This window comes from Erpetoichthys calabaricus, chromosome 1 (genome assembly GCF_900747795.2).
Source record: "Erpetoichthys calabaricus chromosome 1, fErpCal1.3, whole genome shotgun sequence".
In the NCBI taxonomy this organism is placed as follows: Eukaryota; Metazoa; Chordata; class Cladistia; order Polypteriformes; family Polypteridae; genus Erpetoichthys; species Erpetoichthys calabaricus.
The window spans coordinates 98,130,656-98,250,211 of NC_041394.2; the positions used below are offsets into that span (position 1 = coordinate 98,130,656).

Below are 119,556 nucleotides of genomic sequence, written 5' to 3' on the forward strand. Positions count from 1 at the left end.
AAAACACTGAATGCAGCAGTTTAAGATTGAAATAAGCAATTAAGGTTGGAGAACCTTAACAAGCGAGACCACTAAAATGAAGCATTAAAATGTCACTTAAGCAATATGTGCTTCATCAGCAATAATTTGAGTTCTCGTTAAGGAACTGGGTTGAACAAAAACCTGCACATACTGTGGCACTCCAGGACCGACGTTGCCTACCCCTGCTCTATATATTCTTATTTATCATTGCGCTGGACATTGGGGATGTGTTTGCATGTTGGCCAGGCACAGTTAGAATTCACTGTGTACATTTTATAGTAATACTACAACTACTACTACATAGTCAAAGAGATATGGAGTCCATGCCATCATAGTTGGGGATACAGTTATTGTGTTTTGCACGTTTATTTCAAATGTGTTCTCAATGGTGCTCATTTTTGATGTCCTATTAAACCCTTTTTCTCCTTAGAAATTAACAGATTGCTCATGTTGTTCCATATTAAAAAAACACAAACTGTGACTTGCCACTTGAAGATGAAGTAACTGCAGCTTGTGCTGATGATGCTTCCCCCCTGGAGTGGTGGGCAATAGAGTGATGAAAATGTTTGGAAGTGCTCACACAACCCACAACACCATAAATAGATTTGTATTGCTGCCTTCTGATGAGGGACTGAACACACTGAATGTATTAAAGTTTGGAAAAGTTCCCATTGCACTCTGAAATGCATCTTGTAAAAGAAAGTGTTTTTTGCCATTTGAAATAGAGGTGTGAGTGTGGTCAAAGTGTGACTGGCAAATACTCTCTTGCTCTGGCAGTGTTATTTATGAGACTTTTTTTGTTTAAAAGCTCTTAACATTAATCAGAGACATAGCATCTACAGTTATGTTTATCATCTGAAAGGCTTATACTTGTGCGGTTTTCTGGACAGCTTTTTCAATATAAATTGAAAATGAGAATGGCTGAAAACTAAATAGCAGTATATTAAGGTAATTACAAAAATGAAACTAATAATGTGGGGTAATTAATTAAAAGTGACAATGTTGCATACAGTAATATTGGAATGATTTAAATTCATTATCTTCCAAAAATACTTGCCATGCCTTTTTGTTATGCATGGCAAGAACCTATGTGTTTTCTTGCATAGTTAAAACACTAAAAAATCTATTCTTTTGCTTAGATGCTGCAAGCTGTGCAAAGCGCAAAAGTTAGCTTTGTAAATACATAATTTGTCACATTTATTCATACCATGCAAGGAGAGAATTTCATTTTGGACAAAGTTTGAGATATCAGTATAAGATTGAGTAACAGTAAGATGTGATCATTATAGGTTATGTAATGTGTAAGTAATGAATTAATTTGTTACATTTGATAATTAAAATATTTATAAATAGTGCTTTAATCATGCATGCATATATTCTAAAACCTGCTGAATCCAATTCAGATCTGTACAGTATAATGCATAATCAATATAACAAAATCAGAATGCCATATGAGCCGATAACTATTACAGTATCCCTTCATGTATAAAAGCTCACCCCAATGAGTTTTTGTAATCACACTCTTCAGATCACACTTTATCATGAAAAAGCCTTTTCATACATTGTTTCAGAGTTCCTAATAAAAGGCTTTGTTGCTTTTTCACAAAAAAGATCAGATGTTTACTATTACTTACATCAGCAGATCCTAATTTTGGGATCCTGAGGGTGATTGCAGCAATGCGCTGTATCAGTGCATGCTCCCAACTTCCAACTTACATCAGAATCAGCCCTAAAATAGGATTGGCTTTAATTACATCCATCCAGCCATCCATCCATTTTTCCAACCCGCTGAATCCGAACACAGGGTCACGGGGGTCTGCTGGAGCCAATCCCAGCCAACACAGGGCACAAGGCAGGAAACAATCCTGGGCAGGGTGCCAACCCACCGCAGGACACACACAAACACATCCCACACCAAACACACACTAGGGCCAATTTAGAATCGCCAATCCACCTAACCTGCATGTCTTTGGACTGTGGGAGGAAACCGGAGCACCCGGAGGAAACCCACGCAGACACGGGGAGAACATGCAAACTCCACGCAGGGAGGACCCGCTTTAATTACATTTTCCATTAATATACTTGCAATTACAAATGGCATCATAGTCATTTACATATTTCAAATATAATAGCATAGGTCCTTTTATAGCTTCTGTCGCATTTTATTGTAGTACTGTTATATTCTCCATTGTCCTCAAAACCATGAGTGCCCCAAACTTGTTTTTACAGATTCATTTTAGCTCTGAAATAGTGTTATTAGTAAATAAGCGTATTCTTATAGATAGCAGTAGTGTGTCGTTGTTTACTAAGGCACGCATTATTCTTTCCAACAGCAAGAATAAACAGTGAGAAGATACAAGGGAGAACCAGGTGCTCCCTGCATGGAGTTAGCATGTTCTCCCCACCAGAGTTTCCTCTGGGTGCTCTGGCCTCCTACAGTCTAGAAGACAAGCATTTCATATATTGGCATTGTTAGCTTATCCCTATTCTCTTTCTGTGTGTGTGGTGTGTGTGTTTGCACCTTGCAATGGACTGGCACCTGTCCAGGTGTTGTTCCTGCCTTGCTCGCAATGTTTCCTGGGATAGGCTCCAACTTTCCCATGTCCCCGTCTTGCATAAGTGGGTTAAGAAACTGGATGGATGGATGGAAATGATAATACAATGAGGACAATAAGCCCTCCACATCACATCCTATTTTTACTCTTTTACGGTCAGCCTGGTAGAAATTTGTAAGGTATTCAGGTGTCCTTAAATGAAGTAAATAAATTCCATTATGTATTAACAATTCCCACACTCCTTCACATAGTGTACGGTGTGTTTATTTCTAAAAAAAAAGAGAATGGATATATGGGATTAAGCCCTCTGGTTGTACTTTAACAGTGTATAAGTGCTGGGTTCATGAGCAGTTGGTTGAAGATACAAATATAGAATTCAATGCATGTCATGCTAGGTGGGCTTTCTATATTGTATTCGCTTTATCCAAGCATATCAACCCAGGACCCTGTCCTACCTTTTCTTTCTTCCCATTTGTCCACATGACCAATTGCAAACACAGAAAATGTTTCTGTGATAGTAAAGCAAGCTGCAGTAATAGAACACTGAGTGTTCAAGACTTTTAAAGAACATAGAACTGTTAACTTAAGAATGTGTAATTATTAAGTCTAAATTGTTTAAATGAATTTAAAATATACAGTATCTATAAAATAATAATAGTATTACTTATTAATAATAAAGTAATACTATAAATGTTTTATTGCATGAAAATTCTCGCAATATAAATCTTACTATTCCAAATGTTCAGAAAGCTATCATAATTTGAATTTAATGTATTATGTGTGGCTGCCCATTGCTATGGTTAGTGCAAGTGGATGTCCATTTAAGAAGTACGTAGCAAATAACGACTAAGTTGGCTAGCAAGTAGATTACAAAGGATTTAACGTGCCACTTTAGTTACAGTTGAGTTTGAGAAACACTCTTAATTGAACGATCGATCAAATGATTGAGCTTACGATATTCTTAGCATTACAATGCTTTCAGGACATGCACCCTCATATGAATGAGTAGCTAACTGCAGACTCATCAGAAATCAGTTAACATCAAAGAAGAGGACAGCAAAAATACCAGTTAATTGCATCCCTCCTAAGAACTTCATTTGGATTTCTAGCAAACTGAACTCACTTAATCTTTGTTTTTGATGGTTTTCCAGTGCCTATACTGGCAGCAGGAGACTCACGGCAGGGATGCCCACTGTAAACGGATTCTGCTCAGGGCTGAGGGCTCCAACAACACCCTAGCTAAGGGGGTGATCTTTAATTTCTAAACTTACTAAATATAAAATATGTATCTCAGGTCCCGTGGCCTCATTTACTCAAGATAATTTCTCTTGAAAGGGATCTTTAACAGTATCCCTTGGGATACTGTTAAAGATGGATATTTCATAATTAATTTTAATGATGTTCAAAAATGAGGACACCTGAAACACTGGACCAAGTACACCTGTCCCAGTTTTCCTAAGGAATAGTTCTGTTGCTTAATCCAGTTTAGATAGGGGTATGGGGAATTGGGTAGCCCTGGCACAATTTGGACACCAGTCAAGAGCAACTCTGAATGGGGGTACCAGCCAGTTATACAGCTGGCTCATGCACACACTAAAATGGGGCTATTTAAGCAAAACGTGCATTCAGTATAATATGCATGTCTTTAGGATGTGAAGGACAAACCCATTCAAACATGGCAAACAACATGCAAGCTCCTTACAGACAATATATAGGCAGTGGACTCCTAGGAGGCCAGACTGATGAGACAGAAGAGTTAACTGTACTAGCATGTCAACCAGAAAGGCCAAGCTCATAAAGTTTATTGTGAAATGGACTTAACACAAAGCAGCTCACTTTGTCATCATTGTAGACTAACTATTATTTGTCTCACTTTTAACTTGTCACAATTGTAGATCCATTATATCCATAGGGATACAGTTCGGATCAAGATTCTCATTTCCTTTTCAGACTATGTATAGTGTTTATGTTTTTTTTAGCTTCTAATCCATCTCATTTGCTATGCCCCTACTACACCTGAGTCAGTAGGTTTGCTAATCACAATACACTGTGTTAAAACAATTACCTGTATATTTCCTATTCACAGCCGATTAATAAATGACTTCATTGCACACTGAAAGCACATACAAATTACATAGTTTAACTTTTGAACTCTCAATATATTTGAATATGATTGGCAGTAATGGTATTTTTTTCTTGAAAATCAACGTTAGTATAGTAGTAAAGCAGAAAATTAAGTACTAATATAGTAAGGTTAACTGGTGTCACAGCAAAAACCAGCATTAGAATTATGTAAGCATTCTGTAATCTTAAATACATATTTAGTGTCTATATTTAATATTGTGGAAGAAAATAAGCCACAATATTTTAATTTCAGAAAAGAGGGTATTTAATAGTATTAATGCTGATCCACAACAGTTCTGAATGCCATCATTAACTTTCCCTCTGAGAATACAATCATAAAACATTGTTCCACAGATACAAGAAAAGAACCTAGAGACCAAAAGTAATACCCATTTTATCAATCAGAACACACTTTTCTAAGTTTACATATAGTGCCATAGAGTATATGCCCTTTTTGATTGCCTCTGTTATTTCAAATTTTTAACACTGAATGCTTACAGAAATGTAAAATCTTTAGTTAAAAGTCAAATGAGTGAACTAATAACATTTTTTAAATGTACATATCTAATCTGATTAGCAAAGTTGTTTAACATCGGCTGGCACAATGTGAAAAAGTAGTTGCCCCTAGTTAAATCATCCAAATTAAAGGAATAATAAGAGTTTGCTCATTGAACAGACCTGCTCAACATACATTTCCCCTACTTAAGTCATTATAATCAAAGTCAAGTTGCCACTAGCACAAGTATATGATGTTTTTGTTTTAAAAGTTTTCCTTCTACACCAGCATTTTCAGATGGTTTTCTAAAAGGTTGTTATTCACTCTGAAACACTTAAATCTTTTGTATGGGGCAAACGTGGTTTATCAGCCAGGAGTGCTGTTTGTTTACAGAGTAAATGCAAAGTAAGTCAAAGTTCCAAAAGAACAAGGAAAAAAAAACAAAACAGACTTCTTTGTGTGGACAGATGAAGCCCAACCTGCTTTTAAAGGTTACAAACATGTATAGACTGAGAGCTCTGCCAAAATAAATACAACAAAATATTTGAGTGTTTCAAGTCGCAGCACCTGTGGGCTGACTCAGAGAAGTCCAAAGTAAAGATGAGATCACAGAGAAGAAAACTGAAATCAGTGCCTGATCACATGATAATCATATGTTACATGAGACATGGCATTTTCATATGTATTTACTTTCCACAACAATGTGGTTTCAGTGTGGATGGAAAGCCAAAATGACGAAAAAAAATTATGCATTTTCAAATTTATCTGTGTTTAGTATAAACTAGGTCTAAGACTCTAGGAATCCAGTAAACCACAGTGGAGAGTTATAATCTGTAAATGAGAAATGCTTGGAACAATAGTCAGTATTTCTAAGAGGAGCAACCTGTCAAAATTACTCCAAAGGTGCAGTATAAAATCACCCAGAAAATCACAAAGGATCCTAAAAAGCATCCAATGTACTGCCTAATTCTTTTGCCTCAGCAGTGATCAGTGTTCATTGCTCCACAATCAGAAAAAGACTGGCTTTAGTGGAGTGTAGCAAGGAAGAAACCACTACTAATCAAGAAAAACATAAATGCTTATCTCTTGTTTGTCAGGATGCACCTGGATGATTCACAAAAGGTTTTGCGGACAGTAAGACTAAGTTTTTTAGATGACATGGTTCCCATTATGTCTGTGTGTAAAGCAAACCTGACATTCCATAAGAAGAATATATATCACCAGCATTCAAACGTGGGTGGTAGTGCTAGCTTGAGGGTGTGCGATGCTTTTCTGCCTCAGGACCTGGATGATTTACCATAGTTGAAGGAATTCTGTTCTATATCAGAAATTATTTAAGGAGTATGTCCAGTCATTCGTTCGTGAGCTGAAACTGAAGTATATTTATATGAAGCAACACAATGGTCACAAACACAAAGGCAAGTAGTTCATGTTGTAAAAAAGACACAAATAATCGATAAAGGTTTGGGGTTTTCCGGCCCCGTATACTGTGGGAAAAGTGCAAGTTGATAATACTTTGTTTACAATTATCATAACACCGTTCGCCATCATGGCGGACGGGGGGAACATTTATGAGGGAGGGACCGGAAATGGATGAAGCGCTGCTGGGAAGGAACCGAGATGGATGATGGGACTGCTGACGTCATTGGGCTGCGACAGGGGGAAGGCGGAAGTGGCGTGTTGAGAGTCCATGTTCAGACGTTCATGGCGGTGTTGTGTCTTTCTTTCTGTTTGGAAATAAATAGAGGAAAGGTTAGTACTCCGCCATTCCCGTCTGGTATATGTCTTCGCGCAACAGTTTAGGTCGTTCCGCGGCTCCCTAATCGCGCGGTGCGTGACATGACCCCCCCCTCAGCCCAGACCCATCGGGTCGGGCGGGACCGAACCGAGAGGTCGTGAAACCCGGGAGAGGGCATCAGCATTGGCCTGAAGGGGACCCCGGCGATAAGTAACGGTGAACTTGTATGGCTGCAGGTCCAAAAACCACCTGGTGACACGAGGGTTCGACTCCTTGTGCAGGGCCATCCACTGCAGGGCGGCATGGTCCGTTACCAGAGTGAACTCACGACCCAGCAGGTAGTACCGCAGATGAGTCACCGCCCACTTAATGGCCAAGGCTTCCCTCTCAACCGCCGCGTACCGGGTCTCTCGGTCCAACAGTTTCCGGCTCAGGTAAAACACGGGGTGTTCGGCACCGTCGACACTCTGGCTCAAACACTGCACCCAGGCCTGTGTCCGAAGCGTCGTCTGGAGAAGAAAAGGTAAAGAGAAGTTAGGGGTGTGTAATATAGGTGCCGACTGTCAGGGCCGTTTTCAAGTCACTGAATGCCCGTTCCGCTTCCTGGTTCCATACCACATAGACAGGAGACCCTTTCTTTGTCAGGTCAGTCAAGGGTGCTGCCTTTTCAGAGAAACGGGGAACAAACCGGCGGTAATACCCCCGCTAACCCTAAGAAAGCCTGCACCTGTTTCTTGGTCATCGGACGGGGCCATTCTAAGATGTCTTTTATTTTGGAGCATTGGGGTTTCACCTGTCCCCGCCCAACTAGGTAGCCTAATATTTGGCCTCCCTTAAGCCAAAGTAACACTTACGGGGGTTAATGCGGAGGCCGGCTTTCGCTAGTGTGGCAAGAACAGCATACACCTGCAGTATATGTTCCTCCCAGGTGCCAGAATAAATGACTACGTCATCCAAGTAGGCGGCACAATAGGATTGATTGGGGTCGTAGCACTCTGTCCACCAGACGCTGGAACGTAGCAGGTGCCCCGTGCAACCCGAATGGGAGGACCTTATAACTGCCAATGTCCACTAGGGGTACTGAATGCTGTTTTCTCTCTGGCGGATGCCGTTAGGGGAATTTGCCAGTATCCTTTTGTCATGTCTAAGGTAGTCAAGTATTCTGCCCTCCCTAGGCGCTCCAAGAGCTCGTCCACTCGGGGCATAGGGTAGGCATCGAACTTAGAGACTTGGTTCAGACGCCTGAAGTCATTGCAGAACCTCCAGGACCCGTCTGGCTTAGATTACGAGGACGATAGGACTGGACCAGGGACTATAGCTTTCCTCAATAATATTCATGTCCAGCATCCTTTGGATTTCCAATTCCACTTCCGTCCTCTTTGCTTCCGGGAGGCGATAGGGTCTCTCCCTGACTATCACCCCCCGGGTCTGTAACAATATCGTGCTCAATCAAGGAAGTACGGCCAGGTACCTCGCTAACCACTTCGGGGACGGCATGGATAGCATGTTCCAGCTCCAGCCGTTGTAAAGGGGTTAAGTCTGGTCCGAGGTTAAGTGTGAGTTTACGTGCGCAAAGGGAGAGGGCAGTACCGGAGGGTGGAGCCTCGTCCCTATCTCTCCACGGCTTTAACACGTTCACGTGGTACACTCTCTTGGCCGGTCTACGATTCGGTTGTTTCACCAAATAATCCACCAGCCCTTTCCGCTCCTTAACCTCATAGGGACCCTGCCAATGGGCCAGCAATTTGGAATGGGATGTGGGTACGAGCACCATTACGCGGTCTCCGGGGTGAAATTCCCGGAGAACAGCATTTTTATTATAGGACCGGGCCTTGCGTTGCTTGAGCACGGGTCATGTGATCTTTTAGGATGGGTCGGATTTTTGTTCATTCTATCGCGCATTTGCGCGATGTACTCCAAAACATTACAGCCAGGCAGAGCCTCCTCCCTCCCAGCCTTCTTTTAATATATCTAAAAGCCCCCGGGGCTGACGTCCATATAAGAGTTCAAAGGGGGAGAAACCCGTGGAGGCCTGTGGACTTCCCGGTAAGCAAAGAGCACGAAGGGCAAAAGCTCGTCCCAGTTCCGACCGTCCGCGCTGACTACCTTACGTAACATCTGCTTAAGTGTCTGATTAAACCGCTCCACTAAGCCATCGGTTTGCGGGTGATAAACCGACGTCCTCAGATGTTTGATTTTCAGTAACTTAGCAACCTCCCTGAACGTATCCGAAGTAAAGGGAGTACCTTGGTCCCGTGAGGACTTCTTTAGGTATTCCCACTCGGGCAAAGAGCCTGACTAATTCCCCCGTGCGATATTCTTGGAAGTAGCGGGACCGTAAGGGTACCGCTTCTGGGTATCGAGTGGCGTAATCTACCATGACCAATATATATTTTTGGCCACGGGTCGAAGGTTCCAGGGGACCTACAAGATCAATACCGATCCTCTCGAAGGGAACATCAATAAGGGGAATAGGAACTAAAGGAGCGCGGTCCCTCCTAGGAATCTGACGGATCTGACACTCCGGGCAGGACTGACAGAAACGTCGGACCTCCTCATTTATTCCTGGCCAATAAAACCGCTGTTTAATTCTCTCCAGCGTTTTTTCGGCTCCCAAATGGGCGCCCAGGAGGTGGGAGTGTGCCAGTTCGCAAACCTCCCGCCGGAAGGTTCGCGGCACTAACAATAACTTCCGCGCTCCACCTTCGTGACTCGCAACTCGATACAACAGATCATGTTCTAATACAAAGTAGGGCTCCGGTGGTAAGGAACCATCAGACAAATGGTCATTTATTGAAACGATTGCATTCCGGGCGTTTTTTAGGGAATCATCATTCCATTGCTCCCTTTTAAATGACGCGGGGGTAGACCGGAACTGATTGATCATAGAGTCTATTGGGTCCGCATATACGGGAGCTCTGCAGACTCTTTGACCGCGTGCCCTCGCCCGGATCATCTTCCGGGTCGGGGTCCGACGCTAGAGACTCTTCCCCCCGGTCACTGTTATTTACGGCGGTTGCCCGTGTGCACGGCCTGGGAGCCGCGGGGGTGGTGCTTCGCGTACCCATAACAAGACCCAACTTAGCCCTAGGAGTGGTTAATTGTTTCCCGCTGTTGCTATTGGACCAGTCGTGTCCCAAAATGACAGGAAAAGGAGGCTCGGGTAACACTGCGACTGTTAATCGAGACAAGCCACCATTCCATGCCAGAAAACACTTTGCGGACTTATAAGACTTGGTCTCCCCATGTACACAAGTTACACTAACGTACTGGTATCGCCATTGTTGCGGTAAAACATAACGGCGAGCAACAATGGTAATGTTACTGCCGGAATCAAACAATGCAAGCACAGAATGACCATTTACTAAAACCACTCCCGTATTCGGAATAGCCAGAGGGTTTGACAGAGCACAGTACCTTTCGGTGGTGGCCCAAGTGCAGTCCATTGGCTCCTGGAGTGGCTGATACAGCGGGCAGGCAGACAACAGGTGACCGAGGTCCCCGCACTTGAAACAGCGCGGTGGCCCGGGTCTGTCCTTGGTTTTCAGCGGTGCTTCCGCCACGCGACGTGTGGGCTCGGAGTGACTGGACCGTCCCTGTCGGGCGCCACGAGCCGGCTTTTCCGATCCCCCGGCTCGGTGAACCGCAAGTTGACGCTCCAGGACCTCCAAGAGTCCTTTCATGTCTTTATAAGGATGTCTACGGACCTGCTGGGCGAGATATCCTGGCATAGCGTTTACTAAAGCCCTCACAAGCCACCTGCTCTACGACTTTACGCGCCTGGGGGCCTCTGGTCTTAACCAACGCCCCATCTTGCTCCAGAACTCGAAAGCCTGGGCTCGGGCAGGGTGGTCGGGGTTGAACTGCCAGGTTCGCCACTCACTCGCCTGCTGGTCCGTAGTGATGCCGTAGCGACTAAGGATCTCTGGTTTTAGGAGGTCGTAATCTGCGGCCTCCTCCTCAGGGAGATCATAATAGGCCCGCTGCGCAGCACCCTTCAGGTACGGAGCCAAAATGGACGCCCACTCCGCCCGCGGCCACTGGTTGCGAGAGGCGGTCCTCTCAAATATGCCGAGGTACGACTCTATATCGTCGGCATCTGACAACGGTACCATCGGAGGAGGCGGAGGTCTGGAGGGCTCCGGTCTTACCGCTTCTGCCGTTGTCAGCCTTGCCTTAGTTGCTTCAAGCTCCCTCGTTGTTTCTGCGTGTGCGATCCGAAGATTCTGAATTTGGGCAGCCATCCCGGTCAACACTTCGTTCAGGTCCTGTCCTTCTGTCATGTTCGGACAAGCTTTCTATCCTGCCGACTACGCCACTGTAAAAAAGACACAAATAATCGATAAAGGTTTGGGGTTTTCCGGCCCCGTATACTGTGGGAAAAGTGCAAGTTGATAATACTTTGTTTACAATTATCATAACACCGTTCGCCATCATGGCGGACGGGGGGAACATTTATGAGGGAGGGACCGGAAATGGATGAAGCGCTGCTGGGAAGGAACCGAGATGGATGATGGGACTGCTGACGTCATTGGGCTGCGACAGGGGGAAGGCGGAAGTGGCGTGTTGAGAGTCCATGTTCAGACGTTCATGGCGGTGTTGTGTCTTTCTTTCTGTTTGGAAATAAATAGAGAAAGGTTAGTACTCCGCCATTCCCGTCTGGTATATGTCTTCGCGCAACAGTTTAGGTCGTTCCGCGGCTCCCTAATCGCGCGTGCGTGACAATGTTCAAATCCCTACAAATGAGTTTGAATTTAAGCAATTCTACAGGGAAGAGTAGACTAAAACTCCTACACAGCAATGTGGAAGACTGATATTAAACTAAAGGAAGCAACATTTTTGCAGTAATAAAAAAAAAAGTCGCATAACTATTATGAAGTATAGAGTAATTACTGTTTTACACAGTGCCAGTTGGTGTTACCTGTTCACCAAATTACCCTTTACCTGATATTTGATCTTGGCTAAAAACTTTCAATGTCAAAAATTTACTATAATACAGAAAATCTGGAAGGGCTACATACTTTCTTAACAGCATTGAACTGTACTCTTTTGGGGCCTTGAGCACGGCCCTTAACTATTGTTCCGTCCTGGGTATGACATTAACCAGCATCCAAACCTGCAAGCAGGTCCTCCAACTTGAAGAGAAAACATGGGAATTGGTGGCAGATTGGCACTCCAGCCACTGTAAAAAACCTCACACTGTTCCATTCCATTCTAACTAGTGTGGTACTGAGGTGTGACCTGTTGCACGACTGCACTCTGGTCCTAAATTGTTATCCTGATGTGGTTCATCTTGTGGTGGGTGCGGTAATGTGCTGTATCAGTGCATGCTCCGAACTTCTCTTCCTCTCTCACCTGCCTGTGATGCAGCTCAGTTAGAGAGGACTAGTGGATACAATTGTTTTACTATTAATTTTAAGAATGTTGTTCGTGTGAAGATTCCCAAGCCAACATATAATGCAAAACTAACAAACAATTTAATAAAAGAGTGACATCGTCACTTTGTCTGCTTCAAGGCAATTCAGATTCCTTTTAGGAACAGCTGCCTTTTTTTATTAGAATTTAATGGGCGAAATTAAAATTTCCCGGATGTCTGCTTATTGAATTACTTTCTTTCTTAAGTCAGCCACATATAGACAGTTCTCCTAGACATTTAACAAGCTGCAATCCAGTTTTGACCTTAGTCAGAAAAAGAAAAAAAACGGACTTTACTGTCCATAATCCTTTTAGGGAACAGTTTAGAGAAACGTCACATGAGATTAGACTGGTGGTGATCTCCTATATTATATTGTTAAGTGTGTTAATGGATTTTGTATAAGTGCGCCCTCCAAAACTGGTAGCAAATGGTTCTCAGCACTGGGTAAGGCTGAGGTTTTAAGTCTTGATTACGATTATTGTATCTTAACTCTTTGTCTGGTGTGGTTCATTGATTGTATTTATAATTCGAATGTTCCCAATGTAGCTGTATGTGTTTATTTTGTTATACTATAAGAAGCAAATAATACATTTAAAAAGCAAGTAATACATGCATTACAATATATTTAGGCAATATTTGGTATGATTCCATTCTGTAACAGTTGGATTAACAAAATACTGTACCTACCCATTGTCTAAAAAAAGTATTTTACATCTCTAAATGTTTTTATGTGCATGGCAGTAAGAATGCAAAACCTTAAATACTGAAATGAATTCATGCCAACAACTAATTTAATAATGTGCTAGTGGTGATGTGCTTTACAGACAAGTTTTAAAATTACTTTTATCAGTATTTTATATTGAGTTACTTGCACAATTAAACTTTCTTCTTCCATACATTAAGCATACTGTATGTAAGTTCTGTTTTGGCATAAACTGTGAATTTTTCATTGCCTCTCATAGGAAAAGCCATTTCAAAATGCTACTGATTCCACATCCATCCATCCATCCATTTTCCAACCCACTGAATCCGAACACAAGGGTCACGGGGGTCTGCTGAGCCAATCCCAGCCAACACAGGGCACAAGGCAGGAGCCAATCCCGGGCAGGGTGCCAACCCACCGCAGTACTGCTCCACAGTAGAATCATAATTTATGGAAGGAACTGCATATTGCATTTAAACTTTCAGATAGTATCATATATTTTGAGGTGCTCATATTAGATATTGTAAAACAAAGTCTATCAGAATTATAGTACTCATTCATAGATTGCATGGACTATATTCAACATTCATGATTACATTTTACATCTTTTTATCTGATTTAGCTTACATTTATATAGTGCTTTTCTAACGTGCCTAAATTACGAAATTGTAGTATTCATAATGTTGTGAAAACTGACACTTTTAGTAAATATTTTGCTCAACCTCTGATAGGGTGTTTTGATAGGCTTTGCCAGATTGTTAAAGGAGCAACTCATTATCACAATCATACATTGGATTGAATTATTACATGTAGTATTGAGATTCAATACAATTGAGCTTTAGATACAGCGGGCCTTCTCAAAACAAAAGTGACCCTGTGTTAGGATATAGCGAGTTGGAAAATGACTGACTGACTGATCTTTATGATTAAAATAATCAATTAGGTGCTTGCTGCTTTATTTAATAAATATTTGATCACAAAAAAATCACTTTTTATGCAATTGCTTGATTAAATAGAAGAGAACAGTGCCTTCATATTAGTCGCTAAACTCTGAAAGAGTGATTTCTTGCCATAGAATTGAAGACTGACATTGAGTGACTGGATCCATTAAAACTTTAAACATTGTAGCTTGATGTTCAGCAGCTGCTATTTTAGACTTGCCAGTGCTCGTATGAATGGGAATTATTTCCCTTTTATTTATGATCTCCAGGTTTTGGCTTACTGTATATCTCGCTTAATATCCATGTGGTGAAAATGCCTTGTATCTCAAAGTGGTTTTAATTAAGCTTTATCTGAATATTTCTCAACAGATTAAAGTAAATAACCCACTACAATTTTCCTTTTCCTTTGAAATTCACAGCGTACTTTTTATATTAAAAAATGTTGTATTTGGTTGCCACATACAGTATTTGCTCAATCAAATATTTCCAGTTCATCTTATCTTGTATGCTTATATTTACAGTTCCTCAAATGCCTGCTACTCGGCTGGAAGCATCAACAAAAACTACAGCAGAAAGGAACAACACAGCGTCTGTTGAAGATGAAGATAGTTTAGTGACCAGAGTATCAGGATTTGATGACAACCAGCAGCCCTCCGACAACCCAACATTAAAGGCAACGCAGAAGCGAAATCATTATCCAGGCAAGGATCAGCGTCGCAACTATCAGGTACGCTGGCGGCTAGAGTATCTGATGGACTACGATTGCCGCCGGCATGGGTTGATCTGTATGGTATGTGGAGGTGCATTAGCCACTCTGAAAGTCAGCACCATAAAAAGACACATCCAGCAGATGCACCCACACTCTCAACAACTGAGCACCGAGGAGCGCCACCATATCATGCTCACTTATAGCCAGACTGCTGTTCACAACATCCACTCCAGTGACTGCTTCATCACAGAGAATTTCCCGGACCTATCCAGCAGCAAACTTTCCCAAGCACTGTGACAAAGGTCAAACTATAGCCTGTACTCAGCACAGAGTGGTCACTTTAAATGGTTACCTTTCATCGTGTTCACAAGTTTGTCCTGGATTTAAGGGCAAAAGTGGATTCATCAGAAAATTATATGTGTAAACAGTGCCTTCCAGTGGTATTCAGGCATTTCATTTGGTATCTCATTTTACAGAATTGCAAAATGCATCCACACGTCATTCTCAGACTAGTATAATATATGGTCAATGTAAAAGATAAAATGAGGAAAAGCAAAAATTTACAGCCATCTATTTTCTGAAAACTCTTTTTCCAATCCAGGTTCAGTAGCATGCATGAACTTCCATCCATGAGTTCGGTCACCTTCAAGCTGTTTTCAGTAAATCCACTGAAACCACCAATTTCTTGATGCTTGGGTATTGCTTATAGATAAGAATTTTGTCACCTTGCCAGTGATTCTAAACAAGGGATCTTTGACTAAGACACTTCATATTCTTAAGCCATGACAATGAAGCTTTGAATTTTTGCCTTCTTAAATCTTCAGCAAACATAATGCAGGTTTTTTGTAGTGTCTATTTTGGTTTTCAGCTTAATACGCAACCCAGTCCCTGCTTGGCACAAGCCACTGCATAGCATGATGGTTCAATCACCAAACATGACAGTAGAGATAACAAAGACTAGGTGATCTGCTATAGTGATGGGTGATTCAAAAATGATTCATTCTTTTTGAACAACTCTTTTCAGTGAATCATGGGAATCAATTCACAAGCACAAACAAATCGATTCAGTAGAGCTCAATGGGAATGCCAATGTATACGCATGATGCCATCAGCTTCTTTTGTTTAGATGTTTAAAGCACATGTGCATGTACCGCCCTATAATTCATGATTCTTGTTTATTTTACTTAGGATTCTTTCTATTTAGAGCTAATTCATTATCAGTTAAGGAGAACTCTGTCATTAAACATTCTCTTGTTCATCGTACAAGTAAAATACAGTAACAATCCATTTAGAATGTTTTGTTTGTTTTGTACAATTCATTATTGGAATTGTTTTAAACAGAATATTAAACTAATATGTTTATGTCTCTTTATACATTCAACAAACTAGTTACACAAAACCAAACCATATAAAAATATCAGGGATGCCCTGATCGATCGGCCACAGATTGGTATCAGCCAATTTTCACTATAAAAAAACTCGGATCAGTGATTGATAAAAAGGCTGATCACCAAAACTGATATTTTCAGCGACTGCATTTCTAAGTTTTACGGTAATTTAGTTGAATTGCTCCTTTACGCGAAAGTATTACAGTAGTTGAGCCAGCTCTGTCCATTTTTTGTCTTTTGCAGCAAACTTCCTGCAGTGTAAACAAAAAGCAGCAAGTGGATGGTGAATGAGACATGATTTGTATATTAGCCTTTATGTTAAAGAAAGTGGAGTAAATAAACTGAAAAATCAAGCAATCAGAGAAGTCCGTCCTGTGCAGCTAGACAAAACAGCAAGAAAAGCTACTTTAAGGAGTTCAGACCTTTATTTTGTCCTTTAAATTAAAACAGACACTGCTTGAGTTTGGACAGCGTCTTTGTTTAAAATGCAGCAGCTTATATTTTTAATTGGAAAAAGATACAGAAAAATTTGAAATTGCTGCTTAATAAACAATAGGCTTTGTTTAAAGATGTGTACAGTGTGTACTGTATTTGGCTTGGTAAGAAACATGTACTACATAATTAAAATTGTAATCCATATGTTATAATTACACCTCAAAAATTATGAATGCTTAGTTGATACACTGAAGGAAAAAAACACACCTGTATAAATATAGAAAATGTATATTTTGACAGCAAAAAGCGGTAGTGCAATTAATGATTTTAAATGATTAAAATGTACAAGTGCAAGTAGATTTACATTTAAGCAGTGTTCAATTGCCATATCAATTAATTGGTAATGTGAGAATATATATATTTGTTGTTAGAGAAATGGGGGAAACTACTGTTTCTAATTAAGCCTTGTTTCAGATAGGTACATTACAAAACAAATTAAACAATAGGACAGCTTGTAATTATGAGAAGGATTTAATTTTCCTTATGACATATGTATTTTGTACATATTTTATTAGTTGAACCATGTATTTTAAGGAAATTATATTTATTTTAGTATTTTATGGTCACCGAACATAAAAAATAATGGAAAATAAAAAATGAACAGTTAACACCTGTGGTCTATAGTTTAATTACAAAAATTTTTAATATAGGACATCTGTCCATTAGGCTTCTGTGAGTCAGGTTATGCAGGAGCTTAGTGTAAAAAGTTTTTTAAAGGGATAAAGAAAAAAAAATCATAATTGGTATCGGAATCTGCCGATCAACTAACATGAAAATCAGGGATCAGTAGTGGCCTTAGAAAAAACCTGATCAGAGCATCCCTAAAAAATGTCAGTCTAATTCTAACAATTATTTTCTTTTAACATTACTTTAGCGCACTCTCATTGAACGCACTGAGCTTATATCATTCACTAATTCTTTTGAGTCTGAACTGAATCATTAACCTAGAACGAGTCACATGATTCTCATTTATTTGAGTCGTGAACCAAACCAAAATTGGGTCACATAATACTCGTTTATTTGAATCATGAAGAGAATCGCTGAATTTTTACCCAAGAACAAATTGTATTATTCTTGTTGTCTTATGAATCTCGAACTTACTGTCAGATTTTAATTATGCATACTCACTATATGTCATATTTTGTACTTTCCAAGCGGTTAACATTAAATGGTATAAATTGCCAATATGTTTAATATCTAATTTAATCAATATAAACTATAATCATTTAATTTTAATTTAAGTTGCACTTCATTCAAGGAGTATCGGGGAAATGGTTTTGTGTTTTATAATTAGCGATTCAAATGAACCAAATTAATTCACTTAATTGGGTAGTTCGAAAGAATGAAATTAATAAAGTGAACTGAAATGCCCATCACTAATCTGCTGTGTTGTGTGCAAAAAAAATGTTTGATCGTATATTTCAGATTTAAAAACAGAACATTCTTGTATGTTCATGTGTGGCAACCAAACATTTTGCCACATGTTTTAATAGTAACTGAAAGGCTTTATTTTGAACTTTTTAGGATTGTCTCCTCAGTATAATGTCACATTGTTTAAATAGATGGGTCATTATAACCGCAATGCATTTTGTTCTGTCTCACTCACAGAACTTTGTCTTTTTCAATATTCTTGTCGACTTCACAATTGCATACTTCACCAATTTCCTACTATCTGGCTACTAATTTTAGAGGAGATGTAGTAGGATGATTTAGTTAGTGTATGAATGGTATGGTGCACTTTTTATTTCTTCATAATTTATTAGACTTTTCTTACAGGTATTTTGTGGGACTTTGTTGTTATTTACCTTCTGATCATCTGGTTACATTTACTTTTTTTTCTAAATGGCTGTGGAAGTTCCTTGGTTTTCATGATTGAGGATCTGCATTTAATTTGCCATCTAACCAAGGAAGCTCACAGGAGAAGATCATTTTATTTTAGAATCAAGTGGATCATTGTAATTGCACACAGACCGATGCATTCGACTTATTACATGGTTCATTTAGACCGGTTTATACACCTGAATAAATGAAAGCTTGCCATAAAAAAACATTTTCAAAAGTTATGAAATCAAGACTTTTCTATTTAATTTTCAGGTTAGCTCTCTGTTTATTTTAGAGGCTGGCCAGCGTAACTTTTTTCTTTTTTGGCTTAGGGCAAAAATTCTCAATGTCAAAAATAAAAACATGCTAAATGTTGTAACAGAAGTTCTGGCTGAACCGGACAATGAGACCTATTCACTGTTTATGTCAAATGGTAATTAAAACCACATAGTAAACAGGGCATTCATACTGTAAAAGCTAAACAAGAAATGTTTTTGTACATATGAGAAAAAAGACAACTGCAACATTAAAAATATGTGCAGCACTCATTTTAAAATTCCACTCCATCTAATGCAAATAGTCCGATGTATGGAATTTTGCACACAATTAGATTAATTCCATCATTTCATGTATATGTTGGCCTTTGTTTTGGGACAGATCAATAAACAGTAAAAGACAATCAGCCATTATGAAAAAGAAAGGAAAAGACTATTGTGGTCTAGAAAATAAGATTTAATATATTCTTCCCTGACTGCTTTAAGCTGGTGCCACACTATATGACTCAACAAGACTCCTATCAGAGAGCATATCAGATTTCATTATTGCAGCTGCCAAATCCCTTTGCTTCTGAGGGTGTCAATCTGTAAAACTTGGAATTGCAGAGAGTGACTGACTACACAACAGTCTCATGACTTTTCATCACAGTTTCAAGTCTCCTGTCACGCTGTGAAAGTTACGCAAGATCACCTCAATTTGGCAGCCAGTCAATGTGTATTTCCATGGTTATCCTTACAGGGCATGTTGAGCTCAGAGGAATTCTTGGCTTTTTTATTTTGAATGAAAGCCTAATGAGCCTCTCCTTCATCTGCACAATCCAGAACACTTGCTTGCCTTCTTTTTTTGTGGCCACTTACTCTTCTTCATTATTTGTTGGGATTGTATACATTGCAATTCCGGCTGAATGTTTATTGGCTGTCAACTCTTGCATGCAGGAATCAAACTTTATGACTGGTGACTCGCTGCAATAAAATCAAAGGAGTTGGATGTTATTGTAGCGAGTCGTAGAGAGCTGTGGCCAAGTGACAAGTCAAATCACATTACATGAGTGTTGTGCTGCGACTGTTAATGAGGTGCTATGATTTTATTAAGTTATGTAAATAAAGCCTATGACTGAAAATTGTTGGAAAACTCATGTGGTGTGACACCGGTTTTACCAAACTGACTCAGAAGCAGCTAAAAATACAAGAAGTGTTCAGTAAGTCATTGTAGTATGTATAACACTGGATATTTAAAGTGTGGCAATATGCAAAAATGTACAGCCTGTTACACTGACTTAAACAGACATATCACATTTATTAGAAGTTGGTTTGAATTGGATGTCTAATGTGTAATACTGCCTTCAAAAATTGGCACTTTTATTCTGATGCAGCAAGAACCTTCTTGTTAGAAATGCTTAATTAGAAGTGCCAGGTATGCAAATGCCTAGTTCCCTTTTGTAAATATCTTTAAGGCAATAGTCAATCAAGCAGACATCAGATCAAGGTGCAAATATAAACAATTCAGTGCAACAAGCAAGTGCCATGGTTTAGCAGATTAATGCCTTCAAATGGGTCACAGCAAGTGTATTTGATTCTGGTTTTGGAGGGTACAGTGGCTAGTCTATCACTATAACCAGTTTAATCATGTGGAACCAGTTCTAGAGATGTTTGATGAGAGTTTCTGTTGTAAGGAAATTACTTATATATATTCTTCTAATTTTTTTCTAGAACAAGGATGGCGAGCTCCGATCCTGGAGAAGCAGAGTGGCTGCAGATTTTTGTTCCAACCCAGTTGCTTAATTAGAAGCCAATCCTCACCAGTAACAGATCTTATTTAATTTTTGTTCTTTATTTTGCCTTATACAATTTCTTGCACAAGGGCCTAGCAGAGTAGGGTCTCCCTTGGCCATAACAAGGATTCAAACTAGCAACCTTTTGGATATTGAGGCAGATCCTTAGCCTCAGGGCCATCACTCTCCCCCAATTTCATGGCTTGATAGTAATTTAACTCTACCATGTCAGTTCATTCTTAAATCATAGGGGTTTTTTTTCCTTTATAATGATACATGTATCATCCAAGTGATTTGAAGTCTAAAACTGATGAATAATTTTCAATTCTTCACTTTCTCTTCAGTTTCCTTCCAAGTAATTAATTAAACCAAACAGTGAATGATGAATACACGGGTGGAAGTGGAGACAAGCTAGATTTAGAACTGCTGGTTCCTTTGTCATTTGCCTCTTATTGCTAATAAAGAGCAGTTAAAACCATGAATACAGCTGTTTAAGATAAGAAAAGGCAATTAAGGGTTAAACATTTTAACAAGTAATACAACTAAAATGAAGCAAAAAAAATGTCACTTGAGCAATAAGTGTTTCATCAACAATGAATGATTACTCATGAAGCAATTGGGCTGGAACAAAAACCCAAAGCCACTGCAGCCCTCCAGGACCAACATTGTTCAGCCCTGCTGTAAAGGGTCTGAGTATTAAATAGCAAGTAAATTAAATGAAGCTAATTAGTAGAAAAAAATAGTCACTAATTAAGAAAACAGAATGAAACTTTATAGCCACTGCGGCTCTCCAAGATCAGAGTTTGCCACCCCTGCTATAACTATTTTATTAAAAGAGTATTTAATGGTGAAAACATCTGCAAGTGAAATGGTACCAAGTTTTCCCGTCTACTCATGACTGCCTTGTCCTCCAAGGCTGTGGAGTTGGAGTAGAAGTATTGGAGTCAACTATCTAATGGAAGAGATGGAGCTGTAAAATTCTTAAATGTTCTTATCCTTAACTCTGACTCCAGCACTTGAGTCTTAGGTGCTTTAAAAGAACATTCCACCCAAAAATAAAATTTTGATCTGTTGCTTACTCTGCACTATTTGTGGTAATGGCTGAGAGAAACTCTTATTTTCATGTTTTAATGCAGTGCAGACAACACAAAATTCCTGATAAATGGACATCAAAGGAAACCTACCTGAAACAACAGCAAATATTATCAAACCACCCATGTAAAAAATATCAAAATTGCTCTTGTTGCATAATCCAAATATCAGGTATCCTGCCAGATGAACACAACATCCCTAGTGCATTTATTTTGGCTGAAATATTCTAGAAATAAACCACTTCTGGAAAATGCTATCATGTATGACCAAAAAGTGTGTTCAAGTGGGATGGAGCTTTGGAATTAAATACCTGCTTCTGTATTTTCTTAATGCTGACTGCCAATTGTTGCCCACCTGTAAGTGAAAATGTCCCATATCTACAATTTTTATGTTGAGTCCTGTGGGATGATGAATACCTCAGCTGGCCATCTTAACTTACTAGCACTATATAAGATGAGGGTGTGCGTAATAATTTACAATGTTATAAATAATAACTACCAATTAGAATAATAATGGCTTCTATAGAAACCACAGATAGAAACTTAGAATATATTAAAAGCTACATTCAAAAATTCCTGGAGACAGAAGCATTTTTTAATGACTCCACACTTTTGTAGTCACTGTTAATTGCCTTCTGGTGAAGAAAAAGGAAATAAAAAACTTTCGACTTCTTAACAAGCACCTCATTTAAAATGGGCAAAAAATAGATATTGACTGTGCACTAATATTTGAGGCAGCAACTGTCTTCTTACTAAATTCCAAGCAAGTAAGACATGTACTGTATTTGACTGTATGTCCTAGACTGGAGAGACCTGGTATGAACCATGTGAGTAGTTTGACTTCTAGAAGGCCTACAGACACTGTAGGATCAATTCATTGATATCACAGTTTTACAGAAAAAAATCATTGAATGCTCTGGCAAAAGAGTAAAGGTGTGTTCATTCAGGCACCAGTAAAGCATAGGGGCACACGAGCCTGGAACAACTGTCACTTGGTAAGTGTTGCTGCTTAAGGAAAGGTTTTTTAAAAAAGCCTTCCAGTTAGATAAAAATTAAGCAATAAAGTATCAACATTTCATTTTAGGTTTTGCAATGAGGCATGATAACACATTTCCTAACAGTGAAATTAAATGATATTGCATAATTTCCTATTTCTTTGCTTCTTCATATAATGCTTACAAAACATCCATCCATCCATCCATTTTCTAACCCGCTGAATCCGAACACAGGGTCACGGGGGTCTGCTGGAGCCAATCCCAGCCCACACAGGGCACAAGGCAGGAACCAATCCCGGGCAGGGTGCCAACCCACCGCAGTACAAAACATCCATCCATCCATTTTCCAACCCGCTGAATCCGAACACAGGGTCACGGGGGTCTGCTGGAGCCAATCCCAGCCAACACAGGGCGCAAGGCAGAGAACCAATCCTGGGCAGGGCGCCAACCCACCGCAGGCTTACAAAACATAATTATTTATTTTAATTCACCAATGTAACCCTCTTAGTGGTTATGTCTCTTCATTAACCAAAAAGTAATCTTCTCGAACCGTCAGTCTTCATTTTCCACTGATTCTTACACCACTGTCACCATATCAGAATCACCCAATACAACTGTAATTCCTTACATCTCAGTATACACTCTATATCTTTAAAAAAAAGTACATTTGTTTTTTATGCCTAGTTTTATTGTTCAAGACACAGACTTTAAATTTGGGACACACGTGTTTCTCAGTAGAACACAGGTTCTTAACGTACCATTTTGGTCCTTCTCACTTTCTCCCTGGGGAGAAAGGCCTCAAAATTAAATTTTACAGTATGAACCCATCAACTAGGAAAAAGCACTACGCACGTTTATGTAGTAATGGCTACTATGCTTCTTGCCTTCCAAGTGGGGAACTGAAGATAATTTGGGTTCAATTCACTAAAACCTTTTTTTTTAATCAAGTATTATACTCTGAATTTAAAGCATAACCCCGTCTACTCTCTGTGGGGGGCCATACTGTCTCCAGAGATGCAAACATAAGCACCGGTACATTAACATCGCAGCCTGCCTAGGTGTTGTTTGCATGTTGTATTTCAAGCTGTACACAGCTTACAAATAATACTTACTTGCGGGGTTATCAAATGTAGGAAGAACGAGTTCCCAAGATCGTAAAAGAACGGGAAAACGGAGAATCTGTGTATGTATCATGGATTCCTCTCATCCCGTCAAATGACCCCTCTACCTCAAACAGCTGCAGTTCCAGGCGAGTCTGCGTCTTGCAGTGAGGCAGCTCTGACAATGTAACTGTAATTATAAAATAAAGCCCAAAAAAGGCAATAAACTTTGTAGTCACTTCGTTAAATTAGCGCAAGACGTTATTAAATGCGCTTTTTTCTTTTCTTCATTTTTTCTGAAAAAAAAAAAGATTTCCGTAGCAGATAAAACGTAAGTGTGTTTCAGGACCAGCCAAAAGAACTGGCGTTCAGCGGGCACGTGAAACACATGCACTTTCACCTAAGACATGGCAATGTTCCCAATTCCCAGTTCCCATTTAAAATCAAATCGGATATAAGTAGGCTACTGTAAGCTGCACCATATTACATTTGTAGAGAAAGAGTTCCTAACCAAAAGTGAAAACGTGTCGCTGTTATTTTTTAATATCATTGTTTGTATACTTTTTTTTCTTTACGTTCATCTATATACTGAACATACCTTTCTTTGCTTCCGCAAGTTAATTGCAAGCGCAGGCGTGAAAATCGCCGCCCTTCCCCTTTATAGCGGCAGCCGGTGACGTCACGCTTCACACGCCTGCTGCATCAAAGGGCGTAGCAAAGTTTAACATCACAATGGCACCGCTATGATAAATAACGACAACATCTATACCAACAATCCAAAAATGAACTTAAATTAATCAGAATGTTCTAAAATGACATTCTAATAAGCAATAACACGAAATGTATCAGTAACTCTGACGAAGGAAAAACAAACAAATCCGATCGACCTTGACAATGGAGCACGTCCACTCTGTCCTGCCACAGTCAACTGCACGTAAAGTGGCAAACAGCTATTTGAGTTGAAATTGTTCATAGCTGCATCTAAAAATAGCCATAAAGAAAGTTTACATGTATATAATTTGCCAAAACATACACCACACCCAAGTTATAAATTTACTTAGAAAACAGGAGGGCATTCCACAAAGCACGTTTAGCGAGTGAGCCTCGCTTAAATCGAGACACCAGTCTTAATCTGAGCCGGTTATTGTTCCACCAAAGAGGATCAGGCCGAGTCGTGCTTGGTAACCAAGACAACTGAGCGCCATGTCTGAGCCTGGTCCATACCAGGCTAAAGATGAGGCTTAGCGGAGTGTTGTGGATTGAGAGTTCATGAAGTTCCCGTTTGATGAGAAACAAAACCCCTGGGATTAGTTCCAGCATATCTAATGTTGCTGAATCAAAGTAATCTTACATGTTCATTATGAAACTGTAAAGCATTAAAACTAAATTATCCATTGACAATTAACAACATTTAAATTATGTCATTCGTTACCACTTTGTTTGACAGTGACAGTTTTTGTAGCATATTTAATGTTGCTGCATTCTTAGGTACAGTATTGTTTAAATTAATCTGATATTTATTGCTAACTGGTAAAATATTAAAAGATACAGTTTATTGAAAAAAATGACAAGATCAATAATTAATAATATATCACATTTAAATTATTATTCCATTCATCCCCATTACTTTTTTGTCATGAGAGGAAAAAATGAAAAGGTATAGTAATAAAAACAAAAACTTTAGAAACGGGGTGTTCCGTAATGTTAAAATTGTCAGTTATAATTGCACCAATTCTAAGTCAGTAAATTAAATTAAGTCACGCTTCCAAGACCCTCTAGGATCAGTCCTGGTGTGCCTCTGTCCTTGTGTGCTATGAAGAGCTAATAAACCACAAATAAGGATTAGAAAGAAAGCCTCTTGACATTTTTGATACAAGTCATGATAATATTTGAATGTACTTTGTAAAATAACATACATTAAGCAGATTCAATCAGCACACCTCAATAATTAAATTGACTTGACCACTTTATTATTTGCATGTAGTACACTGTATTAATCCCAGATGGGGACATTGTCTTTTCGTATGACCTTTTTCAGGTCAGAATGCAGGGTCGGCCATAACACAGCGTCCCACGAGCAATTTTCAGGTTCAAGGGCCCACCAGAGTAGAATCCCTTCTGGCAGTAATGGTATAAGGGTCTATATTGCTTTGCTTTTTTCCACTGTGAAGTTATTGAAAATACAAAATGTTTTGTATAATAGAAATACTCATCATAAGAATTGTCAAGTTTGGTCTGGTACTCATGACGGTGATTTTCATATAGATGTTTGTGGTAACATTAAGTGCATAAAATGTGAAGTGCGGTAAGTGAATTTCTGTAAAATGTATTTATCCAAAGTAATTTCAGTGACACTAGGTGATGTTATTTAAGCTTCCCAAACATCACAGGTACAATTGACTACACCCATGTGTGAATAATGGCAGAGCCAAGCTAATTAGAGATCGAATATGCAAAATACAAATTATTCATCGTGTCAACGCACAGGTCAGTCCTTTTAAATGACACTTACTAGTCGTATTGTGCAGTTAGACGCTCTGATGAGGGCAAACTCCTTTTAGCAGGAGTGACATTGGAGCATCACACTACTGGCAGAAGCATATAGCTTTCTTTTTGGCTGCTAAATGTGCAATATATGTTTGTATACTGTATACTAAATGTAGTGTTCTGGTAATTCTGAAGCAAGTTCTTGTACATAATTTTCATTTGCTACTAAATGCGCTTCACATTGCTATTAAATACTTACTTGTTTTCAGTATTTGATGAATGACATTTACAAAACAGGTATGTTTACAATCAGACTGGGCAATTCAAATGAAAGATTTAAAAAAAAAAAACAGAATAATTCTATTAATATTTAATTAAGGAATGCACAAATTCAGAATCATAATGTACTTCGACATCAGTCTCCTATGGATTTCCATACAGCCTCTCACTTTCTTTATAGTAGATGCATGTCTTTTTGTGCTATTATAGATCAGCTATTATTTCTTGCTCAACTGCTGAAATGCTTTACATGTTCTCCTATTTTATGACAATTAAAACTCTAAACATTTCCAAGCCATCTCATAACACATGATGCATCCCCTCGGTTTCATGGTTAAAATCACAGGTACTTAATCTTCAGATAATATTGCACTGTTCTTTCCTCTGTGCTTTTTGAATGATGATAAATGTCCTTGACAATCGGTTTGTTAGGGCTGCTAATTCTCATGATTGCGCACATAATTATTGATTACCCAAGCCCGTCTTGAGTTAACGAGAAACACTTTGCATTCTCTTGAGCCTCAATTGGTAAACAAGGCTTACTCAAGTGAGTTTTAGTGAGCTAAGTCTTGATTTCATAAACGTGCTTTGTGGAATATCCTCCAGTTCTGGCCAGCCTCAGATATACATATATACAGTATGCAAGCTGTGCTACCTGTCTAAGATGGGTTGAAATCTAAGTAATCAATGTAGACCTCAGCATTAACATTTGTTGTGCACAATGCAATACATATGTCTCTGTTATTTGCTATGTGGTACCAGATTCATAAAAGCAGTGTTAATATTTGTGGTGCACGGCCTGTAGGAATGACAAATGCAAAGCATTTCATTGCTTAAAATAATTTGTAATGGAATAACAGAAACATAGCACCTGAACAGACACACAGACACTTATCCTTTAATATTTCATCTAGTTTTTCCTTATTTTGTATGTACAGTATAGTTATAGAAGCAAAGGTCTGTGATACGGTTTGCATATTTATAGCAAGAAGTCCACAAAGGGAGAAAATGAATCACGTATCTTAAAATAGTCTTTTATTACTGAGCTTTCAACACCTAACAGGTGTCATCATCGGAGGAAAATGATTAGATATACAGAAATCAAAGGCCTGTAGCCTGTGGTGTTCCAGACGCCTCACCTACTGTTTTTTTTTCTTTTCACAATGCTTTTTGTGGCATTAAACTTTTATTTTGTATGCTTCTAAACTCCTGTCTGTATCTTTCTATTTAGGTTTGCTATTTGCTGGGTGGTTCTTGTTACTTTCTTGTATACGAGGTATAGGGAATCATCCAAAGATTCGATGTTGAGATTTTGATGAATCTCAACATTTTAGACCACCCTGAGTCCAAAAATACCATTTTTGGAATTACATCTGTGTGTCTGTCTGTGTGTGTATAAACACGATATCTCGAGTATGTTTTCACTTAGGTCAACCAAACTTTGCATACAAGTATTAGGTACAAAACGTTGATTTCTTTCAACTTTTGGGCTATTTCCTTTAACTGGAAGTGGTACTTTACATTTTATTCATGCAGCTGCAGAGTCTGATTTATTCAACTTTACATTTATACTGATTTGTTGTTGATGGTTCTTTAATGGACATAATATAAAAATATAATCATTGTCTTGTGGTTTACTCCTCAAATATCCATCCCCATATCTGAGTATACAAGAAAGTCTAGGGGAGACCACTCTGGATTTTTTTTTGCTAAGTCACTGTGGTAAAGTATGCTGCTGTCTGGAGATCCTCACCAACGTATGTGGCTTAATTGTGTTAAATTTGTCTGGATTTTTCTAACCTAAATAATGTCAACCAAACCTTTGAAGTTATAGCATCTTTCAGATACTGACTTCTGGTTTTATGATACCATGAACTTGCTTTGTAAGAACACTTTTTTGTCTTTTGTCCTCACTTCTACTTTTTGCAAAATGACTTATTCAAAGATTTCTTGTTTTGCAAGTTCGACAGATACAGAACTTGCTGATTATGTTCTGAATCAGCACACTTGCTAATTGTATAGCCTGAATAACTCCATCTAGTTTCTGCTAGCTTAGGATAGGAGCAGATGGTAAAGATAACTGTAAAGAAACCTAGAAAGTTTTGCATCGGTCTTTATACAGTACAACTAAATTGAAAAATAAATAAGAAAATAGCTGCCATGCAGCTTACTCATATGGAGGATTCAGTTCTCGTCTGGTAGCCAATAAATAAAAGTTCTCCAACAATGAAGAGTCCTTGGCTGTCCTAGAGTAGTTAATGTGAAATGTAGTCCAGGTTGCTAAACTGAGGTGAATTAGGGATTAGTAATTCTGTTTTACACTTCTGGAAATTTTGGGAAGAAAAGCAATTTGGATGTGTAAAATTTGCATATGTCGTGAACACTAATAGAGACAAACAGTTGGTAAATTTTAGTATACGTTTTTGAGGATAAATTTGAGGACTCTGTATGCTAACATACTGTATTTTGGTTGACTGTACAAGCATTTAAGTAGTGTAATAGTTCCAGTGATCCATTAGCTACAGTGCTTGCAGGTGTTCTGTGCTCATAAAGTTGAATTTGCCATATAGATATACATTTTGCCATCATTTATTATCCATCTTAGCAAATATCGCCATCTCTCCTATTTTAGAAGTGCTTCAAGTTGAAGCAGAAAACATTTCTGATACACATTTTAAACAGAATATTTAGGAATTATTTTTCATGTGTACCCCAAATTCTCTTCTACATATTGATTTACAAGTAGACTCAAAAGGCAGCAAATCCCGCCTGCAGTACTATAATGAAGTCCGATTGGCTGTTGGTTTAAAGACAAAATTACACTTCTTTTTAAAATGCATTCATTCATTTTTTTTACAACTACTCCTGGTTATGTTTGGGATAACAAGCCTGAGCAATACAGACCAAATGTGTCTTTCCCCAGTAACAGTATTCAGCTCTGCCAGAGGGGCTTCCAGGATTTAAGCCGACTCTTATCTTATTCATAGTAGGTCTATTTTCATTTCTGGCCCTTTGCTTGTGATTTTTCAATCACAAGTTTCATTTTTCATTGTTGTCTTTAGCTCTTTGACTGATCTGTGACTATGACGACAAAGCCTCCATTCCCACTGGGCTGTTCCTCATCCTTTGAGAGAGAGGGAGAGACAAGTTTGGTATTTTTCAAGTTTTAAGTTAATTCTTCACAAACTTGGTATATATGCATTTGCTATGTAAAACTTTGTTGTAAAATTAGGCATTTTCTAAAAATGTTTCAAAATACATAGCCAGTCCTAGTGTTTTATAAGGTAAACTATGGGGCATACAGCACCACCGGAAAATAAAAGTCTAAAAACTTTGAAGAAATCTTATACAGTTGTGGCAACAAAAGGTATCTGGAAATAATAATTTCATTAGATGTTTCTGCCACTGTTATTCTTGAGGTAAGGATACGTGCACCTAGATACATTTTCTGTTCGCTTGTATGATACCAGTAATCTTCCTGGAAGGAGATCTCACTTAAATAAAGAAGGTAATCAACACGATATGCAGCACATGGCACAAACAGTTTAGATGGCTGTGATTTTATCTTTTGAGAGGATCCCATGACCTTTCTTGTGCAAGAAGACAAATACTGAGCTAGCACACACAACTGATCTTTTAAAATGGCTGAATCTCATAATATTGGTGTTTTATGTTCAAAAATGACTTGTGCAGTATAAGCTCTTTTGCAATATGTATGTAATCTCAAGACACAGGTCAATACTTGATAACTGTCTTGGCTTCAAAAAAGGATATATTCAGTAAGTTTGCAGGCTTTTATACTCCAGGCAACCAGTGCCTCATAAGGTTCCATCATAATACGGCAGGAGAATACATGTTTTAACATTTATTGAAAATTTTTAACTTTAGAACACATAATTTGGCAAATGCATAACCATGTTTGTGAAGAAAGAAACTCAGACTAGAAAGAAACTGAACTTATCCTTTAAACAGATACATTTGCAGTGCTTTTTCATTGCTGTACGGCTATTCACCTGATTCAGATTACAAACTTGTATAAGGCTGAACATTATGATCGTGGGAATCACTAACTTGAATTGATCAAGTTCTTTTTTCATGGCTGAGGGATGGATTTTCTCTTGGCATATTTTTGGTTTTTCCTAGTGTAATGTCCCTGATGCAGTCTCTCTAGTAACCACCCACAGCCAGGGCATAGCTCTCATGAAGCTGGAGTTTCAACATGGACTTTCCTGGAGAGGATGACGACAACCACCCCTTTGGTTCTATGAAGACTAAGAATCCACCCCATTGTTCTAGTCCTTTTACACATTAAAAATGAATACCAGTAGTGACATACAAGTAACAGAAGGATATCTTAATTCTAATGTCTATGAGAGAAGGGTTTTGTCAAAACAGTGGTTCTTTAACTTTTTCCACAGCTGGTTCCCCTTGGATCCTTTAAATGTGGTTTTGCACACCATAAACATATATTCAGTATTTTTATAAAAGGTGATTTTTTTTCTTTTAGTTAAAGTGAATTTAACACTTAACCTTTAAGATACACTGCAATTGGAGTGCATGAGAAGATGCTGTCTCTCGCCTCAGTTATTAATAGCATGCCTGTGTAAGTCAGATGAAACAGGACACTAAACTGGTAACATCTGAGAACTGAACAAGTGCCACTGAGTATACAGTATGAAAAAAAAGTAAAGAACCAGAGAAGGCAGAAAAATGATAACGTCAAAGTCCATAGCCTATAGGCTGGTATGCGCAGTACTGCTACTCATCCCCATCTCAGAGAACTTTTGTCAGCTCAAGAATATATTGGGTGGGTAGATTCCGATTGCCTTTACAGATAATAATTAAAGTTAATTAGTAAGTCAGTTTTAGAAATGAGCTATATAATTGTATTTATTGCTAATTAAATGTACACCCACTGAGCCAGTTATTAGGAACACCATACTAATAGTGTGTAGGGACTGCTTTTGCTTTCAAAAAACAACCTCAGTTCTTCATAGCATGGCTTCCACGACATTTTGGAAACATTCCTTCATGGCTCTGGCCCATGGTGACATGATTGTATCACACAATTTCTGCAGATTTGCCAGCTGCACATTCATGCTGCAAATCTTCTGTTTTACGGAATCTCAACGGTTTCGTATTGTGAATTCAGACCAGATAACTGGGAAGGCTGCTACGGAAAAACACTGAGCATGTCAATGTGTAAATAAAACATAACCTATCAATATCTGCAAAAGTTTTAAGTACAAATCATAGAGACAAATCAATAACGGATTGCTAATTATTTTCACAACTTGCTTCCAACATGCATACGGACCATCAGTCAGAACATTTTGTCAGTATGGCACCAAAGTCAATCAGCTATGAGTCAAATCAAATCCCCCTTTTTTAATGTTTTAAAAAGCTGACATCCGTCATAAAATGTTTTAGCTAAATTAGTACCTTAATTAGTGTTACAATATTACTTTTAAATGTGGCAATTTTAAGACATGAGTCCCATTGTTGCTTAAACATCAAAGCAGCTCATATACTTAATTTAACTAATTTATCAAGACAAACCCCGTTACATTTCCCTTTGTTTAATATGGCTATTTGCCTATGCTTTACGACCTCAAGTTTCACATTCAAAGGAATAGACTTTTGATCCTTCCATGGGTTTCCCAACTCTTTTGTAATCTTTTGGGGGCCATGAAGCAAGAAGAAACCTGAACAGCACAGTGGATAAGTTGACTAACCCTCAGAACACAAAAACAGTCTCAGTTGTGTTGTCACCAACAGCCAGCCCTTCCCACCTCAAGCATTCAGCCAAGCTCCATTGCACTAGCTGCACTGAGGTGTACTTGAAATAACTGCAAGGATAATTGGGCAATGCACATATGAAAATCATCTCAGGAGTCATCTATGTATACAAGAAAATTCTTCTTCATAGTAATACATTAAAACACACTTGACATTCATCATATACTCACATTTTCATACAGCATAATTCATAGGAGGCCTGTACATTAAGTGACGAAGCTGTGACAACAATTACGCAACTCAACCATGAACTAATGCAGTGATTCACATATGTAACCTGAAATCAGCCTGTGATGAGACTCCCAAGATGGTAAGGGGCCACTCTGAAACTCAAACTGCTTGAAAAGAAAATTACATTTGTTTTCTAGCTTTAAATTGTTCAAGACGTCACTTTCCCTCCGAGCTCTAGAGCAAGTGTGCCCAATACGTCAAACGCGATCCATCGGTAGATCGGAAAGCTAGTGCAGGTAGATCGCATTGCATTCAAAAAAAATTTTTTTTAAACTTTAGTCTATCATATATCCTCCCTATGGCATTTGCCACTTGATTGACATACAGGGCGGCCAGTCTGAGATCTCTTTTCTTCTAACACACTGGTCATCCTGTACGCACGATCAAACGTGCGAGCTACTGCAAAACTCCGTCTGTGATCTAGTTAGCTTTCCAATTTATATTGACTAAAGAAGGGATTTAAAAAAAAATTTGTTTGGGGAGGGTATGGGCTGGATGTGGAATTGGAAGAGGATTTTTTTTTTTTTTTCTCACAATGTCACAATCGAAGTGCGTTTGTCTGATCTGTCAATCTATCGTTGCTATTCCAAAGAAGGAAAATGCGAAAAGGTACTTTTGAACTGTTCATAAAAACTACGAAACTGACTTCCTTCCGAAAAGTGATCTGAGAAAGAGAAAGGAGAGGGAACTAAAATCAGGAACTAAAATCGCAGTTAATCGGACAGCCATCATTTTTCACTCGGCTGAATTCAAAACTAAAAGGCAGACACACCGAAGCATTGTTCCAGGTGAGTCATTCGATCATTAAGCATAAGAAGTCCTTCCAAGATGGAGAGATGATAAAAGAGGCCTTCGTTGAGACAGATGGCTAGGCAGAAATTCCTGCTGAGATTTCAAGACCCCTGGCTGGAGAAAAAGGAGTTTCTCCTTGTCATTAAACATGCAGAATACAAGCAACTTAATAATGACCATTGGCCGCTAGACTTGGCATTTTTTTTTCGATCTGACCAACATGTTGAATGAGCTTAATTTACAGCTGCAAGGAAAAGAGAACTCCATGGTCAATACGATTAGCTCGGTTAATGCTACATGTATCCTCAAAGCTGCAGTGCCTTGATTTGAGGAAACATCCAAAACCTCGCGTCAGAGCTGGAGATACAATGGAAGGCGTGTGCGCAATTTAACAGCATATGCTACACAAAGCAGATTGAAAATTGTCTGTCGGACTTTGACAGATGGTTCCAAGACTCAGCTTTACTTAAGCCAATCGCTACATTTAAGTGCTATCCATTTAGGGAAGATATTGAGGGTGATTCACCCGCATCAAAAATTGCAACATTGTTTCACCTAAAACTCCTCTACAGTGGAGGATGAGACTTTGACACTACAGGATGACATTCAGCTGAAGTCTGGGGCTCTTCGACAGTTTTGGAACTTACTCACAGAGGAAAAGCACCCAAATATGAGGAAATGTGCTACCTCCTTGACTGCATTATTCAGCTGTACTTATTTATACGAGTCAGCCTTTTCCCACATGAAGATTATTAAATCTAAATACTGTAGTCACCATAAATGTATTGAATTGTTATTGTGCCATAAAGGTTATTCAGTTATGCAAGGTACAACAACATATTTTATGTATAAAGTATATATAGCATTTTTAATGTAGGTAGATCATTTCGACCTGGTCATTTTAAAAGTAGCTCGCAAGCCAAAAAAGTGTGGGCACCCCTGCTCTAGAGGATGCCTTAGGATTGTTCCAGTAGCAAAGAAAGTCAATGCTTGAGCAACACTAGGTAAGAAATCACAATACATTTAGTGTTACATCTTATATTATCTGATATTACTTCAAAACGGTGCAATTCAAATATCGGGAATCATTGGGAATCCCAGTTATATGACAAATTAAATACCTTGTATGCCTATAATGAATTAGCAAATTTGCTATTTGTTTTAAATAAAGTTTTACTTGCAAGTTAAATGCCTGTATGTATACATTCACTCAAATATCTTTACAAAAACATTTTTAATAAACATTACCTAAAAAATAAGCATTTTTACATTTAACATTTAAATAACTTTAAATGATTTTCAAAACAACAGACACCAGTAAAAGATCATCTTCTGTTCGGACCATAACTAACCAAATGATAGCAAACCACCCAGGTAGTTTACAAAAAAAAAAAACAAAAAAAAAACTAGAGTAACTAGCTAGCTAATGTTGTATGATGATGAAGAACCAATATGTTTACATTAGAAATACAATCTATTAAGAAAGTACTCATTTCAATGAGAATTTTCAGTTTAACCTTGTTTGCTTCAAAGCAGCTCCATTTAGAAGCAACAAACTACTTTCATGGGTCCTTTCACACCCAAGATCATTCTTGGAAATGTTATTCTGTTTTCAATTGTTAGGTCATTCCTAACATGAAGGAGATGGAAAGACAGACAAAAAACATGCCATACTATGACTGTTCTTGTGGAGCCACTGAAACGTGTTTGGAGGCCAGAAACTAACGCATGGTGGATGCCTTATTTTCAACATGGGGCATCCCTATTTTGGTAATTCCAAAAAAAGAGACGTTGTACCAATAAAATACTTAAATGCAGAATATAACTTTATCCCCATACATTTGTTTTTGTATGTCTTTTCCGCACTTGCTTGAAGAGTCACAAAGTTTTATAGGGTAATGCACCGCAACATTTATGTTTGTGTTGGTCTGGGTCAGCTCCACACTCCCTTGTCACTACTGGGAGCCTCTTCAACCCGGAACTGTCAACAGTCATGAACAGAGATGAGCCAGGCAAATGAGGGCACACACTGGTTCCAGCAAGGGGTTGGTGCAAAAAGTGCTCAGTGCTTTTATTAAAACAGCAACCAAATAAACAGTGTCCAAACAGTGCAGTGATCAAAGTCTTCAAAATAAGTAATCCTAAGTGAAGGTGGAGGTTAAAACAATCTAATAAATAAATCCATCCAATATTCCATTACAAACAAGGTTAAAATAACAAGGCAGGATTCACGTTTAAAAAAAAACAAAAACAAAAAAAAAAAAAAAAACCCTCACAATTCCAAGGTGGACCCTCTAAAATCAATGTCTCCTCTGCTAACCCCAATGGAATCCTGCAGCAAGAGGAGATGGCCGTGTCTGTCAACAGGACAACTTATTTTATCACGAGCATCTCACCTTCCTCTTTTGTCTCCCACTGCCGCCCCTCGGCCTTATGCAGGAACACCCTGTGAACATCAGGTCACTCCAGCTACCCCAAGAAATACTCGGCTGGAGTGGCCCTCTTCAGCCCCCTCGAGCATTGCTGATAAAAATAACACACACAACAAGTTTACTTACCACCAGTTTATTAGTATCACATTGACACTGGTATAGGAAACAAGGACTTCATCTCATTTTCATTCTATTCTTCTGAATATTTACTATATTTACGCCTAACAAACAGAGCATTAGTATACTGATTTCTACATTAAACAAAACCAATTTTGCTTGCTTCAGAATTAGAAAACAAATATCATGGAAGGGAGGCAAATGCATATATCTTCACACTTTCACTAAAATATCAACAAAAATTAGCATTAAGTATGGACAAGAAATGCATGGCTGTAGACTGAAAAATTCCACCCAAGATCATGAGCCATATTGGTAAAACAAGAGAAAGTTGTTTCTGTATTCTTCCTACATTGAATTGTCTCAAACACAAAAATCCCCAATCCTGATTATGTAAACCTTCAATCTCCCTCCCTCTCTCTCTCTCTCTAAACTCAGACTGTATTTTCATAAACACTGAATGTTCAGGCTTGAAGGGTGTCCTCTGTCATTTTAATTGCAAAAGTCAATAATTCTCAATGCATGGAATCAATACAAACAAAAAGTCTGGGGATAAGTCAACAACTTTGATTCCTAAAAATTGCACAAGTAATAGAAATCTCTTGCATGTTATTGGCTAGTCAATTTTCAGCCATTTAAAATATAACTACCTAAAACACAACTAATATTTAAGATAAAGATATTTATTCAGAAACTGTGGGCAAGAGTAAATATCACTGCCCAGTATTACAATTACTCAAGTGTCATAATGGTACACCAATCACACTTCTTTTACACATGTAAATTTGCTTACACTGCAAACATTTTCTGCACTCTTCCTTAAAATAATGAGTAATGTCCAACTATCTGGGGCCCAATGTAACGGTGGCAGTCTCATTCAGTTCAATTTAATACTGAATACAAGCCAAAACATACTAAGTAGTTATATAATTTTACATTTAACAATCTTCAATAAATATGAATTAGAGTAGCGAGTCCTGCATTCAGTTATGGAAATATAGCAATTATGTAAATGAAAGACAAGCATGTTACTGAGAGGTACATTTTTGGGCAAAATGTGTATTGTTTCTCTTTTTATAACTTGGCTCCACCTTGTTTCCTTAAAACATGTTTCATTCACTTTTACATTTTAGTTTATCTTAAATTGTTTAAATATAACTCTAGATAAAGATCTGAGGGGTATTATGCAACATTCAGTCATGCCTTTAACCTAAACGTTTGGAATTACATTACATATATTCTACAAATCAGTAAATTAAGTCTGGTAATACTTGTTTTTGAAAAGAAAAAAAAAAAGTCCAAACCTACACATATTAAAACAAAATAATTGAACTAGAGGAATGGGTGCTTGCTAATAAAGTACAGTGTGGTAGACAAAAAGGCCTATCAAATTGGGTAGACAGCATTTCCTTTACTCTGTTAATTTTAAGGCAAAACATCTTCCAAAATACTTTACAGGAGCTGCAGCATTTACTAAAGCAAAGAGAGAGCATGAGCTCCTCGATTCTAAATAGTACTAAAATGAATGATATAAATATCATGGTGTATGTTATAACAGATGGAAAGGTTTGTCTATTTTTCTTGATTTTCTTGACAAGAAACACACAAAAATTAAAAACACTGTATTCTGCACAGTGATGAACCTCAACATTTCAAACCCAAAAGTGTTCTATATTACACACATTGAATATTGTACATAATGAATAGAAAGACTTCACCAATTTTTTTTTTTTTTTAATTTTAAGGACACAAATTAATTATAACTAATGTTGAAAAAAAAAACTGACTGTGGTATTCCATCTGGATATTTGTTCAGTTTAAATTTCTGTAATAATTTGTATCAGATTAGCTTCTGTAAACCAATAAACCACAGAATTTTATGTCTTAACATATCTGATATCCCTCAATCTGGAACTACCTCAGATGTGCTCAAAACAGTCAAACAAGTGTTAAAAATAAAAAAATGACAAGCAGGCCTGAGATCTGCTGCACTGGTTTCTAACAATTGTGCCCTTTTTTGTTGATTTTCTTACTCAAAAACCTTATCTTGCTTTCTTCCAAATAAACAGGGTAGAGCTTCTGGTCTCTTTCACAAAACAAACTACTTCAGACTTTTCTTCAACACTCTAGAACTTGAACAGTGTACTGAGCCTTCCTTAAAAAATTACTTTGTACCCCTCTACTGGATCAGTTAAAACAATAGTGAAAGGGGGTTTGCTGTTGGCAACATGAATGACAGCTGAAGGAGGAGGATATGATGATCTGGAATATTTCATAGGTGCGAGAGTTTACTGTGCTAATGGCATGGTCATGATGCCAGAGTTCACTTTAGCAAAAGCAACTCATCTGCAGATTGTTATGAGATAAATGGAAGTAGAAAGGAAGCCAGGCCATGACAACTGGTAAAGTGTTTAGGGTTGGCAACCATAAGATGTGGGTTAAGTATTTTCTAGATGTTAATCCTTCAATAAGTGGTGATGGACAGTTCCACTTAAAAACAGGCAAACTTGCATGCACTTTATGAAGCTCTATGTATGTTAAGTATTCCAGTGCCTGGGTTCAGACTGAAAGTCTAAATTTGACCAATTCCTTCAACCAAGACATTTAAACAACATCTAGCATCTGCATATAAACTCTATCAGCTACATTCTGTTAGTCAACGTAATTAAATTGAGGGGGAAAAGTCAAGGAATTTCTCCTATATATGATTTCACAACACACATCACAGAACTGTGGCACCCATGTTTAAACTTTTCAAAGATCAATTTTAATTAACATAAAGCACTTCCGAAACCTTTGTGCTGCTAATGAGCACTACTATTTTCCTCCACCCCCAAAAACATTTCAGTGTAAAAAATTGACAATATAAAGAATTATGAACTAGAGGGCTTAGAAAGTGATGAAAATAAATCTTGTTAAAAAGGGAAAAAAAAGATAAAACTGATATCCAAAAGCACTTGGTATTTAATATGAAAAGTTAATGTGACCCATTGTATAAATTAGTGCATGCAAGAGGCCCTAAACTTTTTCATTTCAAATTTAAAAAAAAAAATTGTATAGTCTAATTATGACCATTAAGTGTTCCTCAACAGGATTTCTGAAGTAAGCACTTATCAAATAACAACTGTAACTGGTAATGAAATGCAATCACACCATCTCGCGTGGCACACTTCCATACTTGTGGGGGTAGGTTTTTATGTCTCTTCAAATGACTTCTGCTTCTGTGTTTTACACATCATTTAAACAGTGGCTTGAAGAACCCTATAGTCACATTTAGCAAAGTTCAGACAAAAACAAGCAAAAATAAATATAAAAAAAGCCACTGAACTTATTTTTCTCTCTCTTCTTCTAGAATGTTTTTCACATTACAACTTTTGCAAAGACACATGGATGCTGGCTCAAGCTGAGGTGAGCACATTCCTTTGCAAGTGTAGTTTTACTGTTACATTAATTATTAAATAGCTTTACTAGCTGACTCAGTGCAGTACAGGGAGTGTAGGGATGGGGTTGTGATGAAATTTTTTATTCAGCTTTACGTTTGGCCACACCTGGAACCTTCGCCTGGACCCTGCAAAGAGGATAAGAAAAGGTTAAAAATGCAAGAATGTTACATGCACTTTACCCTAATTTAAAGACTTCCTTGGTACAATAAAATCTTTCTTACCAATTCAATTAAGAGGAAAAAAAACTTCAAGTAGGAGCAGTTAACAGACCATTAATCAAAGTACATTAACTAATGCATACCTACAGTATAGTGCAGATTTATTTGCCTCAACATCTCATTTTGGATGAGAGCAATGGTGTGCACATTACTAATTTCTACTGTTGCCAGGAGACCAATATTTAAATTTGCTATTCGTCAACATTTACAGGTCTGGTCATAAAATTAGAATATCATGACAAAGTTGATTTATTTCAGTAATTCCATTCAAAAAGTGAAACTTGTATATTAGATTCATTCATTACACACAGACTGATGTTTAATCAAATGTTTATTTCTTTTAATTTTGATGATTATAACTGACAACTAATGAAAGTCCCAAATTCAGTATCTCGGAAAATTAGAATATTGTGAAAAGGTTCAATATTGAGGACACCTTGTGCCACACTCTAATCGGCTAATTAACTCAAAGCACCTGCAAAAGTCTTTAAATGGTCTCTCAGTCTAGTTCTGTAGGCTACACAATCATGGGGAAGACTGCTGACTTGACAGTTGTCCAAAAGACGACCATTGACACCTTGCACAAGGAGGGCAAGACACAAAAGGTCATTGCTAAAGAGGCTGGCTGTTCACAGAGCTCTGTGTCCAAGCACATTAATAGAGAGGCAAAAGGAAGGACAAGATGTTGTAGAAAAAAAGTGTACAAGCAATAGGGATAACCGCATCCTGGAGAGGATTGTGAAACAAAACCCATTCAAAAATGTGGGGGAGATTCACAAAGAGTGGACTGCAGCTGGAGTCAGTGCTTCAAGAACCACCACGCACAGACGTATGCAAGACATGGGTTTCAGCTGTCACATTCCTCGTGTCAAGCCACTCTTGAACAAGAGACAGCGTCAGAAGCATCTCGCCTTTGGACTGCTGCGGAGTGGTCCAAAGTTATATTCTCTGATGAAAGTAAATTTTGCATTTCCTTTGGAAATCAAGGTCCCAGAGTCTGGAGGAAGAGAGGAGAGGCACAGAATCCATGTTGTGTGAGGTCCAGTGTAAAGTTTCCACAGTCAGTGATGGTTTGGGGTGCCATGTCATCTGCTGGTGTTGGTCCATTGTGTTTTCTGAGGTCCAAGGTCAACACAGCTGTCTACCAGGAAGTTTTAGAGCACTTCATGCTTACTGCTGCTGACGAACTTTATGGAGATGCAGATTTCATTTTCCAACAGGACCTGGCACCTGCACACAGTGCCAAAGCTACCAGTACCTGGTTTAAGGACCATGGTATCCCTGTGCTTGATTGGCCAGCAAACTCGCCTGACCTTAACCCCATAGAAAATCTATGGGGTATTGTGAAGAGGAAGATACAATACGCCAGACCCAACAATTCAGAAGAGCTGAAGGCCACTATCAGAGCAACATGGGCTCTCATAACACCTGAGCAGTGCCACAGACTGATCGACTCCATGCCACGCCGCATTGCTGCAGTAATCCAGGCCAAAGGAGCCCCAACTAAATATTGAGTGCTGTACATGCTCATACTTTTCATGTTCATACCTTTCAGTTGGCCAACCTTTCTAAAAATCCTTTTTTTGCATTCGTCTTAATTGATACTCTAATTTTCCAAGATGCTGGATTTGGGACTTTCATTAGTTGTCAGTTATAATCATCAACATTAAAAGAAATAAACATTTGAAATACATCAGTCTGTGTGTAATGAATGAATCTAATATACAAGTTTCACTTTTTGAATGGAATTACTGAAATAAGTCAACTTTGTCATGATATTCTAATTTTATGACCAGCACCTGTAATGTTAAAGTGCTTAATGACCTTTTGTGACCCTTTCATTAGTTAAGCTCACAGTTTTCAAAACCCTACAAATCTTATGTTGTCTCTCATGGTTCTGGGCTCACAACATGACGTTACATTCTCTGGAAATAACGGATAAAGCTTGATTGTGCAAGAGCAATGACAAAGCCAGTCAGTCACATATTTTCCTGTTCTCCTCAATCAAATAAAAAAAAAAATCTCAGGTCAATCTCAGATGGAACAGTCAACACTGACATATCACATTTCAGTATTCCTAGCATATGGTTGTTTTGATTTTTTTTTATATTATACATCAGTGGCGGCTGCAGCTTTTGAAACAGGGGAAGCTCATATTAGGCCTTCATCATAAAATTCATTATGTTATTTGTACGTAAATTCTGCCCTCCGTTCCTTTTGCAGAAAATGGTCTGTGACCCTGTCGTACCAATTGTCCGTCTTTTCCAGGGACTTAACCAGTTTCCTCTCAATGGCCAGGAGAGCAAGGTTGCTCAAACGATCTTGGCCCATCGTGTTGCGGGTGTATGACTTGACCCGTTTTAAACAGGAGAAGCTCCTCTCTACACCTGCAGATGTAGCGCCAATTGTTGCCACTAACGACAACAGCTTGTATAGCTGAGGCATTGCACTATTCAACTCCATGTCTTTAAGAAACACCAAGAAATCACACAGCTTACCCCTGCTCCTCTGTAAGTCATGATCTGAATATAGTACTTGAAGTTCAGATCTCAGTCTCCCTGAGTCAAAGAAATGGCCATAACTTTTCAGCACACTTTCAAATGCCTCCTCTGGAAACACTTGTCTCATTTCATCAAATTTCCCTGGATTGACTAATTCTAAGAAGCTCATGCTTTCCAAATTTGAAAAACGCTGAGAAATCTGCTCCATGAGATTGTCTAGGATGGCCATGTACAAATTTCTGTAGTGGTCCTGGGGATCCTGTAATTGTGACAGATGGTGCTTTCTAATAGGTTCATCTCGAGGGTCTGATGTGAGATTTGCTGCTTTTGCATAAACTGCTTGATAAGTCTCCTCTGACCTCTTCTCCTTGACAATAGCAAGGAGAGACCCAATTCTTTTTTTGCAGTAAAGAACATCCATAGCCCTTTGCTGGACAATATCAAAGACAACATCTATCTCAGAGAATATTTATTCATATGTGTACAACATGAACACAAACTCAAAATCCTCCAGTTTCATTATGAAGCCTTTGGCAGCATCTAATGTGTCATCATCCATGCTCTAATCCTGGGTAATCTTGTCAAAAGCTGATGAATGAAATTGTGTGGCCAAGATAGAGTCATATTTAGCTAATGTTTCTGTAAATTCCCTGTAATTCCCCTTATTTGCTGATTCACTACTCTCATCATGCCACCTGAATGCCAGCTCCTGACGGCCATGCAAGGAAGTCACATCAATTAGACGGTTTAGGAAGGCCCTGTTTTTTTTTTTACTGTTTCATTATGTTTTGCCACCCGAATGCAAAGACCTTCATTGATTGCATGTTCAACCCTGACCCTGCCCAGACAACTTAACCTTGCACATGAACTCGCATGTTCTTTGCACTTTTCATGCCTTTTGTATGCCCTGTCAAAGTTACCCAGATCCCCAAAACCCACGTTTGACCAAACACATCCCATTCCCTGAGAAGGTTTCGTCAAGAGGCTTGGCCAACAGTACATTTTCTTTGTCACAGCACTTCCAGTCAGCCAGTTCACCTTATCATACCAGGAGAGCTGAAAAGACCGGGTTTTTTTCCTGATTTTTGCACCAGATCAATCCTGGGCGTTGGGTCTGCCCTACCGTTTAATTCTGAGTCTCTCCTCGTAAGGAAGACTACTAAATGGTTTTGCCAAAAGCAGGTCAACAATATTAGCACCGTCTGCGTCTGCCATTATGCACAGCTTGCTAGCTGGCTAGTTTCCCCTTCTACGAGCTACTTTAATTATATGAATGAACTAACTTTACAATGCTGAAACAAGGAGCAAAGTCAAGAACGCTATAATATGTTTTTTTTATTATTTAAAGAATGATTTGTACAAACAAAAATGGTTTATATCACCAGCAAACATAACAGAGTGCAGCAGTTTGTCGTACGACTTCACCTGCAAATCCGCATGGGACTGAACTCGAATCTCTGTAGTGCTGATGTATACTTAAGACATGATGTCAATCAAAAAAAGGGGTTCCGCCCTTTAAACAGCTCCTCCAATCATCATGCAGTAGCCCAGCATCCTGGCCCGCCCACTGCTCCATTCACTCCCAGAGAAGTTGAGCTTCCCTGGAAGTGACGATTTTGGTGCATTTATCCAATTACCGTCCAGCTTTTCTGCAGTGAAAAAAGCTCCTCTGTGCTTGCCCATAGAGTTCCAGTGAAGCTGGGCTTCAGGAGGGTTTAATTTGCTGTGCTGCACGGAAATGTATGACGAAAATCGCGTCAAACAATCTACTGTACAATAAATACCTGATTCTGAACGAGCTAGTCATGAAGTTGAATGCGTTCTAGCGCACTTTTATTAAAACCAATACAAATACGACAGTGCATATATGAGCATTTATTTTCTGACATAGTAGAGGAAGCGGAGCTTCACTTGTAGTCTTAGAGCAGTCACCACTGAGATATATATATTAGTTGTCATATTCTGCAAATGTAAAGTAAAATGTTTAATTTATACAAAAAATACACTCTTATTTTGAATTTCCTATCTGGTTAATACATGTAACATTGTCCTTTCAGTAGAAAGGGGAATTCAACATGTTTTGCATTCTATTATCCATTTACAGGAAAGTGCTAGAAACTCAGATTATAAATGCCACTTAGTTAGCTGGTAGAAAACACTGATACATTTTTAAAAAAAAAGAGTGAATTCACACATAGATCAGGGTAGCAGTTCAAACTGCAGGGGAAGACACATCCCAAATGGGATTCTATTACCTGGCCACAGATACCCTAAAAATATCTTGTGTTGCTAGTGGGCAGAAGCAATATCTGCCTACAGTAACACACCTCTCCTGTCAGGCTCTGAGGAAGTGTAGCCTCTATATAATGGGGACTGACCAGGAAATTGATGAATTTGTTGAATGTTCCATAACTTAATACAAATAAAAAATGAGCTACAAGCTTTCGGTGAAAGAAGTATACTTTAATAAGTCATCCATAGCGACACCAAGCTAGCTTAGGGTTTTTAATATAAAATACAGAAAGAAGCATTTTACTTGCATATTATTAACTGAAAATCCTCATCAATAAGTTTATTAAAATATGTAACATTTTATATCACTGCAAAAGTTTGACTGCCGATTAGACATCATCACCATTTAATAAATATCTGACTGACTATTTGAAAAAACAATGTAAATAGTGACCATCAAAACAAATTAATGTCTCAGCTGAACCTCCACGGTGTTTTTTTAGGTGAACGTTTCTGTTTTAACAGAGAACATTTATATATATTATATATATATAATATATAGATGTTATGCAAACCTAAGCCTACAGCGTTTCATGGTCTCCAGTGAGAGCTTGCTTCTCTTACTTGTGTTTAAATCTGAAACCAAAAATTTTACAAAACAACATAGGCATATCAGAAATTTACAAAGATATTTTTACTTGCATGTCTCAGTAGTCATTCTGGATAAAAATTCTGACAAAAACTTTATTCTCTCACATAAGGTTTTGTTAGGAATTTCACAAAAAAAAAAATAATAGTATGACGTAAACTTGTTTCTAAGAACAACTACAAACATGAATTGCTTAATGACTCAAATGAAAAATTTGAATTTTAAACTACAAAAGTTCTCAGAACTAAACTTGTCATTCAAACAGACTAGAAATTGACTTACTTTGAAACAGCACATTTAATGTGCTCACGAACCATCCCAACATAGTGGTCTATTTGAGCCTAAAAAGAAGCAAAGCAGACAAAATGTTTAAGAAGCTAAAGCTGTAATTAGGAATGTGCGATTGCAATGGAATTTGCATATTGTATACTACATCAAAAATAGGTATGGATTTGCCTAAATCTGTAATATGGGAAGATGCGGACAAATATTTATAACTTAACATTTTAATAGCTATGAAATATAAGGGCCTCTTTTGAACTTGCAGTGATGATCCCAATTTGGCCTTAAACACATTAAGGGTTTTATTTTGTGTCGATGCTTTCAGCTTATAGAAACAGATTACAAAAAGGGACACAAAATTAATATTCAATTCAAAATTGTTGCCATAAATGTATTCCACTTTCCCCCATCCAGATTTTCATACTTTGCAATTGATGAGGAAATCTGTTTCAAACATCTTTATTTATAAGAAGAAAAAAAAAAAAAAAAAAACAATTCCAGTACATGATACAACTTGTCAGAAAACAGCATAGCATATCCTTCAATAACCTGACCCAGAAATGTGTTCCAAACCCTCCCCATTGGAAAGGTTAGATACACCAACAGTTTCCTCATTAATATATTTTATATTCTTTTGGAGCAGAAAACTTTAAAAGGAAAAAGATATCACAAAAATTATAGTAAATATAATATGTTTAAAAAGCACCATACTCAATAAAATATTCAGTGAAATACATTACAGTATTTCAAACAATCAACAGTTGTATTTTCCCCTTTGCAAAATTAAAAATCTTCAATAAACAGATTAAATAAAAAAAAGCACCACACTAGCAGCAGTATGGCTGTACACTGTAGTATAAATTATAAGTGAAGACAGTCTATTTACAGGGTTATAAAAAATGTTTTTGGGTTTATTTTAAATAGTGTGATATTCTAAACTATAAGCATTACATGACTGAGAAAGACTGACTTAAATCTGCGAATTATGTAATTGCCAGTATACCTATAAAGTACTTGTATCTAAAGTAAAGTGCCATGGTGCATAATTAACTTCCTCACCTTATACTTTTCATAAAAGACAGGAACACTGAATATTAAAATGTCAGCTGCAAAACAAAAATAAACTTAGATCAGTTTAACATAAAAGTACATGTTACACAATGTACAGAACACATGCTGTAAATTTTAGGTATGCTGGTACAAGCGTAATGTACTGTGTAGGCCATCTTACTGACAACACACAGTAAATGCAGAGACATAAAACTAAAATTTCCTATTATAGCTACTGATTATCTAAAGAATTGTCAAGTATGAAGAATGCGGTCTGGTCAAGACAGTTTTTCAGAAAAAAAAAAACAGGAACATGAATTAAAAGCAATGAAGATAAGCTAGAAAGAACATACGTTATGTAAGGAAGAACAGCACACACAGCAAACATCAGTTTTCTGAGAGTGAGAAAATTAATGCAAGTTAGTCCTCCCATGGAATATAATGTTAGTAGATGCAAAATAAAACGTCCTTTAGAACTCCTCTAGAACATGACTCAGATTTATGTTCAATTTACGCTGAATAATGACGGTCTTGTGGAATAACACAGTGTGTTAGACTGGAATGTCCAGCTATGACTTATAACAGGTACATTTCATTTTCTCCTATTTGAAAAGTTTTAAAATAGTAAGTCAATGCTTCATGATGACAAAACATAATCTATTAGGATTTTGATATGGGCATAATTTACAGTGGATATAAAGTCTATACACCCCTGCCAAAAATCACAGATTTTGTGTAATAAGATATGAAACCAAGATAAATCCTTTCAGAACTTATTCTACTTTTATTGTAAAATTGCAATCTATTCAAAGCAGGTGAAAACAAATAAGAAACTTTAGTGAAAAAAGGAAACACGCAAACATACAAAAACCTGGCTGCATTAGTGTGCACACCACCTAAACTAATATGTAATTAAAGCACCTTTTGATTTTATTACAGTACTCAATCTTTTTGAAAAGTTTAGCCAGGTTTGGATATTTTTTTGTGAGAAAAGGCTTTTATCTTGCTATCCTACCCCACATCCCAGACATATGAAAATTTTGGTTGATTGCTGTCACATGTAGGGAACAACCAGTACTTGCCAGGAAATCTTGCAGCTCCTTTAATGTTTGCTGCAGCCTCTTGGTCGCCTGCCTGAACAGTTTTCTCCTTGTCTTCTCATCAATCTTGGAGGAACGTCCTGATCATGGTAGAGTTAGAGTTGAGCCATATTTTCTCCAGTTGTTGATGACTGTCTTCACCGTTCTCCAAGGGATGTTTAATGCTTTGGATACTTTTTTGTAAACCTGTCCTAACTGATACCTTTAAATCATTAGATCCCGTTCATGTTTTAAAAGCTCTCTGCAGACCATGGCTTTTGGAGTACTGTATACTGCAACCAAAAGGATATCAAAATAATCCTACAGGTACATCCAAACTTTATCTGAGCTCAATCAGAGCCACTTTAATTGATGTCAGGTGAATACTATTTGATTATTAAAGGGTGTGCATATTAATGCAACCAGTTTTTATGATTCTTTTTCTTTTTTCACTAAACAGTTTGATTTGTTTTTACCTTCATTTTATAGATTGTAGTTTTGCAATGAAGGTGGAATAAGTTCCAACAGGATTTAACTTTAATTTTTAATTACACAAAATCTGCAGTTTTGGCAGGGGTCTGTGGACTTTTTATATCCACTGTATAAATCAAGCTTTCATTGCATAGCTTAAGTGGGTGGCTATGAAGTTATTCCCCTAAATAAAAGTGCCAAAATAAATAGATGATTTCAATTTGAGTCTAGTAGTGCATGACACAGTTACCACCTGCCATTAACAGTGGGGCTAGTACATATAAGAGTATATTAGATGGGTACTGTTTTAACTGGCTAAAAGTAATACTATTCATAACATACAGCTGTAATATCTCACCAATAATCAGCAGTGTGATGCCATTGAAGATTGCACCAACGTAAGTAAGAAGCCACATCACAACAGCAAGCTGTGGAAGAATACAAATAAGGGTGACCATAAAAATAATGCAAAGCTGCAAACAGAATCTAAGGAGGCATAGGCAAAAAGAAACATGGAAATTCAGCTAAAGCCACTTTGATATTAGTAGTTACTTTCTGATGCCAACTGCATTGTGTGGTTATTTTAAATTCTCACCTATAACACTGCATGCTAAAAGGGGTCATAGATATAGTGTTCATTAGGCATGTTTGGTTTAGTTTCAATTAGATGTTTGTGGAAAATAAAGTTGGTTAAAATGTGGAGGATATGAAGCCAGGTTAACTGTAAATCTAAATTTCTGTCTAGTAATTCATATGCTTTCCCATATTTTTCATATTTTCTTAGTTATCAATGTAGACTTCAGCATTAGCAGTGCACCATGCAATGCTTGTGTCTTTGTTATATGCTATTTGGTATGGGATTTGTAAAAGCAGTGTTAATATTTGTGATGATGCATATTACTAAAAATGTTCGTGATGCACCATCTTTTGAAATGACACAGACATGGCAACAGGATGGAAATACAGATGCTAATCCTTTTTATGCTGAGCAACACAACAGTTTTACTTTGTAGTGGACAAGAAACTTGGCTTGCACAGGACAGTACTCTTTGTCAATTTTATTTCTTCACAATCATGGAATGTAAATTTGCAACATAACATTGTGTTCTGAAGCTTTTTTTTCCCCAGAAATTTTAAAACTACCTTGTCTGTTCATGAAGTTTATACAATGGGACTAATGTATACATGGGTTCATTGATGACTGTAAAAATCTTAAAAGAAAAAAAAACAAAAAAAACAAATATGTTCACTTTGAAGCAGCAAAGATTTCAATTCAAGAAAATCAGACTTTTCACATTTAGGAGTCATTCTTGCAAAAATGAAAGAAAACTAGAAAAATTACCAATTCTTGGAACTATTTTTTTGAAGTAAGAATACATTCCTCTTTCGCCTGGTGTGTTCACAGTCTCCATCATGGGTGGAGTTTTGAAATCCCAACAAGCACACAGCTCCAAACTATATTCTGTTTAAAATTCTACTTTTGCCTTTGCAGTTCTGTTTTGTCAACAGTTATGTTCTGGCAAAGTTTACAATAACAGACAGATGTATGTTTACATTATATGATTATTTTTTGCTAAATGACATTTACTTTCACCCAGTCTGTGTTCTTTTACATTGCCTACAGAGAGAGATTCATAGTGAAAAGAGCACATAAGAGTTTCGTAGTACTTTTAAAAAATAAACCATTTGTAAATACATGGGAATAACATGGAAAACTCATGCAGACCATGGCACTGCGAGGCAGGAATGATACATCTGTGCTACCAGCAGAAGCAGCACTATTGATGGCTGGGGGCCAAAGGCGCAGACTGTGGACACAGCAATTGCCAGGACCTGTAAACTATCACCTTGTTTGGAGACTAATAGCTTTACCTTGTTTGACAGATTATTAGTAGTTTGCCTGTTTGGTAGAAGAAAAAAAAAGCTGACCAAGACTGTGCTCATGATGCATAGCCACAGATGAGGAGTGGAGGGAAAAGTGTGGCATAAAGGTGACCTCCGACACTGAGTGGAGCGTAGTGCGCTGGAAGCACATATCATTGTATGGTAGAAGAGGCTGCTGAAATAATGAGATATCATTACTTAAGCTTCTGTATTGTGAAAGAATGTAAGTGTGCCCTTTTCAGTTATTATAGCCTGTCTACAGAACAATGATACAGTAGCAATTCACATCAGGGCATCAACATTCAGTGTCACTAACAGCACTTCGTGATGACTTTCCAAGGTAAATCCACACCGTTGGCTCTGAAAGATGCCATGGGAGAAAACGAACAGCAGTTGTAAAGTGCACAGTCTCCTTTTAAGATGGCTGAATGTCACAATTATGTATTGCATTGTGCTTATTTTCTTCATTTCTAAAAAATGGATACACCATTTTACAATGTGTGCTATCTAAATATGCAAATACATATTTGAGAACATTTTTGGCTTGAAAAATGGATGTATTCATTAAGACTTGAGGCTTTTTTCATTCACTGATAGAACCATGTATCCATTAGTACAATTGTAAGCTGAAAGAACAGACAAGGACTTTAAAATGTATAGACAATGCTTCACTTTAAAATACAATGGCTCTATCAGGAATATGTGTGATTTTATATACCATGATTGTAAAGAAATAACCGACTTTAAAAATACCAACCTATTTTTACTTTCTCATATATGACATATAGGGAAAGTATTGTAATCGTTCAAATATTCGATGTCGAGATTTTGATGAATCTCAACGTTTTAGACCTCCCTGACTTTCTCATATACGACGTATATGAAAAGTATTGTAATCCTCCAAAAATTCCATTTCGAAATTTTGATAATCTCAACATTTTAAACCTCCCAGAGTCCAAACACACCAATTGATAATTGGTCTGCCCAGCCATCTATTTTTAATAACTTTTGATCAGGCAGACAAACCATGTACATGTCTCACCTGGATGAGCAGTGTTATTAACAGGATTTTCTAAAATAGAAGTTATGAGCTTTGTTACATTTTCTACCTACCACTCTTCTTTACCTGCAGCTTACAACAACACACAATCTTCAAAGCACTAATTACTTGCTTTTCACTCCAGCAACATTTAGCATTCATGTATGTATGTTTGTTGTATGCATTGTGGTGTTAATGTAAGCAGAAGATTTCTGGAATCCTGACTAGAATACTATGAAGCCAATAAGAAAAGGCTTCTATTTGGTAGGTGACAGTAAAAATACACATACTATATAAAACCAGATTTTTACATCTTTATTCTATGTGAGAAGGATAAAAACACATAACATCTCCACAAATACATTACAATAGCAAGTTAGTGTTTTAACCTTGAGGGAGTCCACGAGGTCTTCAACAAGGAAGAGGCGCATCAGTTGCTTAAGAATACAATTGCAATGAGAAAGCGCTGTGTCCACTTGCTGGCGGAAACTCTCTTGAGACAGTGTCACATTCTTTTCCATATAGGCCCTGGAAAAGAAAAGGTAATTTTTAGTTTTAATAAGAGAATTAACTCATTTTTACAAAGATTTACGTCTTCAATGTTAAAAAGTCTTAAAGCCACCACAATTGTACTCTAACACAACAGATTATCAAATAAGCTATCAACAAAACATTTTGATATTCCTAATCAAGTCTTTGGTTTCTTACATGATCCTCTTCAAAACAGAGAAAGTATTTTATTAAATTTTTACTTCAAATGTTTCAGCCATGAACAAGAATCAAGTTTGGATTGTCTCTATGTGATGCCCATGTTGCTTGTGGCTGGCCTTTCCTACTTGAACCTGGTACATAGCTAGGTCTAAACTGAGGATCGGCTGAACAATGAGTATACACACAAAGTAAGAGATGATACAAAGTACTTAATGCTTTTATTTTGAAAAAAAAGTGTTCCAGTCTCAAAGTGTAGTGCAGATCTCCATAAAGTAATCAATATATTCATAAAACAGTGTTCTTGTGAAAGTTAAAACAACAAATACAAAAAAAACAGTTAAACTATCCAAAAATAAACAGGCTATCATGGCCTGTCTTTCAAAACCATTACGAGACGCAATGGATCCATAAATAATAAAAAGTTAAAGGGTTAAATTATTGTTATGGTGTATAAAATCTAGAAATTATTCTCTATATTATTATTATTATATTTTGCTCAATCCCAACAAGATGAATTCAGATGCAGGACACTTGTATAGGCATTATAATAAAAAGGCATATCCTCTTCCCTTACACCTCACTTTTATAACAGTTGTTCACAACATAGTGCTAAATTGGTTTTACAGCCTGGGAAAGGAGGACTAAGCCGATACCTCAGGCTATCGATTACTTTATGGATGGACATCTGGGACAACAATTTGGTTTACAGCCTGGGAAAGGAAGACATGCGATGTTTCAGGCAACATCAAAAAAACGTTATTACAGGCTGTGTTATTCCTAAAGCACTTGTGCGATTTAAAGTGCTAGAGGTTAATCAGCGTGTGTGTGTCATTCATGGAGCACTGTGGTGGTTACGGTCTGTGTGTATGCATATAGCTATGTATGTGTGTAGCTATGTATGTCTGTGTTAATCTTAAAGTGCAACAATACACCAACCCAATAACTAACTTGACGAGTACACTTACCCTGAAGAAAAACAGGTAAAGGGTAAGTAGAGGGAAATACTATGATAATACAATTATACATTCTTGTTTTTCACAGAATTTAAAACAACAATTTTTAAACATGCAAAAAGACAGCAACTTAGCCATAACTTGACTTGTTCTTTCCATACATTATGTATTATATTTGTTTACCGATTTACTGCACAAAACAAACAAAAATTATTTTGTACACATAAAATATATAATAGACTAGCCGTCCCCCACGGCTCCGCCCATGTAGTAGTGAAACAGGACAGTGTGGAGGGCCCTGCCAGGCTCCCTACTCCTGATGTCTTGCTTCTCCCCTCCCCTCGGCCCACAGCCTCTGTCTTGAATTAGTGCAAATACAGTAATCCCTCGCTATATCGCGCTTCACCTTTCGCGGCTTCACTCCATCGCAGATTTTATATGTAAGCATATTTAAATATATATCGCAGATTTTTCGCTGCATCGCGGGTTTCTGCGTACAATGGGTCTTTTAATTTCTGATACATGCTTCCTCAGTTGGTTTGCCCAGTTGATTTCATACAAGGGACACTATTGGCAGATGGCTGAGAAGCTACCCAGCTTACTTTTCTCTTTCTCTTGCGCTGACTTTCTCTGATCCTGACGTAGGGGGATTGAGCAGGGGGGCTGTTCGCAAACCTAGACGATACGGACGCTCGTCTAAAAATGCTGAAAGATTATCTTCACGTTGCTATCTTTTGTGCAGCTGCTTCCTGAAATGACATGCTGCACGGTGCTTCGCATACTTACAAGCTCGAAGGGCACGTATTGAATTTTGATTGAAAAACAAACTCTGTCTCTCTCTCTCTCTCTCTGTCTGCTCCTGACGGAGGGGGTGTGAGCTGCCGCCTTCAACAGCTTTGTGCCGCGGTGCTTCGCATACTTAAAAGCCAAACAGCCCTATTAATTTGTTTGCTTTTCTCTCTCTCTCTGTGACAGTCACTGCTCCTGACACGCACTCCTTTGAAGAGGAAGATATGTTTGCATTCTTTTAATTGTGAGACGGAACTGTCATCTCTGTCTTGTCATGGAGCACAGTTTAAACTTTTGAAAAAGAGACAAATGTTTGTTTGCAGTGTTTGAATAACGTTCCTGTCTCTCTACAACCTCCTGTGTTTCTGCGCAAATCTGTGACCCAAGCATGACAATATAAAAATAACCATATAAACATATGGTTTCTACTTCGCGGATTTTCTTATTTCGCGGGTGGCTCTGGAACGCAACCCCCGCGATGGAGGAGGGATTACTGTATATAGGTCCTGCGAGTGAACTATAATTCTTAGCACGATGAGAGAAGTCACAAAATCAACCAGAATGTTCAAGCAAATCTAAATCTGTGAAGTAGTTCTCTCGTTTGTTAGCTAAGTGGAGGTTAGGTTACGCCTCGAGGCTGGCACGTGAGTGAGGAAGGCACCGCCCCCCTCCCCTTGGTCCGCTTCGTGACTCTCTGATTCACGCAAATAAAATTAGTACTTCAAGCGAACTATGAAACTTAGCACAATGAGAGGAGTCTCAAAATCAACCAGAATTTTCAAGCCAATTGTAGAAAAGAAAAAAAAAATGATCTAAATCCGTTAAATGGTTCTCTCGTGAAAAGCAGACAGAGAGAGAGAGAGAGAGAGAGAGAAAGAGATATACGCATAGACTCTTTATGTTTAAAACTCAAAGACAGCAGCAGTGTTCCATGTTAATCTTGTAACATTCACTAACTACCACCTGATATATCTACCATTAAATGTGGCAAAACTGCAAATCCTGAAGTTTACTTTTTTGTCTTTAATAAAAATGGTGAGGCTTACATATCATTCATGTGGTATTGCAAATTTGTTAGCATGTATTATAGTGGATACTATTTCATATTACAACAACAGCAACTACTTTGAGGCAAGCTTGTTCTCCTTGTTTTGTCACATCCTAGACAGGTTTGCAATGACACGTTTACTCCCACACAACATCTACTTTCACATTTCAGTATGTATATTTATATTGATCCACATAAAGTATTTTGCAGCATGTTCCCCAACACTACTTCTGCCTTTCTAACACGTTTTAAGCTCACTGTGCTCAGTACATTTGAGGACCCTGGTGCACGCTCTCTGTGCCTGCAGATATATCTGCTGTGAAAGAAATCACAAGAAAGAAAGTAAAATTGATCATAGGGTATATTTTAGACATCTAAACTACTGTATTTCTCCTTACAATATGCCAAATGCTCTGATATACATTTATGTCTTATCAGGTTTTGGAATTTGTTTGTAAGTGTAGGAATAAAACATTATTATATACATTTTTTTTCCCCCTCACCACCAGGGTTTCAACATTTTCTGTGTCTATAATACAGCCTTTAAAAATAAAAAGGGGCAAATAGCACCAGTACATACACAGACATTCAAAGGAATGACAGTACTTGAAATGAGTAGCATTGGGCAAATAAAATTATATATACTTGGACAGGATGTCAGTATATTATTAACAGCAATCTTAAAAAAAAAAAAAAAATAATACTTTCCCTAAAGGGCAAAACATCTTTGCTAGTTCTCTTTGTACATGTCCATAGAAGTTAAAAAGTATACTGGCAAGCAAATGTTTCTACTTGCAAGGAAAAACAGTTAAAAAACAAACAAACAAATAAATAAAGGCTGCTGTGATTTGGGGTTTATGAGGGAATGAGGTGAAACACAGCATGAAACAAATTGTCAGTAACATTGACATTCTAGGAGTTTGTATGTAAGCTTCCCGCCTCATCAAACCTAAGCATACACATGCTTAAGTCAAGATATACAAACAGTGTTGGCTGTTCATTTAAATGTAATAGTTTCCTTTTATTCAAAATAACTTCTAGATTTGTGGCTGAATAAAATGATTGTAAATAATATAAGGATGAGTAACTCAGAATCTAGTAATGGACACAACATTCTTCCTAGTAAATAAGAATTTGAAATTTACAAAATACTAACAAGTGATCTGGGAGGAACAAAAGAGTTTCTTCCTCCTTTTACTTTAACCCGAGTTTTACTGTAACTGAAAAAGCACTCACTTTAATCAGAATTCTGAAATGCTGTGTTAGCTGATGGTGATGTGTTCAATACTCTGCCACTGTTGCCAATTTCTGGAATTTCATAAAACAGACTTGGAGGCACTGAATAGATAGCACTCTTAATAATCAGTGAAGGAAAAACTCAGTGAAGGAAAAACCCACATAGACTTTATAAATGACCCTAGACTAATGTTCTGTGGTGGCACACATTTATGGAGAACTATGAAAAAAAGCCCTTATTCATCCTGTCTCAGCATATCACAATCTGGTTTATTTCAGTCTAAGTATATGACAGCAGCAGATGTCTTTCATTCTGGGATGATATTCCAATAGTCATCACCCCAACATGAATCTCTGGGATAGATGCCAGAAAGATGTTTGGTTTATCTTGACATCATTGGATTTAAAGGACTAGATGGTATAGCATCCACACCAAGGGAAGTAGATAATCTTGACCTTTTTCTGAGAACTCAGTAGAAGCTCTCTATTCATCTCACAGTGGATGCATAATTACACAACTTTGAGGCGTGTTATTTAGCTATAAAATTTACTTGATAAAGTGGAAGAGAAGCAACACTGCTGCAGACTGGAAGATATAAAAAAGTGACTGCAGCACTACAAGGCATGCCATCTTAAGTATAGAAAATCAAAAGGATGCACCACAGATCCGGTGTGAAGGAAACTTATGATTAAATAAATTCCTAATACAGTAATCCCTCCTCCATCGTGGGGGTTGCGTTCCAGAGCCACCCGCGAAATAAGAAAATCCGCGAAGTACAAACCATATGTTTATATGGTTATTTTTATATTGTCATGCTTGGGTCACAGATTTGCGCAGAAACACAGGAGGTTGTAGAGAGACAGGAACGTTATTCAAACACTGCAAACAAACATTTGTCTCTTTTTCAAAAGTTTAAACTGTGCTCCATGACAAGACAGAGATGACAGTTCCGTCTCACAATTAAAAGAATGCAAACATATCTTCCTCTTCAAAGGAGTGCCCGTCAGGAGCATATAAAGTCACAGAGATAGAGAAAAGCAAACAAATCAATAGGGCTGTTTGGCTTAAGTATGCGAAGCACCGCGGCACAAAGCTGTTGAAGGTGGCAGCTCACACCCCATCCGTCAGGAGCAGATAAAGAGAGAGAGAGAGAGAGAGAGAGAGAGAGAGAAAGAGAGACAGAGTTTGTTTTTCAAGCAAAAATCAATACGTGCCCTTCGAGCTTTTAAGTATGCGAAGCACCGTGTAGCATGTCATTTCAGGAAGCAGCTGCACAAAAGATAGCAACGTGAAGATAATCTTTCAGCATTTTTAGACGAGCGTCTGTATCGTCTAGGTTTGTGAACAGCCCCCCTGCTCAATCCCCCTACGTCAGGATCAGAGAAACTCAGCGCAAGAGAGGGAGAAAAGTAAATTGGGTAGCTTCTCAGCCATCTGCCAATAGTGTCCCTTGTATGAAATCAACTGGGCAAACCAACTGAGGAAGCATGTACCAGAAATTAAAAGACCTATTGTCCGCAGAAATCCGCGAACCAGCAAAAAATCCACGATATATATTTAAATATGCTTACATATAAAATCCGCGATGGAGTGAAGCCGCGAAAGGCGAAGCGCGATATAGCGAGGGATTACTGTACATGCCTAAAACAAAAAATAAAAATGAACAGCAGCAATTCAGTTACAATAATTAGGATATGATTCATCCTATAATTATACCACAATAATATCAATATGTGTAGGAATAATGCACTTTCAGGTTTTTTACATGAGCAGCTGCACACAAACCTAAGATCACTATCTGCAATGCCAAGCATCAGCTGGAGTAGTGTAAAGCACGGCCCCATTAGACCCTGAAGCAGTGGAAATGAGTTCTCTGGAGTGATAAATCATGTCTCACTATCTAACAGTTTGAAGGATGGTTCTGGTCGATGCCTGAAGAATGCTACCTTGTGTACTTCACAGTACCTACTTTAAAATTTGGTGGAGGAGGAATAATTGTCTGGGGTGTTTTTTCAGGATTTGGGCTAGGCCCCACCAATGAAGGGTAATGCTAATGCTACAAAGAAATTTTAGACAATTGTGCGCATCCAACTTTGTGGCAACAGATTTAGGAAGGGCTTTTTTTTTTTTTTTTAATAACAGCATGATTGCACCCCTGTGCACAAAGCCAGGAGAGGCTTACAGAGAGCTGTGGCTTCAACCCTACTGAACACCTTTGGGATGAACTGGAATGCCAACTGCAAGACAGATCTTCTCATCCAACATACAAGACCTCACAAATGTACAAACTCCAAAATTTTGTGGAAAGCCTTCCCAGAAGACTGAAGGCTGCGACAGCTGCAAAGGCAGGCCTAACTCTATAGTAATGCTGATGGTTTTGGAATGGAATGTCCAGCACGCTCATACAGGTAAAGTGTCCTGAAACGTTTTGCTAAATAGTGTATATAAACTTAGTACATATATATGCATTAAAATACATCAAATGAGTATATACAGTTATCTTATACATACTTAAATGGGTGTCCTTCATCAGACTTCTGCACAGCTTGCACCACAGACTTGTAGACTCTGAAGGTGATGGTGACAGACAGGAGAGCAAGCAGAAGATAGGAGACCACGCTCACAATGCTGAAAGCTGCTAGGGAAAGGAGGAGCAAGAGGGACACTGCAAATACTGTTCCGGATTTCTTAAGGTCACGCCAGTAGATGAGATCTCGCACTAAGTGGGGGGAGAAGAGAGGGGAGAATAAAAAAAAAAAAATACAAGTCAGGGTCAAGTCTGACATGCACATAGATGTATACATTTATTATAACATAGTCTGTCAGAATGAAGGCACCTGCTAATAAATAAATACAGAAATGATTTAGAAGTTGCTAGGTTTAGGCTGCTGGCACAAATCCAGTTCTGCTTTATAAACAAAAACATAACTGCGACAGCAAACTCTTTCTCTCATCCTCACTCCGCAACCCTGTAGCGCAAATTTCCCTATGGGACTCACACAGAGCCTTTATTAATACAGTACAAGAACACTGTAGTGTAGCAGTGCTTCACACGGTGATAATGGTCATGGGAGTGTCTGTTTTTGATGACTCTAGGAACAACTCCAAGAATACTAGGCCTAACCCCTCCTCTGAGAGCTTGCATATTTCAAAGTCCAAAGGCAGTTGTCACAAAACCAGCATGCTCCATCCTTCTTCACAGGGTCAAATGACACACATAAGGGAATAACTACAGGAAAGCTTTTTAGTTTTTACTAGGCACATTTTAATAGGACTTGCATCATCCTTTCTTATACTTTACCTGGAATAAATACCCGAAATATAGTCAACATTTAATGAGTGGCAGAAAATATAATAATGTACAGTTTACTTTCCTTGTGCATGCAATATAATAGGCCATTACTTTTAAAAGTTATTTCAGAGAAAGCCTAAAATAACATGTCTATTAAATTGCATGACATTTACTGTGTGTCCTGTGACAATAATTGTTGTGCTACACTACTATCAATTTTTAGGCAAATCTTCATTTTCATTGGTTATACTATCACCTAACATTAGGGATGCTCCGATCAGGTTTTTTTTATTTTTATTTATTTTAAAAATGATACCGATCACTGGCTTCATGTTATTTGAACAGCTGAGTTTTATATTATATTTTATTATATATATATATATATATATATATATATATATTTATTTTTATTTTTTTTTTTTTTTAAACACTAAGCACATGCATATCTAGACACAAAAAAACCTTATGTCCTTTTTTTAAAGTGTATTTTTATAATTAAACTATAGACCATGGGTGTTAACTGTTCATTTTTTTATTAACAAAAAGAAATTGTGTTGGCTTATTGTTTAGTGACCATAAAATACTAAAATAAAATCTCAAAGTACTGTACATACTTTAATAAAATATGTACAAAAATATTTATGCATATGGTTTAGTTTTTTAATATAACTTACATATCTGAAACAAGGCTTAATTATAAAAACGTAGTTTTAACCATTTCTCACTATTATAAAAAAAAAAAAAAATCCTGTAGAGAAACAGTACGGCTACAATACGTGATCTTCATGTTAAGATCACGGAAGGCACTTAAAAGACCCGCAAGACTAGAGAGATTAAGGTCCCCGCGAGACGCTCCGTGGCCAAACATGAGATTCTTGCAAGACATGCTCTACTTACAAATAAATAAAAGCAAGGGCAGCCAGCAACACACTCATTCGTGTTTTGGCTTTGAACACACACAGATCCAGGGCTCTCGGCGCGTATACTTTATTAATCCCAAGGGGAAATTATCTATCTAAGGACAATACGTTATAAATGAAACCGACAACTAAGCGAAGAAGAATGCAACGCGGAGAAAGGAGACTCAAAAGCGTTGGAGAGACAAAAAGGAAAAAGAATAATCCAGGTGCAAATTCGGAAAAGAAGGAAAGTAATTACCAGCCCGGAACAAGTGGAATTGAAAAAAAAGCACATCCAATGGGGATGTTGGCGCCATACACATGCAGAGCAGGTTAGAGATTATGAAAGCAGTGGAATTCGAAAGGCTCAAAAACAAAAATAGTTGGCGCGATACACATGTGGAGAAAGTTAAAGAATATGAAAGTAGGAAAATTACAAAGTATTAAAAAAAAAAAGATAGTAAAGATCGCAGGAGCGCAAACAAACGGATATTATTACTCAAAAAACAGAAAATAATCACCATGGACCAGGGGCCTCATGTATAAACGGTGCTTATGCACAGAAATGTTGTGTAAGAACGTTTCCACGTTCAAATCGCGATGTATAAAACCTAAACTTGGTGTAAAGCCACGCACATTTCCACGGTAGCTCATACCCTTTCATATGCAAGTTCTCTGCTTGGTTTTGCAGACTGGCGGCACCCAGTGTCAAAGCAGTGCTACTGTTCCTGTGTGGTTTCCCTTTCTTTTTTAGATCCACATCCCTGATGTGGCTTTATAAATACACTGAAATTAACCGCATATTGTTTATTAGTTTAATGCATCTGATTGTAATTAACCTGTAACAATATAATGGTCCACAGAATGGTCAAACTATTCTAAATACCATAACTGCTTTAGCGTTGTTACTCTCATTGACACTCTTCTGTCAGCTGCTCCCGTTAGGGGTTGCCACAGCGGATCATCTTTTTCCATATTACTCTCATTGCACCACTTAGAGTATTTATATCACTGTATCTGAGTGTGAATCACAGATCTACAGCGATCGGAAAGAGAATTATCGGTATACAGCATCAAGCACACACTCCTCAGCCATTTGCTATTTGAACTGTTCTCATCCGACCAATGCTTCAGAGCCTTTTCTGTTCGGACCTCGCGGTTCACAAACAGTTTCATCCCAAGAACTATACATGCACTCAATCAGTCCATCAATTGCTCCTTGTAGAACTGTTTGTACTTGCAAGTTACCATGAAGTAATTGTACTTATGATAGTTATAATATTGCACAACCTAAGCCATTTTATAAAGCGTGTATTTATATATGATGACAATATCATTTTTAAGATGAAATGCAGCAAAATATATTATATTATACAGATAAAACTCAAACTTTAACTACACAGTCCCACAGCGCTAGCGAGAAACTTGAGCTTCGTTCACAGTTTGCTCCAGCCTCGCACTGTATTCATGCTGTGGCTGGCACGACGCTAGAAGGATAGATGGATAGAATAATTAAAACATTACGAAGATATTTTGATGTTCCTTAAAAGTTTTGAAGAATTGGCGTTCTAAGCTTACAGATGGCTTAACGTCTATTACAGAGCTGATTGTGGTATTTGGAGAAAGAAATAAGGACAGGAACTGGGGGTTAGTACGTTTGAAAAAGACAGTACTACTATAATAAAGCATTTCATCGAAGGTCGTGCATGGTGCAGAAAGAATCTTGTTTAAGACATGAACAATCACTGCGCCACCGTGTTCCCATGTTTAATAACATGCTTTAACTCATATCATCATGAAATGATATCACGTATACTTCTCAGTATTTTAATTATTCAGAGGGCTGTAATATTACGAATGTAATGGATTCTGTGTCCTGTCAGAGGAAGAACACGTAGTGATTCAGGCACATAGAGCACATAAGATCAAATACAAAACAAAGCATTTAACGTGCTACTTTAGTTACGATGGGATTTGAGATACTAGTAACTTAAACGATTTTAAGATGAAGTTTATGATGTTCTACTTTAATGACAAAATAAACTACATGATTAGATAGACAGATAGAGATAGATAGATAGATACTTTATTAATCCCAATGGGAAATTCACATTCTTCAGCAGCTGCATACACGGAGCTGCTGAAAAGGCTGCCACTCACGGCGGCGCTGGATGTTTATATTTAAAGTGGAAATTGAGATTAAAGTTGACATTTCGTGCTTTTTTCACTGTACCCTAATAAGCTTTCATATGACACTAATGGTGGGCTACGAGTCGCCTTTTCACGCAGACTTTGATATGTGACAACTTCTTTATTTCAGGCACTGTGCGACTTTGTGAACTTGAGCTTTCGAGTTTCTCCGACATGCTATGTCACTCGATCAGCTTCCCTTTGTTGCTTATATAACTGTTTAAACCAACAAATAGTACATTTTTCTTTGCCTCCATTTGGTATTCGCTGAAATTCATCTATTTTTCCTTGTACTTTTGCCATTGCCTTTTCACAGAACGCTGAACTTAAGGGCTATTTATATTGATTTGCATATTCAAAGAGGTGTAATTCTGGGATGAGTTGGGGCGGGACAGCAGGCACGTGCACGAGGTTACTTTCACGCTGAACAGGATTTATGTAGCGGAAGAACGTGGAAGTTGGCGAACGCACAGATTTATGCATCTGAATTTTTCTGTGCGTAAGCACATTTCGGCTTTTGTGCTTACTTCATGTTACAGTGCGAATTCTACACACGGCGTTATGCATGAAGCCCCAGGTGTCATTAAAACACAAAAGCAGAATAAAACGAGGTCAGAAATAAAAGACAGTAGAAAACAAAGTAAAACGTCATAAAAAGGTTAAAGGTTAAAGATAATGAAAACTGGAATTCAAAAGACTCAAAAAAAACATAGGCGTGAAACACATGCAGAGCAAGATACAGAATATGAAAGCAGAAAAAAAACGACAGTGTCAAAAAAAAAAGAAAGTAAACATCGCATTTGCGCAAAGAATGAGAAATTATTACTCGAAGAAATAACGAAAAGGCGAATAGAGATCGAATATATGGATATAGGTGATATGTAAATATTGTAAGGCTTTGAAGTTTAAGTCAAAAGAATTTCAAAAACGGAGTTTACCTCACATGCATTTATTGGTTACTTTGCCAAAAAAATTAGTAACTGCTGATGATGTAGATCGTTTTGTCTGCGCTGAAATTCCAAACAGAGAGAGCTATCCTGAATCATTAAACACGTCTCACTGACCTCATTTAAAAGATTCAGCACGTTGGGACTTGAAAGATTCCAAATATTGTTTTTACAGAAGTTCTGAAATAAAAGTGAAACTAATGAAATAGCAACAATTCAAAGAAAAAAAAAATCTTAAAAGTGTGTAAACGGGAAAAACAAAAACGGGGGTTGGCGAGCGAAGCGAGCAGGTGGCGAAACCCTCTAGTCTATAACATAATATATATATTCTCACACAATCAATCAATTATTTGATATTGGCAATTAAACCCAGTAAATATACATACACTTACATGTTTTAATTATTTTAAATCGGTAATTGTACTACAGCTTTTTGCTGTTAAAATATACATTTACTGTGTAAAGACACATGCTGGCTCAACTACCATAATACCTTGCATAAATGACTTTCATATTAGTAATGAAAAAAACAGCCGACTCAAAGGATGTCAAGGATGCAAATTTTAATTAAATACAGTAGCTTAGCTAGAGTTGTGTTGGCATACTTGGACTGAATATTGCACTGTGTCCCCTCTCCTTGAAGGTTTCCTTTTGACCTCATTGATGTCTGGGATTCATTACAATGTTCGGCAGCCAAGTACAATTGAAGAATAAGAATTAGAAACTCCAAATTCCTGGTTATGGTCCTTCACAGTGACTCATTTTCTACAGGGTAAGATTCCTTGAACAGAAAAGATTAAGGACCACCACTCATGACTGGCTGATCAATCTAACCACCACCTACCCTCAATCAGTACAGTGGCCACAGAGGTGTCTTGCTTATAAACTGAGGTTAAACGTAGTTGTGAAATCAACCAACCAATCACTACAGTGCAACCACTTATTAACTTTGTGTCAATTTTGGAGTTTTTTTTTTTTTTTTATATATAAAATAATGTGTGCTGCACTCGGGTCCTAATCTGGGATCCTGAGGCGATTTGTCATGTGGTGGGTGCAGCAACATGCTGCATCAGCGCATGCTCCTAACTTCCTCCTCCTCCTCCTAATAGCACACTGTATTAGAACCATCAGTCAAGTTCTTAGAAGAAGCTTTCAGCTCTAAACCTCATGTATGATCATGAACTCCGAGTAGTGATCAAAGGAATGAAATTGGCATGTACAGTATTTGTGCCCAAAATGTGGTTCTTACACAGGACTGCTAGGCTTACTCTCCATGGTATTGTAAGAAAAATCATCAATACAGGAGGACTTCCAATAGAGCCATTGGTTATTCATAATAAGAGGAACATGCTCATATGTTTTGGGTATGTAAATGGTATGCCCCCGGTCATTTTTGACCAGGCATGGGGAGGGACTATTCTCATTTGGACGGGCAGCCCACCGGGAAAAGACCAAGTACATAATGGAATGATTCTTCCTGGACTGGCCTGTGAACATCTGGGTTTTCCCAGGGAGGAGTTTGAAAACGTTGCAAGGAAAAATGTGGCCTGCCATGACCTCTCCAGTTTGGCATTTGCCACTGTGAACCTTACTAGAGAGACAGAAAAAGTGAAAAGAAAGGCTTACAAGTGAGGATAAGTGTAGATCAATGTGCCATATAAAAACCAATGGCTTATGTTCTTATACTATTGTTATCACAAATTTGGATTTTTGCAACTTTAGTTACTAGAATGTAGTCTCCTAATCTTTCAAAACTTAAAATATATATATTAAAGGAGATGAAAAGTGGGAAGTTGCTGTAATTGAATACTTCAATAATGTCACAGTACCTCATATAAGCAAATCATGAAACAGGTTTGCTATTTCAAGTTCCTAAATTCTGTAATTTAATAATAATAAATTTCAATAATGATTTGTGTGTATTGTGTATTTTACTACATCCACCAGAAAAAAAGCCTACACTAGGAAAAATAGGAAGTTAAGGCTCTCTCTGCACAATATTTTATATGTTCCCTTACAAAACTGAAATATTCTTTATCCTACTTTTTAGCTTGATGATTTGACCACTATACACAATCTCAGAATGTGCTGGCAGTGAAACGACAGATGGAAATAAAAGGCAAAAACATCTATTTAACTTGCATCCTCACATAAAAAGAGCAGTTCTGAACTTTTAAAGGTGAACATAACTCCAGAACTAAAATTGTCAAAAAATTCGGGAAGACGTCTGGTAAAGCACATTTCAAAATAGGGCATTCAGTGCCTAAAATGACTTATTGCAAGAAGGTGAAGCGAGTAGTAAATTAATTTTTGCTCAAAGTTAGCATTAAATGTATTGTTAAAATACTTCCCTTCTATATAATGGGTATAATTAAGTTCAAAATATAAGCTTCTGCTTATGAACCAACACCTGCTTCCTAGAATGACACATCTAGAGAAGTAAAAAGACAGCATCAAATGAGCATGAAATACTGCAGTTTCTTCTGCTTACCAGGTTTCTTTTCTGAATTTGAAACCCATTTGTTCAATTTTACATCATTTGTACAGATATGGAGACAGCACTGGGTGCATGGGAAAAACAACGTAATGAACACAGACCCACCTACACTTAAATTACAAGAGTCCAACTTTGGATTCACCAATTCACCTGAAAGCATTCTCCACATCAAATTAAACTACAATTTAAATTTTCTTCAGACAAGCAAATAATGAAGTGCACACAGTTTAAACTGCAAAGGTTATACACTGTATAGACTTAAGACCTAAATAGAAAATACTACTGTGAAATGAGCTCAACATAATAATAGACTATATTTATACATCTTCTTTATATAGCCCACTAAAATAACAGTTATCCCTAGATGCTTATGTAATTCTTTGGAATGTGGGACATGCAAATACCACTCAGGCTTACTGGAAGAGGAGACTTAAGGAACAATGCTAATCACTGCTGTCCAATGCTACACTCTTTGGGTGCAGATCATTCTTCATCATTAACGCCCATACCAGAAAGAGTAAGGGAAGTACCCGGGAAGTGCTTCGCAACAGTGATAACTGTGGCTGTACAGGGGGAAATGCAGACACAAAACGATTGGTGGTCTGCATAGTATTATGGAGAGCAAGCATGTTTAAAGGCAAAAGAACTCTTTCAGTGTGTTAGTCAGCTAATGACAAATGTGGTCAATGCACACGGCCTCTATTTGGAGGTACTACTTGAAGAACATAGTGCCTGTCCTCTTAAAACAACATAACACAAAAAAGTCCTACTCTCTGCCAAACTGCTGGTAATTATTCTCTGTCTCTACAGTTCTGTGTGTGTAGCAACATTTGTATAAAATCCACCATTAAAGTTTCCATCTGTATCCCTGCTTTCTTGTTGAAGAACCCATTTTAAAGTGCAAAGTGCCTGGATTCAAAGTACTAATTCCTTTCATAAATTTTAAGGACTGCAATATTGCCATCTCTTAATTTACTTTAGGTAAATGGAGATTGTTTAAACTAATTTGATCTTTCCTAATATTTCATTATTCTCTGGGATTTTTTATAGTATTACTATGTCTTTTTTAAAGCCTGAATATCAGAAACTGCATGCAGTACTCCAGACAAGATCTCACCAGGATGTTATATGGCTTAAGCATAACCTCCTTTGACTAGTAAACTTCACAACATGCAACATAACTCATTATCCTGTTTGCCTTCTAAATAGCTTTTATACGCTCTTTGAGAAGTCCAAGGTACTTCTCATAAGATGAACTTTCAAAGATTCAGAATCATAACATTTTTACCTCCTACGCATAATACCCTACATTAACTTACATTAAATTTCACCCATTACAAGTCTGTTCAAGCTTGTATTCTATACAAGGATTCGGTTGATTTGGAGAAATAAATGTTTTTCAACCTTCCATTCATAACCGGTAGAATTTACCATATCCACCACAGCCTAATCTGGCCGTATCAGGCACAAGGCAGAAATCACAGATGGACACAAAAGAAACTTGGTTCTCCCCAAAAAATAAACAAAAATAAATAATCCCAAGTTACTGAGAACGAAATACAGGAAACAATGAACCACAAATCCAAAGCATTTAGCCACCTGAAAAAAGTAGCAGCATAGAACAAAGATAAAAAGAGCGGATGTCCTTATCCCAATTTGGCAAATTCCACAGTTCACGTCTGTTTACGTATTTTGCACACCACTGTGTATTTGTGTTTTACAAAATGTATCTTTTCCTGCTATTCTTCAAATCACTTGTGCTTTGTAGACAATCTTTGAATAAAAACAGTTGGATTTTTCATAATATTCTAATTGTTATTTTGTCAGCTTGATGGTGAACCTAACTAATCCCGAAGTGCTATTTCTAGGGCTCCTGTCAGAACCAGTAGCTTGATCTCAGATCAACATAAGGAAATACTACACACAGCCCATGTATCTATTTCCTTACAATTTTCTCACCAATTTTTTGCATATCATACTTGTTAGCTGATCATTACAAAACACACATGTAATCTCATCTCTCTTTAAAAGTCACTATTCAGTTCAACATTGTAATCGTACAATTCTACGCTGCATGCACAAACCACAGCAATTAGTATGCAGAAGCATAACATTAAACCAACCTTGGTATTTATCAGTAAACCACAGAGAGCAAGGGATTCCTGGCCACCAAAGTAAAATGTAATGGTTCTATCTGGACATATGACCTTCCCAGATGAAAATAAGTAGAACTGGTAAGATGATATGGTCAACTCTTACCATTTAGGATATTCATTCAAGTTTCTATTGCTTAACAAACATATACAAGTTGCCATTAACTAATATCCTGCAAATAAAGGGTTATTTGAAAACACACCACACACACTAGGAAAACAGCAGGAGCACATTACCTGACAATGGGGTTAGTAAAGCTGTAAGTGCATGACCAGTTAGCTTCTGGTGTTCAGCATTAGAAGAGTTTTCTTTGTCTACCTCTTTGTTTGCTGATGCCTCTCCTGATGAATGAGAATCCGGTGCCTCTTGAAAGGTGGAGAGCCGAGAGGTGGGTTGGGGACCTGTACAAACTCTGGATAAGGGGCTACCCTCCGTTAAGCAAATGTAGGATTTTTTGTCTTGAGTACCCGACAGATCTTTTGCAGGCAATTTATTTTCTTCCTCCACCTCATCTTCTAAGCTCTCTCCCAATTCCTTTAATGCCTTGATGGTCAGCTGCTCTTGCTCAAAATCTAATACTAGGGTTGGTGCAGCCTTGGGAGCTTTTGATTCGACAGGAATCAAATCAACCTTTTGTTTATTCTTGAAATTAAAATCCTGGCTTAAGTCCTCGGGTACCACATCCTGCCTTGACTTGAGACATTCTCTCATGAACTCCACAAAACTGTCAGTTGCAGCAGAGACCGAGCACTCTGGCTCAATGCTTTCTGGGTCACTTGCAGTTTCAGGTGAGCTTTCTGTAGCAGACAGCTCATCCTTGACCACATTCATTGCTACTTTACTTTGTTCATCTAACCGAGTATCCATCTTTTCTCTAAAAGCTTCAGAGCTCATGGCTGTAAGCACTGATGTTTCCTTGAAATGAAGGTCAGATGCAAGAACCTCAGTTGTTTCAGAGGAGACAACACTGGAAACTAATTTTGCAGTCCCCATTTCACATACCAAGTCATCTGCTTTTGCACAACAGGACTCATCAAGTGGCTGATGAAAGGGAACATTTTGCTGGTCATCTGGGTGCAGATCCTTCACAAAATCTATCACCTTTGCTGTAGAGGGCTTACTTAACTCATTATCACCAATCACTTCCCCAATATTTACACATTTATCTAGAACAAATTTGTCCATTAGGTCTAAAGTAGTATTTTGCATTTGTTCTAACTGGGCATCTTGCTGTGATGACTGATCTTGGCTTTTGCTCTTGCCTATAGCTGAGCTGGATTCCGCTGCACCTAAATCAGCCTCAGGACATTTAGATTCAAGAACTGGAATTTCCTCTATTGAATGTAATGGTACAGATGTAATTCCATATTTTATATCTTCAGTTTCTTTAGAAAAAATTTCTGTGCTCTTTGCAGATATCTTTCCATATTCTTTCTCCGTTTGAAAATCACTTGTGTTGTCCTCTGCATCTGCCTCTTCCTCTTCTTCCTCCTCTTCACTCACTATTTGTTCCTCAGTTTCAATAACATTAATTATTGGGACCAGCATGAGCTTATCCACTTTAATATGCATATGTTCATCAGCCTTCTCTTTTTTACAAACTGATGGATCTAAAGCTGTGCTGCGTCCTGCAACTGATGAAATGTCCTCAATAACAGTATCATCTGACTCCCCAGAGCTGTCAGCATCCAGATTCTCTGGAGGTTCTGGATCCGTAGGCCAGATGTGACAAGACCCTTCTACATTTTCATGTAGTTTACCTTTTGTTGTATAGTCAGACTCGAACCCAAAAGTAGTATAATTTGGAGGTGGAGAAAAAGAGACAATTTCTTCCATATGAACATTTTCATATTCTGCTGAAAACGGTTCAGAGTGTGCTTGAATTTCTTCATTTTTATCTGTTTTTTCTAAAATGTATACAGTGGGCATGAAACCGAGATCATCAATACAGGATGCTTTCTGCAGTTCAGTTTTTCCTGCTCCTTTGCACTCTTCAGCTTCAACAGTCATAGACATAACATGACCAACTCCCACTGATACTGGACTACACTGTTGTATCTGTAACACATCTACCAGTTCTGGAAAGTTGGATTCAAAATTGTCTGCAATACGGTTTGGCAAAGTTTCCAATTCCTCATCTAATTTTGCCTCAAATAATTTACAAGTGTCATTTGATTTTAATGTTCCTGAAGTGTTTGAAGAGGATTCCAGTTTGCTTGTCATTTCTGTATCATGCTCATCTATCCACAAACTCGGTCTCTGATCTTTGGTTTGACTGATACTCATCTCATCCAATTCTTTCGGCACCCTTTCCGATGTCATGTTTTCTTGAAACTCTTTACCAAAGTCACCGGTTTTATGAGTATCTGCAAGAACCTCAAAAGGAGATTCTGGAGAATCTTGCTCTGGAGAAAAGTGCCCACTTTGACTTATGAAATGAATGGATATATTTTTTTCCTGGGGAGGGGTTGTTTCATAATGCTGCTCTTTAAACTGCAGGAAATTGCTGTCACTCCAGGTTTGCGTTTCACCCAGACTCTCTGGAAACTTATCAGATACTTGATTGTGCTTTAGTGAAAACTGGCTTCTGATTTCCTGCAATGAATCGGTGGGTTTTCCTGCTGTTGTATCCATTGACATGCTTTGACTTACTGGGCTGAGCGACTGAGTTGCTGACCCTGTGCCAGATACAGGAGTGACCGGTTCAGAAGACTCGCAAGAAACTGCTTCTATTCCAGAATCTGTACTGACCCCTCTGATCCCCTCCACTTTTCTTGCATCTTTTTCTGGGTCAGAAAGCTGTGTTATTCCATCATTCTCAGACAATACCTGGCCATCAAAGGATACTGGTATTAAAGAGTCTGGCTCAGAAGGAAACTTGAGGGAAGGAGCAACACTTTCAGAGGGTTTCAGCTTATTGGACATGAACTCCTTCATTCCCTCTGCAGCCAAATAGTGGAAAAAAAGACAGCAATATAGTAAGTTGAGCACAGAAAACAAATGCAAAGAGAGAGATTGGACCAATAAAACAAGACTACATGCAGGCTTCTGACAGTAAAGCAAATGCAGCTTTGTAATGAATTTTAGTTCAGCACATGCACAATATATATACTTGGTTTTTCATGTTCACAAGAAACAAAGCAACACTGGAGCCAGGGGGTGGATGTAAAAGCAGCTGGAGTTACCACTGAGTTTCCATGCCCAATAAATCAACGGTAGTAAAAAGAAAAGCACACAAGATTAATAAAGCAGTAGGATGTAAGAAGAAAAGTCAAAATGGGGCAGCTGGGAAACTAGAGGATCCAAGTATTTGTCTTCCCTGTTCTTTAAAGATAAATACAATAAACACCTATTTAAAAAAATCCATGAATGTTACTCAAAACTACATCAGTGACTGGACAAATAAAAGACAAACCAGCATCTAGGTGAAAAAAATAACCTTCAATTTAAAAAAAAAAAAAAAAAAAAAAGAGAAATACCACAACAAAACACAATGTGCACATACAAAGCGCTTGTCTACTGAACAGCCATCAAGATTAAATAAGTAACTCATCAAAAATAACGAAGTACAATATATAAAGTTTGGGTGAACATTTGTTTGAAAATGCAACACACCTGAAGACAACACACCTCATATTAAATAATTCTAAATTTCTCAAGCAAATTCAATACTAATCATATTTCATCACAACAACTTCACATATGTGGTAATAAGATGTAAAACCTTTAGCCAACATTTAGAGGTGAATGGTGAGCTAAGAGAAAAACTTAATGTGGAAGTTACAGGTCTTGTGCAGAGGAGAAACAGACTAAGGTAGTTTGTGCATGTGGAGTGAAGAGAGAGCATGAAAAAGGTGCAGCAAGATGAGGGTCGAGGAGATCCATAGGGAGGACAAAGACCACCCATTTGGAGTTGGTGTCAGACAATATAAAAAGAATGGGTCTCGTCTCAAAGGATACCCAGGACTGCTAAGAACTGGGGGAAGGAAAAAGTTTGGGGCAACCAGCTAATATGAGTAAACCCACAAAATGGCTGTTGACCCGATGATGATGATTGGACAGCAGAGGGAACTTAGTAAAAACGCATGAAAGGGTACCACCGATTCTTGTATTTTTCAGTTTTAATCATTTAAATGGCCGAGGTAAAACAGAGAAACCTTTTTGTTGGAGTTTATAATCTGACAGAAATCCATGTCCAAGCATAAAATGTTTGTCTTTAAATTAAAGAGGCTACCAGCTCTCAACAGATCATCACACAGGCAGTGATCTCAGAATCCATTGTTAGTGTCACTACTGAAGTTTCAAGCTAAAACGATTTACAGTGCATTCAGAAAGTATTCAAACCCTTCATTTTTTTTACATTTTGTAATATTGCAGGCATATGGTAAAATCCTTTAAACTCAGTTTTTTCCTCATCAAAGCAATACTCGACACCCCAGACTAACAAACCAGAAACATGATTAAAAATAAAAACTGAAATATCACATTTACACAAGTATTATGACCATTTACTGAGTACTTTCTTGGAGCCCATTTGACAGTCATTATAGTCTGGAGTCTTTGCTGGGGGTCATTGCCCTGGTGGGCAGTGAAACCTCATCCTAGTCTGGAAATTTGTTCTGTTCAGCTTTCCCTCAAACCTGACCACTCTCCCAGTCACTGCCACTGAAATAAACATCCCCACAGCATGATGCTACCACCACAGTTCACCACTAGAATGGTATTGAACAGGGGATGAACTTTGCCTGGTTTCCTCCAGAAAGGACACTTAGAATTAAAGCCAAACAATTCAATCAAGCCAGACAATCTTGTTTCTCACAGTACAAGTCCTTTAGGTGTCTTTTGGCAAACTCCAAATGAGCTTTCATGTTCTTTTACTTAGCAGAGGCATCCGTCTTGCCAGTCTGGCCACTTCTGTGTGGGCAATGATGGCTGCCCCTTCCACACAAGTCTTCTGGAAGTGACCTTCAGCCTCATATCAAGGCCCTTCTCCTGAGATTGCTCAGTTTGAGCATGGCCAACTCTACTAAGAGTTGTGGTAGTTATAAACTTCATTCCACTTAAGAATTATGGAGGCCACTTTTCATCAAATCTGTGCCTCAACACAATCCTCTCTGTATGCTTTAACAGCAATTCCTTTGATTTCATGGCTTGCTTCTTTCCTTAATACATATTGTCAGCTATAGAACTGATAGAAATGATTTTAATGTTCTGCTACAACAAAAAAAATGTAGAAAAAGGAGTCTGGATATTTTCTGAATGTACTTTGTCTTCCTACAGCATTTTAAAAACAGCAATTCCATTTCTAATCTTAGAATTTCATTAACAGGTTGTCAATAACTTGTATTCAGCCATTTATAATAATCAGTTTTTATATCTAGTAACATTTCTGGGGCCCATTTGTGTGTTTGGTTTCAGAACATAACATTTAATTCTGTACACCATAACTGCCTTATACACCTGTCTTGGTAATTAAATTCCCCAATTTGAATTTTCTGTGTAATCTATATAATCCCATTTATAAAAATCAAGATTCTCAATGTACACTCTAGTAATATAGAGTTTACTATATTATCGTAATATTTTATTACTTTATGAAAAGATTACTTCCTCATAGTTTGAACGATTATTGAATTAGTTTATTATATTTTGCATAAACAGACACTAAACAGCGAATTATTTAGGAAAAATGGCATTCCTTTATGCTTCTGTACAATGCTTCATATCTACAATATATCACATTAGACAAGAGAGCCAGCTTTTGAAGTATCCAGTAAATGCACCACTAATTTGTCTGGCATAGTCCACTTTGCACAAAAATAGTACAGAGTGCACCATCACATGAGAAAATGCAACGTTGGCATCTCTTTGCTGAGGACTTACAGTTCTCTCCCGGTATAACCAATGAAGAAACAAGAAATCTGGTGGAGTCTATGGGTTGTAGGCTTGATGCAGTTATTGCAATCAAGGAACATGCAACCAAATATTAAGTATTTTTGACTTTAAATTTAGTTGAAAACATTCTGTTGCAATACTTTTGCTTACTTGAAAACTGGGTGGTTTGATACAAAAAACATATATAGATGTTAATACCAGGGGGTAAAAGCTGAAACTCTGAACTCTCTTCTCATATTCATTGTTTGATTTCACACACACACACACACACACACACACACACACACACACACACACATCTTCAGTAGACAGCAGAAACAAATTAATTGGCCTTGCTGTTCCAATACTTTGAGGGGAGACTATTTATTATGTCAGTTTAATTAAAGATTAAACAACTGACTCATTAGAACAGAAATTTCTGTTTAGTCAAACTGAAATATGCTAAAAGGTGATCTACTCACTCTTGAAACATTAGAAAGATTTGGACTGTAGCTAGGCAAAATAAATGTCTGTCGTCTTCGTTTACAATAATCCATCGTGTTTCTGTGAGGTTTCCAAAAAGCCACAGGGTTCAACACAAACTAAAGGGTTTCACTGCTGTTTTAATTTGTTTCTCTACACACCATTTTGGACTACTGTACTGTATATTCAGATGTTGTATACAATCACTACCACTTTCATGTCATATTAATACTGACATTTTTTTTTTTTTTTTTGTTTAAATACTAGGGGGGCTCCTCCCCCTGCTCGCTTCGCTTACCCATCCCCGTGTTTGGTTTACCGGATATACATTTTAAAGAGATTGTTATTTTCATGGGAATTTTTACATATGCATTATTTTCACTTTTACTTTAAAAACTTTTGTAAAAACAATACTTGTCCTTTATTTCCGGCCCCATGCGTGGTTACACCTCTTTCTCGCAAGACGTATAATGCTGCTTGCGTTGTGAAGGGGGCAGGGCGGCTGAACGCACGCTAAGGATATGCCATCAGATCATCTGCTGTCTTTCTGCTGCTGACGAGGTGCCTATTCTGATTGTCGCATCTTGTTGTTTTAAGAGCTGGGAGCACATGATGTGTGTCTGCCAAAACCAACAACTGCTAGGTTAGATGTCTGTGGACTTGTTTTAAATGATGGCTCACTGCCTTGTCTTGCGTGACGTTGTAAAAACAATAATTGTCCTTTATTTCCAGCCCCGGGCGTGGTTAAATCTCTTTCTTGCAGGACGTACAAAGCTGCTCGCGGTGTGAAGGGGGGGCCCATCGATCATTTTAAAGCCTGTACAGCCGCGGTCCTTTTTGCCACTTCATGTCTCTGCTGGTTGCATTGTGATCGCTTCTCTGTGATCAGAAAAATACACCCGACCGAATTGTGTTTTCTTTGAAATTAAACTTCTCGTTGCTTTAACTGTTGCGGGACCACAGACTCTCATAGCGTATGGTCCATTATTGTGTAGATCTACGTTTTGTGAATTGAATGATGCGAAGGCGAAGAGACTTTGTTTTCTGCTCTTTGCCTTTTATTTCTGACCTCGCTTTGTCCTGCTATTTTTTCAATTACACCTGGGCCTGATGATTAATTTCCTTTTGTTTGCGCTAATGCAATCTTTTAGTCGTCGACATTTCATTTATATCGTATTGTCCTTTATACGCTTTATATGCACTGAGACACTTGGATCTATGTGTGCTGCATGCCTTTACACTACTGATTTTTTTTGCTAGCCGTGCTCTGATATTGCTTGTAAGTTGGGCGTGTCTTGCAAGAATCTCATGTTCTATATCCCCACGGGACGCTCCGTGGCCATTCTCTTTCAGCTTGTGGGTCTTTTATTTGTCTTCCAAGACAAGATCACGTATCGTCTTCTAGTCATTCCCTCCCACAGGCTTTTTTTTATAATAGAGAGATGAAGCAGAACAACCAAAAACAAAACAAAAAAACAATTTGTTATGCAGAGCTCACACTATTATTCTATAGCTAACTCAAAACAGCAGCAAGAACTACAAATTAAAATTTACAACCGCATAACCTATTGTTCTTAAAATCCTACATCAGCTTCTAAAATTCTTCTTTTGACACATATGGGTAAAAAACTCCACAGAGTACATTGTTTACAAGATGCAGAAATTTTCTAATTGCCAATGAAAGAAAACTAAGTGACAAAGATTTTAGATCAACAGCCCACAATTTAGAATAATCTACCAAGCAATATTATACATGACCCATTAATTTAGCATTTTAATCAAGTTTTGCAAACTATTAATATAGACCTGCTTGTGAAGCTGCTGAAATTTAATAATTGTTGCAATCCCTGGTTGTTATCTAGTGTTTCCCATTCCACTAGAGAACATGGCATCCCTAGCCCTTTGTCTTTGAAGCAGTATTCTACAACTGATAAAAATGAAATTCAGACTATCACTGGATTCTACAAAAAAAAAAAAAAAAAAAACAAACAAAAAAAAAAGTATATTATATTATATATATATATATATATATATATATATATATATATATATATATATATATATATATATATATATTATCTCATAAACGGAGCTGCGTGAAAACCCTATTTAAACGAGTCCACACGCATTGTAATACCAAGGAAACAAAAATTAATGAGAGACGCTATCTGTTTCAACTTTTCACCTCGAACGGATACTCAAAATCATTCATTAATCGGAGTCTACACAGCAGGCGCCAAAGGAATCAGCATACAAGCGACGTACATCAGAACTCCCACACCACCTGGCATTCACTCCCATACCACCATAATGTGTCAGAAGGCACGGCACGCACCCTGACCAAATGGGGCATCAAAATAGCACATAAACCCACCAACAATCTGCGCACGGTCCTGTTTAATGCTAAAAACAAGAAATCGACAGCCAAAACACGAAACGCAGTTTATAGTATTCCATGCAATTCTTGCTCAGCTGTATACATAGGGCAAACGTCAAAAAGAATTTCAACACGTGTACAGGAACATCGCAACGCTGTCAGAAGAAAGGACGCACTATCTTTGATATATGCACATACTAAATCGACAGGACACACATTCAACTGGGACAACGTGAAAGTAAAATTTAAGGCCAGTACAAAAAGCGCCAGAGAGTTGGCCGAGTCTTGGCTATCAGATGAAAATGCCATCAACAGACACTTGGACATAAACCCAGCATATGCCAACTTAAGAAGGACATATGCACTTTAATTTAACGATAAACCCCCCCCCCCCCTTTTGATCATACGGACTTAGTCACCTCCACCCTCTGAATGTGTTGCTATATATTGCCTTTGATTCTTGTAAGTCTAAGCATTATCCTCTGATGAAGACCCCTGATAGGGGTTGAAAGCTCAGGAATAAAACTATTTTATGATACGTGATTCGTTTTTTCTCCCTTTGTGGATCTCCAACTGCAAATATGCAAACCGTATCACAGACCTTCTCTTCCATTCATATTACATATATATATATATATATATATATATATATATATATATATATATATATATTATATGGTGACAAAAAAATTACTACATTTCAAACATTTCTTCTACAAAAACGCTACAAAATAAAATAAATTTCATTACGACACAACAGAGGGAATAAAAAAATTTTTTTTCACTGTGTAGCAAATAATGTCCTTGAGTGTTTCAGGGTTTTGAGGTCGGTGTGTGTGTCTTCGACTTGAGATAGCTCCGCAAGAAGAAATTGCACGGAGTAAGATCAGACGAACGTGAAGGCCACCCAACACCGCCGTGCAGGGAGATCAGCTTCCCCAGTAACATCTCCCACACCCACACATCTCTCCGCACCATAGAAGCTGTTGCTCCATCCTGTTGAAACCAGGCATCCATTTCCTCCAGTAGGGGCCACAAATAGTTCTCTAGCATTTCAATGCAATGTTCTGAAGTGATGGTGACCGTTGCTCCCCAAAAAAGTATGGGCCTATAATGGCAAATTCTGCAACGCCACACCAAACTGTAACATACTCACTGTGCAAGGGTCTCTGATGAAGTTCACGAGGGTTGGTTTCAGCCCAAAAACGAAAGTTTTGTTTATTTACCCAACCATTCAAATGGAAATGTGACTCTTCAACGCACATGACAATGGCATCTCGATGAACAGTTTGCAGAATGTTCGCACACAACTCTCTACAGCTCTCCCAGTCTCTCTCAGTGAGTTACTGCACTACCATCATTTTGCATAGATGGAAATTAAGGTCCTCCTGGAAAATCCTCCTCAAAGACGTGTTGGAAACGCCTAAGGCAGAAGCATGTTTGCGTGCTGAACGTCTAGGAGACTGCAAAATCGATGCCCTTACAGCTTGGATGTCTTCTGGCATTTGTACAGTCTGAGGATGGCCTGGAGATTTTCTATTCGATATTGTACCTGTCTGTCTAAATTTAGCCACCCACTGAAGAATTTATTTCACCATTGGGAGGAATGCCGAAATGTGTTCGGAAGGAGAGTTGCACAGTGATAAATCTGTTGTTTTTGAAGAACGTTTTGATAGTGACCAGACCGGACCAAGGCATGCTGCCGACTGAAAACTACAAAGGATTGCCTATCAAAGGACCCCCACCCCAACCCACTTGGCTGCCTCTACCTCACGCAATGACCTTGAGAAATGTGGTACTTCATTTTGGCTCACCCTGTGATATATGTGTGCAAAATACTATACTCTGGAAAGCTCAGACTAGGCTTTGACTAGTTGCTGGTTCCAGGGGGTTACCTTTCGCTGAAGTATACTGAGTACACCAAGTACACTGGAACTTTAATAAAACATTTTCAAACCTTGACATAGCTCAATATTTTATCCATTCTCCCTTCCATTTATTTTTAGTTATAAAATTGGAAACTGGAAAATTGTTTTTTCACAATCATGGTATACATCAATTTACCACATTAAACTGTGTTATTAGGTGAAGCATTTGAGACATAAAATGGGATCTACTGAGCACCGTTCCAAATGTTAAAAGCACGTTTTATAAATTTCAAATACATTCACTTTGAAGCGGCAAACCTGTCCGATTTTAGGAAACATGTATTCCGCGATTCTGAGACATGTTTAAGTCAACAAAATGAAACTGGAAATATTTCATAACAGATTCTTGACAGTATTTTTTTTAACAGTATGTTAAGCCACCAATGCACTGGGAAGCCTGATTGATTCAGTATTTTGTAGTAATCAAAACAGAACTGTGGGTATACAGGTGATAGGACAACTAGGGTCAAGTGACTGTAACATAATACACTGCCTGGCCAAAAAAAAAGTCGCAACCTGGATTTAACTAAGCAAATAGGTACGAGCCTCCTATTGGATAATTACTGCATGGGCGATTATCTTTCAGCTGGCAACAAGTTATTTAACCCCAACTGGTACAATGAGTTGCTTTTCATTTCTTAAACAACCATGTCGAAAGACACATCTCGTGGTCGTGGAAAAGATGTTAGTCTGTTTGAGAAGGGTCAAATCATTGGCATGCATCAAGCAGAGAAAACATCTAAGGAGATTGCAGAAACTACTAAAATTGGGTTAAGAACTGTCCAACGCATTATTAAAAACTGGAAGGATAGTGGGGACCCATCGTCTTCGAGGAAGAAATGTGGCTGGAAAAAAATCCTGAATGATCGTGATCGGCGATCAGTTAAACGTTTGGTAAAATCAAAATCGAAGAAAAACAACAATAGAACTCAGGTCTATGTTTAATAGTGAAAGTAAGAGCATTTCCACACGCACAATATGAAGGTAACTCAAGGGATTGGGACTGAACAGCTGTGTAGCCGTAAGAAAACCACTAATCAGTGAGGCAAACCGGAAAAAAAGGCTTCAATTTGTTACAAAACAGTCATGTTATTTTTCAAAATGTATTAAAAAAAACATGATTCAAATAAGGATACAGTCTTCTATGGGAAATGAATGGATAACATGACTATGAGAAAAATAGGAAACTTATTCTTTAACACGCATATATTTGAGATGTGGGAAGGAAACCCAAGCAGACAGAAAGGAAACATGTAAACTCCATACAGGGGGTGACCAGGCTAGGATTCAAACCAGGGACTGAACAACTTTATATTTCAATATACACATAAAAACTACAAAACAATGGTTGTGTTTGGATGTGTATTTTACTGAATGTAACATTTTACCTAATTAAATGTGCACAGTGCTCTAGGCTTGTTAAAGGACTTCCAAGTAAATAATTAAGAATGTGTACAGTGGGCCAGTACATAGTTAAAACATTCCATAAATCTGCAACTTTATTCTGAGAGTTAAACAAAAGCAACTACAAAGAAAGTTATATACTATACTATCAATAGGTAAACAAAAGAAGCACATAATAGCCACTGATTGAAAGAAAGAAACAATTGCATGCAAAGCATTGGCAATGTAGGCAAGACTAAGAGCAAAGCAGCAAGTAATAATCAGCCACCCTTCCTGATAGCCAAACATTGTTACAAGCCAATCATGTCAGTCTACAGGAAAAAAGGAAATGATTTTAAAACTAGGCTGCATTAAGGCAGGGAGAGAGGTGTCAGTATTTATACTTCAGAGTAATTTTAAAACCATCAGAATTTGTAGAAAACCCAATACAAAGAGAAAAATCCATCTCCGATTTTAAAAAGTTACCCACTTCATTATTTGTTTTCACTGCGTGCATGATGCCCTACTTCACCACCACTACCTGGCTTAACTTTTAGCTAGTGGGGGTGGAGGTCTTTACAAGAACATTCCTAAATCTGTGTAATCCTACTTGAGGTTTTGGAAGGCAGGACTCTATCAAGGGTAGTCTTGGGGGCAAGTCTATCAAAGAGCCCATTTGCACACAAATTGAATTTAAAATGAACCTCAAGTGGATTAAGAGGTTCAAATTTCAAGTTCTTTAAAATATTAAAAGATATTTATTAACACATATTACTCAAACAACACAACACTTACGCATATTAATAGTTAACCCAACTGTAAAGGAAGGTTCTTTAGCATTGATGACCTTCTCATCAGCTACATTTCCTATAGAACATACCGAACAAAGCCGGTTTCTTCAGACTTTCCTTTTGTGGTATGACTGCACTTCGTACTGCCATGACCAGCACCAGCACCAACCCCCTTCCCCAATATACAAATTCCACAATGCCTTATTCATGTGACACTGCAGAAAGGTGGAAAATAGATGAAAGCATAATCTTTACAAGCAAGAAACCAGAGTTTCTTACCAGTTAAAACAGATCTAGTCAACACCAAAACAGATCTGAAAATGCATTTTCTGGGCTTATATCCATGCTAAAAACTTGTAAAATTGAAAAAATGGTCTTGTGTAGCAGCATGGATGGGGAAAACTGAGATTTTTGAAGATGGTTTTCAGTTTAGTGTTAACTCCTTTTGTAATCTCATGTTTACATTGACTTAGTACTTTACTACCTTGTTTGCATGAGCCGAGGGGGACTGTGCCTTGAAACACTTGAATATTCAATTGTTTTATTTATTTGGGCAGGACTCCCAGTCAGTATTTTCCACGTTTCTTGCCAACCATCTATTCACTTGTATTTTATTATTTGTCCTCATAAAATGACTTTTTCCTTGTTATTTCATCATTTTGATTTACTTTGGGGTTGCTCTATAAGCAAGCAGTGAGAAAATAAAAAAAAAAAATTGAAGAGTTGCAGTATAGCCATTTCAGTGAATAAGCTTTTACAAAATCAATATGAAAACACTAGTGTGGACTTGAAGGGAAAAACAATGTTTTCAAATTTAGCCATGTCAGAGTAGACTAAGCATGAATCATCATGCATAGTTTGGGTTATGGGTTTTGTTCTTTGCTGGTATAGAATAGACTAACATAGAAAAACAAGCCGTTATGTAGTGGGTGTCTAAAGTCTAGCTAGACCACAATACATACACTTTCTACAGACTGAATGCACAGTATGAATTACAATTACCAATGTATGGGATGCAGTAGTGTGTAGTATTTACTGCACCTTGCATTATATCACTTTCAGGAGCATAGCATAATTTTATGCATGCTGGGGTCCATGAGGAGTATGTCAACTGATGGACTGAATGGTCTATCATTTCTCAAACTTCTAAATACTGGTTCATCACCATTTCCAAGTGCTACAAATAAAATGGATTGTAAATTCATGTTGCGAAAAGGATTCACAAATTCATGTTGCGAGCTGAGCAAAAAAAAAAAAAAAAAAACACATATAAGCCTCTGTTAGTAAGAGCATACATCATGCAATAGTGAAAAGGAGAACAGGAACCGTTTCAGAAACACTAAAATCTACCACAACTTTAAGGAAAAAAATTGTGTCTATGATGGACATTCTATTAACAGAGTCTCCAAAATACCCAATAGTCAAAATAACTTTGACACTACTGTCAGTGGTCAAAATTCTTCATATTGCCAAGACAGTGATGAAAGCTACTAAGGGTTCCATTTCTTTGAGTGCTTAAGAGTGCTTAGGATAAATTAGTCCTTTTAAATATATTTCACAACAAACATTGGCTTATCCCATTTTAGAAGTTAAAATGCTTTGTATTAGACAGGGGTTTAAGATTATGGATTTAGCTTGTGTGCAAATAGTTTGTTTCACAACATATAGCACCTAATGAATTTCTGAAAGCCAAAATCAGCAAGTTTGTGTATCTGAGAAAACTAAGCAGGCACCAAATCATACCAAAATATGCAGGTGTATGGTGTTAATGTGTTCAGATGTTCTGCCAGAGCAATACTGTAGGCTATTCTGTCATTAGCCTTTTTACATGCATCAAATGGCAAGGCTGGACAGCCATTGGTGGACAGTTTTAGGTTATCAGTGTACTACAGGAAAAGACAGAATTTGAGAAGGACTATGACTGCACACCAGTAAACCCAAATGTTCCCTGGGATGATAAGCAGAGTATTAGAACCTGACAAATATGGATAAGACATTTCAGATTAAGTGTAGTGCTACTTTGGTTAAAAGCATTTAAAAATTTAAAAGTTATTTTTTAATCCTGTTTACATATTGATATACCTTTATTCAGGAGTTTGTCAGTTTGCTAGACACATGCTCTTTAGCAAAATACCTGAGAATATTTTGTTGTATACAGCACTATACTTACAATGTGAAAGGATATTATAGAAGATGCAATGCACACATCCAGAAAGTTGTATGTCCCAGGTTATCAAAGACGTGAAATACTGGTCTTCTGGTGATGTTGGTGTCCTATGGTTTCTTCTTCATGCAACAAAGCTGTTGCCTAGCCTGCCAATTTACACCAGCACAGAATGACCGATTTATGGAACAATTTAATTCCTTATGATTGGTTGGGAGGGAGGGGTGCTAAATTTAAGTGAAGGCGGCCTTCTTTAATGAGTGAAACAAATGTTTTTGAAGGTTTAGATCATGTGAGGATGGTGGGGGGGGTGTTGGGAGGTTTAAAAAAAAAAAAAAAAAAAAAAGGGACTACACCAGGCAAGAAAAAGAAGATGACACACACTTGTTTTCTGTATTTATGAGCCTGGAGAGCCTGGATATTCAGCTGTAGCTGGTTAAGGAAAAAAATGTACATTACTGAATGCATCCTGGTAGCATCAAGGTGGCATAAACTTTAAACAAATTATATGAAGTTTATTCTCGTCTCGGTTAAGCAAGATCAGCATGATCATATACTATAATGCAAATCTGGATCTACATGACTTACAGCTGCACAAGGGTTTTTTGTTATATCTATAACTCAATTATTCTGTTTAAAATAGCTATGCGGAAATGCTTGCACCTTGCATGTATGTTTTTGAAATTATAAAGGATACTAACACTGTTAAACATATGTTACTAGTAATGTAATACTGCTCTACTTGCATTTAGATGTGACAAAGGCAGAGCTATGTGCTTAATGGCAAGTTATTTAACCGTACAAAAAAAACTTTCCAGTGGTTTCTTTTACAATACATTTTAATTTCTACCATACTGAGCCTAAAGGCCCGTGTTCCATGTAAAAAACACCTTATGGCAGCAAATCAAACAGACAAAGGTTTGATTTCCGCATCTTTTATTTACATTTTTTAAAACAAACTTTCATGCTAGTGAACCAGGCAGAAACAGATGCTTCAAGAATGCACTTACACCTATACCAAATGACTGGGCTGGGCTGATTTGGGGTTACAGCTAGTTCACATTTCTATGTCCTACATCCAAAGATGCTAGAAAGTGCATTATATATTCTCACTATTGAGAAAAAAATTTTAAACCTGAAAATGAAACTTGAAAGTCAATCATCTTTTGCACCTCTGTCAGGTTTGATGCCTTTTTCTGTCAGCCCAGTTCTAAAATCAAATTCCTTTTAAGAAAAGGACTAGAAATGAAAAGAAAACCAGGAGCATAAAAGAATCAAAGACTTGCCTTGAGAAGACTGAATGAGAGATACAGGCGAAGTAGAAGAAAGAAAGGAATCTGGAAAAATAAAAAGTACAAAAGGAATGAGAATCCTACACAAGAGTTGGTTCTATGAATTTCGAGGTTTTCCCTAAACCCGCCCATCCTGACACCACTTTTACCACTTTTCAACATTAAATGTAATACTCCACTACTAGTTTGTGCTTTACCACTTTCCTTTCTAACCAGCTACAGTATTCAGGCCGCTAGTGAATAACCACAAGTAAAATGTTTTTCCTCTCCCTTTATTTCTTGCACAAGCCATGTAGAAGCACTTGAAGTGGTTCCACAGTACTACTTCAGTTCTGTTTCTGCCAACGCACAGCCCAACAGTCAAATGCCACCTTACAGGTCATAAGGCCTAAAGCCAGATAATCAACGACACCATCATTTGGCTAACACACATGTACAAATTTTTTTCCCCATACAGTAAATTACTTTAGCAGATGGCAGTTTTTTTTTTTTTTTTTTTTAAGGTCGAATGGAGGCTTTACTTTCATTGAACAAGCCAGTAGTTCCTAGTGCAAAAAATAACTGGTCTAAAATGTTTCTCTTAAAATGTCCAGTGTTTGGGACATTCATACTTTTAAATTTCTGATTACTCAACCACATCATTTACTTTGACATCAATAACTGGCCCTGCCATTTCCAGGTAATGGAGAATACAACACACATAAAAATGATAAAGCCATACATGGGAGCTTCTGAAGAAAACAAAAGCACTGCTGAAACGCTGCCTTCTATGTTAATATGTATATAGGAAGCTTGACAAAACGAGAAGAAGCCATTCAGTCCATCAAGCTTGTTTGATTAGCTAACAGCTACAGTAAGTTGTTACAATTTCACATTTTGATACATTTTATAAAGCTTTTCCTCATCAACTACATGACCAACTAGTTTGTTCCAGATTCCCTCAACTCTGTATATGAAGAATTGCTTCCTGGTTTAATCTCTATAGCATTATGTTTAACCATAGAAAAACCAAGTCAAAAATGTTGACTGTTTTTCAATAAGAAAAAATATTACATGCAACAAATATAGATATAAAAAGTCAACATAAAATTACAGTACGAAAGGTATGGCCAGTGTCCACAACTGTACTGATGCAGATTTAGTACATGTCCTTTGTGTGACAGGTTTAGAAACTGTAAATAACGCAGAGCTCGACATTGCAGATTGGGATAGCGTGTTTCTCTGCACACTTATGTTTTTTTTTCCTCTTGCTTAGGCTTGAGTGGTAAGACATTAGTCCCTGAAATGCAAGCATAGTGTGCCCTAATGTTAGAATCTCTACTTGCAACCATTTTTAGTCAGAGTTGAGATTCTCTGGTAAAATAACGCTTTACAGAAGAAGTGATGTGCTTCACCAGGATCATCTGCAGTTCTCTAGTCGTTGTTCCCACTTCAGCCCCCCAACATTTTCTTTAGTGATTAGTTACCTCATATCTTTTCCAAATGTTAAACTGGTCTCCTGCACATTTGGTTCAGAGAAGAAGTTTACACTTTGCATTTTGGTTAAGTTTTGCTGTAATAAACTAGATTATGACACCTCAGTCCCTGTATTGTGAAGGTTGATATTAGTAATTTTAATAGCAGCTCATTCATACAGTATATTTACTTTCAAAGCAAAGATGCATGGTTTGACTCACACATATAGGCAGGTGCAGACTGACAGGTTGTTAGAGAACCAAAATGGGTATATTGTAGAAAACCAAGCATTTGTATCTGAAAAGTGATTTTAAAAAGTTTAAAAACTGACTTAACACTAGGTAAATTTTAACTGTTTCAAAATGCAATGCAGCAGGAAACATAAGCAAATGGACAACAGTCCAAAGAAAAGAAAGCAGAGGAAACCTCATTGGAGCACATAAGGACAACTCCAAGACAGTGAGAGAGAAAAAAATAAAATAATAACTGAACTCAAAAAGCTGGTTATGAGAGACCTTTGACGAACAACTTGACACAAAAAAGAAAAGGGGGTGGGGGTGGGACAGGATACAGTGGATAGATTTAACCTCAAATGTGGCTCGCCATGTCTTTTGACATGGAAAGACACCAGTATTGAAGAGAGAAAAAAGGAAAAAAAAAAAAAGCAGGTACAAATCAGTATTGTTTAAAAGAAAGCCCAATAACATTTTACTTACCATCACACATCAAGTTTGAAGTTTGCTGTATTGGCCTGCACCTGTTCAACACTGTGGGAAGCTAAGACTCTCCGTATGAAGACCCATTTGTAGCACCTAAGCTAAGGAGTGTCTAAGCCACAGATGCTAATCTGTTTGTACCACAGACAACCTGACAAAGCAAATTAAAAGAACAGAAGGCAATTAATCAGTGGAATCTGCTGATAATGCACCAGAGGACACATGTTGCCATAACTACAAATATGTGGTTGTGTTATATCCCAAGACTGCAAATTCACAAGTTGTGTCAGGTCATCTCTCAGTATTCCTACACTCTTGTCACTCGCTTTCAAAAAATGATTTGAAGTAGATCAAAACATACCAAAGGCAATACCCTATTTGTAACTGATTTAATCAGGCACGTTCATCCCTTGTTCTCACAGTCAAAACATTACCAATCTGAAAGCATTAGAATCATTGTTATAGCTAATTCACTTACATCAATATTTGGAGCATGATCAGTAGGATCATTGCAAACTGAAATCTCTGCTATGATTTTGTACTAAAGTGGTTGCTGTATACCTTATCTTGGAAAAAGGTGTCCCCATTCTATTCTAATTTAAAAATAAAAATTACTTCATCTGCCCAAATTTTTATTAGAATTTGTCAAAAATGTAATGCTGTTGGACTACGGTTAGCCTTTTAGATAGTACAATATCATGAGTACTTCAAATAATTTATCAAAGTTTCGTTAGCTACAATGAATGCTTAATGGTTTAACAGCAGCAAATCGGAGATCTCAGGACCAAGAATGAAACTGACCAGTATCAGCAGATGCATTTAAAATCTGTTGTTAGAATACCGATTAACCAAAACGCAGTGACAGTAGGCTTTGCACCCTAGGAACCAAGTTACCCGAACTATTAAAAATTCAGTAATTAATTTGCCGCTCTGATGCTGATCTTTCTGATTTATAAAATATATTACAATAGCAATTGACTTGAAGAATTCATAATTAATTGCAAAATTACGGTATTTGAGGATTCCTCTAGTGCCTTTTTCTCTTGCACAATTTGGCTCAAAAACTAATCAGCACATTGTCATCTCAGGCTTAAGTTTAGAGTTTGGTATTTTTCTGTCCAGCTGTTTTAACTCTAGACTGTCCTCAAGCAACTGTGACAAACAATGTTTTCTGTATCGGGGACCTTAAAACATCAAGATCCACAGAAAACCGGACACTGAAGTTTTTGACGAATCTAAAGCAGGCGCAAAGCAACAATCTACTTTTAAAAAAAAAAAAAATTAAAAAAATACAAACTAACAAAGATTGCAAAAATCATGCAAGTGATGTGTAAAGTACACTAGTATTGCAGTACAGTGTGTCTAGAGTAACAGTCCCAAAACTAGTGTAACATACCACAGCAAAAAACAAAACTTGTTTTTTTAAAAAAATGGGTTTAAACCCAAGGTGTAGTAGTAGTGGTGGTACTGTCATGTGTATAGAGTAGTTAATTTTTGCATGTACAGTTTATAGTATCTTGCTATGAACTTTGTTTAATCGTCAATTAAAACAGCAAGAATAAGCAAACACAATAATTTTATCCTCTTTGTAGCAGGAGTTTGTTAACATACTGCATTGTGTACAAAGGATGAGATGCTTGGAAGTTGAAAGTACTAGTTCATGCCAAATTTGAAAAATGGTGTGCAAGTTTGGTTTCCATGCTGTAATTAATGATACACATGTAACAAAGCTAGAAAAAAAAATCAACATGAAAGCAATACCAGAACTACAAGGCATAAGGTGTGTGCAAAGATTTAGAGTGATGAATGGTTTTACTCTAAGCAAAGATTGCCTTGCGTTATGGAGTTAAGCCGCACTCATATATTGCTCACAAATATTTTATTTGGAAATCTATGAATACTGTAACTGTAAGTCAATAAGAAAGTATACCACAGGTATTTTGAGTCAGCTTGATATTCTGAAAGCTTTATTTCCTAATGCACTATATAGAAGATATAGCAAATACAGAGCCATTCCCACATAGGCTGTGGGTACCCATCTGCTTAGTTGCTAGAGTGGGAGTCACGATGTAAAACAGTACAGAATTTAATAAGGTGTTTCCTTACACCAATATTTATTTATATTATTTTATAGTTAATGCATGCAGACTATGTAAATGGACAAAGCAACTGTTTAGATTCATCTTCCAAAATTGGAAAGCTGTACAAAGGTGCAACTCCTCCCATCTAGAAAACTAATACAATCATTTGCATACCGAGTTAATTTCATTCAGTCTTATTCAGCTATAAGATTGTATCTTATCTCCCTAATTTAAGTACACCCACTGTGTCTTTTATTTTGTTAAAATAAAATTCACTCTGCAGTCTGACACAAGCAAATCAGGAAGTTTCAAAATCCAATATGAATGATTCACAAGAAAAAGAGACATAAGCTCTCTATCCCTGAAACAAATAGTGATTCGTGGTACTTCTACAGAGACAGTACTAACCTGTAGGTTATTTCAGAAAATATGACAAAGGATGAACATTTGCCAGCAGCACACATTTTCAAAAATCAACATACTGTACATAATTTATGCTTTCAGCAAAAAAAAAAAAAAAAAACCTAATTGTAGTTTCTGTACTTCACGAAAAGATGCCAATTGATTTAGCCATTTAATCAGCAACACAACTCATGCACTAAGGCACTGCTATGGGCCTTTATACCCAACAAGGTCCAGGAGGAACAATGCCTGCTCAGCTTATAAGAATTAAGGAAGAGAGCTATTTGAATGCTGGTAGAAGCCAAGTATCATCACTGCAGATCTCTGGGTTTAAACCACTGCACTGTGTCCCAAGGTTTTAGCAGACAGCCAGGACTGATAACAAATCTAAAACCTGGTTACTATTTGGCAGGCAGAAGGTAGTGTCAACATAGAGTACCAACTTTGTTGGATCCTTCTGCAGGAATGGCATGACACCCCAAAAAACTGCAGATTCACAATCTAATTTGCATTATGTACCAGAGGTGTCAAGCTATGTTGCCTGCAAGAGGTAAATCACACAAAATACCATGGGACTACAAGGAAACTGTTGCTAATGTGCAGTTTTCTTTTATGTTGTTGAACCGTTTTGTAAGATCAATAAAGTAACTTGATCTTAAACTATGTGAAGATCTGGACAGACAGCTGCCAGCTGCGGTGGTTTGAGTATTTTGTTAGGATGCCCCCTAGGTGTACCAAAGCCCAGGAGCAGACTTAGGACACACTGGAGAGACTACAGCTCTTGATTGGCTCGGAATGTCTGGGGAACCCCATTCCCAGAATGAGATGGGAAATACTGTAGAGGATGGCCTGGTCTGTTCAGCTCAACAGGTCTCTCCTGGATCCCTTAACAAGGAAATATAGACCATAAGTAAAGTCTGTACTTAGCATGGAAAATTAAAATCACATTTTGTATAAAAAGGTGTATAATGGAAGACAAAATTTACAGACAGAGTAACAGGCCCACAATCCTAATTAGATCAATGCTTCTTTCTATCCAGTCATACACATACACAAAAATGTCATCACATCTTGGCTATTATTCCACATTGTAATTAGAAATGTTCACAGACAATGTCATGTGGTTCACAAGCAATGCCAGGCAGCAACATGCTCTCTGTTGATCAAGAGCTTAAGTCATCATTAACATCTTTTAGGGAAATTCTGTAGATTGTCTGCTGGGTTGTTTTAGCCTTTAGCCATTAAAAGAATTTCCTATGGCAACATTTTGTGTCTTTCATATCAAGCACATTGATTAGAACAGTAAATTAATAAACAAAATAGAAAAATGTTCACTATCAAAGAACTTTCTTACTATAAAAATAAGCAGTAAAACAGAGAAGTTGCTCAGCAACTAAACATCACATGAACCATGTTAGGAGTCTTGTAAAAACTAACAAAACATCCATTCACAGACCCAAGTACTTTCTCTCCCACCCCCTCTCTCCCTTCAAAGTTAATACACATAAATAACTATGTATTTTATATTTGCACATTTCTATCCACCTCAAAGAATATCAACAAGAATGCTTATATAAAACATCTAATTCTACCTATATATACCCTGACCACTTACTTCTTGTAGCTAGGGAAAAACTAATCTACTAAGTAATGAAATAAGTAATATTTGTAATGCTAAGAGGGAGAAAAAATAATACAATTGATGTTACTAAATGAATCAACACTAACACCAGAATGTAATTTTTCTATCCTAGTTTCCACTTGAGGTAGTAGGTTTTAAGATATCCATTGATGTTTATTTTTTTTGGCAAGCATTTAGTGAAAGCCTGATCACATGCCGATCATGTATGGGTTACTATGTAATTTGCTCGTGATGGCATTTTCCGAAATCCTAAAGAAAGTGAGGAATATAATAATTTTAGAATTCAATGAAGATATGAATAGAAAAACGTCACATGTAAATAATCTTAAACAAAGTGTATTTATTTGCAAACACCCCATCCAGTTTGATGGTTTTTTAGATCTGAAATAGCATACACAAAGAGGCTATGCATGTCATGTTAGCCAAGGGATTTCGGTTTTCACAAGCAATTTAACTAGTGTAATAAGTAGCCAGAAATGGCACATCTTTGTCAGCAATTTTCAAATGCTGAACAAGGAACATGTGACTGTGTAAGACCATAAATGGAACTACTTGTTGCAATATACATATTTCAGTTCCATTAAGCATTTCTGGGAATTCCAATATGTCCATTACCTTTATTAGATGATCAACTATTCTTTCACATTATGAATGCAATAATGCAATAATACACAAAATGTAAAGAACACGTATGTGAAAATACATGGAGACAGCTGAGAAAGGAAGGCACTGTGGCTATGAAACAATTTTAAATAAAGTATTTTAATGTGAATGTCACTTCAAACTATAAAGAAAAATGTGCTGCTCTGTGCAGCATTGCAAAGTAAGCTACAATCTCCCCACCTTTCAGCCTGTCCTGCCTTGCTTTCTGTATGTCAATTAGGTACAGGACATTGTTTCATGGTTTGCAAGTGTCTCCTTCATAAGACATGTCCTTAAGCAGAGGATATAGTATTCACTATCAATCAACGCACATTTTTTAGTGAATTACTTTATACTCCTATCCAAATACCACAGAATCTGATTCTGTACTCAAACCAGTAATTCCTTCTACTTATTTTTCCATTGTAATATTTACTGAAATAATTAAAAACTCTTAATTCAAATGCAGTATAGATTATGTTTCATATGGCTTCTTTATTGAATTATATGTGGTGGCTTTTAGAACCAGCTTTTTGGGCTACAAATAGTCTATAGTGCCAAACACTCCTGTAAGACATTGTACCAAACTGAATATAAAAACAAAACATACAGATCTACAATATATAAAACAGAAGCATAAATCTGTGCAATGAAAGTTAACAGAACAATAGGACAGCAATCCATGAAGTGGAAGCGGTGACCCAGTTTAAAGATGAAAATTCCAATCCTCATTTATTAATATTATGTTGATGTCTTTACTCAAAGGGACTCACAATAACAGGTCAAATTATAAACATTATTTGTTTTTAAATTTCAAACACTGACATGTAAAATATCTTTCTCACAGACAAGAGTATATTATTAAAGTAGAAGTTCGATAAGTTTTAAAAGTTCATTACCCTTCACCTCCTAAATACAAGATTATTCCCCTTCAGAGAGACAACTTAACATTCTGGAAGAAATGGTGAAAATAGTGTCCAATAAGAAATACACAGGAACTTTTATCATTAATTGTAATTGATATTTTAATACACAAAATACTGTCAAAACCTAACAACTAGTACTTTTTTAATTATTTAAAAAATTTAGGATTTTCAAAACAGAAACATCATGTTGTTGGTTTATCAATGCTTCATTTTGTATTTAAAAAGTAAATTTAACATCTTTAGTTTCCTTGACGAGGTACCCGACTACAAGTAGTTATACTGGGGCCAATGCAAGTATCCTAGTAAGCATGTCCTAGGGAAAAATTTGTAAGCAATGAAAGAATCAACTCAACGTAATGCAGCCAGTACTATATACAAAACTTACCTTCAGCAAATCAGGATGACAGGTGCCTTAAAAGAGCACTGAAAGCACTCGGCATCTTCTCTCCAGAGATCCATATACAGGTACTGGTCATAAAATTAGAATATCATGACAAAGTTGATTTATTTCAGTAATTCCATTCAAAAAGTGAAACTTGTATATTTGATTCATTCATTACACACAGACTGATGTATTTCAAATGTTTATTTCTTTTAATGTTGATGATTATAACTGACAACTAATGAAAGTCCCAAATTCAATATCTCGGAAAATTAGAATATTGTGAAAAGGTTCAACATTGAAGACACCTGGTGCCACACACTAATCAGCTAATTAACTCAAAACACCTGCAAAAGCCTTTAAATGGTCTCTCAGTCTTGTTCTGTAGGCTACACAATCATGGGGGAGACTGCTGACTTGACAGTTGTCCAAAAGACTACCATTGACACCTTGCACAAGGAGAGCAAGACACAAAAGGTCATTGCTAAAGAGGCTGGCTGTTCACAGAGCTCTGTGTCCAAGCACATTAATAGAGAGGCGAAGGGAAGGACAAGATGTGGTAGAAAAAAAGTGTACAAGCAATAGGGATAACCGTACCCTGGAGAGGATTGTGAAACAAAACCCATTCAAAAATGTGGAGGAGATTCACAAAGAGTGGACTGCAGCTGGAGTCAGTGCTTCAAGAACCACCACGCACAGACGTATGCAAGACATGGGTTTCAGCTGTCACATTCCTTGTGTCAAGCCACTCTTGAACAAGAGACAGCGTCAGAAGCGTCTCGCCTGGGCTAAAGACAAAAAGGACTGGACTGCTGCTGAGTGGTCCAAAGTTATGTTCTCTGATGAAAGTAAATTTTGCATTTCCTTTGGAAATCAAGGTCCCAGAGTCTGGAGGAAGAGAGGAGAGGCACATAATCCACGTTGCGTGAGGTCCAGTGTAAAGTTTCCACAGTCAGTGATTGTTTGGGGTGCCATGTCATCTGCTGGTGTTGGTCCATTGTGTTTTCTGAGGTCCAAGGTCAACGCAGCCATCTACCAGGAAGTTTTAGAGCACTTCATGCTTCCTGCTGCTGACGAACTTTATGGAGATGCAGATTTCATTTTCCAACAGGATCGGGCACCTGCACACAGTGCCAAAGCTACCAGTACCTGGTTTAAGGACCATGGTATCCCTGTTCTTGATTGGCCAGCAAACCCGCCTGACCTTAACCCCACAGAAAATCTATGGGATATTGTGAAGAGGAAGATGCAATACGCCAGACCCAACAATTCAGAAGAGCTGAAGGCCACTATCAGAGCAACATGGGCTCTCATAACACCTGAGCAGTGCCACAGACTGATCGACTCCATGCCACGCCGCATTGCTGCAGTAATCCAGGCCAAAGGAGCCCCAACTAAATATTGAGTGCTGTACATGCTCATACTTTTCATGTTCATACCTTTCAGTTGGCCAACATTTCTAAAAATCCTTTTTTTGCATTGGTCTTAATTGATATTCTAATTTTCCGAGATACTGAATTTGGGACTTTCATTAGTTGTCAGTTGTAATCATCAACATTAAAAGAAATAAACATTTGAAATACATCAGTCTGTGTGTAATGAATGAATCTAATATACAAGTTTCACTTTTTGAATGGAATTACTGAAATAAATCAACTTTGTCATGATATTCTAATTTTATGACCAGCACCTGTAAGTTTTAAGCAAACAGTACCAGTAACAGAAAAGAACTACATGTTCAGAAGATCTACATTAGTGTGATCTAAAAGAAACTGGAGAAGTCTTTGAACATTTTAAAAATCAGCATTTAAAGCAATTTTTGGGTGGATACTTCTCACATTTTTCAACAACTCTGGATATTGTTGAATGTTAAATTTGAATATTAATATTGGTAATGTAACCTGTTTTCATTTTTGTTTGCAAATGTAAAGTTAACCGGGAAGCCAAATAGAGAGTGTTTGAATAAATACAACTAAACAAATAAGGTTCAATTATGTATTTACTTAAGTGTCATTAAAAAACTATGTTGCAGCTATTTCCTGATTCACTGAGGGAATTATTAATTTCCATTACTTAAAACTTTCCACTCATGGATCACTGGTGATATTCTTGTGGGACAAGAAAGCTGTAGCATAACGTTCATAGATTATATGAAGCATTAAAAAAGGGTGTGACTTGCAAAAAAGAAAAAAAAAGCACAAGTGCCAATTTGTTAGACAAAAAAAAATACAGAAGTACAGTACTAGAATGCTCTTTAACACAGAATATGAGAGAAGTATATTTTACTTTCCTATTGCTTGTAGCTCTTTTACACTCAACTCCAGTTACTTTAAATTAAAAATGTATACACGTATAACAAAAATAGTAACTACCTATACTTAATTTTTATGTAAAAGGGATGAATACAAGAGCATATTGTCGAGTTATGCTTCCCTAAATATAACAGTTTAAGAAAAAGAAATTAGCCATGGAACAAAAAATTAACAACATGTGGTTTAAAAAAAAAACCCACTGAGCTTTGGTTAAAAAAAAGGCAAATTATTTCATATCCCCAAAGTTTAGAGCAAACAAGTGTAATGTACAGTGCTGCCTCTGTTGCCCTGTCCACTCTCTAACAAAAGGACTATATAATTTGTCACAAAGGTCCCCAGTAACACAAAGTTACATGTGTCTCTTTTCTTATTCAAATGAAAATTCACTATTAAATGTATATTCCTATGAACTTCTGTCTTCAAAAGCTAATCTAGGACAAAAGCATTGACACAGCACATTGAGAGTGAATACTTCAAAACTAACTTCAAAGAACAAAATGGTTTTCAAGCTCCCCTGGGTGGTTGGGGACACCCAATGGTTGCAGGCTTTTATTCCAATCAGTTTCATAACCAGAAGTGTCATTCTTTCTTTTTAAAGTTCTCATTGAATAGTAATTTGACCAATAAATATTTCTAGAAAATAAATGGTTGTAATCTTTTCCAAAGCTTTAATTAAGTAGTACTAGGGTGTTGTACCGTGTTAGCCATTATGAATGTAGTGAAAAGTCAAGCAAAATGACACCTTTTATTGGCTAACTAAAAAGATTACAATATGCAAGCTTTCGAGGCAACTCAGGCCACTTCTTCAGGCAATATTTCTTTTGCCATTTTCTGTAGATTGTGCTGCTTAAATGCACCCAAATATGGATGATTAGCAATGTACAGTGCAGATACAGGTGTAAATGACTTCATTTTAAAGGGACGCAATTGCTGCACTGCTATTTCCACTTGTCTGCTCATCAAGGAAAATTTCTTATAAATGAGAAATAAGTAAATACATGTCACTGAAGTAGGTTTCCTCTTTAGCATTCTATGTTGTCAGCATCTGCATACAATTAAACTGAGCAGCTTTAAAGTATGGGTTAAGGTCTCCTTCCATGAAGGTATGAAAATGCATTCTAAGACCTTAGAAGTTCGATTTATTACTTCATTCTTAAAACATTAAACCAATTTTCACTGTGATCTGGGAGGCACAAACACACCAAGTATGAAAAGGACTGTTGCCAAACTGTAAAAAAAAAGTATACATGGTGTTCAAATATTAAAGTTTATTCCACCACCCAAGAGAGGAAAAAAGTGAGAACCAGGTGGGCACATAAAACAGTTTTACCTTCTGGGCTCAACAAGTCATCCAGGTATGAGAAGTCTATGGAAGGAGGGGAAAAAAAAAATGTAAATCAGCCAATCTGGTTAATCATAATTATTAAAGGGCCTTAAAATTTGGCCCGCTCCACACATTCTTTTTTTTAATCAATATATTTTTTGGATATATTAAGAACACTAGGTCTACTAGCTCATCCTTGCCTACTTAAAATGAATAGCCAGTCTGGCAGCACAATGGTTGCAGTGATTAGTGCCATTGTATCTCAGGTTCAATAGCCAAGGATGAAACCTAAATCTGTGTGTAGTGTTTGCACATTCTATCTGCACCAAAATGGAATCTTCTCAGGGTATTCCTATGTTTCTCCCACATCCAAAAGATGGCAGTGTTTATGGCAAATGCAAATTTTCCCCACTATAAATTCAATTGTTAGTGTGTCCCAAGATCTTGGGTTATTTTAGTACTGATGAATATTAACTCAGAGAATTGCTTAATTTAATTCTTAACAAATGCTCCAAAATCACAAACTACTTGCTTTGTCATAGAATAAATCTCCTTTGCTACACAATTGACAAAGTTTGCCATTTGTAGCTAAATACCCTAAAAAATAAATAAAAGCCAACCCTGCCCCCATCAATTAAGGATAAGGAGCAGAAAATGGATAAGCAACTAAATCTTAGATGAGTGCCACTCAACCTCTGTCCCAGAGTACTAGCATAGCTGCTTGTTTTTTTGGTCTCACACCATTTTCAAACCCATCAGGAATATAGGGAATTATGAAAGAAATGTATCATGTTATTTATTTTGTCACATCAAAAGATCACAATACAGTTCTGTAATAACTTGGGAGTACAAGGACTCACTTATTTGAGTAGGAGAACTGTAGGAATAGAAAAAAAACCATAGCAATATGCTGTTTTTATGGCTTTGAACATAGCTAATGTTGTTATTTACAAAGTTAATAACACTTAAAAGTAACAGTCTAATGGTTAGTTTTCTGCTAAACAGTCTCATCTTCTACAATTGCTGTGTTCAGGCACTTAAAAATACACACACCACTGAAGGCCTCAGTGCAAATGACTGTGTTCCCTAAACAGGAATCTAAGATGCTTCCACTTGGGTTCTTGATGTTTGTGGTCCATAAGAGAAATTGCAAATGAAATGAAATGTTTTTACAAGGTATTTGAAGATATGTTACAAAGTGTGGAAATTAAAATATTCCCTGCATTCCTTGGAAAACTAAAAACAGACAAACATGGCTAATGAACAAAAAAAGCAATATGGCCAATCCATTTTAACATCCTGCTATGGACAGGAATGTCTATGGTTTACCCACCTCACACAATAGTTTGGGGATGAAAATCAGAGTCCAGGAATAAAACAAACAGTGCCCAAGAGAAGTTAGTTGAGGAATTTAACAATCATACAATGATAACATTACTTTCTATAGTATGTTTTCCTACAAAGGGTGTAGCTCAAAGTGCTTTACAAAATGGTTACAAGAAAACAAATTAAAACTTAGAAGGAAAAAAGTATACAAAAAATAATGTACACTTACATAAGATAGACTAGGGGTCTTTACCCCGTGCTCGCTACACTCACCAAAATCCCTCGGCCTGCGCTACTCGCCAGCCACTTTGTATCTCTGCTGCTTGCATATATGGATTTCACCAAACAACAAATCTTTTAATCCTTACGGATACGCCTCTTCATTGGGAAGAAACAGTACTTTTCCCTGATGGCAACACGAATCAGACGATCTACAAGTCTCCGAATTAAAGTTTAAAGTGGAACAATATATTCAATCTCTTTTCACCGTTCCGTTCATTATCTCTAACCTGCCCTGAATGTGTATCACACCAACGTTTTTGAATTATTTACGACGTTCTACTTTGTCATCTACTCTTGTCTTTTATTTCCGGCCCCGGTCGTGGTTAAACCTCTTGGCACAAAGTCTCGTCTCGCAGAACATGAAAGTATCTCTCTGAAAAAGTCACATCTCATACCAGGCTAAAAAGTCTCGCCTCAGGATTTTTTTTTTTTATTATAATAGTAATTCAATATTTGAGGACTTAATTATCTCTCTATGTTTTTAAGTCTGATGTTAAGGTGGCCAGAAAAAATAAAAAGGCTCCAGATAAGGTGGGGGGAGAGAGAGAGAGAGAGAGAGAGAGAGAGAGAGAGAGAGATGTGGGAACACAAATATGAAGGGGTTCCTGGACAAAAGATCAGGGCAACCCCCCCCCCCCCCCTCAAATGGGGACACCAACACATAAATGTTCTTATGTAGTTAGCAATTGTTTATACACTCAATGAGAAGCAACAAAGTGCATATTATACTCTGATCACTGTGAGATGGGGCAATGGTTGTACACTGCAAGTGTTTACCTTTTGACATTTTACTGGGTACACTTGTCCAAAAATTACAATGTCCAAAAAATTAACAATGGTAGTTTTAATGTAAAAACTGCTTGCCTTTGAAGCTAAAATTCAACACAGTATTAACTCAGGTAGTCTATAGACTAAAAGTGCTAAATGGAAAAAAAATGTTTGTACATCAGAACGTTCTCTTGCTAAGTAACTGACACTGGTCCTATAAAGTCATCTGTAAGATTCAAGGCTCAGCTTTCGAAAATGAAATGTTTCCAAGTAAGTGGAGACCAAAAGTTGAAGAGGAGCCAGTTTCAAAAAGTACAATGTCATAGCTATTTTTATAACAAAACAGCATGCTGAACTGAAGTTCACGTTAGGTCAGCCAAGAGAGAACTGAGCAAGCCTGGAATCGAGGGGGGAGTGGGATGATGGTGGGAACTTTGAACCCAGCACCAAAGCCCAGTATCTTCTAAAGGAAGACTATGCAAAACTTTTGCTCTCAAGATCTTACTATCTTCTTGCATTCCTAGCTGCATCCATCTCCATTTCTCTAGGACTAAGCTACACCAAAAATGGAAACCGACACAAAGCCAAAGCTGAGACAAATGAAGAAATACTAACATCAGGATTGCCAACGATTCGGTTAGTAGAGCAAAACTTAAAAGAAGTGGTGAGGCGGCCTTCTGCTGTTATGCACCTAAAATCTGGAATAGCCTGCCAGTAGGAATTCGCCAGGCTAATACAGTGGAGCACTTTAAAAAACTACTGAAAACACATTACTTTAACATGGCCTTCTCATAACTTCACTGTAATTTAATCCTGACACTCTGTATATCCAATTCATTATAATAACTATTCATTCAAAATTTGTACTAACCCCTACTCTCTCTTCTGTTTTCTTTTCCGGTGTCCTATTGGTGGTGGCTTGTGCCACCACCATCTACCCAAAGCACCATGATGTTCCAACAATGATGGATGGATTAAAAGCCAGAAGTCTGTATAACCATCAGCATCAAGTGACTCCGTGAGAACCCTAACTACAAAGAGGACTATTTCATTTATGTTAGGTAGAATGCCCAAAGGGGACTGGGCGGTCTCGTGGCCTGGAACCCCTACAGATTTTATTTTTTTCTCCAGCCTTCTGGAGTTTTTTTTTGTTTTTTCTGTCCACCCTGGCCATCGGACCTTACTCCTTTCTATGTTAACTAATGTTGTCTTATTTTAATTTCTTATTTGTCTTTTTTTCTTCTTTTCTTCATTATGTAAAGCACTTTGAGCTACTTTTTGTATGAAAATGTGCTATATAAATAAATGTTGTTGTTGTTGTTGTAGTACTATAATGGCCAAGACTATGGCAAGGGACATTTGAATCCTTGTGTTCTCACTAATGGTCTATCAGCTCTGCATCCTGAGGTGAACACAAACTGCCTTACCCCAAGAAGCCACAGAGAGCCTAATACAGCTTGAGCGAACATTCAGATTATATCTTGGCACAAAGCAGATATTATTTGCAAATATTTTCACTTTAAATGTTAGCATGCTTTTCAATCAAAAAAAAAGGGCACCCCTCCAAGAGTTGACAGAACAGAAAACTTCATCAGTAATTATTTGTGAAAAGTAAAACACATTTTAATTAGTTTGGTAAACAAAATACACATATTTTTATAATGACATTTTACATAGTTTTCTTTTTGTTTTATTGTGTGTACATTCTCTAATTTTGCAGTCTTTTGTTCTGCTGGGAGCAAGAACAACCAGAAGGGATGCTGCAACACAAGCTGCTTTCCAAAGTTGTTTGCTGATTCAACATGAAACCACTTAAATTTTTTTTTTTTTTTTTTTTTAAAATCGAAGAAGCAAAATTAAACATTTCAATGAATTGGAAACATAAAATATTATATTAAGTCAAAATATTTACTAAAAACAGTAAATAGTTTACAAACTTATAACATCACTTGCATATATATGCAGGAAAATGGTAAACCGTATGAAGGACCGAGTATAATATATCCACATCTACAGTCTATCATTTTTGCAGTCTAAACAGCTCATGTACCAAAAAATGGGTGCAGAACATTCACACACACACAATTTAGAAAAAGTCACACAGTACCTATTGGTGTCAGCCATACGTTAAAGTGCAAAAGCGTGTGATACAAAAAAATAAACCCCGCATTATATTCAATGCCAATCGATTAGGCATCGGACACACTTTCAGCCCAATGCAAGCCTATGCTTTGTTTATATTGCAGTGAAATACTTGAAAAAACTCCAAATCAAAATGGCTGCTAAAAAAGAAAACTATAAAGCATTAAAAAAAAAAAAAAACACTAAAAAACTGAAATGTCACTAATTTTCAGTACTTCAACCACCTTTTAAGAATGTTGCAGAGCAGGATTTACCCATTCCTCAATGCAAAATTACTCAAACTGAGCCAGGTTAGTTGGAGAATGATGGTATACAGCAATTTTTAGGTCTTGCCACGAATGTTTTATTTGATTAAAAGGCCATGAATCCGATTTCCCTGCAAGAACATCAATTTTCTTAATCTTAACACAGTCCATTGTGCTCTGGGTTACTGTCACATTAAAAGAAACATCCTCCCTAGGAAGCTTTCTGGCAAAGGAAAAGCAGGTTTTCACTCCAAGATCTGTCCATATCGTACAGCATTCAATTTCCCATCAGTCCTGACCAAACTGAATGACACTGCATGCTCAATAGCTTGCCCACATCATGACATAGCCACCAACATCTGTTAAGTGTCAGATTTATGCCACATATCCCATTTACCAAGATCAGTCCAAACAAGTGACAAAGACTCATCAGAGCACAACACTTTTTGCCTAATTTTTTTTTTATTTTATTTATTTATTTATTTATTTATTTATTTTAAAGAGTATCTTCCACGTCTTTCCAAATTTCAATTCGAAGACAGCTGATGGGTGCAGGTAGGAAAAGTTTGGAATTTTGTCGGGAGCATAATGAAACTATAATAGGTGCAGCTGAAAGTGGAACCAAAAAATCAGTACTGTGCATCTGGTTAAACTGCATCTGGGGTAAAAGTTAATCTTTCAGCAGGACAACAATCCCAAACACAAGTCAAAATTATCCTTGGAGTAACGTTAAGAGCCAAAACGCTTATCTCAATCTAACTGAGAACCTGGGGCACATTTTAAAAATTATGCTGCACAAGCATTATTTAGTGCTGGAAAAGACTACTTATTCAAGTAGTACCTCTCCTAAGACTTTAATATGACACACGTTCAGGGGCATTGGAATAAAAATACTGAAGACATAAAAAATATCAAAGAGAACAACTTTATTGCAAATGAGGACTTGCCGAGAATACTATAATGGTAGTGTATACATTATAAATGTTCACACACATATTCATGTTCAAGCCCTAAGCACTCCTTTTTTTTATATAAAATTGTCTTAGATGTCTTTTTTCCTTGTGCATTAATGTGTCAGGAGAAAAAGAGAAATTTCAGATTTCCAAATATTCACTTGGCACAAAATTACATGTTACAGAATTTTTTCTATTTCATTAAAGAAAATAATGTATTTATGTAACTGACCACTTTACAGGTTAAAAGGTTGACATGTAGATCTATAGCCTATTGCAAATTTACACAAAGATAAACATGTGGAAAAGATCAATGGCACAAATTTTTGAATCAAACTAACTGAAATAAGCATAGAAGGGATCAAACTAGATGAAGGAAAACCAAAATCAACAGTGATATGTGGAAAATGTGGCAGTTTAATGTTCAAATCAGAGTAAGAATAGTGATATGGATGACCACTTTGCGTCCTAACAGCAAGACCTCAGCCAAAAGAAACTTCACAGCAGGCAGGTGTTTAAGATCTTATGGATAACCACAAGTTAATAGAGAAGGTGAGGGCTGTAGTGGTGGACTCAATTATCCACAGAAAACAGCTGGAGAACACTAATGTGTGATTGCTTGAAGCCAACTGTGAGGCATGATGTACTAAACTTCAGCCTGATCAAAACTAAATGTATCCCCAACAGTTTTTGACACTTGACTCCAAGCTAAACCTAGACCACTAAAGCATGTGTGTGCATGACGACAGAGGCAGCAGTAAGCAGTATGTTTGCAAAATAACTCAATGAAAATTTTTTTCAGTGGCAGGAATAAGCTTCCATATAGAGGAGGACTGTGAGCAAAGGTGTGATTATTTTATAGCTCTCTGCAGAACAGGGACAGCAGTTCAAATCTGAGCATCAATAACAGCACTTAGAGACAACTTTTTGAGGCAATACCACACCACTGGCCCTAAAGGGTGCCACGTATTAGGACAAGCAGCAAAGTGAAGCTCACAGTTGATCTTTTAAAACTGCTGACTCTCACAAAAATGCCCAAACCCTTCCCATACCCCCACTTCTAAAAGGTTCTAGATATGCAGTTTAGAAAAATGTGTGCAATCTCAAGATGCAAAGCAATATTTGGTAACACTATTAGTTTGAAAAAAGAAAAAAAAAAACAAAAAAATTGAGTAAGTTTAAGGGCTTTTGTTTTAATGATGGACTCTGGTGCCCTTTACCTCAATTATAAAATACAAGAGAAAGCTACGCATTTTTTAAATTTTATATAAATAAAAATGCTTAATTCAACTTACAATTTCATGTGGCAAATTAACATACATCATGACTGTGAAGCAATAACTTCAACTTCTCTTTTAAGGAACTTGCTCAAGATAACAGTCTATGGTAACAGCAGAAGAGGCAAGTTTATGATGTTCTGTCCCATGCGTTAGCCAAAACATCAAGACTGACATGTGACTGGGAGCTTCAAATCTGCCCCAAAAGTCTGAAACAATCTGTCAGACTGTAGAGACTAATAAGATCTTCCCCACCAGTCTGTTTCTGTGCAGTTCTTCTGTACAAAACAAGCTAAAACTTGTTTATATCCTCCATAATTCTAGTTTAAAAAAAAAAAAAAAAAAAGGAAAAAAAACCCCACTTAATTAAAACCTTTGTGTGACAACCTTTCCTCTCTGACAAGGAATCTTTGTCCATTCATCTTAAACTCAATGGACCATTATGGCAGTCACACACTTGCATCTGATAATTATCCCAAATACTCCAGCACTTCAAATATTTTCTGCTCCGATGCCAGCAAACTATTATTTTACAATTTGGCAAGGCATTTTCCGCCCTACTTGTAGCACCTTTTTCTCTTTTATAAATCTATAGCTGTTAGCCTCCTAAAATATGGGTCAATCTTGTTTCAAACCACCCCCCCCCCCCTTTCCCAACAGAGTTCATTTGAATTAAATGCTTGCAGTAAGTGCAACTTATGAAAATTCTGAATTAAAGAAAAAAAAAAGAAAAAAAAAAAAAAGAATAAGAATGAATAAAAATCACAAACAGTATGAAAATTAATGCAATATAAAGCTGGCACAATTTAACTTGCTCATCTAGCAACCACTGTCAGATACCATATCTTTCCAGTTCTCTGTTAATTTAGCTATGTGTAATATTTAGAAAAAGGGCAGATGTGCACGCTAACAGTAATAAGTATAAATGAAACCCATATGAGCAATCTTCAGTTAAGAAGATGGATAATTGCTTATCCTGTTTGGACTAAAGGGGAAACTGGTTCCAGTCCAGGTAACACTGGGTAAAAACCCCGATAAGGCAATCCCTGGGTGAGCATACAAACTCATTTGTACTGCTTCAGTTTAGAGAAGTTATATCACACATCTTGGGAATATGGAAAAAAAAAAATCCACACAAAAAACAGAACATAAAAACTCTACTCGGGCAGTGTCCATGCCTTAGATTTGAACCCTGGACTCCATAACTGTAAAGCAGCAGTGTTCCACTACACCACCATGACCATTTAGGTTAAGATTATTTAGTGTTACTGAAGCACTGATATTGAAATAACAAGAATTTCAAAATGAACACACTGAGAAACACATTCCAAGATCAGACAAATAAATGGAACTGATCATGGTTTGTAAAACCTGCTGAAGTGGTTTGAATGATAAACAGATCTGGTTGGTCATTTACGAATTGAACATAAAGGGGATTAAGCATGTTTTTCAGTAGATGCCATATTCTTAAAAATACTCTTCGGCCAACACAAATCCAGACTATACAAGAGAAACATGGAACACTTAAAAGGAAGGTATATGTGATTACAAGCAGAAATGCATACCACTGTTCCACTACCCACATTCTTAAAAATAAAGCTGTCAAATTTGTTCTTCAGGGTGATGCCATAGGGAAAACATTTTTGGTTCCCAAAAGAACCATCCACATGAACCTTTGATTTATTTATCTTTGTAACAGGCTCCATAGGTAACCATGAACTGATTATATCTGATCTGTGAAATACTAGTGGGATTCCCGATTTTAAAAGACTTTAATGCTTACGAAGACACAGGCTAGCTTCAGGTTTTCTTGATTCTTAATATGAAGTAGGAAGCCTACCATACATTAAAGATGCTTACTTTGCCCACTTCTTAGGAACCTTTTTAGAGTCCAAAGATTCAATTTCATATACAAAGAACCCTTCCAAAATGAAATGGTTCCATGAGGAACCACACAAACCAGTAAAGTGCCATTTTAAAACCAGTATTAAGGCAGCACAAACCTCTGTAAACTTACCTACTTTACAGTGTGGGGATTGCCTTTAATAAGAAGTCCTCTTTGGGGAAAACCATTTTTTAAATAATTACAGAATGAGTACTCACCCCCCCTAAACTTGTCACAACAAAGGAGTTCACTGGCCTTCAGACTTCTACCACTATAGCATAATACTTTGCTAGCCTTAAAAATTTGTATCTTGCTTTTTATAATTGTCTCACTTTGACCAAAGCTCAGAACCCCTTTCCAATCCACCAAGTTATTCTGTCCACAAAATAAAACAAAATATCCAGGCACTATTGCATGTTCTTTTACTTATGTATGTATGTATGTATGTATGTATGGGTTTATCTTGGGTGTGATGTAAAGCACAAATAAAATCTGATTTGACATTGGACACGCCCCTGTATGATTAGTGTGAAAACTGATCATATGATGTTAAGCAGAGTAGACAAGAAGTCATTCCAGACATGTAAACGTTTACATCTTTCACATTTTGACCCTACTGAAATACCAGAAATGGCAGGTAGTTTTTCTCTTGTGCAATTTTGTTGTGTTAAGAAAAAAATATTAAACAAAACACCACACATACTGAAACAAAGAAAAGTGGCAACAATTCCGGTCAGTTATTGTAACATTTACGCCATTTTCCATTAAAATAAGAAAGCAAAAACTCCAAGGAAAAATTAAAGAATTGTTTCGGTAGGTTACTTAGAATGTACCTTAATCAATGTCCATCACATTGCTTACCAATACTTTGAAACCACAACGCAAACATTTTTTTTCACGAAAAGAGGGAGAAAGTAAATGAACAATCAATACACATTTATAATGAGACGAAGTCAATGGTATACTAGACCAAAGGTGCAGTTGTTATTTGAAAAAACAAGGAATCGCTAGACTGGTGCGACACCTTTAAGAGCACCACCCTGCCTGCTCTGCGTTGCCCAGTAACAGCGCATCTGCACTGCAGATCTCTGCAACACAGGTAGCCATTATTTCATCACCAGCCTCCTTTTCCCCCCAATAAATATACGCGCATCCGCCACCGGGAGGGCGACCTTGCTAGCACTACGCTGAGGGCATACATCTACTCGGACGTCCTGTGTCGACAGCCATCGCAAGATCTCGGACATAATGGTCTGCCGTTTTTCTCCAACAGCCAGGTCCACCTTAATGTGCAACAGGGAGACGCCGCGTCGTTAACTGTTCTTATCTACAATCAACAGTATAATTAATGAATGAAACATAAGATTGCTTGCAAAATCTCTCGGTTTTATATTAAACTAATATTAATGCGCCCACCCGCTTGTTCACTAAGTACCGTTGCCTAGCAGAGCCAATCCTAGCTATTCCCACCAGCAGAAAGCTCAGCGCAGATAATCCTGCCTTGCTCTTGAACTTGAACCTGGCACCAAGTGTAATAAAATAAAAAAAACACATAAATACATACATACATAATTAAACAAATGAATAACTAAAGCAAGCGAGCTAAAAACGAAACTCGCAACTTAGCACACAAACGTAAGGCGCACGTCCCTTTTTTATTTGGGACTCGACCCAATACTGAAAAGGGTCAAACACGCCAAGATGCGTAGGCTAGAGAAAAGAGCAGCGTGTCCGTTCGCTTCTTACCCAAAGACAATTTGGCATCTTTTCCCGCAGACGGCGAGCCCTGACCGGCGGAGGCATCAGGAAGTCCATGCGAAGAAGAGATCACAGACGACTGAGTTGAATCTGCCATTGTTTCAATAGAACTGCTGTCAGTGTCCTCTGCTGAAAGAGAGAGAGAAAGAGAGGAGGTGGTGGTGCTGCAGTGGCCGTTTATTTCTCTCTCTCTCCGTTCTTCCTTAGTTTCTCCCCTTAGAACAACTGAACGTGATGTCACTTGCTATGGCCAGTTGACGTGCCAAGCGACCAAGACCGAGTATGGTCGCTTCTGGTCTGTACTCTGTCTCAAATAACAGAGGCGAGGCGATACGGGTGGTTGCGGTACAAACTCAACCCTTCCCGACTCGCAATATCGGGGTGAGAGGTTGCGGCGCGCCGCGCATTTAAAGGGCCAGCAGCACCACCGAAAGCCTTAAAGCGTTAGTTAGTACGTCTAAGAAAGTGGAAACCTGAAAGACTGCAAAAGTTGAATGTGTGCATACATTAATCGTCTGCGTGTGGTTGTAAAACCCGTGGTGGAAATAAAAGTTTCAAGAAGGCTCTTTAGTAACGGTGTCAATGATACATTAGAAGTTTTTTCCATTTCATTTTCTAACCCGCTTAATCCAGGTAAGAGGCTCGGGATGCTGGAGCATATCCCAGCTAGAATAGGCCGCAAGGCATAAACTAACTCTGGAAAGAGCGCCAGTCCATTGCAGTCAGATTTATCAGTATTTTGTATCATTTTAAAATCTATCTATCTATCTATGATTTCTGGGTTTGCTTGTAACGGTTCTTATGGGTTGTATGAAAATTACTCACTTGAGACTTTACTGTTAACAAAGACAAAGTTGGCCTTTATTCAATGAGAATTGATACCTTGACTAAATTAGCATTAGACTTTACAGATACCTTATTTTTTTATAAATGTATTGCAATAATAAACTTAAATTGAATGGAATTTTATTTGGTGACACTCATGCAAACAAAATATTGCTCCAAACATATAATGTAACCAGTGCAGTGCTAGGTTATTTTGTGCCCTAGGCCAATATTAGTGCACCAACTGACTGTTCAGTAGTTAACCCGTGGGGTTGGTTAAACCCATCATCATTTGCGCCCTAGGCAAATGCCTAATTCACCTTAATGGTGGCGCTGGCCCTGAATGTAACCAAACATTAATCATTTTTCCTCAACAGCCCTCAAATAATCAATTTAGCAGAGCACATTAGGTACAGATGTTATATGCATTAAAATATATTATGCAAAAAAAATAAATAAATATATATATATATATATATATATATATATATATATATATTGCTATTAACATGTACATACATTCAGGTAACCCAGGACTATACAGAAGAATAGAAACTGGGTAAATGAATGGATACATTAATCAATTGGTGTATTGTAATTTGAATGTTTGTTCTTTGCCTCGCAGTTAGGAGACCCAGGTTCGCTTCCCAGGTCCTCCCTGCGTGGAGTTTGCATGTTCTCCCCGTGCCTGCGTGGGTTTCCTCCGGGCGCTCCGGTTTCCTCCCACAGTCCAAAGACATGCAGGTTAGGTGGATTGGCGATTCTAAATTGGCCCTAGTGTGTGCTTGGTGTGTCAGTGTGTTTGTGTGTGTCCTTCGGTGGGTTGGCATCCTGCCCAGGATTGTTTCCTGCCTTGTGCCCTGTGTTGGCTGGGATTGGCTCCAGCAGACCCCCGTGACCCTGTGTTCGGATTCAGCGGGTTAGAAAATGGATGGATGGATGGATGTTTGTTCTTGTCTTCGTTTTTTGAAATCTGGGAGAAAATGAAAATATTTTGAAATTGTATCATTGGTAATGACTGTTTGAGGATATTAGAAAGATATACTTAAGTGCTCCTGGAGGAGAAACTGCCTTGCTTCAGTATGTACATAGATCAGAAAGTAATCTCAAAACCAAAGTCAACCAGGCTATCCTTATACTGCCCCTAGACCTCGGACCTACCATTTTCTTTTGCTTTTATTTCAGCTTGAGGTTCTGCTACGGTTTTTGTCAAGTCCAATAATAACTCATCCTCTTTTCTTAATCTGTTGTTTATTGTGTTACATTTACTTCAATTTAATTTTTATTTGGTTACTTGTTTTATGTATAGTTTCATTTATATATTTTATATTCTACTATGTTATTTATATATTGTGCTATGTGTGTAGTATTTGTTATTTAATTCAATTTAACTGGAAAGCACTTTGGGTCAGCTCCTGTTGTTTTTAAATGTGGTATATACATAAATTAGTTGACTTAATCATAAGCACAGTGCAAAAATCCAAAACTATGCAAATAAACCCAATTCAGAGTTTCAGGGGGCCGGGGCCTACTTCTAATGACACACTCAGAGGTTAAATTTACATTTGCCAATCAACCTAGACATACAGATTTTTGAAAAGTGCTGAGGAACAGCCATTCTAACAAGGATTAATGTGAAACTCCACACAGGCAACAATCAGTCATGGATTCAAAGTTAGGATACTGGATACACGAGGGGCCAGTGCTAAAACAGCACCAGTCTACAACATTTAAGGTATATTGCTGCCAAAGAATGCTGTCCATATGACACAGAAATAATGAAAAGAATCCTTGCTCACTCTAGGTTAAAATATGGATGCATACCCTATCTCTTTATCTACCAGCACATTGCTTTCAATTTCCTAATAATATCTGATGTACAACTCTCATTAATTTATCAATAGATGCCGTTTTTGATCCTGTTCATGTATTAAAACTAGAGCCTCCATATTTTATTAACATGTCTGTTTCCCTTGTACTTTACCTTCAACATTAGTGATTTTCATTAGTTGATTTTCTATTTTTAGATGTAACGTATCATTTTTGAACAACTATTGATATTCTATAATTATGTTTGCATAGAATTAAGCTTTGTGTAATGGCAATATATACATATTTTAATAATGGTGCTTTACCTCCATTAATCATCTTTCATGTATTAGATAAGCAGTAAATCTCTCACAGGTAATTCCTGCACAATACTTTTATTGAACTTGATGATTTTATTTCAAATTTTAAATAGCTACCAATTTTTTATGAAAATATCTTAAGTTCTGCCCATATTTATAAATAAGCATCTGTGTGTGTTTTCTCTTATTCTCCAGTGTTAATGTTTTAACCCTGTTTCTAACCATTCATACATCCAGTCCATTCACTATGCTCACCCAATCCAATTCAGGGTTATGTGGGTCAGAGCCTACCATGGCAGCATTGATAGCAAGGCAGGAGCTAACCCCAGACAGAGTGACAGTCTATTTATGCACACATCCACCCTCAGTTTGGAATTTGTTTTTGTAAATTATTATGTTCACATGTGTTTCTAACAAATATCTACATCCACATAAATAAATAAGAAGTCTTTTCATTGTTAAAAACAAAAATAATCGGTTGATCCTTGGGTTGGAAGCAATTGTTTTTTTTTTTGGCTTGCCCAAATATGCATGGGGAAAAAAGTAAGGATAAGTTGGAAAAAATGATTTTGCACTTTATAATTAAAATGTAACAAATTAAGTAAAATTTCTGCATTTTACACAACATATCATATTTTATAATGTGTTGTATATGAAGAGTAACAACTATACTGAAGCGGTCATATTTTTTATATTTTCTATAGTTTATTAATCATTTTTTAACCACAGCAAATTTAAACTCCATACTTACCAGTCTCAAAAACATTATTCATGGTACTTGATTTTTAAAAGTCAAATTTTAATCTAAAAATAACATCTATTTCAAAAAATCAAATACAACAGTAAGGCAAGGGTGACAATTAAACAGTAACAGTGCCAAATTTACAAAACCTGGTTTATACTAAACACCTCCAGGATGGCGGTATTTCCTGTAATGTCAGTTACAACATATCTAAATCACTTTGTACAATAATATTCATGAGAGAAACAGCTAGGACATGTTTAATTTCAAAGAGACCTTTCAGTTTTGAATAGATATTTGAGTAAATAAGTTTGTTTCATAATACATACCATAATTCTCTCTAATTTATGCAAATTACAACTTAATTTGTAATTACAAAGGCTGAATTTATTCAGATATGCAAATTTATGGCTTAACCATTGTACTTATATTATAAACCTACCTACTAATTTATATAAATATAACTTAATATTCTAAAATTCCCTTGATTCAGTTAAGAGTATTAAAGTAAGAGTCTAAGCTGTCAGCATGAGAGCATGGCCGGAAGCAACTATCGACAGAATACCAATCCACTTCAGGGCTCACTCAAGGATAATTTTGAATCTCTAATCAAGTTAACATATACATTTTTGAGATGTGGAAAGAGAACCACATTTATTAGTAAATAAAACATGCTTTCCCTTAAAAGACAACAGTCAAATGTGGGATTCAAACCCAGGATTCAAAATTTATTAAGCAGCTGTGCTAACCATTCTGCCTCCTTTATCTATGTAATAATAATACTGTAATTAAAATTTCTGTTGCATCCAAATTTTAGTGTTGAAAGCTAACTTTTTTTAGTGTTGAAAGTTAATTTTTTAAATTTGGTCTGGCACTGCACCTGGGCTTGGTTCCTGCACTGTGCACAATTATTTGGGACAGATGTTGGCACCCCTCAGTCCAAAACATGGAGAAAATGTGATAAATAGATGAAGCTTTAAAATTCTGAATAAAGTATTCCTTTTCTTGGAAATTCTTAAAAGTACAGTTTTCATTCATTTATTCACTACTCTTCCAAATCTGGTTATACCAGTATTGGTTCTGAGGGATAATAAAGCCAGTCTATGATGGAGCAAAATTTCATTTTTCTCCATTTCATCTGGCACTAATCTACTTTCTTTTTATACATTATGTTTCAAAAGATATTTTTGTCAGTGCCTCTGTCTCTATAAACAACTATCTATGCCCTCTGTCCTGGTGATCCTGTAGCTTTAGAAAACTGACCTTGTTCTTGGAAATGATTCCAGATTTTTCTGCAACAGTTTACCAACTGCCAGTACTGCATTTAATCTGGCATCCTGTGAGGAAGCAAAAGTAGGGACTGAAGAGAACATAAAAAAGAGGGACTGACAGGTGGGAGGGAGGGAATCAGTGAATTTTCCATGGGTTGGTGTTACCTCGAATGTGGTTTCAAGGAGATACTTCATATCAGATATCCATAGCAGAAATCCTATGATCACTGTTGCTGCTTACTATGTGTTTTCCATGTGCTCATCACCGCTTTATGTATTTTGCTAAATAAATACACCACTTCTGAGAGAGAGCTGGACTATCGAACCATAGATGCCATAATGGATGGAGAGACAACCCAGTTGGGATGGAGGGTGGTGCCTTACCTGATACAGAGGCCAAAATAGGACAGCATGGTTGGAGATGCAACCCGATGATCCCCAGTTCTAATCCCAGTTGGAGAAAAAGACTAATGGATGGGCTGGGAGTGCCTGTGTACCAGGAACCATTCATTCCCCCATTAAGAGACGTGGCACTGCACCTCTGGCTTAGTCCCAATTTGAACACCCACAGGGTTGCCTGAGACTTGCAATTTGGAAGAGTGGCCCTGTCAGTGTCCCTGGGTGCGACCAGAGGGAGCTGCTTGGAAAAGACCTCCCTCTCTTGTAAAGCTTCCAAATGACCCTGCAGTGCTTCTGCTGTGTCATGCTATGGCACTGGAAGTACTTCCAGGTCCAAAATAAAGGAGGCCTCCTCATCTTGATCTGGGAGTCAGAGTCAAAAGGAGGTGGAAAAAACTCACTGAAGAGGAACAAGAAGATGAATAGAAAGAGAAAGTGGAGGAGGAGGAGAAGAAGAAGAGAGATAAAGAATTATATCTGTGCTTGTATTTGTATTGTGGAACAAGGATCTGGTGAAGTCACTGTTTTATAAATAAATATCACTGTGCCGTCCCGATTAACATTATTTGAATTGAGTTTACCAAAGATTAAGATTAGCTCCATCTAGTGGTGATGTTCAGTATTTTACTATGCATGAAATTGCCAGTCTTTGGTTAATGATGTCATCAAGCTGAGCCTCAGAGAGGGAATAGAAGCAGAGAGCACATGTTTGTTTCACTCCTTTTGCTTTAAACATTCAGCTCAGTTTGGCGTGAGGACAATCACTTTCTTTTAAACCTAGGACTGACTTGGTAACATGGTATCTGAGGATTGTGGTTCAGTAGCACTCCCTTGAGGTCACCTGACATTATTTTAGTTGTGGTGAGAAATATAGTTGGTACAGTCCTATTTATTATTTTAAGAAATAATAAATATACTTTAAGTACATGCTTACATTCCTATTAATAAACCCCTTTCAGATATTCAGCTTTCTTCAATACCTCTTTGTCAATGTTTAAAACCTACAACTACTTGAACTCCAAAGTGTCAACTGCTTTATAGATAATACTGGTTCATCTTTAAATTGATTTAATACTAAATTAGGTTTATTTTAAATATAATTTTTCCAGCAAGATATAGGTGACTGACATTCAAAGCAAAATTTCACAGCAAGAAAATTAAGACGTTTTATTTGAAAAGGTAATATTCTCTCCTCATCCCATTTTCTGAAACCAATTTTGACTGGTGAGGATCACAGTGAGGTAATATTATTTATCTGAAATCATATCAAGTTGAATATGTATCAAGATGATACTGAGACTAATTGAACACAATAGATTTTTCCTTTGTTAAACTGCAAAAAGTTCTGCTGTGTGTTCAGACCAAGCTATCAAAAGACATGCTCACTAAAATGTCTCCATATTGGGTCAATTTAGATCTTCCATACTAGCATATCTTTAGGATGTGGGAACATAAGTCAGTAAGAGTAAAAATCACATAGAAATGTAGAGAAGGTTTAAGCTCCATACAGATGGAGACATGACTATGAATGAAGCCTGGATATCTGTAGTCTTCACAGAACAGTGAAGAACTTCTTCCTGGTGACCGTGTTCTTGTCTGCAAACTCTGTAATCATTGGGAAAACAACATCCACACTGTTATTCATCAGATGGGAAAAGACATTCCAGTTTATTTAGGCAGCAGCATGCCATCTTAATGATCTGCAATGCTATTATATTTTTGTAATATCAGATCTTTAATGTTTAACATTTTTCTATGTACTTTTGGTTTACCATTATTCATTATTTACATGTGATAAATATATTTTATTGTCATTTTCTTACTGAAACGTTGGACTTAGTCTGCAATTAAAATATATGGGAGGAACCAACCCTAGGGGGCACTCCAGTTTATCAAAATAAAGCATATTTAAAATATTAACATATTTAATCTACTGTATTTTTAATTTTACATATTAGCATGTTATGAGTGTGTTAATGTGTGGGCCAGGCATCCTGTTCGGAGCTGGTTCATACATTCTGCCCAATGAATTTGGATACCTTGAATCAGAATAATCAGTTTTTTTAACGTTATACTATGTTGTTTTGTAATCTAAGTCTGACCAACATCTTAGCCAAGACTGCCGTTTCAAAACAAACAAGGATAAATATACCGTTAAAAGTTTTTTTAATACAGTTTAGTTCTCACAAAGAGACAATAGGGCTACGAAATCCCAGTGGCGAACATGTAGATAAAATAAAAAATACTCCTTGGCTATGCATTTATAAGGGGGGGTCGTAGATATCAAGTTAACTTGCGCCATCTATAGGACACACTTCTTGTCACACTACCAACGTTCCGTTAAATTACAAAGAAAATGCGGCGTTACAATGAAACTATTTGTCAATGCAGTTTCACCTTCTTACTAAGATGCCGGGCTGGTTCCATATGCACAGCAAGAATCGGATATTGATGATATTTCTATTTCAAAATTCCCCCCCTCGCTTTTAAATTTGTAACATTAAAAAAATAAAATGCAAATGTAATTAATCGTGTCTGAAAATGTTAATCTGTAACCAGCAAATGTAATCGCTTTGCCTTTTTTATTAACGCTACTGAATTTGAGTAGAAATCAGACCATTCAGACTAGCACTCACACACATCACCATCGGGAGTAAATAACTAATCCCAGAATTCATTGAGCAGTTTGGGGTGAAAGGTGAAGTGATTTTCCTAGAAGCACACATTGGCGGCAAAACTTTGGTAAGCAACAGAAAACAGACCCGCCCACTTCCGTGCAAGGGGAAATTGAAGTGAATAAAAGTCCTAGCGAGCGGGAAAAAATCCGCAATAGAAGAGTGATCAAATCGCAGGAGTTAAAATTCTCAGCTTCCAAAGTAAAAGCTGTGTGGTTTACACAAATGACAGTTACTTTTAACAGGATTTTTATTTATTGCATAATTCAGTTATTGAATGGGAAAAGAATTTTAGTTTCCATGTGTGACATTTGGTAATAGCTTAGCAAGGAAAATTTAATGAGATGTATGATGATTTGGGATAAGCATAAGGGCAGATAGAAGTACATACAGTAAAACCACTACTACTGTACTAACAATAATACACTTTATTTATATAGCGCCTTTCCCATACTCAAGTTGGATGTATGCATAACTGATTAGGTCTATAATGGATTATGGAAGTCTGGCATATGGTTCAGCTTTAGCTAAATTATTGTCTTTATTGGATAAAGTTCAATATGGAGTGCTTATAATATGTTTAGTAGCCTTTCCAATTACGCCCAACAAATGGTTTATTAGTGGAAATCAGAGAATTAACACTCAGTTTGAGGAGGAACTTACTGAATTTCAGCTATTGGCTATATTTAAAGCAAAATCAAGGGCATACAACAGAGGAAATACCAGAAGACAGTTGGGAATATCAATATGGGGGAATGAAATTTGATCCATTTGGTAAAAAAGTTCTAAGACTGGTGGGAATTATGTATTTAATAATTGCATTATTAACATCCTGTAAGATGTCTATTTGGCCATCATGGTGTTTGGTGAAACTGATTATAGATTAGGAAAATATATAAGCAAAGTGAGTTGATTTTCATGGCAGAATTTGTTACTAAATACTTATTTGGAAGAAAAGTATACTTTTTTTTTTTTTTTTACAATTTTATGTTGATTGATTGAGAGACCATATATATAATAGAATAACCTATAGAAAAGGTTGTTAGAATATCAGATGAATTATCAGTCTGTTCAGCAGAAATGGTGCCAATTATTTGTGCTCTAGAATGGGTAAATGAGGTTAAATCTAATAGAGTCACTATATTAGCAGATTCATTATTATCTTTGATGGCCTTATATTCGGAAAAAAAACATCAAACAGAAGTGATCTTTTATTGGAAGTAAAGCATGCCATAACTGGCTTGTTTTTGAATAATGTAACTATAAAGTTTTTTGTGGATTCCTGCTTATAAAGGAGTGTATGGCAATTAAATACAGATAAGTAAGCTAATACAAAACTTTGCTTAGAACAGAAGTAGACTATAAGATTACTTTAGGCAAATGTGAAATTAAAAGTTTAAATAAAAAGGCAGTGTTTTAGGGAATAGCAAAACATTTCAGAGTATTGATGAAGGAAGACATTTGTTTCAGTTAAAACCTTCAGTAAGTAAGTATATGGTTTGCTCGATTGAAAAATAAATACATTATTTTTAATATATTAATGCTTGGGCACGTTGGTCTGAATCAACATTACTATGTGGGCAACGTGGTGTTAAACATTGGAACACTCCATGGTTTAGTATTTGAAATATGGTAGGATAAGACAAAAGATAAGTGATATATTTGAACAGAAATGACTCCCATTTAGTAATTTAAAAGGAATAGTCAATAATATAACTGAGAATAGAACACCATTCCTGCGGTGGGTTGGCACCCTGCCCGGGATTGGTTCCTGCCTTGTGCCCTGTGTTGGCTGGGATTGGCTCCAGCAGACCCCCGTGACCCTGTGTTCGGATTCAGCGGGTTGGAAAATGGATGGATGGATGGATAGAACACCATTTAAAAGCCTAAAAGACACAAAAATGTATAATACTTTCCGAAGATTAAGTAATTAAAAAGGAAAATAGGTACATAAAGTTGGAACCTCCATGCAAATGTTGGCAGTAATGGATCATCATTTATGATCCCAACCTGCCATTATCCAGAAAAAGAAGAAGAATGTATCTGTTACCTGCTGCTTGTGTAAAAAAGTATTTCTTCATCCATTCAAATAATGCATATAGGGACCATCCAGTATACCATGGACTAAAGCCTGTTAGAAGACTTTACAATCGGGCAAAATACTGATAAATATGCCAACATTATTTTGTTTTTGGTTCTTAAAATTACATTCTGCGTAAAAGTAATTATCAATTTCCATCTTAAATACATTCAAAGGAAGCACAATACTATTTTGCTGTTTTCCTCTTAGACATTTGAAATGTCTTACTGTATATACAACTAATAAATAAACAAATAACAATCTTCATTACATTGCTGTAATATAAAAATAATCATACCATTAAAGTTTACCTTGGCATTTGTTATCACGAGTCCCCCCCTATGGGTCTGCAAACGATGTTAAAGCTATTTACACGTAATCTGTAATAAATCACTTCACTGTCTGAATGATTAACTACAAATGGTAATCTATACAGGTCTGGTCATCCCACCAAATTCAAATGAAGATCTGACTGAGAGATGCTTCTGGAAACCTCTAAGACAACATTAAGGAATTTACAAAAAATCTAGCCTCAGTCAATGTCAAAGTGCCCTACATGTGAGATCAATTTTGAATTTTTGTTTGTTAGATTACCTTAGAGATAATCTATCTATGAATGATCAAATATCCATACATGCAAATATGTTGATAAATACACTTTTTCATCAGGTCTACCAAAAAAAGTCAAATTATTTCTCATTATATTTTGCATTTGTTTTGTGATCATACAGCATAATGTAATAGCAGAGCACCCTTTAGACAGCATGATACAGTAGCCACAGATATCCAGGTATGTGCATTTATTTAAAAAACACACATGGGGTAAAGGTCACACAAAGGGAGATCACAAAATAGAAAAGAACTACAAAACAAGAAAACCTCCTGGGTGTTTCTAGAAATCTTAAAATGCACCAAATATATCAAGCTAACAATGTTCTTGTTTGCATTTTGAAATTGCACACATATAATAAAACAGCATATCCATACTTAAGAACACAATATTATATCCATCCATCCATTTTCCAACCCGCTGAATCCGAACACAGGGTCACGGGGGTCTGCTGGAGCCAATCCCAGCCAACACAGGGCACAAGGCAGGAACCAATCCTGGGCAGGGTGCCAACCCACCGCAGACAATATTATATAGCAAGTGAAATAATATTAACATTACAAAAGTTAATTTATTCTTTAAATTGACAACCTAATCTCAAACTCCCTAGCATGAAATCTTGCTTTGCCACCTGTGAAATAGGAAGTGTTGTGGCATCCTGTCAGCACTTTATATCCTCTTTCTATCTTAGAAGAGTTTAGTTGTGTCCTTGTGCCTGGAGCTTCTTGCTAATCACATACCTTTTACAAAAGCTGCACATTCAATGTTTATTAAATTGCCACTTGTTGTCTCTGAATACCATGCTTAGATCATACGAACTGGAAAATTTCTTCCACATTCACCTTTATTTAGTTACCTGATTTTTTTCTGTCCAGTAAAGTTCAACCCTTTTTATACAGTTCAAAAAATGGAGAGGATTATTTGAAGTTATACAGTAAAAAGACAGAGATGAATCTAAACCAAAACCTGTCAATTCCGGCCGTACACAACACCATGTTTTCACCACTAAAAAAATATGACATTAGCTATAAAATTTAATTGGGCCTTTCAATATGGTGATCAAAATGTGTAGTAACTGGTAACTATAATATTTAGTAATTTAGTTAAAAATCTAATAATCATGTACTGGAGTCCAATAGAGACTGTATTTCTAAAAATCATTTGCCTCACTGAGGTTTGCAAATGGGTATGGTACGAAATCATGATTGATACACCTGCTTTTTTTGGAGGCTATAGGATGAATTGTTATATCAAAAGGTGCAAAGAAAACATTTATCCAACATATTAAGCATAGCACAATAACATTTGTTAGTGAAGCAAACATGAAGGCATAACCCTTTATTCTAAATATTGAAAAATATTTTTATGATGAATGTGTTGAGAAACTCTACATTTTACAAAGTGATAGAAGGAGAGAATATTGTGATAAAGGGAAATTAGTACTAACCAGAAGAAGGTATCCAGTTAATGCCAGTAAAGAACAACTGTGTAAAGGAAACCTAGTTTCAAAAATGTTGTTATGGGGTAGAAAATTACTGAGCAGTGCTTTTTAGAAAAGATAATAAAAAACTACTGAGCACTGCTTTTTAGAAAAGATAATGAAAAATGCAGTTTAAGAATCTTTGCAAAGTTGTTTAAAATACAAATTGGAAAGCCATTAGTACAAACATTGGCTGATAAATATCAAAGCCAGAATGTTGATATTACTGAGGAAAAATAAACAGATAATTCTGAATGTTACATTTATTCATCTATACATCTATCAATTGTCATATCCATTTAATCCAATTAAACATCACACGTAGTTGCAGCTTTTCTTTGTAGCATTGTTTGTATTTTATATGATATTAATAATGTCTTTATTAATATGGTAAGTGTTATTCTGCTTGTTGAACATGAACGTTTCACGCTTTTAAATCTAGATTATATATTCCACTTTTTTCTAAAGTTTAATTTCTGTATGTTTAGTCTAGCAGAGTGGTTGTTAATTAGTGTTGTCTTTCCATAACTTTTGTTAATCATTCTATGAATAAGAAATAATAGTAATAATAATACACAGCTGGCATGATGGTGCTGCTGCCTTGCAGTGAGGAGACTAGGATTTGCCTCTCAGGTCCTCCCTATATGGAGTTTACGTGTTCTCCCTATTTCTTCATGCGTCTCCTCCCACAGTCCAATGCAGGTTAGGCAGATTGGCGAAGCTAAATTGGCCCAAGGGTGTGTTTATGTGTCTTTACCCTATAACTGACCGTAGCCCTGTTCAGGGGATTATTCCTTTCTTCTGCCCTATGCTTACTAGAATAGGCTCCAGCCCCAGTGACCCTGCTAAGGATTAAGCAGATGTAAAAAATGATATGGTATAATAATACATTTTATATTATATTTCCTATTAATTTTGCTTATAATTATTATATGTTTCATATTCACTGCTTATCTGTATGGCATAGTGGTTATGTCTTTGAACCTGAAACCCTATGGTTATGGGTTTTGACTCCTAGCCCTGACACATTTTGACCATGAACTACTCACTTCACCTGTTTGTGCAACAATTGGAAAAATCAAAGAAAGTAACCAGTTGTTGTAAATCACTTTGGATAACGTCATCAGCCAAATAAGCAAATGTAAATGTATATATAAACTAGTAATGTGTAATATTCTTTATTCGCTCTGGAA

The 119,556-nt window shown here is 37.2% G+C and overlaps 2 protein-coding genes across 4 annotated transcripts in view; one reads left to right on the top strand and one right to left on the bottom strand.

The window, feature by feature from the left end:
• Positions 1-20,551, top strand: part of zfta (zinc finger translocation associated) — a 75,689-nt gene extending 55,138 nt beyond the window's left edge. The window contains 1 exon segment of the mRNA XM_051923003.1: positions 14,516-20,551. Within this exon segment, the coding sequence (XP_051778963.1) occupies positions 14,516-15,000 (485 nt within the window). The 3' untranslated portion in view covers positions 15,001-20,551.
• A 15,226-nt stretch (positions 20,552-35,777) lies between these two features.
• rtn3 (reticulon 3) lies at positions 35,778-106,551 on the bottom strand. 3 transcript variants are annotated; one of them, XM_028804073.2, is made up of 8 exons: positions 106,141-106,551; positions 95,523-95,558; positions 57,875-58,082; positions 51,015-51,153; positions 48,061-48,130; positions 46,162-46,208; positions 45,103-45,161; positions 35,778-39,345 (listed from the first exon to the last, which is right to left on the bottom strand). In XM_028804073.2, the coding sequence occupies exons 1-8, from the start codon at positions 106,247-106,249 to the stop codon at positions 39,300-39,302; spliced, it is 714 nt and encodes a 237-aa protein (XP_028659906.1). In that variant the 5' UTR covers positions 106,250-106,551; the 3' UTR covers positions 35,778-39,299. The 3 variants fall into 3 exon arrangements, with proteins under 3 accessions (XP_028659906.1, XP_028659916.1, XP_028659897.2); XM_028804083.2 differs by lacking the exon at positions 95,523-95,558 and having other exon boundaries at positions 106,141-106,550; XM_028804064.2 differs by lacking the exons at positions 95,523-95,558; positions 106,141-106,551 and adding an exon at positions 67,579-70,304.
• Between the last annotated feature and the right edge of the window lie 13,005 nt (positions 106,552-119,556).

Excerpts from the sequence above, each read along its gene's own strand:
- rtn3 (XM_028804064.2), bottom strand. The coding sequence starts at position 70,279 with ATGAAGGAGTTCATGTCCAATAAGCTGAAACCCTCTGAAAGTGTTGCT. Across the intron at positions 51,154-57,874 it reads GATGAAGGACACCCATTTAA|GGCCTATATGGAAAAGAATG; the intron begins GTATGTATAAGA and ends TTTCTTTTCCAG. Across the intron at positions 46,209-48,060 it reads CATCACACTGCTGATTATTG|CTGACATTTTAATATTCAGT; the intron begins GTGAGATATTAC and ends TTTGTTTTGCAG.